Below are 144,179 nucleotides of genomic sequence, written 5' to 3'. Positions count from 1 at the left end.
TCTTTCTATTTCTTTTGGTTCTTTGCCATATTCCGTATAAAAACGTGCTTAAAAATAAGGCATGCAGATTAATGCAATACTTGAATTCCTAATACATTTATGTATTACATAATTCAACTTCATGACTTAATTTAATTATAAAATGGCTAACCAATTTTTCTATAGGCCGATAAATACTGGAGTCGTGAATTGTAAAGTTTGTTCTGCCGCCACACTGGAACGAAAAGGCGTATCCGGCTCGCCAATGAACTCGATGTTTATAAGAACAAAATTGCTGTACCAAGTTTTTAGACTTGTTTCAGCATTTTTTTCGCTGATAGTTTGTGATTGTAAGCGATATCTCAAAAACCGTTCAAGATACACACTGTTCTTATAACAAAAAGTATACGAAATGTTATATGTATTCCAAAACACTTTTTTAATTTTGTCTAGACCTTTAATTAACGGAGTTATGATTTTTTTTATAATTTGAACGGCCGCCAATATTGGAATGACATGGCGCTCCATGCTGGCCAGTGAACTAAGTCGAGATATTTCAATATCAAAAACATGAGTTCAGTAATAGTATACTTATAATAAATTGTTTATAGAGTACAGTATACAGAATGCCATTTAGTACATTTTCATACTTACAGTAACTGTAAGTAAACGTATCGAAATAAAAACTCATTTGAATAATTCAACAAAGTGTGATACAACGCTACGTTTTTGCGTATTGTGGTCCCTAGTTTAGACTCAATCACACAGGTTCCTACGGTTGGTTGTAACAACCATTACTGGATTATGAGATTATGGCTACTTTCGCCTTTAATCAGCACCAGGGTAATTTGCGCTGTCTGTACTATCAGACTAATATTGCTCCCTTATAATGGTGTATATGTGTTGATTATGATCTTTGATTATCACGGCTGGATAATGGTAACGGCCGGATAAGGTACGCGAGTAATTTATTTTTCATTTGCTTCCCTCAAATCTCGTATAATCTGGTGATTATGTGATCTATGATGTCTAGTTATGTGATGTCTAGTATGAAAAGTTTCTCTATAAACCGATCCATCAAAATTTTATATCACGTTGTCAAATCATATAATTTCATACAGAATAACAAAAAGTACTTATAAACAAATTATCTTTTGTTTTATTTCTCAACTATTAAGATTAGTCAAAAGTATTGTTAAAATTAAATTAAATCTTATACTATTCTGACGACATAGCCATGAATTACTCAGATGTCAATAATCACTTATTATAAGTTAAAAAAGACAAACAATCCATACATTACAAATTTTCAATGAATTGAAAATAAAAATGTAAATAAATAAAAGCAAATTTTCCAAAGAATTTTGTGGCTCAAGCACATAAATATATGTTGAAACTAGTTCGTTCAATGCCAGAGGTTAGAAACAAAGGTCGAAAAACGATAGTACCTTGCGGTTAATAAAGAGTTTTAAATTATTTATTTTATTACACCCCACAAAATATTCAACATTCTCAAGAGTTGTGTAAAGAATAAAGGCATGTAAATAGTATATAAATCTAAAAATTATTATTGGTTTTTAAATAGCCTAAATGTAGTTAAAATTTGTATTTAATTGAAAAGTCTAAAATAAAATATAATAAGTCTACATTAGGTTTATAACACTGTGGTTTACAGCCGAGTAGACTACTATTGAATGGTTTCTTACTTGCGCTTAGTAAGAACACTGAATCCTGAAAATTAAAAGCTTATGCCCCAAATACAAATTCTCAAACATCGAGTATCTTGTTAACATGTATACTAAACAAATAAATTAATCTTTCTCAGTTACCGAGGATTCTTTTATAAAATGTACTCCAATAAAGTAAATACAATTAAAACTATTAGTACAGTTCAATTGAATACATTTAACCTTGGTTGAGGCATGCGAAGTTATTGCAAGGCGTAATTAATATTATACCCTGAGACATACAGCAAAGTAGTGCCAACCTACTAGAGTATAACTTTAAAGTTTCTAAGCGAATTAGGATGTTTTAAAAAGAAACAAGATTAAATTGTATTAAAACAAGCACATCAAACAAATTTGTGAGAAAACATATATAATTTACTAATTGGAAACATGTTTCAGGGGTCAATCGCATGTGCAGATCTTTCTGTGTAAGCATTTATTTCGTGAATTAAAAGACTCGATATTTTATTTACCAAATAATATAAAATATCAAATATACAATAAAGTAATATTAGATTATATTTTAGTAATAGTAATAGTAGTAAAATTAGAGACAATATAAAATGGACAAATTAAATTACATTTTACTTACAATATGATGAATCTATCTGTGTTTCTCAAAACTTAATTTTTATAGTAGCACTCCTTTTTTACCAGACAACTTTAAACTATTTTAAAAGTAAATTAGAACGTTTTACGTCCAAAGGAAGTTTGTCTTAATGAATCACACACCATAAACTGAGACCTGATCATACTTTCTGAGACTTACAGTTATTTTTTAGTCTTGTAAGGTTATCCCCAAGCTTAGAAAAATATGAACTAAAACACTATAAGTAAGAAAAATATAAATAAATATTCTCCATTTCTTTAGTATGGTACAATGAATCCTTGTTGATGCATTTTACAACATTAGAAACGCTCATATATTTGAAACAAGAAATGCCAATTTCCTACCCATAGGATTCTTTAACTTTGTTGAAATCTAAAAGTGGTTTTATTCAAATATGCTCCTCTTTAAAATTATACCTTTCAAAATTAAATAATACCTGTGTGTTACTTATATTTTAAAAATAACAAACCTGGTGAAATAAATGAGAAGTACTGGTTCAAAACAGACCGTATTATAAAATATAGTCATTACGGAAAGTATGTGTCACTCACTTCATTTGAATATCATAAATGATGACAAAGTACTGTGTAAGATTAAAAAATATGTTATATCGTAAATTAAAATTGTATTATTCCTTTTAAAACCGAGTTCCATGAGTGAACCTGTATAATGGAATCCATACGTCAGATATTGATGTACAGTCACTATCAAAATGAGCTCTATTTTTGATATTTGAATAATTTGAATAAAAACGTTCTCTTATACATCCCTCAACTAACCCTGTAGAACGTAGTCTTATACATATGTGATATAGATGTACAGTCACTATCACAATGAGCTGTATTTTTGATATTTTAATAATTTGAATAAAACACGTTCTCTATATACATCCCTCAACTAACCCTGTAGAACGTAGTTTATACATATGTGATATAGATGTGTACAGTCACTATCACAATGAGACCTGTCTACTTTTTGATATTTTAATAATTTGAATAAAAACGTTCTCTTATACATCCCTCAACTAACCCTGTAGAACGTAGTTTATACATATGTGATATAGATGTGTACAGTCACTATCCTACTGAGCTCTATTTTTGATATTTGAATAATTTGAATAAAAACGTTCTCTTATACATCCCTCAACTAACCCTGTAGAACGTAGTTTATGCTCGGTGATATATATGTACAGTCACTATCCTACTGAGCTCTATTTTTGATATTTGAATAATTTGAATGAAAACTTTCTCTTATACATCCCTCAACTAACTCTGTAGAACGTAGTTTATACATATGTGATATAGATGTGTACAGCCACTATCCTACTGAGCTCTAATTTTGATATTTGGGGTAATTTGAATAAAAACGTTCCTCTTATACATCCCTCAACTAACCCTGTAGAACGTAGTTTATACATATGTGATATATATGTACAGTCACTAGGATCCTACTGATCTCTATTTTGATATTGGGGTAATTTGAACAAAAACGTTCTCTTATACATCCCTCAACTATAAAATTATTTGTTCAGCTGAGTTGGTTCACTCTGAAAGAGCTTATTTTATAATTACTGAGCCCCTAGATGTATGTTTGGAGAAAGGGTGGATTTGCTAGCTTTGTATATTCGATTAGTAGGGTGCGTGCGACGCGCGTCGGTACGCAGTGATAGGCAGTGGAGGGCGCAAGTCACAGGTAACACCTCCCACCTCGACGTCACAGGGGAGAGGGTCATGAGCTCTCTATCTCTCTCCCTCGATTGTAACACTTTTCTAATCTAGGCAGACGCCCTGTGCATGTCGATAGTTAGTTAAGTGTTCACAGGGAGGCCGCCTCATTATTGATCCGCCTTTAAAGCGAGAACAGAACTCAGTGTACCATCGTTACCGCGTTTCAAATATGTTCCATATACAGCGTACAAACACGTAACATTCAGATCTATGTGTACCATAAGTGAAAGATCGAATATCCTGAAACTAGTAGAGAGATTCTATCAAATTAGGAAACCCCTTATGAAGTTTTATTATTAAAATTACAACTTAACACTTTTTACTTTAGCCAATATACATGTATATAGAGAAATAATTGTGCCACAGATAAGAAATATAGAGATTTTTATCAAAGTATCCATTTTTTGGTACTATCAGTCTCGTAAAAAATCCACACGTAAGTCTGGCGTCCGACCATGGTTTGCTAACGAAAATATGGATGATATACATATTACTATTTTTGAAATTTTTACAATTGTCTAAAATTCTATGTAAAACCGATAGTAAAGTAAAATTACAGTTTCACAAATATATAATCAATTATGTAATTAGCAATAGCTCACAAACCGCATCTTCACAATTCCAAGTCCGAAATACAGACTAATCCCTCTTTGATATTAGTACATTCAAATTTTGTGAAATAATTTTAAAATTATAATGGATGGATTTAAATTGTTAGTTAAATCATATACGAGTTAACACATATATGATTTTTTATAAAAATACTATCTTAATAAACAAGTTCTTAAGAATTGATCTTACAAATTTAGGTAACAAATTATTTTAATTCAGGTTAGTGAGAAAATACGAGTAGGTTAATATAATTCTGTAATATTTATCTCCTTTTTAATTTTTTTTAGATTTGTAAACCATTAAACTGTGATATTTACATAAAACAGGATGTATTTGTTAAAAAGATTAAGATTTTGAAAAAATTACTCAAATTTTAACTATTGAATAACAATTAAAATGTTACAAAACAGGCTACAACATTGTTGGTTAAAAAATTTGTAAAAGATTTAATCGCATATTGTGCTAAAGGAATCAGTATGGTTACTAGTAATTTGCTTTATAATAATTATTTTGCAGATCGAACAAAATATTTTATTTTCAGAATAAAAAACTACGAAGTTTTCTAATGTTCAAGATAAGGCCCAGAATAGGTGGTTTGGCTCAAGAACTATAGTTTTGTAAAATAGAAATATAACTGTAAGCTTTAGAAATTATATTTATTCATCTTGGTTCCGATAATTTCAGAGACCTCAAGAGTTGCTAAATTTTCAGGGGTGACAATAAATTCTGAATAAAATCTGAACTGCTATAATATTAAAACAGTAGGATTACAAGTATTCATTGCTTTAACCATAGATTGTTGTAAAAATGTCTCACAACCACTCTCTCCATACTAATTTTCATTCCAATTTATAAAGATTTTGTATCACTTATTACTTACAATTGTAATATATAAGTTTAACTGTAAAGGTGATACAGCCAAAACAGTAGTTATCGTGAATTTATCATACCGGTCTATTCGTCATTGTGTGACGAATATGAATGATGTGCGAATCCTAATCGTAACCAGGTTTGCTAAACTTAATTTGCCAGGAAGTCCAGGAAGACCAACTTTTATTTTGTAACAGTACTACTTACAAACAAAAGTTACAAAATAACATACGAGTATTTTATTTGTGGCTTAACAAAAAATAAACTTATATAACCAAAAGAATTCAATACGTATATTCTATTTTTGGAAAAGACAACAAGATCAATTCACTGAGAAATCTTTTGTATATGTCTACATTATCAGTTTTCTGAATCGTTCGTGTTACTTTTAACCATTGCATTTCAAGTACATAGGCCTACCTGTACAATCCTGCAATTGAAATGAGCAAAGCGGGAAGAAGAAAGGGTAAACTAAAAGGTCTATTGTGCTCCTCCACTTCTGCTTTACTGGCAAAAACCCCATGTAAGTTACAGCGATTCTGTAAGCCCTGCCTCCTTGATAATCTGCATAGCTTTTCTCTCTTTAACATGATGCCAGTCTAGGATTTTGAATTTTCTCGTCGCTAGTACAGCAAACTCTAAAACAGGTGTCCATCTTGAGAGAATGGACAGTTTCCATCTTCTCTCCAAGTTACCTCAAATGTTCATTGCCTTTCTTGCTACAACCTCTTGCGTCTATAGGGGTCCGTTAGCAATCGCTTCACAGCCCATCAATAGTAGTAAGATATGCTCTACCGGCTTTCATAGTTCATTCTGTGGTATTTTTTTGTGTGTTTTGGTTACTACTAACTTCCGATGAGAGCCTTCAGTGATTAGTTTTCCCCTTGTCTATCACTCTTTATATCCCAGACTCTCTAAGCAGCCTTGTGAAGACGTCCCATGATCTAGAGGTTTTAGCATCCGGAGAATTGCCAGCCCCAAACAGTAGTAGATGACCCTCTGGCATGGTGAATGTTCACTTTTACGAGGCTGATGGCGTTTGCACTCTTCAGTATTAGTTAGACGCTCCATCTACCTCACTCAATCTCCACAGCAGGGCTGCATCAGCATGATCGCGGAGTGAGTAATTCACTAGATTAGCTTCCTCCCACGTAGTGATGTACTGTCTATCAAACTGCAGAATAACCTGCTGCTGGTTCTGCAGTTTGGTTCTTATTGCCATATTGTTCCCACTTATTTAGCAAACAAGGACGTTCGCTACTTGAGATAAGAGCACCATATGGTGTTGTAAGGTCAAAAGAAGTCGACTTGTATATTTAAAGCTCCGTTTGAGACGCAGCATTCCCTGCACAGTTGAGTCCTCTCGGTGAGAATGCACCATTCTCAGAATTATAAACCTTAAGGATTGGAAAGTGTTGTTCGCACGCCACACTTGATCGGAATGTTCTGTGAAAACAGAATCACGTGTTGTCGGATTTTTCTCCTCACCACGCTAAAACTTAACTAAATTAATCCTAGAGTCACCGCTGCCTTAAAGTTGCCTTCCTCGGCTCCAAAACCCTGCATATCACATTCTTAAACTTAGGATCCCTTATTGTAACAGAAACAAAATCTGTTTAATACAACTGAGACACAGCATTCTCTAGTTACTTTCTCTACAGTTTTGCATTAAACAGGGCGTCATATTCAACACTCCCAGCTTTAAACTAACTTGTTTTATTAAAAGGCAAGCAAAGAAAAGTTGCATTATTTATCCAAGGTAACATCCCATCAAATGAAATGAAATGAAAAATTCTTTATTTTTACAGGCAAAGTTAGGGCCGCATGACCCATTCTTACAGTTAACCTGTAAAAAAATGATCAAATTGCACTCTATATAAAGTATTTAGTGATTGATCAAACGCTTGTCGATGATTTTTTATTGAATGAGAAGATATATTGCAAACTCAATACAGACATCTTATAATTTTAGTAATTAATAATAACTTTCAAGAGTTAATGTAAATAACGCATACTCATGTACTGTGTAAAATAATGTGCTGAAATAGACTTATTATGTATTTCACATTAATGTTAACTTTGTATTTGTAAAACTGTTTAAAGACTATATATAAACTATGTATTTTACTCAAAATAAACGTGTTTTATGAATAAGGTCAAATTATTCAAAAAGCTTTATAACATTCTGGAGTAAATGTATACCAGTAATAGCTAACAAGCAAACAAGATATGAAGTAAAATACCATAATTCAAATCAAAACAAATCTAAGGTAAGCTATAAAAGCCTCAATTAAGATCAGATCATATGGACTTTTCCGAGAAAGGTCTATCACACCATTGTTAAAAAACAGAAGATATAGGAAATGCATACGTAGAAGCACACATTTAAATACCATAAGTATGAATATGAAATATGGAGGTCAATGATTTGGAAGTAGGATCTAATAAGGAATACAATCCTATTTACAAATCAACCAATGAAATCGTGTAGGAGCGTTACCTTACAGTAAAACTCTAGTTAAATGCATGAGATCCGAGACACTGAGCAAGGCACCGTTTTGTAACAAAAAAAAAACCACTTAACAAGATTTTTTATTACTGAAAATAAGTTGATTTACTAAATATACTGAAGAAAATCAATTAAGTTAAACTGTTATTACTCAAATTTTAGCTCAAAAATACTAGATCATTTTTTATGGTAAACATTGTAACAATTTTATTTACAGTAAGAAGAAATACCTCAATAAAAATGTGTAAATTAATAAAATCTACATCTAATAATAGTTTACATTACATAAACAAGTAAAATAAATTTGAGGATCAATTTGGTAAAACAACATACAGTACATAAAAAAAGAATTTTAAACGAGTGTAGAAAATGGTAATAATCAACTAAATTGTAGTCTCTGTTAAATGCAACAATCAGCTGATTGTTAAACAGCTATTAAACAAGATTAATAGCTCGATTAGTGTATTTTAAATGAGGGTGGCGCTCAGTAAAATGGTTAATATTAAAATAAAGTTGGTATCAAAATGTACGTACATATAATAGAACATATGGGCTTTTTTATTATTCTTATAAGCTTTTCATTTAATCTCCCGTCACAGCAAAATAAAGTTGGTATCAAAATGTACATCTAATAGAACATATGGGCTTTTTTATTATTCTTATAAGCTTTTCATTTAATCTCCCGTTTTTTTTTTTTTTTTGTTTTTTTTGTTGAAGATTAGATATGGCCCTCTATTTTGAAACCTTATATGATATTTTTCTAAAACTTTTTCAAAAGAGGTTTTAATTAGGGTGAATATTTGGGAAAGTTTGAACTTTATACCTTTGTTCAATTAAAAGATATACTTGCCCCTAAAACACAAACAAACATTTCGCTAAACTCAGCAAAATAGGACTATACCACACATGACAATTCTTACTTATTTTTTCCAAATCAGATAATAAAGTTTGATAGAATAATTTATGAACACTCTGTATAAACATAATAATCAATAAAGCTTATCTACGCTTATGTTATTGTTATTAAAAACGTAACACGTGACTGACACTACTCTCCGGCCTCAGTCATTATATCTTAATCTTGAACAACACAAGTTTTCAACTTAACAGATCATGTCAATAACTAACTTGATAACCAGAGAACTGATTTAATAAGGTGCTAATAACGTATTCATAAAACTTTCTTTATGCGATTAAAAACCTATTAGACTGTTTCATACATTATTCTTCATTATCAATGATCGGTAACAATCACTTTCGTGTACTTAACAGTACATTTACCGAGTGAAACGTCTTCTTTGATTTGGAAACACCCACGTGATCTTCCCACTCCTTGTCACAAGTTTATAGGTAGGCAGATCACTTAAGGTCGTCCAAAATCAGGAATTGCGAGCGTGTCCAGTTCAAAGGCTTGCAAAAGTCTTGTGGGTAACGGTATATGACTGTTTAATGGGATACTAGTCAAAAACTTTGAGCACTCACGTTAAATGACACCCGAATTTTTATTCCTTTTCCATTCTTATTTTTCCAAAACGAAAATATTCATACTGTAGAATGTGTATACTTTAATGATATGTATTATCTAGAGGGACGATATTCGTTCGTCATAATCAGCCCGGGCTGTCGTAGACCTCGCTGGTGGAACTGTCAACCCGTTTAAATAGTTAATTTTTAAAAGTTTTTTTTAAATATTTTTCTGGCTCTCCGCAGCACCTTATCTGTGTTCTGTATTTTCTCTATTAACTTTCTAAGCATATCCCTTTTTTTTAATAATAAGAAGTAGGCGGATGAGGATAAAAATGTGGTGTTAGTGAATAACGGAAAATGTCCTAGATCTCTCCCCTTTTCAACAAGCATTTGAAATATAAAGAAGACAAGTTTGGAATAGAACTTGCATAATCAACATAATCGACTTGGAGAGCTAATGCCAAAATCTTGTAAATATCAGCTAATTCTCCTGAACCCTGAAAACCTGTATGGATAAAGAGTGTAGGTGTGAGTCTACCTGTATGTTCAGTTACACAGGCTATGAGGGTGGTAACTAGCTACCCCACTTCGTTGACTCCCGATACTAAGGCGTTGACATCCTCTCTGGATATAAGGCGCAATCATGCTTGCATGAGAGGGTTATAGTATAACATCTGGTCCACTTCCAATCCTCCCATGTTACAGGAACTCCAAATACCGGCACTTGAATCACACAAACCAACAATCCGACTAGCATCCAGCTCTATGATTAGTTGTATCTAGTAGTTAATTTGAATTTGTTCTCGAAACAGTTTTATAGCTAAATAAAACTAATAGAAGACTCCAAGAAAATTAATTGGATAGTCGATCAATGCAATTATTGGAAAATTATCAAGAGATGATTAAAAAATTTTCGGAACCTGCACTGTTGTTGGTATTTCCACGGGTATTATAGCAAGTTTCGAGTGGCAGCTGTTAGTAGTGTTGATTAGTGGAAGCTGTTAGTAGTTGATTGTTGGCAGCTAGCTGAAGTGGTAGTAACTGCGTAATTAGTTCCATAGGATTGAGAAAAACTAATTTTGTGCGGTCATGAAACATTTTCATTTGAAGGGTTAGACAGCTGCACAGATCAAATCCGAGTTTGATGAAGTCCATGCGGGTTCCGCACCAACATTGAAGAGCATATTTACTTTTGGATCAATCAGTTAAAACGTGGCTGTGAAACACGGAAGACGAAGCAAGCTCCTGCGGCCCGTTGAAGTTACCATACAGGGCACCTTCGATAAAGTGCATGATATGGTAATGGAAGAACGAAGATTAAAATTTCGCGAGATAGTTAACATTGTATGCATCTCAGAACCTCACACTTTTCAGGCGCAATCCATAGGACTTTTTGCGTAAACTCATAACTGTAGACGAAAGGTGGATCCACATTACACTCCAGAGACCAAACAACGGACGAAGAGTGTGAAGAGTGGACCAAAGAAGGCGAAGACTGTTTTGTCAGCTGGAAAAGTGATGGCCACTGTCTTTTGAAATTTCCAGACTATAATCCTGATAGCTTATTTGGAAAAAGGTAGACCTATAACTGGGCTCTATTATGCCCAGCCTACTTTGCCTATGGGTTAACAAATTTGATACTGGCTGGACCAAGTGTTTAGTCTTGCATAGGGACTATGTCGAGAAATAGTGAGTTTTTGGCTTTACAAAATTCTTAATTATATTTTTACCAGACTAAAATAACCACGCTCTTGTGTTTATATATATTCACACGGAGCTATGAAACATTGTATTTGTCAATTTTGTCATCTTGCTCAAAGTCTTTCAACTTTGTATCAAGTTGAATGTAATATTGATAGGCCAATGTCTATTTTACCCACTTTCACTGAAGTTTTTGAGAAATTGTTTTATATATATATATATATATATATATATATATATATATATATATATATATATGCTGTTCATATATATATGAATGATTCATTATGTATATTAATTGTAAGACCAATTCCACTAAAAGTCTTTCTTTTGATACAGTAAGTTTGATTTCATATTCTTTTGATAAGAATATGAAAGAGTTTTTAGGATTTTTTTATTTTTTAGGCATTCATATTTTTGGTGGTGAATATGATGAGGGACACTCGGACTGTAAACGTAAAAACTTAATTAACTCTCTGAAACAAGAGCATTGACCATATGTTTATGGCTGAATGTCTGCAGAAGGGTTTTCTAAATGTTATGACACATTTGGATTTTATTTTTACATTTAATATCTATACCAAAAAGTCAGTAAATTCAGAAACAAATTAAAAATAGATGGATTATGAAAGGATTTATTTTATAAGCGTTACAAGAAAGTTTATCGGATAGTAATAACGGCTGCACAAGCTTACGATACTCATCAAACACCAGACATTCAAATTGTATCAGCAAAACAGAATGGAACATAATCAATAACAATAGCAACAAAAATAATTCCAACCAAAAACAAAAGAAAATAACAGAACATATACAGATGCGATTGATGTGGCAAATGTTCTTTGCTAGTACTTCGCGAATATTGTAAAAGAGAATAGCACCACGATACACAGACCAATTTCTATTTGACCCACTTTCAGTGAAGTTTTTGAGAAATTGTTTTTATACAAGTTTTTAGATTTCTTAGGTAAAAATAATATATCAGAATATCAATTTGATTTTCGCAAAGGATTGTCAATTTGTCGATGCAGTTAATAATTTGGTTAACCTAGTAGTTGAAGGTTTGCATATTTCTAGACCTATCAAAGGCTTTTGATTGAGTGAACCACAAAATTTACTTGTTAAACTGTACAGTTGCGGGATCAGAGGAATCCCTCTTGGCTTGGATACAGTCCTATCTGTGGACCCGTTGTCAGCAGGTCCAGGTTTCGGGTCATTAGTCTTGGCCGTCACAATCAAAATATGGGATCCAGCAAGGTCCAATCCTAGAACCTGTCCTATTTGTTATTTATGTAAATGATTTAAATAAAAGATTACATGTGGTATGTCTAACTCAGTATGCTGACTATACAAACCCTCACTTTTAGGGTGGTTGTCCAAATACAGATTTTCAAAGATTATTTATATATTCAGCAAAATGAACTTCGTATAATCAATCATTTGGGTTACCATAGTCAAGCAGAGAATCTTCCAGTGAGATCAAATTACTGACACTACCTAGCTTGTACGTCCTTGAGACGACCATGTTCTACCGTATCAAGTGCCAACTGTTGCCGGGCAGGGATGTTCAGATACAAGAACCAAACAAAACTATAGAATTGGTCAGCATAGGCTGCAACTCCATGAACGTCTTCCGTCTCAGATGGGCATGAAGTTTATAAATTACTTACCGGAACATGTAAAATCAAGTAATAATCCAAAATATTTGTCACAATTTAGAAATGATTTAATTAAAAATCCATAATACTCTTGGATGAACTTTCGTAGCATAACAAATATCCTAAAGAAGCTGTAGGGAGTGCTCATGTAATAGTTTTAGTTCCTAGTTATCTAGGTAGTTTTATTTTTATTGACACCAGTTGTAAACTTATAATATCAGTAATATCAGGACAAATATATAATTTATATGTATGTAAAATATAAAATAGTTATTAGTGTTAGTGACACATGTCACACAGTTTTCAATACGATTATTTGATTTGATATTTTTACAAAGTTGAGTTCTTTAGAGACATCTAAAGTGACGAGTTAGAAATTTAGTATTGGAGGAGTATTGGTGAAATCAATCTCTGTTAGTGGGTCGCCAATGAGTCGGTTGGTTTGAGTCGCTATGTGAAATCAATGGACGCGCGCACGCTTTCCATGAACACAGCCGAATTCAGCCAAACCCGACACCACACCTAATGGCCTCTTTTTACTCATAAAAAGATCACCAAATTTTGTACAGTAATAATACTACATTTAGCATTTTATTTCGCAAACCTATTAATGATTTGCTAAAGAGAGCCTCATTTACTACTATTACTGCAAGTTATACTAGTTCTATTTTAATATACTGGTATAAAGTGTTAATATGAAATATAAACTGTAATAACTGCAGTAATAATAAATCGTAAACACTTATCAGTGCGTTTCCCGATGTTTCCAAATAATAAATAAGAGAGTTTCCCATGGAATGATAATGGCGAATCTACTTTTTTGTCATTGAATACAGTTTACTTAGAGTGAACTGATGTGAAAACTAAAATTTAGTTTAAAATAAATGGCAAAAGATTACTTTTCACATACATTATACTTACATTTACTTACATATAAATTAACGAATAAATCACACAATTGATTACGATTCAATCCGATCCAAAGTTTTAGTCGAAAAATGCTACCCGATTAAACCTTTAAGGTGTAAAACACTAATTTGGAAACCTAACGAGGTCCTGTAATTAAAACACTGATGATGTCAAGCCTCTTGCGGTGTGGCAGGGTCAACTCAACCTTCTCTGGCCTAAATCCTTCTTATGGTTTAATTTCCTACACCATTGTTTGTTCTCATTTCTTTTTCTTTTTTGATGCGCACTTCACATTTTTAAGTTAATTTGTTTTATATGACTAACATTACTACATTATCATATAAGGGATAACATCTTTTGTTTACCTAGGACTGTTAAAGTAGTGTATTAGTTATCAACTTTGTATAATAACTTCCATTTGGAGCGCTGTTATTTTTCCAACATAATGTTCATATACCGGAACCTCAAATCAAGCTTAGCCTTTGAGGCCTGAAATTTTCTCATCTAACTGTAAACACATGTGAAATATACTGATAATATTTTAGTTTTGTTATTATATGTTGTATACTTCAATTTTAAAGAAATATTTATGATAATCATTTATAAATAGACGATTTTGGACATTTAGTCTAGTCATTGTTAAAATAATGTAGAATATCCGATGATTAAGACTCTTATCTTTGTATTGTGTTGGAGTGAGAAAATAAATTCTTTCTTTCTTTTGTCTCTCTTTCATGTTGCCAACATTCCCAATGATTCAGGATCTAATATGATCTTTATAGTCCTAACTTCGCCTTTAAAAAAGATATATTTTTGTTTCATTTCCTTTGTAGGTTTGAAAACCAGAATTTCTTGTCGACGCCACGGATAAGGTGTGCTAGAAATGGTTATCAAAGTGTTGTCAAGTTGTCACTTTGTAGTCGGGTGTAATCAAGATGGCGTCCATTGGCACTTTTATATTATTATCTGTTGTTATTATCTTAACCAGCTATTCAAGTTTTTACAGGTTTCATAACACTAATACATTATAAATAACACTAATAAATTATACATAATACATTACATCTTTAGTATAGAGTGTTCCTAAAAGTTAAACCTCTTAGGAGCGTATTTAAGAGTTAGTAATAAGACTTTTTTCCAATAAAAATACGTTAGCAATTCCTTCATTTCGGAGATACAGGGGTCATATGTGGGTTATAATGTGGGTCAAGCCCACATTATTATCGTTCTATTGCTCGGTTTATTCGCAGATAAAGGGACTTTCACGTTCAGTCTCAATCTACTCAAATATGGTTTGTCACAGTCAATAAAAAAATATTAAATGCGGTCTTTAGCTAATTTAACTTTCACGAAGGTTATTGTAAATTCTGTAAAAGAAGGGGTAATTCCTTTGCATTTCTACAAAGGTCTTTCTTTATCATCACAAAAATCACCTCAGAGTAACTTTTACAGATTATTCATGGTCAGACTTAAATGCAGAATATACAATTATAGTGATGATATAATTATAATAATCCCTGCATAGTTAGTCTCTTATGTTAGAAAAACGACGTGTTGAGGCTTTGTATACCTATAGCGTCGAGGTACATTATCCATGTTCATAAAAGGTGATATCTTATTTTGGGTCCTGAGAAGTGGATTAATCCCAGAGGAATATTAGCATTACACCGCAGTATATGTCGTATCTAACAGTTGGTCCGGTATAAAAGTTGCTATCACTTTTCAGTAATAACAGTTTGTACATTTTCCGCGGTTTAAATGCAAAGTGATCTGAAAACATCAAGTGAACAACTTGAAACTGAAACACATATCACGTGAGTTAAATAAACTAGTAACAAATCAAATTAATTTTAAATACATTTTAATATTATAAAATTGCATCACAGCAAATTATTTAACGTCATATCTTAGTTTATGTGTAAACCCAGTGAAACTAAATAAATCCATAAAGAAAAACTCCTTATACACAAATTTTGTTATTCCAACTTAAAGTCTCACTGATGTTTGCAAAAAATCCCAGATATTGAAAAATATGGCTATTCCACAACCAAATAAATCTATGTGGTAGTAAGTTTGGTAAAGTATTGCATATATGTACTGGAGTACCATCGACTTAGAGAACAGTACTTAGTGAACACAAATATGCATTAATGTACTTTTGCTAATGCATAATACAATTAAAATAAATTACACAGGTTAATAAACCTGTACAATTTAGAGTTAAAGTTTTAAACTTGTATTTAAAACTTTAACAGGTTAGTTGGTTCTATCCTTCTGGTATTGAATAGCATCACCAAAAGTCTTTTAAATCTTTGTATCATGCCTAATAACTTCTTAGCTCAGCCAAAAAACAGTTTGTACTCAGTCTTGATTCCATCACGCTGACAAGAAAAGATAAGATTCTTTCTTCTCCGCATATTGAACAAACATTTTGAATGAACTAGTTGAGATACTCTGATGAAGATAACTAAGAGAAATCCATTTTTTACAGGAGTTGAACTAAGGATTTTCTCTGCCAAATATCTTTAACATCGCTGGCAACATAATATACTTGCATTTTTATAGAGTCGACAAAAGGCATTCTACGATAAAGAAGGTTAATTGGGCTTTAACTAACTAAATATTCTCCTTAAATTAAGTGGTATGCCTACCAGAAATTGAAGAGACTTTCTGCGACTAATGTGTATAATAATTGATTTACAAGTGTTATGAACGGTAAAGCCACGTGAAGTTTAAATCGATTTGCTTCTGAATATATGTTGGAAATATTCTTCCTTTGTCCTATATAACTATAATCAATGATGCTGTTGTTTCAATTTTTACAAATTGTTTGCCTAAATTATATCTGTTAATAAAACTTTAGAATTCAATCTTCTAAAGGATTGTTAGCGATTTGTACATTTTTTACATAGACAAGTTTTAGAATAAGAAAACCCCGTTACATTGCTGTATGTGATAAATTATTTCTAGATCATCTCTTTTAAAACTTTTTGCGGGAGATGAAAAGATGGTATCTATGTCAAATATCTAGAAATATGTACTTAACACGGAAAATGATCAATAACATCGTTTACAATTATACTGTTTAGTACTATAAACAATTTCATGTTTTAAGACTGTACAAAACATAAAATAATGTTATAGTTATTATATGTGTCAGGGTTCTAGGGTGGCATAAAGTAAGACGGCTTAGTATCGTGCCAGTTGTGCACCAGGGGTCCCTAATAGCATCGTTCTCTTCCTCACTCTCCCTCTCTCTCTCTCTCACTCACTCTCTCAACATTATCGCGCTTCCTTGCCTTCATTCAAACTTCGCTTTTTAATCAGAACCTTTCTTCCACTAACGAGTCGTTGTATTTTTAATTTTGAAAAAGTAAGAACCTCTCTAAAAGTTTTAACACACTTCTCTTCTATGATTAAACGATATCTTCACATATTTGTTCTTGTAATAATTTTAATTCCCTTGTGTGATTATGTGCTAAATTTAAATTTATGTTTTTTCGTTTGAGTAAAGTAGAAGTATTTAGAATAGAATTAACAATAGAAGTAAAATATTTTAGTAAAAAATATATGATATATTTGAATTGATATTTTGAACGGGTATAATGTATCTCAAATGAAACTGTGTTGAATCGCTAGACTCCATATTGTATTTATTGATTGCATTTTCATATTGTATTTTTTGGTTGCATCCTCATCTAAAAGGTTACCTCTTTCAACAGGTGATGTTCTCAAACAAGGCGTCATAACAATTATCCCATGTCATTGCTTTTGATAGTCGAGAGAAGGAAAAGATACAGGCAAAGGTTTAGGTTTAGTTATATTCATCATGAATATAACTCGCACTTACCATCCGCGCTTCATACTTAGTCAGCTTTTAAACATCCTCCCCTCTCTCAAGTAATCAAAACTATTCTCGGATTTGTCTACTTATTATTGTTTGTTTTTTTTTTTCTTTTAATATTAACTCTTCCAGGCAACGTTACGATAGTCAATGCATCACCCCATAAAAGCCTATTTACTTTTTGTTACTTCATTTCACAAAAGTGTTCCTTCTGTGATAGTAATCATTCAAAAGTTTGTCGTTAATTGTAGTATAACTCACGTATAACATTGTACAGGTTTCAACTAAAAACTATTGTTGGACTCACTGATATAAACAAGGCTTATGTATTTCAAAATTAACATAATTTAATTATCAACTAATGTTAATAACCTTTATCAAAACGTTAACAGGCTATCTTCCAATTTTTGTGAAGGCTATTTAGTTTGTTTGATTTTTATTATTTTCACAAAAAGTGATTACAAACTCTTTTTGTAATATAATGATGTACTTTTAAACGCTCCAGTATTATGACATATATACAGGGTGAGGAAGCCCACCTGTCCGCGATGTTGCTGAACCGAGAAACCTACTCGTACCTTCTTCGTTTTAATGAAAACCACCATATTTCGACTCTAAAACAATTCGGAAAAATAATGTTATAACAAAAAATATTCCCAATTGGAACTTTTTTGTGGGGAGAGGGATCATTTTTTAAAGATGTTCAAAAGTAAAGGTAAGTTGATCCGTATCTCAATTTAAAGCTCTCTATTCACTGACCATTTTGAAAACAAATGTTTTAATTACTTTCGCTTCTTGTATACAGAGTGGTCCAAAATGTCAAAATTGTACGGGTTCACAGTTTGTTTTACAATTACCTCGTTAAAAACTTTAATGAAATTCAAATTTGTATCCAAGGTTACCAAAGGAATACTCTTTCTAAAAATATGTTACAGTGGTCACTCTTGATCACGTTAAATTTGTTTTATAGTTCAGATTTAGAATATTTCAATCACGTAAATGCTAAAAACTCAAATAAGAAGGAGTGACTTCGTTTAACTTACCAATAGCATTCTTAAAAACTAAAAATGTTTTTATTTAAAATTTGGCTCTATCTTTGTTGAGATTGTTAAGAGATGGCACCAAAAATACATATTTCCACGACTTTTTTTTGTAAGCTGTCGTGTTTTCTTACATTTTCCTCAGGGTATTCAAAGTATCTACCACTTCTTAGAAGAAACTTTCCGTACAATAACAGGTACCGCATACTAAAACTGCGAATTCCCGTCAACGCTGACGTTGATTGCGAGTTAACTATGAGTGACCTGTGATGGATTTGTTTGAAATAGCAAAGTCAGCTATGACTTAACCATTGACCTAAACTCTTGTTTATACGTTCAGTTGCTTTCTACCGGCATAGAAGCTACAAGCATCTTCAACAACTACTGAACCTTTTTGAACAGGTTTCGTCAAATACGCCAGTCACCAATGAGAAAGCTTTTTCGATGCTGAGATGGTAGATCAATGTTTACAGAATTACTAGCTGCTGTTTCTCTGTACGCCCAACGTTACCCGGATCGTGAACATCATTAACGAAGGCTTTCCAAAGAATTGCTTGCCGTGCCCGTGAAACTGGAAATGTACTACCGGATCACAACGAAGGGAAACAGCTCACTAGGCCTGTAAGAGATGTTAGAGCACCAGAAGTTTAGGCTGCGGTTCAGCTCAATTCACGGGACTCATCTAGAAGGGTGGCTACCGATGCAGGAATCAGCCAACGATTAGTACTCCGGATCCTTAAGGACAATGAAATACATCCATACTGGATTTCACTACAGCAAGAACTAAATGGAGATGATAAACCTTCTAAGGAGATGATAAACCTTCTAAGTTCACTGGGTGTGTGAACCCATGGTAAAATGCAGGAAGATGAATATTTTTCGCAAGGTTTTATGGTGCGACGGAGCAACCTTCCGGAGTAATGAAGAAGTGAACCGTCACAACACGAGGTTCTGGGCTTTTGAGAATGTGAGAGGTAGACAACCCTCAATACGATAGGGTTCTGGACACTCAATACTTGGTGCCGTATTATTGGTAACCAAATTGTTTGCCCCTTTTTTTCGAAAGATGCTTGGACGGAAATGAGTACAACAACCTCCTTATCTATTACTTGCCTAATTTATTGTTGAATATTCCGGAACAAAATATCCAAGAAATACGGTTTATAAACGATTGGGAACACTCACCCTACTCTGAAGTGGTGCGACAAACTCTAGATGAGGAATATCTTTAAAAATGGAGTGGGAGAGGTGGACCTGTCAACTGCTCACCCAAATCCCCGGATTTAATATGCATGGGCTTCTACTTGTGGGGAAGGTTAAAAGATTTGGTTTATGTATTATTATTATTTATTATTATGTTTATGTATCGAGAGGGCATGATGGAATTAATCAGGGCTACTGTCAATAAACGGAGAAGAGGTCTTAAGGGCTGTAGAAAACTTCAGTTCAAGGGTAGAACTCTGTTTGCAAAACAACGAATTACAGTTCGAACATCTCTAAATAAGGTTAGTTGAATAACATAATTGTTGGACCTATATTTATAACTTTGATAATTATAGAAATAATAATTACTTTAAGCAGTCATTGCTTTATAATTACTAATTATACACCATATAACAGTGAAAAATATTTAAAAAAGGTAAAGACGTAAAAGCATTAATTTTTGTGTGAAGAACCTACGGCAAATACAGGAGTTTAAAACGCTGTAACGCAACAAAGCGTTTTTTTTTTTCAATATAAAAATTTTTATTTTTAAGTGTGCTATTGATAGGTGCAATGAATTGCTATTTAAATGTTTAGGTCTAACTAGTTAGAGGTATTTTAAATGTAAACTATTAACATTGACAACTTTATCATAATTTTTGAAAGGTAATTTCTTTGGTAGCCTTGGGTAAACATTTGGATAGGTAAAATTTTTAACGAGGTAAAAGTAATAAAAACTGTGAAAATGTACAACTTTTAGTCCACCTTGTATACAATACGCGAAAAAATTTCAACTTTTCCCAAAATGATAATTGAATTTTTTAACATTAAGAATGCTCCTAACTTTAGATTTGAAAATATTTTTTAAATGACCCCTACACTCCCAAAAGTGAAATTTTGGGGTATTTTTGAGTACTCAAAATTACTTTCCCAAATTCTTTGGGGTCGAAATATGGGGGTTTTCTTAAAAACGAAGAAGGTAAGTGTCTCGATTTATAGCCACTGTACATTATACATCGCGGATGGGTGGTCTGCCTCACGCTTTTATAAACGAATATTAACGAGTTGTAACCCCACAGAGACTTCGGACCATGTGGGAACACATGTCCACGCATATATTTTTAACTGTATATTTTAATGGCTATATAGTTTTATGTTATTACATGTAAAGTATATTGCATTAAACTGAAGTTTTTGCTTATTGTTATTGTTATTAGACCTGTCATTGTTGCTTAGACGCGCGTTATATGAGTTTTCATTCGTAAACCAATGTCATGTTACCATAAATTATTGAAAATGGAATCAATAATAATTATTTCATTATTTCAGCCATTAGCAAAACTATTTTCATGATAAAACAAGTCTTCCATGTGATTTAATTCTCCTTTTCCTTTACGAATTTGATAGGGATAGTATTTCAATCATTGATAATACTTAAGTTTTAGTTTTGTTTATATTACGTTCTTTTAGATTATTTCCTTGTATTGAATTTAACAATTATAAAACAACCTTCATAAGTTATATTAAATATATTACGGAATGCCAAATGACAAACATAAATAAAACTAAACCATATCAAGTAAACACGATGAAGCATTAAGGCGTTTGCAATATATTTTATATGAGCATCAAATTGGCCCTCGCCCCTCCAGAAGTTTGATGCGTGGACGAATCCGTGTCAGAGCGCCATCTGCTTCTGACCAACAATGTGCGACGTTATTGCTCTTTTCTCTAGATATTATTACATCCTTTTAGGAATGTGAAGGGGTACTATTTGAAACCTTATACACTTATTGAGTAATTTATCCAAATAAATGGTACGAATTTTAAAATACTTTGTTATAAGTGTTTTGTGATATCTTCGGTCAGAGCGGAATATGAACATTTTACAAATATAGGCTAGTGTAGTACTGGAAGCTTTCACAACATTGTACAGGCTTATTTTCACTCTGATATGTTTCTTTTCTAGTACAAATCCCCATACCAATTTTGGTTTAATTGGTTGTATAACTGTACGATTATTTAATTACAATATTTAATTCAAAATCTTGTGAAATATCGAATAAACCACGATAGGCCTTATACACAGACACCGGTAGAAACATATAAACTAGAAACATAAGTATCACTTACCTTATCTTAGCATAACTTAATCAACCCCAAGCCGAAGAACCTTAAGAACGCGTTCACAAAATAAATCCTTGTACAACGTGTATTTATTACTCGTCGTATTATCTCACTCCATCAGTAAATTTATTATTTACAACGATATCTTATTGATTACATATGTAATTTCAATCTGGGCAGCCTTGACGATATAGTTGTCCATCAACAATGTTCTTATACTAACAAGGAATTCTAAAAGCTTTGCACGATATAGCCCTCTAAAGATTTTTCGAACAGTTGCAACAATACAGTAATATAGCGAATAGTAATCTAATTGTTTATAGTGGTCACTTTTCCTGAAGCAATGGCAATAGCCAAAGAACGGTGTCTACTAATCATTATTAATCAGGGAGCAGATAAAGTAGCTTGGTCTGTGTCAAATTATTGATAATATGGACTACGCATTACAAAAATGTAAGCCATTAGTGCACCATAACAGATTTTAAATTACAGTATCATTTCTTTTATTTTTTAACTATTTGTTGTATTCCTACATACGTTTGAAATAGTTTTATAATTTTCTTATTAAACATTAAGAAAATTAGTAAAATGATAAGATAATGCGTTTTTATTGAAATATACTTATTATTTCCAAACCTGACCAAACGGCTTTTAAAGAATGTTAATTTATTAATTATAAGAATTTACTTCATATTTTAAGTGTGTAAGTTCTCAAAATTTTAACCCTGAAAATTATAAGTTTGTAAAAAACTGATAGTAGTTAAATTAACAAAAATTATACATGTAAATATTATATGTATTTTCTTTGATAAGCGTATTTACACTCGGTGATTCGACAGTTCGATGCAACTTGTATAATCAATTTTTCAAACCTTTCTCCTACAAAAATGTATTTCTTGGAGAAATAGGAAAATGAAAAGAATCAAATTCATAAATATCCATTAGGTATTAATTATACCATTCTAAATAGTGATCAAAGGTTTTGTTTGTTTTAGGTAAGGTCGAGATGGTTGGCAGCATAAGACCACATAAATACTACTTACTGGTTATTATATTGTGTGTAATTACAGTTTTAAAAACATTATGAATATATATTCTGCATTTTGTAGATTTCGTACATCTCTTTATAAGGAGGTATAATCCTATCTCAAGCTAGAGGAGTTTATTTTATATTTTGGAATGTCTTATTTTGTATTTACAGCGATGAGAACGCCATCTGTCACATTATATCTAATATTGTCATGCGTCAGATTTGAAATAGAAAAATTAATGAATTTTATATTTTAAAGTAAACTAAAGTAAAAAGTGAATTTCTGAGTTTTTATGTTGGCCCGTAGATTTTTAAGAATTTAGAGTACTTAATTTTTACTACATAACTGAACAAAATTGACTGTTGATGTGTATTCTTTTTAGTAAAAAATATATAAAATGAAAAAATTAAATTTTGGAAGTAAAGTGTTTTTTTAACTTAGTTTATAAAATGTTGACGGTAGTGAAGTTGTAGCTGGTGTATAGACACTTATTATACATTAGACACTTATTATAGACACTTATATATATTAGTGGAAGTAATCACTGTACTGTAGATTTCACTTGTGTTGAGTTTCTGGAAATACTGGACATGCAGATTCGGGATTTTGGATATCCTTTGTATATCTATTAGATGAATTTTCATGTCATGTATTTCATACGACCCTATATCATGAAATCTTTGGCAATATCTTGGAAATATTGTCATTTCACCAGCTGAAATCCAATTCACATAACAAAATCAATTTCCTAACAGTCCTAATATGGGCAAAAACTCGTTGTAGCAATCAATCTGATTTTCATAAATACTTAAATATATTGTTCAGTTCAGTTCCAGTTCACCTTCCTTTTATTGCAGTATCTGGTATCTGACGCTTGTCTCATACTAATATAGTTCGTCTGAAACGATCGAAAGAAATTCGGCCACGAAGAAGTTCAAAACGAATCTTTACATCGTTTCGACATCACGATTAATATGAGACATTTTATAAATAGATGAAGTAGCATTGTCTCATCAGGTGCACAATTGAGTACACTACGAGGTTTCTGACACGATCTCTAAGCACGGTGGAGCAACCGAGTTTTCTACACATAGCTATATATAAATAGTAGATGAATATGGCACTTCTAGCTCACTTTTGGGGACACCAGTAAGCCTACGAAAAATCCTGTCCAAAGTGCTATAAATCCACAGATGTAAACAATTACCTATCACTTTTTTGCTTTGTGCTTTTACGCAGTTTTATTGAAAAATCTAAAATATTATTGGTAAATTGGTGAAAAATATGCTTTGAATCAATGAAAAGTCTGTTAAAACAACTGAAAATTCGATTAAAACAATTCAAAAATATTTTTAAATCACTGAAAAATCTGTTAAATGGAATTGAAAATTCTCGTGAAACTAATGAATATCTTTATATTTTCTTTATAAAAATCTTTATCCCACACATTACTGATGAAAACAGTTATTGAACAAGATCCAAAACTAATATTGGACAAGACAAATTGCTTCCTGCAACCCAATATAAAAATATAAACGCAATTCAAATACAGTAGAAGAATTTAGGTTTTACTGAACATTGGCATTCATATACGGACATATAGGATACAAATTTCTTCACTACTATTGTAAAAATACGTCATTGTTTGTTCAACCTACAAATTACCTACTTATATATACTTCATATATTTTTATACGCATTTCGTTAGGATTGTTTCTATTTTATAGTTTAAACTTCGTCAGCAACTTTGTATTTATTAAATTAAGTCAGAAGTGCCATTTTTTTAAATCAATTAGTCAATAAGTTGCTGAGTTACTAGCGCCTCAAGCGGCTTGGTTCAGAGTTAATTCGCGCTGATGTGTGAGGACACCCCTGAAATCCGACCGGCCGCCCTTTTAGTTTCCATTCCTATTTTTTTCTAACCTCTTTTCTTTGGAATGTAAGGGAAAAGTAGTAATAAGTGAACCTTGTTTTATTTGATCGATAGTTCAATTAAAGTCGCAAAAAATAGATCCACCATCTTACGCCATTAGGATCTTTCTTATGAACTCATAATCATAATATAATTGTAATAGAAAAAAGAGACTTAAGACTAAACTAATTTGTGGAAGGTTTTAAAATGTAAAACATAACCATAGTTACTGAATAGTGAAACGTACCTTTACGTATTACTTATTTATTACTAATGTTTGTACAGAATTAAATGTTAACACATACTGTAATTGTGATAATTCAGATTAGTGATATTCTTGTATGGTACCAGTTATTACAATCCCAAACGTAAGTTGTAATGCCGTGACTACGTTCAAAATGTCTGTACATAAGCCAGTATAAGAATTCGTAACATTTTCGACGTCCATCAATAATAATAATCTCTTTATTGCAATTGTTCATAAAATTACATTGTATCACCATCGTATCACGTTTAAACAGTTAACACATTATTAAGTTTATAAATTTATTTAACATTAATGTAATATGTGTATACACCCAAAAAAATACTTTGTGCATTAATTTCGATGAGGAAACGAGCATAGTTTTTTTGTTCCAAGTCATGTGGCCGAGGGATAGCACACACCACTCTGTAGCTTTTAGCGGCATAGTAAGAAATCGCGGATGGTACAGAAACAATAAATTATAAATTTTAGATGAAATAAATTCGATGGAAATAAAATAAAACACAATTAAGTTTAACCAAAACCAGAGTGTGTATGAAATCTGCGATATGTAGTGACACAATGTGTTTACATTAACACGATTTAATTATGTTAATATTAACACGATTAACATTTTCCATGTAGCCTGAGCTAAACCCGATGGATTGGCGGGTAGCGGGGAGTGAGGAGAGGCAGAACTGGTATTGATCCGGGAAGCTGGGATGCTGGCCTGACCAGCCACCCAGAGAGTAGCTCCAACAAACTCCAAGGCATCTTCACAACTATACCATATTAAACTTTTATGTTTTATTTATCTTTGCACTAGTTTAACTTATTTTCTCTCTATAGAAATAAAACATTCATTTACTTTAAATTCTTACTTTACAAATAACCTTCATTCACTATATGAGTTTTTATTTTACTTTAACTCTCACGTTTTTATCTTGTATTAGCTGATTAGAAGAATTTTCTCTGTACTAAACGACTATAAATACAATATTTTAATTCGAACTTGGTGATAATAATTTAAAAAAACAATGTATGAGTGAAAATGCCCTTCTTCACTTGTTCTGTTTATAAGCAAGATGTTCACTAACTGAAATGCGTAGAAAATCCAATAAAATCCGGATCTCGAATTACAATCAATCACATTCAAGCAGACAACCTTCTAAAATTGTAGGGACTTTCTCCGACTTTTTACTCACTTCATTTTGCGCCTTCTTCAAGTATGGTGTATGCCTACCAGGAATCACCTACCATTGAGGGGGCAAACATGTTCGAACCTGTATATTACTAAGCTGACTTTTAATGCATGAACCTTCTCATCGCTTCCACAATCTTCCAAAATATGTAATTGTTTTCGTCAACCTGTAAGTGGTTTTGAATTCAGGTTTGAACCTGTTAGTTTTCGGAATAGATGTTTTAGCCATTTAATGTTCGTCATACATATAATTTACATTGATTTATACTTATTAAACATTCGTATTATATTAAGTTATATTTAATTTATATTAATATTATATTTTATTATTCTTATTTGACGTCTTAAATAACATGTTTTGTATTATAGCTCGCAATCTTCGGTGTAGACGTGTTACCTTTTACTGTGTACTGATTTGTGGAATGTTCTGTTGATATGGTTGACTTTTACATTGATTGGATTGCATATACTTATTCAGTCGTGTAGAAAATGTTTTAGCCTGTTGATCTTAATGTAACGATATAAAAATACCATAATATACTAATATTTTACATTGTAATCACCGTTTTCATATGGTTCGGAATCAATGTAGTACTCCCTTTTCATTGATCCTAATAAATGTAATGAATAATTTTAATTGGTGTAATGTAATGTATATTAGGTAGGATGTTATCGTCACCCTTCACATCTTCCAGACGTGAACACTCCTGCTGCATGTTCTCCCGCGCGAGACATCACACCTTTTGCAAGAGTATGTAAGATGACTGCTTGTAACTTGCATACTCTTTAGTGTTCTAAATCCCTTCGACATTGTAATTTATCTTTTTATAATAATCTTTGGTTTTGTTAACTTTATAAGAAATGAAGTCGGGGGAAATTTTATCAACATTCATCATTGTACAAAATTCCCCAAAACACAAATTCAATCTAGTCTCTTTAGTCATTTTGCTGGAAGTTTTCAGCACACACGATGCCAATTCAAATTAAGTTTCAAATTCCAGTATATATGACCTTGCTCAAATATATTTTTGAAAAAGTGTAAAATTACTGAGTTTTGTTGTGGTTTAAAATTTTAAATGCCACCTGTCTAATATCCTTTTTATGTCACAACAGCTTTTTAAAGGTTCTTATCCTTTCTCATCTACATCCTTCTAAAAATACTCGTAAAATGAGTATTAGCTACGAACATTTATCGTATAATACATCTCACGTGTTTTTGCAACAACTACAAAGGTAATCGTGTGCATATATTTTGTTTCTGTGAAAAAATGTGAAACAATCATATCCTCAACAAACAAACAAAAGATACGATTTGTCAACATAACATAACAGTTTGTGCCTAAACTAAGATAAGGCTCAGGCTATTACTTTGTTTGTTCAACAATGGTGATAATGTGGAGAAAGTAAAGTTGCTTGGCCTTAATCTTGATTCGAAGTTTGTCTGAGATAAGCTATGCAGTAAGCTAAGTAGGGGCTGTTATTTGCTTCGTAAGCTCAGAAATGCCCTTTGAGTTTGTTATGTTAGCTTACTTTGCCTTTTTCCACTCCCACATTATGTACGGTACCAGGCTTTGAGGACATCCTGCCAGTGTAATTAGAGTTCTCCGGTTACAGAAAGAGCCCTTAAGGGCTATGTGGGACACAAGTGCTTGAAAACTGTAGACCACTGTTTTATGACAGTGTACAGTGTGTGTGTGTGTGTGTGTGTGTGTGTGTGTGTGTGTGTGTGTGTGTGTGTGTGTGTGTGTGGGCGCGCTGCGTGCGCGCCAATGCCGTTCAACAGTTAAGCATAAAGAACGAATACATCACTGATGAAAGTGTAAATAGGTATGAGACCAGGATGCCTTAATGTACATAGGATACATAAGGTTTCCCTGTTATAGGCACTAAAATATTCAACTCCATACCCCTTACAGTTTGACAGCTCCAGGTAGAGAAATTTGGTCCTGTCCTGATGTTCTGATTGTGAGACACTCCTTTCTACAGTCCAACTTTTGAATCTGACCATTCCCTCCTCCTTGGATATTTAAATTAATTTGTTTTTAATTTCTGAATGTATTTAGTGCATAGCCCAGTAGACTTTCAATGGATGTATGGACTTAAATTAAAGCTCCCTGATTACAGCAGTAGTTCTTAGTCATATCATGACTGTTGTGTATCCTTAGATAAAGTCTTTCAAAAATGTAGCCTAGTTTTAGTTTGAATCTTCACATGTGTATACCTATATATATATATATATATATATATATATATATATATATATATATATATGTATAAATAGGTATATATAAATATATATTTGTTTTAGTGCATGGCCAGTTATACATTAATTAGTGCAGGGACCTGAACTAATGCACATTGTTTGTAATTATTAGTCAAAACTTTACTTTCTTAGATGTAGTCTTGTGTTTAGTTTCAATATTTGCATGAATGCTTAGTTAGTAGTAGTAGTAGTAGTAGTAGTAGTATATATGTATATATATATATAGACATTTATTGGTGCACGGACTCTAATTATTGCACGCAGCTAAGGTTTTTAGTTTAATGTTATTTCCTCTAGACGTAGCCTATTAAAATTTATAGGTCGGCTGAATAAATCACTTGAGTTATTTGAATCATTTTAACTCTATCGTATTTTTATATTGTACATTCTCTGTAACTCTGTAAAATTTGTAGCGATTTAAAAACATCTAAATTTATTAAGTACTCATTAAATAAATCAATACACTTTTTTAAGTAGTGTTTCGGTGTTTAGATAGATAAAGTAGACTCGTTGGTAATATCTGTTTAAGACTATGTTTGAACATTTACAAGTATTCGAATTTTAACTTAAACATCGCTGTGGAAACTGAAATTAAATCCAATACTACCATAAAAACGCTACATATTATCCCTGCCATTACATATGTTTTATTTAAAAAATCATAACTTTTTTACGACAGTTATTGAAAAGTGAATAAAATACATTGTAAAAATCCGAATGTAATGTAGGTTCTAACCATGGTGTGGATAAAAACATAATTAAATTCTTTGTGAAATGTTAAATTTATTTGAACAACGAAAAATATAAACATCAATTGTTTAAGTACTCAATTCACAGAAAATAGTTTTATCCTTCATCAAAATAGTTTATTTTTTACCAATAGTGGTATGAGCATTATAATATTTTTAAATCAACACTGCTTTGGGTTGTTTTAATCTTATTTATACCGTGCATTGAAAACCCAAAGTAAAACTTGCTTTTAGTATGATGATTACGTTAAAAAGCGTTTCGATAGCAGAAAATCACATATTTGTTATGGAATATTGTTATTAATTCGAAAATAGTTAAATATGAACAGTTTACAGTATATTTATAAAATTATAGAAATACAATTTTATTCAAAAGTTGATAGTAAAACACCAAATGTATAAAAAATACCAAAATTTCAACAAGTATTTATATTTTATATTTATGATTTAAACTATCAAACTATCAACGTATCAGTGTTTAATATTCTTTTAAGTTATTTTTTGTATTTATTTATTTTTGATTCGTTTCCTTTGTGAACTTATGAAAGATCTACAAACTAGTGGCCCTAACTACAAAAAGTATACGCCTAGCAATCCTTAAGCTACCTATTTTATTTGTTGTTTTGTAATAAGTATGATTTTTTCGTAGACATTGAAATTTGATGAACTCACAGGTAATATTTCATTGATATATTCTTATGTGACGATAAAATACTTAAACTTTGACACTTTTCACAGTATAAATGTATCTGTTGTTACATCAAACGAACTTACAATGCAACACGAGTATATGTGAATGAATCAAAACTGCAAATTTTAGTACAGAAATTATCTGTAAAAATACAATTTGTACGTATTAAAATACCATACGTATTAACTCTCCGACTGTTGGGTTCCATTTCTCTGGGTTTTTAAAGTTACTGCCCTGATATTCAACGATTCGGAAGAGGTTCCGGAAATTGAGATGTATTCCAATGACCATTACATATATCACTGCTGCTCAATTCCGTTGCCGTATTACGCTTTGGTCATGCTGAAATGTATGTGGAGTTGCGCGTATACGATTTGATCTAAATAAAACTATTCTTGCTCCACAATCAGTCTATTTAAATTTTAACTAAAATGTGAATTCCAAGAGTAAATTAGTTATTATTTCTAGCTTCAATATTATGTGCGTCTGTTTGAATTCTGCAACACTTTTCTCTCTTTAAAAACACGTTGAGTGTATGTATTTTATCTTTGTGCCTCTGTAATTTAATATTTCTAACAAAACGTAATTGCTTTAGTAAACCGATTTTAAAACATTTTCGAGTGTGATATGTTTTATGCATTTAAACATAAAAAATGCAGATCTTAACTTTTTCCGTAATCTTGATCTAAACATAGATACTGGAAATGGTGAATTAGGTAGACTATAATTTGAAAAGCAACAAATAATGGATTTAACCTGGCAATCAGTATACGTTAAGAAACACTGCCATCTGTTTGCCGAAACAAATGTGTTACTTAGAAGTACAGGAACCGACAAAGGTTTGGTTTAGATTAGCAGAGTGCCTAGAGAATGTCTAGCTTCATCAGCTTTTTATTTGAAACATAAAAGAAAACGAACTATTTCCGTGATCAAGTTCAACCATCAAGAGGACGTGCTTTACACCCTTTGTGGGTGGCAGGATTGATATTTGCGATCTCAATGCTAAGGTGACTGAGATGGAATAAAGGCGGTGGACCCAGTGGAATGCTGCATTCCAGAAATATACAGATTCGCGTTAAATGAGCATTGGTTAGCTCAGCCATCGTAAACATCAAAAACAGAACTACTTTTGGATGGCAAAACTACGCTTAAACCAACTCCCACGTGATATTTGCAAGACAATCCGAACACATTCTTGGCAGGATCGTGGGCCGAAAGATGGTTAAAAACTGTCCTGGTTCCGATCATCGTAAATCAACAACATCTCATCAATAAAGTAACGAGTCCCTCCCAAGGCATCAAATACCACGGAACAAGTACGCCGAATGGGGATTGACAGAGAACATCAATAAACAATGTCGATGCTGGGTTGTGTACTTTCGACCTGCTAAAATCCACCTTCTGTCGGCGTGCCCGCACACAAGTGCTCCTCTTATGGCTATTATAGTGAATTCCTATACCTCGAGAATATCCCAGTAGACTCCAGTCGGTGAACAATCCAGATCTCCAGACTCGAAGGAAAGAACAAGAGTAGTTATCAAGGGCTCGAGTTGATTTGGAGGGGGGATTTCAAACATTTACAATTAATACTTGACCGTAGGCTGCTTCCATACGCGATGGAAGACCCAATGTCTTTTCCTCATCAGTAAAGGTAAGGGAAATCCCTAAACAATAACAGAATGCAAATATCTATAATACATCTATACTAAACGGGCCAGGAGAACTCGTCACGCGATTGTTGTAATCAAAGGTTATAGAAAATGTTGAGATAGTGGTCCAAATAATAATGATAATCTGGGTTCGGGTAGACCGGGAAGATGTACTTACCAAAAACCCTGTGAAATCTCAGTAATACGATAAAATATATTTAGCGCCATTTTATCCATAATAAATATGTAGAAAAAGTATTCGGCCTAAAGGGATCATTAAAATCTGAGAGCCGGTAGTGTTTGGACACTTTCCTTAGCCCATGTTTGCTATTTGCAAACAAATTAAGCAATTGTGTCGGGATTTAGTCATTCTAGTATACAGAAAAATCACGTCCACCTAGCCCTTTGCCACTAGATCAGGACCTCATTCATCACTAGAAGAGCAACTTCAATTTAAGGACATATGCAGATAAGGTTTGAAAAAATTTCAGTTTAAAAAAAAAATGAAAATTTTGTATAAAACAAAAACAATAACTTTTCTTCGAGGTCCATTTTATTGCTTTTCAAAAAATGTACATTTTCATTGGTCCTACTTAAGAGAATATTTTTTATTTATGAGGTTAGGATTCACTACGGTTATGATATCCTCGATTTTGTGGAAGGGTTCAGTTCTTGCTGGTTTATGACTGACTACTAGCAGAACCTACACTGTCTACAGCAAAACTGGTGTGTCGCTTACATCTGGGCAGCCTTATGGATGTCTAGGAGCTGTACATCAATAACCGCAAATATTGGAGTGCAATGGTTGGATCATTAGGTCTCGTTTACTGTGGAGGACCATTGTTGGAGTGGGTGAAGTTCTCTTACTATTAAAGGTTTTTTGCAAGCCTAAACGTGAGGGAGTACTACCCCCTATCCGCTTTAACTAAAAGAGAACAGATAAACACCCCCCCTTTCTTCCATGGTGGCATGACTGATAGTGCCAGTATCCCTTCTCATAGTGGTTGTAACATGGAATCTTGGCAGAAGGCGACCCGAATCTCCTACCCTTACCAATCCTGAATATCCTTTAACGCCAGAACCATGGAGAGGTCATTTATTTTATGGTTAAGTGCAATGAGAGATGTTCTTGTCCTAAAAGTACAGTAAAAGATTATTCTCAGTATATGGGTTCGGCAACTGCTTTCCTCCACAGAAGCCCTTCATACACCTTAGAGCTATAGGAATCAAGCATAGAGTTGTTTTATAGGATTTTATTGGAAGGTCCGTTTTATTTGATGCGATTCTTGAGTATGCTTCTAAACATTTACTATTCCCAAAATTACAGTTATTGTTTATATTTTTGGCCCCTTTTCTCTGCGGTGTAACGTCGAGTTGACCTAAATCTCGATATCAATATCACATTCAATAGCACACCAGATAAGAGGTTACTTTAAATTATAAAATTAACACTATATTTCTAGATTACTCAGCAATTGTATAAAAATGTTTTACTGTGGCAGGTGAATTTTTAATTTATTAAAAATGCAAGTAAAATATCCCCAAAAATTATAATTGTTTACATAAGTGTGAGCTATTATAATGTTAATTTTAGTTTCATATTCCATATGAACGTAATTTAAAATGTTTAATCAAAATTTAAAATTTAATAAATTTTGCGAAGTGAGCGATTCGTACTATTACTCATTCAAAACTTTTAGTTGCATTGATTAAAAAACTATTGATAAGATACACTTCTCAGGTGTATCATAAACTGAAATCTTTTCGAATACATTTCATATCATTTCAGTTTAGGCCTTGATAAAAAAAGAGATACACTCCTCCAAACAAAATGTAATGATTGAATATTCATATCGATAGTACATAAATAAGAATAATACTATATACCAGTTTATAATTTGGTAGCAACCACAGATTAGTATCTTTGCTGTGATATTAAGGAATATAATATCTAATATCAAGTGTATATATGATTTTATTCATATGATTTGTTGTTTCATGGATTGAACATAATCTGAACAATTTCATGTGAAGATTTTGATTCATATTACAGGATTTATTTAACACAATTGTAAGGTCCTTTATTCCAAACCAAAAGGAGGAAATATTAGCCAAACAGAACGTTTTAGGCTATCCGGTTGCACATACACCGTATATCTTATTTTGCCTAATTTATGGAACAATTTTCATAAAAAATATTATAAATGACCAAATAATATTTTACCATTTTCGTATGCAATTAGTGCACATTTAAAAACAGGCGCTTTTATAAAAAAAAACTAAAACATTATTATGTAAAGGTCTTTACTAACAGTAACAACATTTTAATTTGACTTGTACAAGGCAACCCATCAACAAATTATAAAAATCAATTTTATGGAAATCTCAATTACAGTAAAGTTAATCAATTTATAACATATAACACCTCATACATGACCTTAGGCCAGTTCATAAGATGGATTGTCTTGATTCACTTCTAGATCTATAATTTTCTCTTAGATTGTCTCCTCTGTCCTGTCGCTCGTTCAGTTTTTGGAGTTCTTATATACAAGTACGTAAATTACAAATTGCAGTAGAATTGCAGTTCATGTGACCTGTTTCATTTGTTCTATTGTGGTGTCTTTCTGTCTAATAATAAGTAAGTCACTCTAAATTAAAGTAGATTTTTGTATCCATGTATTTTTTTCAATTTGAAATTTCCAACATTTTTCTTGTGTTTGTTTGTTCTCGAGCTTCCTTCAGTTGGTCCACGATTACGTTTGCAGGTGTCAAATAAATTCTAAGTCAAAAGGACTGCTTAATTCTCATAAGGAGTTTTTAAAGTGCACCCTATGATTTATAGTCGCCATAATCTAAATATTTTGAATACTTTTATACGTAGTTACATAGTTTGAAATAACTTGTTTAGCTCATTGGAAATCTATTTCTGTACTTCCTTCTTGATAGTCTGTACAAGATTTTTCGGTTGGTTAGGTTAGGTTGTAATAGTTCTAGATGTTAAGGACAAGTACAATGATTGACACTGACAGGTCGAGCACTTTCCCGTTGTCAAAAGTAATGGCCGTCGCAACCCCATTGAGTTGTATCCTGTCACCGACATCAGTAACAACTGGAAAAATGTCCCATACATCTTCAACTATCAAAACTGCACATTGAATTACACTTCTCCTTGACTGGTAACACACATTCTCATTCGATTTGAAGGATCGTTCAAATTCAATATACTGCAATGGAGTTTGTAGCTCGGAACCTACAGTTCAGCACCGCAAACCATTTAACATTTGAAAGAATTCTTATTTGCAGAAGAGTTTAGAAAGAGTTAATGTTCACAATTTTTAGTTTCTGGATCTTAAAATAATTCAGCCATTATTGACCACGACCTCTTGAGTCAGGTAGCCAGGAATCGCCAAATTCGAATCAGAGCCAGATGTATTAGGATTGTTAGTGGTTTAATAATCTTTAATAGTTGGTCCCAAATTCAAGTGCTTAACAATATAAAGTACACCGGGAATCTGCCTAAATATCTATTTCCAACTTTAGTTCCATTATTATAAGAGCGGACAGTCACGTCCAACACATTGCGGGAATCATAAGAAACTTGACATACTTTCTAATAATAATAATAATGATAAATTATTTATTGCGTAAAACATGAAAACAATGTTATACCAATCTTCAAGTTATTTAGCTAAATTTTCCATTCATTCTAGCACCGAAGTCCCTTTCAAACGTACATGTTTTGCGTTCAGTCTCACTCATTCATTCGAATTTTTCCACCACTTCCCATGTCAGTCAACCAAACTTCTGACTTCGATTAGCGGCATTTGCTTGCCCAGGAGCTGGGCTACTTGATTTCTTGAACTCTTGAGGCCAAATATTACCTCAGTGAGGAACATACTTCAAATTGTTTATATCAGGTACCGAGTGTCTGTAAGTATCAAGATCAAACGTGTTGGTAACACTGGGTTTCCCCTAAATAATCTGCAATAACTTTCATTCATTTTCCGCCCATTAATTTTCGAAACAGGAGTCTTGGATATTTCCAAATGTCGTTGGAAGTATCGGTGACATGTATATTCCAAGTACGCTGTATGACCAATCATGAAATTCTGCGATCCAGCATAGGAGGTAATTCAATATTCTCTGTTTGAAAATAAATAAACACTTCAGAAATCATTTAGTTCATGAGATTGAAGTCATACATTTATTATTTCCTAAAATGAAGTCGAAATTGAATGCCATACAGTTGTGCAGATCGTCAGCATGATCGTGGTATGCGGGCGGATGTGACTGTGGGTGACAGTTTTGGAACATACTACTTCCACAAAGGTTCTGAGTTGTTCCTAGGTAAAGACGTGTCGCACACTGAGTTACAACAGGCATCTGGCCAAGTTCTGTTCCCGTGAAGTCAAAATGCGCCTAATCCTTCCACAGTTTGCCTTTTGAGGAGTTTGGATTGTTGACTTTGCCCTGCATCTATATTCTTAAGGAATCGCGTACTCCAGATTACGGTGCATCTCGCAGACACAACGGCGATGCTCATCGGTATTAAACCAGAAGCAGTGACAACTTTCAACCTCAGCAACATGGAAGGATTGATGTTATGTCAACACCTGCTGGAACTTGTTGGTGTCAGACAAATCCATAAACTCCTTGAAAGTATAAAAACATTCAACAAACCAAAACAATTCCACAAATATTTATTGGCATCCTATGGGTTCCTCTGTTTATGAATTTATGATAAACTCATGAGTACTGCGGGGATGTCTGAAAAATGCTGGATCTGAATTCAATGCTATTGTATCTGAGGGAATATATAAAATGTAGCCCGCATCTCTAAGTATGGGACTACTTATTAAAAACATGTTTGAAGATTTTTATATTATGCAAGATTTCAGGACACATTACAACAATTGTAACCATGGGTTTTTATTAAAATAACTAGTATTTTCGAAAATATTATATTATATACTTATTAAATGAAAACTTGGGAGGACTAAATAGTAAATCTGATTTGTTTCGACTCACTCTAGTTATATAATTTTGAAAACGATATTCTTGGCATAGTTAAGCCTGTCACAGCACTGTGTATTGAACAAGACTTTTTAGGCTACCTTAAAGACACACACGTGTACAAGGTGACCGAAAATATTACAGTTAGAACAGAAAGAATTATTCACAGTTTAAGAATTACTACATTGTTATATAATACCTTATTTGAAATGTATTGATGAAAAAGCCTTTAAGATTAATTTTAATTCCCTTAAATAGCCTTACTGTTTAGGTTTATACATTTTAAATTTGAAACAACTATTTTTATATAAAGGATAAATAAATAACTAATTACAAAATAAAACTGGATTATTGCGACCTCTTCAAGGGAAAGTTAAAACATGTAAAATATTTTATGCGCACTCAGATCACTTTTTAGCACTCACGGACTTCATTTATCTTTCTGACTAAAACAAAATAATAATAGGGCTCTATAAATAGTGGTAAGAGGTTTATAATACCAACGTAACAAAACTTTAGACGGCCATGGGCCAATTTATATGAGATATTGACAACTTTATTCTGCTCCTTTCTTTGAAAACATTATTTTCCTTTCATATTTGTTCCATAACTCATAAATGCAAAAATAGGGCACAGAAAAATGTGGCGTAAAATTATTTTCAACAAATTAGTATTTTAGAATTCAACTTGTAGTTACTCCCGGCCTTGCAATATTCTTCCAAATAACGTCATAGGCATAGCATTTCCTTTTTCAAACACTCCTGATACATACAACGGTCAGTAGAAGATATTAATTCCAATCTCATGATCCATTTTGGAATAATTAGATTTTAAGTTTTAGTAGCAGAGTTTTGGGACCTTAAACGTGAGGATTGAATTAATTAACTCGGATTCCGTGCAACATTCTATGATATTTGTTTGAATAGCTGCAACGATTTCCTTGGTTCAGTCTAAAAATTAAATAAATTGTATATATGCCTAATCAGTATCATATTCCTTATAAGTGCAAAATAAACCAATCTGCTCCTTCGATGGCTCTCTCGATCCTCAGGACATTTGTAGTGTATCTGGTGCACTACTTTGTGATTTAATTTGCTGTGGTGATGAGCTCGCTGCGCTCGCTTATTTCTTCAACGGAGCTAATGGTTTGTTGAGTCATGTACGCAAAAGCTCAATCTCAATGACATCATAGCGTACGATGTGGTGATGAGCTTGGGTATAGTTTTGATAAAAAGAGAGATCCTTCTTAGTCTTATTCTGTCTGTCCTCGTGGACCTGGCTGCGCGCGGATCTTATCAAACAGAGTATTGGGGGTGAGTCGGTATATTACGTCGAGAGTATTTGTATTTATTTATTCATTTTTTTTAATAAACCATGCCCCGGTCACAGACAGGGTTTGAACATCTTCACCGTTAAACTCGTTTAGGTGATCTTTGTTATTTGTCATATCTTCTAAATTGCTCAAATAATTATACAATGAGTGACAATACTCATTTGGGTAGGGAACTGTCATATTATATGGTATCAGGATGTGAAGCTCGAAACTAATATTAACAAATATTTGTTCTCATGATTGTTGGATAAAGTTTCGCGAAAAGGCCGCTTCATGATGAACGACAGCCGACCGAAGCAATGAAGAAATGTCCTAACGCTACCAAACTTCGGAGATTTTTTTTTAAACCCTAGATCTGTAAAATTGAAGAGTTTGTGAGGGTGCCTCCCCGGGGTCGGAACGGGTGTGGGTTGTGGGTGTTGGTGGCGTAGGCGTGGGCGGGTGGGCGGAGCGGGGCGGATGATGACAGGCCAGCTAGGGGTGGTGGGATCCTGCTGCCCTCGCCCGCACCGTGCCAGCCCAGTGCTCGCAGACCCAGGGTTTCTCGACGGCTCACCTCACTCACGTAAGCTGTTGCCTAACCGCCTAACCCAGTAGTGATAGCCGATTCGGTCCAACAACCATTTTCACATCACTTCTCATCATTATTACTCAAGTCGCCAAATTTTATTTCTATGTCCCAGTTTGTTACGGACTTCATTAAGTTTCTTGACGTATTAAGAAACAGTGTATGTCCTACATCACTAGCTGCTGGGTTTGTATGCTCTTAGATGTACTTTGTACTGTCGTGTCCTTTCCTTTTCGAATTCATTTGAACGTTACAGTAACAAATTATGTGCTTGCGCTGACTTTTGCAATAATATGCATCACACCACATTTCACTGCATCGACTCCATGGATTGTCCCTGTAGTTGTAGTAGCCAGCACCTGCTTTCGGAACGTTAGCAACGGCTCCGCCCCTTCGAAAGTTTCTAACTCGTAACAAACAGCCTTTATGTGAACAACAAAAGTTGTAAATGTAAAATATCTGAGCACAACTTTTGAACTACTTATTAGAGTAAATTCACACAAAATTGTTTTTTTTTTCAGTTATGTTGCTTTATCGTCATATAGAATTATTATAATGTCAATACAACGCTCAATCTGACTTAATAATACCCGTGTATTGAAACAAACATACGAATATTGTTTCCCAGAATATTTTATCTGTACCAAGAGCGGTTGCAGTATCAATTGTAATTAACAACTCAAATCAAGTTTTAGGAAGGTTATAAGATAAATGTTTCCAATGAATAAATACGCAATGAAGTGTTAAATTTGAAAACATTTTCAAACGCCGTTATCAGGTTTTTTAAATCTTGTATTAAAAGTACCAGAACTTCGGCAGCAATTATACGAGTATAATTTATACGCAATAATCTGTTGAGTGATATATCAATTCCGATTTCTTGAGCTGTCCATTTTTATCTTCCTGGGGCTTTACTCCTAAATTTTAAGTTTATTGGCCAATGCATGCTAAAATCCTACAAAGAATTTAAAAAGACATTGCACCTGCTTACAGTTATCTACAAGAATTGAAATGTATATTCAAACCAAATTTGAATTCTGCATGATCCGTTTTACTAATACGATGTTTAGAATAGTGGGCTTGTACTTGTATGTATATTTTATGTAACTTTAGAAGTTCTCGATGAGGCAGTGTTTACTTGCTTCCTGCCTAAGTAATTGTCGCTCTCCTAATTTGTAAACTTGCATGATATCTTCTTCTGTTGTGACTCACCTCATAGTTAAAAGTTTAGTTTAATATATTATTCTAAGGCAATCACCGTTTATCACAAAAATGTATCGAGTGATAAGTTGTAAATGTTAACGCTGTTTTTCTTTTCTTATTATGATGATTCAAAAATTGGTGTTTTTAGATCAAACTGTGTTTAATGAGTGTTCGATTACCAATAGCAGGAACAGATAAAAACTTTTTATATAAATATATAAGCCTAATATACTGTACAAAACAACACAATCCAATTTAAAATGTTCTACGTATTGTTGTTGTAAAGATTGTATGAATATAAAATATATGTATACGCTTAATTTCATTAGAAAAATTATTTACGACCTTGTAATTGAATGAAAAATGCTTAGAATATTAAGGGGAGTCTAAATTCCATTTAACGATAATGTTAACTTTATGTTACATATCTCTGGAAGTAAGTAACCTAGAAACCTACATTTTTTGTTTGTTTGAAAGAACAGCTCTTTAGTTAGTTCCGCGTAAATTATTGTTATTATTGGTAAAAAATATAAAAAAATTGTGATTTTTTTTTAAAAAAATATGATTTTTGTAAATTATTTTTTATATTTTTCCATTTGCTAAATTTTTATTTATAATTGGAATATTTTGAAACTTTAGGAGGAACTAGTGTTTTATAGTAATGCAGCTACAGTAAAAATTTGGCTATCCTACCTATAACCGTTCTTGAGGTATATCACATCAAATGTACAAAAATGCTATTTTGCGGAAAACTGCAAAAATGTAAAAATTAACACCAAAATATTAAGTTATATTACCTTTAGTGTAATCCTGCACCATAAGATGGGTTCTCTCTGGGTCTTCTGACTCCTGGTAAATGTCTTCCAGTCTTCTTTTTGCCTAATGTCCTGCTTTGTCGGATTTTTTTTTCAAGGTCAGTCATGGCCTTTTCTGCTTTTCGGAGTCGGTCCAAGTCCATCTTCTTCATAGCGGCAAGCATGTTAGATCCTACTTCCAACCCTAACGCCTCTAATATTTTACACTTGCTGGAAAACCCTTCATTAAATGATAGCACAGCATCATGTGTGCCAAATGTCAAGGTGTGCAATCGTACAAAAGTCCTTTTAGGAATACGAGACCATATGAGGTTGTTTAGTGACTCATTTGGGTTCTGGGACTTCCCTTTGAGGCACTTTGATAATAACTCTGGATCAGACAGGCTCTTGAAAATTGGTTTTAATTTCAACATAATGGCTTCAGGGAGATGGAAATGTTTGCCATGGTCATAGGATTTATTTTCAAGTTCTGCTTTTTATATTTACGTCACTTCATCATTCGGATACAATTGATGTGTTGGCGTTTCATTTGTAGATTGGACATGAAAATATGTTGCCCAAACAGCTTTCTTCATCTCAACTACACTATGGGTGTTCCTCCTAATTGATAATCCATAAAACGTCTGAAGCTTTTGAACCGCAGCAGTCGTTAGTCGGTTTTTCCCGGACAAAGGTTTCCCATCTGACAATTTTTTCTTTTTTTACATTTATCTTTTAGAGTGCGTAGGCGAGTCCCCATATGCTTCTGTACATGACCTACGCATTCTAGTTTTCTAACTACTACATCAGGTCCATAAGGTAGGATTTCAGATTGATACAGTTGCATGACCAAGGAGCTTTTTTACTAAAACTGAGTTGCAGGCCTTATTTTATTGATTTTTTTTCATGGCTTTATGATTTATGTATTACAAAGTGTTGTGTATCATTGGAAAGAGGAAATTTCAAACTGTAATATTCAATAAAAAACCCAAAATTGAAAAAAAAATAATTTTTTTTTCAATTTAGACTCCCCTTAATGGAAATCACAATGTTTTATTAAACATAATATGGCTCTAAAACCTGTGGATTATCCATTGAGTGGGAAGTCACTAACAACCTCCTAGGACACGTTTCTATAGAAATGTATAAATAATTGCAAATATTATAATTATAAATGAATTGCTGATATGAATACTTTCCTACGTCAACAATTTAAATCTTAAAGTAAAACCTAAACTAAGTTACAAAGAATAGAATGTTCCATCCGGTTATACGGGTATGAGTAGAATATTGTATTAAATCATGTTTGACGTTTCCGTAATCATCCAAGATTACTGTATGTAACTTAGACTCAATTTTGACGTTTATACGTTGGCTTCCGGTATATCAGTTTTATTGAATTAATACATTTGAAACGTTGATACGTACGTCACTCTAAAGTTAAGTGAGTTGAGGTAATGGAGGAAAACTCTCTCCGTGGCCTCTGGGAGAACTACTATACTAATTCACCAGAATATCTAAAGGCCTCTGTTAAAGATAATCGTCACTATCATAACATGTATGGCGCGGGTTCCCTTAATGTATGAGGATGGACGAAAAGTCTTGGCAGTTTCGTCCTTAAACAAATGCTGATTTTTTAAAACTGATCTTGTAAAGTGTGATGGTAACCCTACCAAAGTTTAGCCATTCACAGACACAAATTAGGATTTTAGATGGTTAATTTAACATTATTCGATATACCCTCCTCCCTGAACTTTCTTTAGAATCTGCTATTTGTTTTGCCGTTGATACGTACGTCACTCTAAAGTTACCAGTTAAGTGAGTTGAGGTAATGGAGGAAAACTCTCTCCGTGGCCTCTGGGAGAACTACTATACTAATTCACCAGAATATCTAAAGGCCTCTGTTAAAGATAATCGTCACTATCATAACATGTATGGCGCGGGTTCCCTTAATGTATGAGGATGGACGAAAAGTCTTGGCAGTTTCGTCCTTAAACAAATGCTGATTTTTTAAAACTGATCTTGTAAAGTGTGATGGTAACCCTACCAAAGTTTAGCCATTCACAGACACAAATTAGGATTTTAGATGGTTAATTTAACATTATTCGATATACCCTCCTCCCTGAACTTTCTTTAGAATCTGCTATTTGTTTTGCCAAGGATCAGATTAGGCATTTACTCCACTATTCTCTATTGTTATGCACAAGTATAGAATAGGGATAACCAATATTTTAGCAATGTAAAACCGAATAAAGTAACATAAGATACGGGTTTAGAGTGTTTGAATCACTTCATTGTTGATACTGTATACGTTACAAGTACATTTACTATTGGTCATAGTATATCTATTAAGCTATATAGTATATTTTATTCATAATGGATTAAGAAAAATTAAATTACCCAACATTTAACACGTTTGTGATTTTAGAATACCAACTAGTTTCATACAACACAAACAATCAATCAGTTTGGTTATCTCATACCACAAAGATTATTTTATTAACATGTATTATAAAAATCACAATATAAGAAAATTAATATATTTATATTAATACATGGTAGGAAATAAACTGTTCTTGGATCTAAGGGGCCTATAACATTCTGACTTTAAAGCAGTAAAAGTTATATTTGACCGTAGATAATCATAATTAATCACATTCATTCATGGATTTATGCGCGTTACTAATATTCTTATACTTATATTTAACAATTGTAAATTAGAAATCTAATCATAAACACACTTCACAACCGATAAAGAAAGAACTCTACCTAAGACTCCAATAATTAATATACTTCCTTTGATACTTTGATACATTTCTCAGACATCTCTGTTGGAAGAAAGTGGCTGAAACGTTGGCCAAAATGGCTTAAAGGTTGATATTATTTGTGAGTTATTTCCAAATTGCTTTTCAGTTTAATCTTTAATTTAAGCATAAAAGAGAACGAGAACAGAAAAAAGTGTTTAGGTCGCTTTTTTGAAACAGTTATATATAGTTGTGTGTCAAAACAGTAAATGTAAAAGTTGCTCAGCTTGATAATACGTTTAATTTGAGGTACAACATGGTCTATTTTTGAATTTGGAACTTTTTAGTAAATCAAAAATTGGATTAAAAAAATTCTCGTATGAGGATAAACCAATATTTTGATAATAAACGTTTTTTAACTTTTAGTGGAGTAATAAATTCAACCAAACCTAGTAGTAACAGCAACACTATTTAGGTTTTGGTGAAAATAGGTCACATCCTATCTTTGGTTATATTTGGCCGCCATTTTGAAATCAAAAAAGATAAAAAAGTAAAACTAATTTTAAAATATTCGGTTTAAAACAAGCTTTAAACCGATCCGGTGATTCCGTAACGGTGATCCCAATGATTCCGAGAGTGGAAGTTCGTGCATACAACAAAAGTAAATAGGCTATTATTGGTTAACTTGAAATACATTAAACTTGTAAGTATACTTATAGCAGTGTGTACTGTTCTGAATCCCTTCATAACGTTTGTAAATATCGTACAATATTTATTTAAACCAAAGTTTTATTTCTTAGTAATTTTAGCTCTGCACAAAAAAAGGAAAACATGATTTTCTTATATTAATCTTTAGTGGCTAAAGTCAACCGATAATTGATTTCTTTAATTAACACCTAACAATAAATTTAATTATTTATTTGCTCCCATTCCTGTCCCGTGATAAGAAATCGTGATATGTTGTACGGACACCAAACTTTACAATATGTATTTACTAATAAACATTAAAGTTCGAGTAGTTTTGTTATCAAATTAAAATTAGAGAGAGAAGCAAAATAATGTAACATTTTAATAATATTATACAACATTTTACTTCATTACATATTTGATCATACTACATGATATTTATTTGATGTGATACTAGAAAAAAGTCTGCCTTGAAAATTGATTTCATAGTCAATCGCATTTTTCGCAAGTTCGCTAAGTGGCTGCAGTGAAAACGTAAATGAGTAAAAACCACAGAATGATACAAGTTAGGTACTACTTAATGAGTTTGATATAACTTAATAAGTCCAGTAACACATTACACTATTATATTAATGCCTGTCCAGAGAGTGGAGGAGTTTTGGACTGGAGCTCTCTCAATCATGTTTTTGCATTAAAAATATTTAACATGCCTACCTAAGTCGTTTACCGTTATTACAATCCTCTCCACATTGGTAAATTCATATTTAATGCACACAAACGGATGAACCAAGGCTTCCCTGCCCTCTTCGAACTTATATAGATAATTCTAGTTGTCAACTTCATGGAATCAAATTTGTCAGACTTTTCAGTTTTCACCCGACAGCACTTTTTTGTGCATACTGTGCTAGTGCAGTATTGCAGTATTTGCGCAGCTAATGTCACTGGCGCTTGCCGCCAAAGCCAGACCCTACTGGGGGAATGTGATAATCAAGATGCCTCTCGAGCAGAGCACCCAAGTGCACATTAAAACACTCTTGTGTGGTAACAGATGGTGAGTGGGGCGGGAGTGCGCCTGACGTCGAGTGTAGCTGGGGAGAGACCCCGGCTCACATCGGCCGTCCTGGCTTCCTATATTCGCTGCGTGGAATTCTGGATCGGGAAGCTGCTGGGGTGCACATGTCAAATTAGCTTGGTGAACAATATGTACGATTCCGACCCTCCTGGGATTCATTATTCGCTAGACAGTAAAATTAAGTGTTATAATTTGTAATTCAATCTTAGACTTTGCTTGCGAAATTAGTCCCAGTACTACAGCATTGGGTTAAATGACAGGTAAAGTATTAACAGTAACATTTATATTTGAATACTTTGACAAAAGAATAATAATAATAAAGGTTTCATGATTAAGAGTTACGTTTTCAAATTCAATATTATCCAAGTATTATTATTTTAATTAAACGTTATTTATTTTTTAAAGCGCAATGATGTGAAATATTAAGAAACAAATACTTATGTAACGGGAACGGTGTTTAAATAAAAGAGCTGAGAAAGAAAATTATGAATTTATCCATAACCGTAGTGAAATCAATTTTGTTCGTATAATCGGCTTTGATGTAGTCATCACTATGAAAGTAAAGATATCAGATATATGAAAGTTCTAATATCAGACACTACAGGTGCCAAATTTAAATTAACGCCATATTCTCTTGTAATTTAAGTTCAAAAAAACTCTAAAATGAATAGAATGTTCATTAGTTAAGGGTATGTTTACATGTTACAAATTGTATATATGTTTTAAGTCAGTCAGTTACAAATAATCATTAAAATGTAATTTGTACATTTTTGCGGTCATACCTGTATTATGTAAATATATCGTCGGGCCCAACACAAACCTATCTAGAGATTTGAGATATAATCTATTATTATTCTATTATTTAACTGTTTAACAGTACCTACATTCATTATTTCTTTATTTAGTTTGTACTAATGTCATTTAAATATTAACTTTTGGCCGTGTGTATATACTTAAATTTAACGGAAAAGTCATGAGCTGTAAGTCCACTGGTTTAGCCACAAAGGAAATTTTAGAAACGAATTTCTCAACGATAAAATTGTTAACTGCAATCGGAACAACTTGAAGAAGAAATTACATGAAGCATTTTTTATTGAAGCAAAATTAATTAACGTTAAAACTTTCTCGTATGCGTATACGATTAATTTTTTAAGTAAAAGAAGAGAGTTAACAGAAGTTCATATTCAGAAATTGGTAGTTTTATTAGTTAGATATGCCAAGTAAATAATACTGTAACGATCCTTGTCAGGGAGGTGCAATCTTATTTACCACTGCGATTCAAAGGTTGTTATGTTTGAGATTTGGCAAAAAGTGAAAGGTCTTTGTGAATTTTAGATATTTAAAATATGTATTTTGATTATACATCTGTTCACTTTCGACAAGATGATGAGGAACCTCTCATTGCAATTAGTTCTAAAATGACTTGTGCTGCTTCGTGATCTTGGATATTCAGGATGGGTAAGGTTAGGGGTAGGAGCCCCCTCCTATCGGGATACTTTGAGGAGGGATAACGGATACTATCTCAGTCACCTTAGAAGAAGGGGAGCCTATTTTTGTTCTTGCATCTTTCAATCAAATTGGGGAAAAGAAGCATATTCCTCCTTCATGAATTAGGCTTTAAAAAACCCTTACCATTAACGGAGCTCCACCGTAAGGAATGGCTCCGTCGTCATCCTCCGTAGTAAACTAGATCTAACGATCAGCGATTTTACCCAATTATCTCGACATTTGTGGTTTTAATTGGACATCAGTTGGGTTTCCCATATTTGCATCAATTTTTGCTGTACCATATATAGGTTCTACCGGCAGGTATAAACCAATCAGAAGTACATCCACCTGGGACGTAGTTGGTACATAGTAACGTACAGGTATGGGAGTGTTAGTTACCAAAACAGTTCGTCAGAAAAAGACTCTTCTGGAACAACATAAACATATGGGAAGTAAAATAAAAACTATTTGCATGTATTTTAAAACTTTGCCCCAATTGTAAGACCAAACGAGCCCCTTCGATCCAGACACACATCTGACGAATATAACATTGGATCCTGAATGTGTCTTCCAATTATAACCATTATTCAAAAAGTCTAAGAGAAGATATTCTAGGTTTTCCTATAACATAAATACAGGAATGACTAAACCCATGCAGAAAATCCGACAGTTGCATCTTTGTTCGAACGTGATCTACTATTTACAGAGATCAGTTGCAAACTTTTTTACTTACGATAGACATAATCCAATTGAATTCTTGTTCCCTAATATATTACCTTATCTCAGTTTTGAGAATAGTGAGATAGGTCTATATTGATTTATTGATGCTACAAAACAGAAAATTCCAATTATATTGCAGCATTTTACATATAATAATTATTACAAATATGTATTAAGTTCGTATAATATTAGCTTACACAGAAATAACATAAAATAAATAACTTTTACAGATAGTATCAGTTTTATATAGTATCAGTTCAAAAAGTAAACATTAAGGCAGTCTGTTGGGGTTTCAGAAGTAAATGATTTAGGAATGTTAGTAGGCTGAAAATTAACTTAAAATTGATAAGATACGATTGTATGAGTTAAGCAATTTGAAGTTAATCCATACATTTGTGAAAGTGTTCCATATTCTCAGTTGCTAACTCTTTTAGAACTAATATTTAAAAAAGGCTTAAGGGATATAACTTCATTTTTATATAGAGACAGGATTGATGACCAACATTCTTTTGGATTTATTGGTTTGCATGTTTGCTTTCTGTGGCCCTAATTACAGCCATCTTACGCATAATTGTTGCACGAACCAAAGTAATTAATTCTTTAATTTCAATTGAGACAGCACGATTGTACGTTACTGTTACTTCAATTATCGGATCTTTGGCAATCGTAAATGTCGCTGTTTAGCATAAATGTAATCACTTAATTATTCTAGATGGGTGTCTTGTGTGCACTGTTTCGTTTACGTTGTGCTTAAATTGTTCACTTAATGTTAATCTATGTTTTTAAAACTTGTTATGCCTTTTGCTGTGTTGTTCTGAATGGTTTCAGAAAAAGCCTTTTTGCGTAGCATATATAAGTGGTGGTGTATGTACTGAACATTTTTTTAATGGTTTAATTACTGTTTACATTTAATTATTTGTTATAAACGTTGTACGTCTTATTGCAGCAGACATTCCTATTCTTATATAATAATTTTTAGAACTGCTTTATTGTGATTCGGATTACCTGTAATAAGTAGTGTAAATTATTGATTAATTGAATGTATTAGTTCGATATACAGTCATGGTTATGCGAAGTTACTCGCAGGTTTTGACTTACTAAGACACAAATATTTTAATTTTAAAATCCACTGTTTTAAATACGCTAGTGACTTTCCAAAATATTATTTCCTTGTATTCTGTTTAGGTTTTTTTATTCAAGTTAAATGGAACAGCTTTATGACGGAATTATTTTGTTATATTATAAAATGGTTGGGGGTTTCCAACATGGATGTTCTCACATAATATCTTTCCACCTAAGATAAATAGAACAATATCTTAAATAATACGTTTCTTCAATAATGTTTATCAAACAAATTTAAAATCGGGTATATAAATTTAATTTGTTATTTTTCTTTTATTGGCAGATATCTAATTAAAACACAACATCAGAAATACAAACATTAAACGATTTCAAGTAATAAGTTTTTAGTTCACTCTTTCCACGGAAGAATCATTTTTTGAAGTTTAGTGTTTCATTTACGAGGTACACTGTATATGGTAAAAGGCATATACTATATTATGGAACCTGGGATTAGGATTACTGTTTTTAAAGCTCCCTATAACGCCTGTAACATCTGTAAATGGCCTGTACTTATTTGTAGAATGAAATTGAATTATATTTTAGGATTTAGTACAAATATTTAATGAAATGTGTACTTTATTGGAACAAAGTTAGATACACTTTTAGGCGTGTTGCCAAGACAATCTTCCAGGTAGACTGTGATCTTGGAACATTACAAATAATTTACACTATATCTGAACACTTTTGCACTTATCGCCTAACCAAACGAAGAGATAATATCTTGTATAAGTGAATTGAATTATGCGGGCAAGAAAACATTACGGAGTAATGTACATGGCGAATAATCACAATAATACCATTCAAACATTTGGGTTTTTATGTATAAAATTTCTTTTATAAATTGGCGTTCCCGTTATTAAATAAACAAATAATAGATTTTAACATTTTAAAATAATGATTATATATTACAAAAAAGAGCACATCAAAACATTCCTCAATCACATGAATTTAAATGTTTTGAAAATCTTATACTAATGGAGATAACAGTCAAGTTTTTATAGTACGTTGTGTTCAGTTGTTTTGATTCTACATACTATTGATAATACCGAAAATGAAATAATATTTCAACCTTGTTTCTGATAACATTTAACCACATCACAATATTTGAAAAATTTACGTTCTTAAGACAAAAGCGACCGATAGTCCTGTCTCTTAAAATTATTATGTATACTTCACCGTCATACGTTGTACCCGGACCAAAGTGTATTTCAGTTAATTTTTCAGGGTCACATTGACAGGCGTATATAAGGTAAGTCCAGCGTAGTTAATATGCAACTCTTACATTCTACTACATTCTAGCACATAATCTGTTGTAACATTACGTGGAGTAATCTGATTATGTAAATCAATTTAAATCTCGGTCAAATATATGTGTCAAATATTTCCTTGTTAAAATACAAGGATTACATTGAATACTGAACTTGTTTAGATTGGGGCATACCTTGATTTGACTCTGTATCCTAGAGTCTATTTTACATTTTACGAGAAAATTAAAAAGGATAATTAAACCCACTTGGTTTTCACGGTATTATTTAACGTATGTTATGTACCTAAAATAACATAATTTTCGAACTGTACGACCGTTACGATCTAAACTGTTTAAAATGCTGTGAAACAGGTCAATCATTCCGCAAGTACTTCAAATGAGAAGATCAGAATTATTTACTTTGATTCATTACTTGATATGGCTATTGTACATTACTTTTGGAGCAGTGCTTCTTAAGTTGGAACTTGTGACTAAGTACTTTGATTTTGAAGCTTTTGAAAGAAGATAATAGTGGATGTTGTAAACATGGTGACTTTAAATAATGTGGTATCTGTGTTGCAGGTTTAATCTCCGGCCCGATTTGTTCAAGGGCGATATGACGGAGAAGTACCAGTTGAGTGCCTCCACCGCTAACCTAAAATACACCGGTAAGTTTACAGCTACATTGGATAATCTCTTGAAAATCCAATGGTATATCCTTTTTATAGTTGTTTTTTCAAGTTATTTGCAAACCCTTCGATTACACCTTCATCATTGTCTTCTTAATATTTTATCACTGAAGACCGGAGTAAAACGGTTGTACGACTAGTAGTAGCATGCATTTTAAGCTATATGGTAGTTTTGGTAAAACTATTTGTATCGAAATGTTTCCATTATAGAAGATATTCTAAATTATGAATAACCCTTGACTGGTAACACGTAACCAAAATAATTAACTCATAAACAGTTTTTTTTCCAAAAGCCACAATAATTTATTTTCTTTTAATTTCCTTAACGCTTGGAGTGATCCATCCCCTGTTCTTACATTTGTACAATATACTGACAGACATCAGGTTCAATCTAAAATAAAATATCAAAAATAAGTTTAGTATACGAGATTATTATTAGTATCAAAAATATATGAGTTCAATGCGTTTCACCAAATCAAATCAAATCACGTTTATTTCCACACACAAAAAGAAATGAAATACAAAATAAACCTTTACATTGAAATGATAACAAGTGTAGCATTTGTATATTATCTAATTCATATAAAACATACAAAAGTATTCTAGTAATACAATTCAAAAACTAAAATTAAATAATTAACATTAAATAATATAAAAAAGACTTATGTTACATAAATAAATCAATATAATGAATAAAGAGATGAAATATACATATGTATATATACATATACATGTATATACACATACATATACATACATATCCACATACATACACGCATACCTAGTAAAAACAGCATTAAATTTGCTACATAATTTCTGGATAAATTCAAATAATGGGAAAAGAGCCTACATGGGCCTTAATGGCCTGTGCGTAGACTCGAGTTGAAATTTTTACGATTCGAATTTTATCTCGAGGAGAGTGTAGATTAATTTTATAAAATTTGATAATTGAAAGAAGACATCTAAAGCAGAATAAACGACGGATATGACCTCGAATTCCGATAATCAGCAATATAGTGGAGAAAGTAGACAAAAACAAATACAAATATTGAGTGAACAAAAATTACAAAAAATAGGCTAATTACTTAAGTGAATAGATTTTATTATATATAGTTTGAAGAGGAGAGGAGAGAGGACAGTGCCGTCAGTCAGTTGTCAGACAGTCTAGGTCCGTCTGTAGTCAACAGAGATAAGTAACTGGGCCCTTTCACTGCTTATGAGAATCAAAAACTCCTTGACATGTTCCTTAAAACCCTCAAGAGAGGGAGAGTCGAACAGCTTGAAATTTCTAAAACTATTAGAATAATTTCGATATAAAATGTGTGCTAGATAAAAACTGTTTGTTGTCGCAAATGATTTGTGTTGGTGAATAGTGTTAATTCCGACTATATTTGCATATCTTGTGTTATAAAAATGTGGGATTGTAGAAAAAATTGAGCCGAAATGTTAGTAAATATGAATAAATAAGACTTTAACAAAAATTTTTTTTAATTGGCAGAATTCCTGTTTCTTGAAACAATAAATCAGACGGATATTGTCTACACTTCGCAAAACCGGCTTTCAGAATAGATTTCTGAACTATATCTAAACTTTTAATATGTGAAGGAAAAGCACCCCCCCCCCCCCAAGCTAGAATGCCATAAGAAAAAAGGGATTGCACATAAGCAAAATAAACGATTTTAGTTTCATCAACACTCAAAATGCTATTTAACTGCCTAAAAGTAAATATATACTTTCTTGCTTTATTAAAAAAAATTAATGTGATCTATCCATTTCATTCGAGAATCAAACAACACACCCAAAGATTTGTATGACGACACTTTCTCGATTTTATTACATCCACAGGCATTGTTATAGTGATTATTACAATTATGAATAATTAAATCGTGTAAGTTGTAATCTGAATTTGGTGTAAGAGAAAGGGGCATAAATTTAGTTTTTGAGATGTTAAGTGATAAAACATTTTGGTCCATCCAAATGGCTATGTGGTCCAAAGTTTGAGAGATTACTAAGTAATAACAAGACTAGAATACTGCCTGATCCTAATACTTCTTATTTTCCAATAATTACATCTAGCAATATCAGCGAGGGCGCGATGCGCGGCAAACAGACTACCTACTGTGCTCGCTGGATCTGAAAGTAGTTTGTTCTGCTCCTTGAGCATAGTTTCACTAGAACCACCGGATATAACAACAAGGCTACAAATATACAGATTCTAGAAAAAAGTTTCACTTGTAGATTACGTATTCTTGAACCATCAAAGCTAAGAACAACCGAGATAGAAAGAGGCTTTGCCAAGGGAACTTGCTCACATATCTCAAAACAAGTGACTGACTCCAAGGCACTGGTAGTTTCACTAGAACCACCGGATATAACAACAAGGCTACAAATATACAGATTCTAGAAAAAAGTTTCACTAGTAGATTACGTATACTTTAACAACCAGCAAAAGAAGAGAGGAGGTGCAAGTTTTACTTCTCAGTGAACTTGCTCACACATATCAAAACAAGTGACTGAAAGGCACTACACTAGCAGATTCTAACACTTCGTCTTGAAGAGCCACGTGACTGACTCCAAGGCACTGGTAGTTTCACTAGAACCACCGGATATAACAACAAGGCTACAAATATACAGATTCTAGAAAAAAGTTTCACTAGTAGATTACGTATACTTGAACCATCAAAACCAAGAACAACCGAGAGGAGGTTTTACCAAGTGAACTTGCTCACACATATTAAAACAAGTGACTGACTCCAAGGCACTGGTAGTTTCACTAGAACCACCGGATATAACAACAAGGCTACAAATATACAGATTCTAGAAAAAACGTTTCACTAGTAGATTACGTATTCTTGAACCATCAAAACCAAGAACAACCGAGAGGAGGTTTTACCAAGTGAACTTGCTCACACATATCAAAACAAGTGACTGACTCCAAGGCACTGGTAGTTTCACTAGAACCACCGGATATAACAACAAAGGCTACAAATATACAGATTCTAGAAAAAAGTTTCACTAGTAGATTACGTATTCTTGAACCATCAAAATCCAAGAACAACCGAGAGGAGGTTTTACCAAGTGAACTTGCTCACACATATCAAAACAAGTGACTGACTCCAAGGCACTGGTAGTTTCACTAGAACCACCGGATATAACAACAAGGCTACAAATATACAGATTCTATAAAAAAGTTTCACTAGTAGATTACGTATTCTTGAACCATCAAAACCAAGAACAACCGAGAGGAGGTTTTACCAAGTGAACTTGCTCACACATATCAAAACAAGTGACTGACTCCAAGGCACTGGTAGTTTCACTAGAACCACCGGATATAACAACAAGGCTACAAATATACAGATTCTATAAAAAAGTTTCACTAGTAGATTACGTATTCTTGAACCATCAAAACCAAGAACAACCGAGAGGAGGTTTTACCAAGTGAACTTGCTCACACATATCAAAACAAGTGACTGACTCCAAGGCACTGGTAATCCTGAAGGTACAGCATTGAGTATGGTATGTAACAAGCGATTACAATAAAAGAAGGTATATCCCTGTTTCGCTGTCACATTTAGTTATTTTACTTACTTCTTCACATCCTTTTGGGTTTGCGAATATTTCTGATGTTTGTTTGAAAATTAAGAATAAAAGACAGAACATAGCATCTTGGCTGATGCAAGGCATACTGTAAAAAGTATACCAAACCTCCCTAAAATTCTTTAGGAGCAGAGAACTACAAATTAGTGTTCTAATTTGTTCAAGATTTTATTCTAGGAGAAATTTTTATGCTGTAAGGTGCACTAATATTTAATAATTTTTAAGTCCCCGGAGTGAATATACTTAACGGATTATTCACTCAAATTTCATTATGAATCATATTGAACCAATCGTTTGAATAATTGCCTAAAGTCATAAATATCTAAAAGGATACACTAACATAAAATGTGGTGTATTTACAATAATTACTGTATTAATAAATATTACTAATAATCATAGGAAAATAACATTTTGTTCCACGTACTTTATTAGTTATAAAACAAAATATAGTTTTCCAAGTTTTGTATTAAAATAAATAAAAATTGCATGTTTGCACCGTTGTTTTCATTTATTCACAGATATAATATATACACTTGTATATATATATATATATATATATATATATATAAATGTATTATACATACACGTCACTTATGTCAACCATTTATTTTCTTTGAACTTCCTTGACGCTTAGAGTCATCCTTCCCCTAGAACTTCTTAAATTTGTACGATGTACTGACATAAATCAGGTTTCATCTAAAATAAAATATCAAAAATAAGTTTAGTATACGAGATTATTATTAGTAAACAAAACATATATGAGTAGACTCATATATATACTCATAGATAACTGTGTAATATGAATACCAGAGGTTTGAGACATCACTATTTTATAATATATAGGTAGTTGATTAGAGATTGTATTAGTGCAGTTTGCTTAAGGTTCCTAAACTGTGTAACCGAGTCTCGAACCCGGCTCACTCATTTGCCAGGTGATATTATTTGGAATTTGACAGTAAGCTAAAAAAACTCCTTTAAAAACATTTAAAATTAACCTTGTATCTGTATCAATGGGCTAAAAGAAAACAACAAATAAAACAGTCTCCCTTCACACAGCAAAGCAAACCCTCTAACCAATATAGGACTGTTGCACTGACCCCCTGGAGAGTCAGCAAACTTCCAACGCCATGACATAAAGTATAATAATGATTCATAAAATTTCATATATTAGAAATTATGAAAGAGCATTATCGTTTTACGGAATGTACTATCACGCTTGGTCTTAAATAATATAATATCAAAATTTTAAAAATATGTAATTAATTCATTTCAATATTCAAGTAGTCGTTCTGAGCCAATCTACCCAAAGGTAATTACAAACTAAAATCATTTAAATTAGAATTTTAGGATTTATAAAATGTAATATTTGATAATTAGAATGATTTGATACCCATTCCACTTATTTCTTACCCGGAGTTAAATTTCCAAATGGCTATCCAGATGAAGTCCATCTCTGTTATTAATTATTGCTATGATTCGTCTGTAAAAATTGTCCTGTTTTGTATTTATTTAAATTTTTAAAGTAAATATTTATTTTGGTTCATATAATACTAAACAAGAAAATAAAGTGACTTCTTTTATATTTTAATATGCTGAGATAGTTGTTTGACATTTAGATACAAACAAAGCATGGCTGCCTATATTTCACCAATACGTAATTTTCAACTGTATCAAAAATCCAGTTAGTATAATAATACACTTAAGTTTAGTATTTTAATTTACAGAAGAAGTACTGAAGGTAATTCAATTTGAAAAGATTTATTTCTTAGTATTGGTATTGATTTTGTTATTAACATGTATGATTTGTATGGGGTTGTTAGCAGTTTAATTTATATTAGTGTTGCTAATTTTATTTACTATTTTGAAAATTTATTCTAAAAATGTACTATTATTGATTTTGGCTATATTGAGTCGTCTTTATTGATAGATTATTTGTTCTGAATTGTGTTATTCTTATATAAATGGTGGAATCCTAAGAGTAAATACAAAAATTCGTAAACGTACGCAATAGTATATAATCATAATGATCCAGATTTACAAACCAAGGAAACCAAATTGGCAAACAAATTGGCATTAGTATAAACTACACCCCGGAGTGTGAAATACAACATAATGCCTTAGAAAAGATATGAATTCAGGCTATAATGTTGGAACGGACCGTGGGAGTCGTGGGCTGGACTCTTGGCAGCTACTGGGGGCAATCTGTCTGCTCTTTAATCAATTTAAATCTTCGCAGCAAACAAGGACTCGAACATTAAGTATCAATTACAAGCGGGGGGGGGGAGCCACTGGCGGCGACTCGGGGGACCGTATGGCGGGAGATAACAGCCCCAAGGGATCACCGCTTATCACGCCTACCCCCGTTCCCCACCAACCCAATAGTCTGCCAAAACACACAAAAAGCGCTCTTAAATCATCTCCACCCATGCCGATAGTAATCTTTATTTTCAAAAGAGAATTAATCATTTATTTCAGAATATATAACGAGATTACATTACATACCACCTAAAAAATTCCAGGCCAAAATTAATTTCAAAGATTTAACTAAATAAATTAAGTTCATTTTTTACGCTTGAAATGTATGGTTGAATCATACTCAGTGTCGTTCGATCACTTATCGTTAATGTTCATTAGCCATGTTATGTAAAAAAAATTCTAAAAATTACCCTTTTTCTTTCTAAACAGTCCTACCTTTTGTGAGATTTCGGAGACAAATAATCCGCTTTATTGAAGATTTTCAGATGTTATTAGGTTTGATTTAAAACTTAGTCCAATTAATAAAAGTCCATTTCAGGTAAATGGTCTTTAATTAATTATATTGTCCCCAATGTTTGCAGAGTATTCGAGAGCTGTTTTTGATACACTGCATACTCGTATAACTATTAAAATACTGGTTCAATGTAGGAATAACTATTCCGTATAACGTCATTTATCACTTTTGTCCCTAGGTTAAGTATTGAAAAGGGCTTCTTATCCCTAACTTTGCTTGATAAAATAGGACATCCTTTCCTATGCCTTTTATCAAGTAAAGTATGACGCCGTATTTAACCTTATTGAAACGGCGGCGTTCGCCACAAAACAAGTACGGGAGAGTACTGAAATTGCCTACACGCCCCAAGGCGCTGCAGGGTGCTGAGTAAGCTGGAGACGATAAGAAAGCATATACAAATTTGAATGAAGCTAATTTCCAATGCTGAAAAAGTATGTATTAAGGTTAAGGACTGTTTACCTATATAACTTACGAGTATAAAATGTATGGGGTGTATATATATATATATATATATATATATATATATATATATATATATACTACGCAGTAGCACAAGATTTATATCAGTGTGTGTGTGCGTGTGTGTGTTTTTTTTTACCTCGATATACAAGTCGAGAAATGTTTCGTTTATCCGCTAGCTACCATTTGTGTTTTTAAATTATTATCTTTACACTTAGTTAAGCTATATGAACTAAGTATGCAAAATAGTTTGAATACATTAAAAGGAAAATTTTAAAACCAAATAGTGGTATTATTTTCTTGAATAGTAACAAAATGGCGCCGGTTAAAAATATTTAAAGCCAAATAAAAAAAAACCAGCATTGTTATAAAACACTCCATAGATACCAGCTATTTTAGCATTTTCATTACAATTACAACGGTACTTTGTTCAACGAAATCCGTCAATGCAGCAAAACAGCGAGCACGACCATTTTAAAGATACGTTACATGTAAACTTGAAACATGAAACGCTGTGAATGTTTATTTGAAAATCCAGAACACAGATAATTTTTGTTTGTCTAACTGGATAGAGGGTGGGAAGTTACAGTTTGTTGGTGACACCATTGTATTAACAATCCCACTATGAGTATGATGGAGCAGTGTTGGTGACAGCCGTTACTGAACATTAGGCAGCAGCGAGTTGCATGCTAATTAAAGCAAAAACAAAAATGTTTAGTTTTTAATTTGTCGCTATTAGAGTGTAACCATAATACGAGTTTATAGGTTAGTTATTCCGCCTTAATACTGGCGTAATAGGATTTTAAGCTAAACAGTGTATTTTCAAAAGAATATTGAATCTAAGGACTTAGTTGTGGTTATCGGTAGAGCCATCTTTGTACAGTAACTAGTATACGATATTCTTTAGTTTTATGTTACTTGTTGGTTCCTATGTTTCCCTACTTCGCCTTGATTCGTAATAATAAAGTCTTTTCGCCAAAGCTTACTTATTTATAATATTGTCTTTAGGCTAGTGAGATACGGTTGTTGGCTAATCAAGTATTCTTCTAATCATTCCTTCAGACTGGAATGAGAGTTTTCCTGACAATGTCCGTGTAATTGACACCTTGAGGCTGGGAGAGACAGTGGGTGGGTACATAGCCTTGACACTGGTGAGATTATCTTGAAAGCCAGTGCCAATATCGTCTAATGGTTTATAACAGAGTTTGTAGTCGAAGCAAGAGAATGAAGTTGATGGGTAGAGCCGGTGAAGCGTATAGGACTGGGGTGTCAGTGAAGAAACTAGTGTATTTGCAATGCTACCGAGCGGCTATTGTTTTTATCCTGTGAGTTCTTAATAATGATTTGAGGAAGAGAACTATTTGCATAAAGGTGTAACTTTAGCTTTAAAGCTTAGTCATAGGTGGATTGACCAAAAATGTCTAGGATTACTTTGGTGCGTGTATTGCATAATAAAGAGAAAAAGGTTTGGTGAAATAATTCACCTGATATTATTTAAAAACAGTCCCTTTTTCGTGCAAGTCAATAGCCTGTATTAAGATTACTTCCGGAAGAACGTCGCCCTCCGGTCGTCCAGATATTTTAAAAGTTTCAGGTGATATTTATTGAAAACAGTGTTCTCCCAACGCGACGTCTAGTGTCCACATCCTACTCTGGACACTTAGATTTGGAATATTCAGAATCTGTGTCATCAATGCAACTAAATAATTTATGCGGGTATATGAGCCACATAAAAGCCGCATTTTACTGGGAATCAACCCATCACTAAAGACAAGCAGATATTAGAGATTGTAATATTAGAGCTCCATTCGGAACCCACTTACGGCATATATCGTATATTTATATTTGAGATAAATGTTGGTATTAATCGCTGTTTTCTAACTAAAGAACGTGTTTTAAATACGTAGAAGAAGTAAATTTCAGCATTCTAAAATGTGTTTATCCTAACTCTGTAAGAATTGATAATCAGTTCTCCTTAAAAAATTGTAATTTCACTTGTACGGCGAACAGTACACTTTGGTGGTATATGATCGTACATCCTTCCGTAGATAACTGCTCGAACAAAAATTTCTGATTGGTCGGTTTTATCTGCTACCTAGGAACTACCATTTGGGATTGTAAGATGGAGAAATCTCTTAACACAATCTTGTGCATATAATGAATGATATTGGCTGGGTATTAAGGCACAAGTCGTTTCATAACCTCAAGTATTGTTTAGCCTCCTGTCACTGCATGTTAGGAGCGTGCATTTCATTAAAATTTAAAGGAATTTAAATAAAATACGAGACACAACACTATGGGTATTTGCTTAACATTTCTTATTGAATATGTATGATCGAAAGGAATAAAAAGGTTTCTGCCATTTTGCCATGGGTTTGTTTCAAAATAGACTAAGTTTCGGGAATTTGGACTCAATCCTCTTTTACAGGTTGTAACACGGCTGTACGGTTAATCATACATACAAATTAAAAGTTAATTAATATGTACCGATGAACTTGCCCAAGTCATGGCTGACAATAGAACTAGTTGTAAATCACAAAGCTCAGTTATGTACCTGCAGTTTCAAGAGCAAGAGAGCAACTATCAACCACAACTCTGCACATGACAAGCTCACTGAGAAACAAATTGACACCCGCTAGAGAAACAATGAGAGCCTGAGGTTTTGTTGTCCATTCAGCATTGGCCCTTAGGGGCATTGCTTCGCAGCCCGGGTTATATGTTTAGGCTGTTAAAGATGTTTAGTTTTCACTTTTGGTGGGAGACTAACCTCCCCTCTGATACTGCCAATATCAGTGACACTCAAATAATTATAGTAGTAATAATAGGAAGGAACCAACGTCGTTAAACAGGGATATAATTTTAACAAACTAGATGCTATTATGAGTTTCTCAAACAATTGTTAATGTGTAATGTCAATACGATACGGTTAATATAATCAAAACTATAATAACATTATTACTTACAAAGAATTATTTTTCAGGCTTTATACGAGGAGTAATGATAATACGAGTAAATGGATAAATCTAATTGAATAAAAACCTAACAATATTTTTCCTCCTGAAAACATTTTACTTTAATTTGACATTGGGTTACTTTATGCCTTCACGCCCAAGTATATTGGTACAGAACCAATTCAGTTATTACGCACGCCTTTTATATATAATATTATTTTTAAATTAGTTAATTAGGTGAATAAGGGTTAGTCTTTTAGCAATTAGTTTAACTTCGTGGCTATCCTATTTCGTAGTAATTTACGTTTAATTCTTGTCTTTACGAATAAAATTGTCATGGTATATCCTAAAGTAAACGGTCTTGGCTTCGTATTATTCAAGTTCGTATTAACATTTACACTTCTAAATTGCGCAATATAGGTTAACTTAATGGCACAACAATATTTCACAGATTCTAAAATATAGTAACATCTGTCACATTTTAATTTTTCCTCTAATTATTCAAAGTTGTGCATTGATTTTATCAAACATATGAATCAAATGCACCGATACTAGGAAACACACCTGCCCCTAGCCTTAGACCTAGCCCGGCTCCAGTCGTAGCCCTAACCCTAGATCAGCCCTCAGCTTGGCCATCTATACGCTTAGTCCGGTCATGGCCGTAGTTCAAGCTCTCTAACTCTTCTAGCCCTAGTGCTAACCCTACCCCCCCCCCTGGCACTAACCCCACTGTAGCCCATTCATAGCACTAACTCTTGCTCTTACTCTAACCTTAATCCTAGCCTAAGTCCAGCTTGACCTATATGTAGTTTTTCCAAAAGTCGTTGCTTGTCTGATAGGTTATTTTTTTAATTATGTGACGATATGGGAAACGAGATAAGGAGATTAAAATTCAATAAATTAATTACGTTTATGTCTGTGCTAAAATTCTTCTTCATCACTCCCTGAATGTGTAAGACATTGTATACATGCTTATACTCACTGTATGAGTGAAATAAGCCAAACAAGTAAATATTAAAACGTTTGAACTGCAGTTTAAATTAAATTAACTCTCTTTTTACAAACATTTTAAATCAATTGAACCTGAGTTTTAGAACTGTGATTGTCTCCCGTAAGTTGTGTCCCCTTAATGAAATGAAGAATCTCTGATTATATATTAAAATAGGTTTGGGACTTATGCAGCGTTTAATTTTAAGAGTTATTTCATTTACAAATAACGCTTACACATATTTTTAAACTGTAATTATTTATATCATTTAACTTAAAATCACTGTAACAATAGATTTGTAAAAGTACACATACAATGTTTTAAGATCATATACAATACAATAACAGTAGTCATCTTAATTATTTAATAGAATTAATTTATCTATTTAATTAGTTAAACCAGCTATACTCTTGTTGTATAATATGTTTGCTTGTGGTATAATACTGTTCCTGACCAACCAATGTTCCAAACGAAACTACGGTTAGTACAGCAAAATGCACAGCACAGTATATAATACAAATGTAAATTTCACGCTCTTAACATTTTGTTTTATTTCTTTTAAACTAGAATGCATTATAAAAATATACAGGGTGTTCGGAAACAACATTTTCTTATTTAACATTTGTTAAATACCTAAGATTGAATAACATTTTGTTTTTTTTTTATCGTTACTAAGTGAAAAAGTTCAGCATATTTCCAAAAGGGTGATAAATTTATATCAAAATAGGAAATCCCTGCAGCTAATAGTAGCGTGGACTAAGGTGGATGCTCTCACAGCCACAACCCCGGCCGCAAGGAGGATGATGGGTGAGGGGAGGAACGAGTGGGATCAGCGGCAGATTGGTCCAGTAATGGACAGCAGCGATGCAGAAAACACTGCGCCTGACAGGTTAAGCGACGTTAAGCCGTTTACCCTCGCATCTGTCCCCTCACAGATAAACTACATTTAATATCCACTCTTCCTACAATGTGTTCATTCGAGCTAAACATGTTTTGTGCCTATTGGTAGAGGATAAATGGTCAATTTACATTCCCAAAAACAACGCTGTCTCACCTTGAAAAGTTATTCTGTTGCCTACGTACTAATTCATTACGAAGTTTGAAAGTGTGTGTGTGTGTGTATGTATTTTTAATTCAATTTCAATTTCAAACCAACGTAAAAACAATAAGGTAGACACTAATGGAATGACTTCTTGTTCTCATGCAGTACTGAGAAAAAGGGCTATTTTATTCATAGTACATTAGTTTATTAAAATTTGGAAAATTTGTCATTCAAGTTAGCCTACGAATAACAATATTCATAGACTTCATTGTTATTGAAAATTAATTAAATTACTCAAAAATAAAAAGAAACCTCTTGTAGAATAACATACAAATCAATATTTTTTAAAGTTAAAGGAATAAACCATAAAAGAATAACCAATAATGCTAAACATTTAATCTCTATTAATTTCAGGTATAAAGGTATTTTAACTCATGTAATAAAAAATTTTACCTTGAAACCTCTAACGACCTGGATACCCATACAATATTTGGATTTCGTATTTTGTATATACCTATATACCAAAGTGGTTTAATACATAAATGTGGCACAAAATAGCATAAAGGTTTCATTTAGATGTCATACATGACCTAATAGAGTCTATAAAAAACGTTCGTCAGAAATTTAAAAATTATTTGTTAATCCGTATAGAAGAAACCTACAATAATTGTTAGAATCTAAAACAGTTAAAGTTAAAATATAACGTCATAAAATGATCACAAAATCCCACTCGGAGAAACCATGGTATTAACAGTTAAAAATACCACCTTATATGTACGAACCGATACACATGTATACATTCCAAATTTTAAGTTTCAACATGGGTAAGGTAAAGGTGGTTGTAATACTGATATAAGCCCGGGTGTAATTCTGCTTTGCACGACCCTACCCAACAGAAAATACCCATGATAAAACTCCTAAAGTAATACAAAAATTTTAAACTGTTGGGACTAAATTTAATTGGTATTGAAGACGGGGGAGTAGTATACACAAGATTGATTTTTTCATCATGCACAACCGTTTTATAAACGGTTATAAAATTACAGAAATAACTTAATTTATATTAGTAGGTATGTTTTTTAATGTTTTGAGGCTGGAGATTTTAAGAAACAACAGCAATGTCTTGTCTAAGAATCATCTGATTACGGGCTTTTGCTGGTCTGTGAAAAGTGAACTTGAAGTCGCCAAACATTTGAACAGGTCTCAGACGGTCAATAAATAATGTATAAAAATATCAAAATATCTCCGCGTGAAAATCGCCAGATAAAGATTTTAAAATAGTTCCGAAATTGGACAATCTGTTCATCTTGTTAGTTTTTGTACTGCTCATATTAAGATGATACCCTATTTTACGAGTCGGTAGGCCATTTTTGGAAAGTTAATAGCACTACCTTATTTCATCCCGCAGGGAAGACGAAAAATTATATTGGTGGTTCTAATGTAGTAGATCTTTTCTTCAATAATCTACTAATACGTCTTTTGGGATTTTTCATAAAACTTTGTGCGAACAATCTTTTATTTCTGATTTGAGACACCGACAATTATTTACTTTAGCCGAATAAACTTAAGTACTACTATTCTTTGACCTTTAATTAATTTTCAGGTACGTTCTCCCTAACAGTGAATTTTGTTCTTCAACTGTTTTTATTGTTTAATTGTTTGTCATTAGTAATATTATCAACAACTAAAATGTTCTTCCTTCCTAACAAGCATACTCATTCAACGTCCTTTTTATGTTATTCTTGGCAGTATACCCTATGGTATTCCCTTTAAAGGTGCACAAGGACCTGATAAAAATAAAAGAAGATACGGATATATAAATTTCTCGCAAACTTTGGTAATAATATCCAAACGTTACCAAAAGTACGCTTAGCTACACTTAGCCATCCAAGCAAGGGTTTCAAAACGCCTTTGCTGAAGAATCAAACCAACTGAACCCGTTTCAGCGAGGAGATATGTGCCGTCAAGATTGTGATGTTTACCAACTGCAATCACTAAAAGGAATTCTTTAAGATATCTTGCTGTCTTTAAGATATACTATTCGTTTAAAGATTTTGTACTTCGTCATTGATCCCATAGTGACATTTTATCCCAGTGCGTTATATAATACCAATTCATTATGTCATTAGTTATGTAACGAGGGTCATTACTTGTCAAATGGGTTAGATGGCTTATATTGTACAGTTAGGTAAAATAAAAAATATTGTTAGTTAAAACAATAAGGTTGAAACTAAGTAAACGTTAGAAAAGAATTTAAGCTAAAGGAATTTTAGCGGGACACAGCCTGTTTGTTTAACCCATAGTGGTACTGTTATATGTTAGTAAATTACTGACAGCTTAATTTATTCTATAAAAACAGGTAAAGAAAGATAAAATGAAATGTCGTTCAGAATGATATTGGATAATTTTCTGAGGTTATAATGAAAAACGCAATGATCAATTTAGGCACTGTACTAAAAGATACATGAAGGAACTAGCAAACACGAATATTTTCACTAAACGGAAAACCAATTACATTTTTGTACATGTAAAATTTGGTTTACATTCCGATAATAATAATCAATTGAATGTAGCAAAATTATTATTTTAGTAAACATTTGTTAAAGATGTCATGCCTTTAGGCATCGAGTAGGATATAAGCTCACTGAGACACTGAGTGCGTAAAACAGGACCAGCCCTCTCCCTTATCTGCCACTAAGCCACCACTCCACCCAGGGAACGACCGCACTCTCGCCCTGGGGAATGTTTTTCCTCTATTGATAGGCAAATAAATTACTATGCTATACATCGAGCTGTCAATGGGTTTGGATTAGGTGTAAGATGGATCGAACGCTCCCCCAGGCGCGTGTACTGGAGATCCGGCAGCTCCCCTCCCCCTCCGACCCTGTAAATTAGCCCCGATTCTTGCATATCCATGCTTGACTGGATTTTAATTAATTTTACCCCAAGCTGTTATTAAATTATCACAGTCACCACCTTATCGCTAAGTACGTCATATCTGTGGCATTAGACTCGATTTATTGCTAATTGGACAATACTGGAGATTTTGATGGAAGGTATAGGTTGGATTTAAGCATATAATCGAGATACGCATACGCTTTAAATTAGTTACTGATGATTGTTTTACGTTATTTTCCCCAAAAGATCGTATGAAATAGCTAAGTAGGACAATATGAGCAAAATATGTTGCAAAATTCCCATGTTGGAATTTTGATCAAAGATTGTGCACAACATTTGTACTTAAGACAACATTTCAATCCAAGCTATAGCGTGAAGAAATTTGTACCACACGTTTTAAACGTTCTATAAACTTAACTTTAAAACTAATAAAACCTGTTTAGTATGCATTTACCCATACTTTGGAAGCCCTTGTACGAAATGAACAGTACAATTCAATTAATAAGAAATAAATTATCCGAATTCTCAAATCCAAAACGATGTTTCTCAAAAAATATAATAGATTTGATTGTAGTTTTCCGTAGCGTATCTTTGGATGTCCAAGGTATTCCAAGGTATTCTTACCAAAGCAAGAACAGGAAGTATAAACATACTTAATTTCTAAACAGCCCATCCTTCACACACGATGCAGGTATATGTTCTTATATGAGTGTAATGTATGCCACAGGCATTAAAGTTCTATTACTATAGTGTTGTTTGTTATATTGTACTAATATTTTTTATGATTTAAAAACATAATGTTTTTAACTTTTAAAAGTAACCTATACGATAAAACCTTATCAAAAGCCAAATAATTTGATAAAACTATTCAATATTCACGGGTTTTTTCCTCACTTTTAGTGAATAATTTAAATTTATTTAAATATTTCTTTTCGTGGCAACGTTTCACTAATGTTTTTTACACAATAGTATTTATTTTTCATTAATATTTTTTTAAGAGAGATGAAAACACACAGTATGTTTTTATATTTTACACACACACACACACACACACACACACACACACACACACACACACACACACACACACACACACACACACACACACACACACACACACACACACACACACACACACACACACACACACACAGACAGACAGACACAAATTTCTTTCGAGGCGTCTTCTTTTAATTACATGCGTAGAGTTTAATATTCAAAGAATGCAGAGAATGTGTCAAATTACTTATCCTTCAGGCAAAGTCAGCTGAAGATGGAAGGTTATAGGGGTCGAACAAGCAGGCATTATTTGTGAAGGCAAACAGAAGGATTAGCTAAGCTAGGGGAGAGTGAGTTTGGAGGGATTACTACACCCCTCGTGAGTGAAATAAAACACACATGCGTTCACGCACACACTCACACACTTCAAGCACGCACTCGCCCACTTGGGTGTCACGATCTCACACAGAGCGGAATGTCATAACACTTAACCTATAAGGCCTCATGTCGTGCGGACTAGCATTTTTAAAGGCCCTAGTGGCAAGTATAAAAAATCTATGTTTTACGTTTACGTTCAGTGGTTAATTGTTACATTTTTTGGAAAATCGAGATAACCTCATTAAAAATGTAAAATAACTCTTACTTTAACAATGTAACACTCTTGTTCTAATATGATATCAACAGTATATTCGAATATTGAGGATTCGTTGGGTTCCACAGATTGATTCACATTTTATTTGGTCGCTGTCTGTTGTTTTACTAATTGTATAGTGCGCTGCAGAGCGGGAAGGCTGAAACATTCACGCGTCATGGCGGGCAATACACATCTTGAATTTAAAAAATCTCGTACACGTCATGTCGACCTTTCATAAATCATAGCTGATTCAAATTCAAGATGTTAATCATAATCATAGCCAATGTAACGTTCGCCCGGACGTGCGAGCAATTTTCCTGCTCACATATTACGAACTCCATTCTATCTGACCCGAAACAGAAGCGTTCTTCTGTGATTGAAAGTTCAGTATTCTTCAGTTTACGTATTCTCTCACAAGAAACAAATAGTTTTATCAGTTTGATGATCGTAGTAGTTTTTGGAAATATATTCATAATGCAAACTAAACACTAATTTTAAAGTATTTAAATGTATGTTTCTATTTGTTCACCACAAAATAAATGCAAACACGTCAGGATTAGTAGTACGATAAACTTTATTTACGCTTAACTTTAAATACTAATCAATAATAATAATTTGAACAAAATATTTATAAACTTACATACACAAAACATATTTTTGGTATTGGTTTTAGTATATTTATGCAATAAAACTATTTGCTTACAAAATACCCTTTTTTAATGGCAGTTGCTTCATAAATATTTTACAGCTCTTTTAGTAATGCCACAACAGTTCTGACGCTAAGATAAATAGGTTCTTTTACTAACTATATAGTTGTGTAATGAACCGGTGTTGCAAATTTTTCCCTTCCTCGAGTAGGATACAAATGAAGGGTGTATATTCTGCAAACTATCTAGAGATCATTTCTTTTCGACAGTTTGGTGATCCCATAGATTTTCTCTTATACTATTTCGGTCTTCATACATATTTTGTAAATGCATAAAATCCAAACGTTTCTTGAGGAAACCATTAAGTTTGTTAACACGTTTTTTATCCACATGGAAGAAACTACTTAAATTTTAATTTATAAAAAATAATTGTGGTGGGTATTAGAAAACAATTTTTTAACTGAACGTGGACTTTTACATGAGTATTAAAAAAAGTAATACTTCAGGAAACTGAACAGAAACTGAGCCTGACTCCTGTTAATATGAAATACCAAGATAATAAAACGGAACCCTATTCATTCATACGTTCATAACATCTAACAAGACCGCAGTAACTAGTGAGGTATATCCAAAACCCAAAATACGGAAGAACATAGTCTATAGTCTATAGAGCAAGAGGCTATGGTGTAGAGGTTAGTAGGATTTCTTGGAAGTACAGTGGTTACTATATGCAAAAGAGAGCTCTCATAATATTCTGTATAACAATGAAATTGTTACAGTATGAAATGAAACTATGAAACTGAAGTACGTATGTTGCTTGTAGTACTGCCTGATAAGGTGGCAAGTACTATGAGCAACCAATTAACTTTTTTAAGCCATCTAGACGGCTTGCTCGATAGCTAAGATTATCACAAGATATCCTGCATTATCTTATTTCTATTAGATATTATGAATATTTGGTAACATGAGCAGAAACATTATATTTTGTGGATAAATTACCAAGAACCAATTGCTGAGGTCTGCATGAAATCGTACCGGAAAATGGAAGAATTTGGATAGAAGAAAGCCTAGGCGCCAGGCTGAAGTTGACGAAGCGAGAGGTATTGGTGCTAAACAGACCAGTACTCAAACTGCTCTAAACCAGAATCATCATGAGGAAGAAAAGTCTCAAATCCCATCCTGAGTTTAGTGGCCGACAAGGATATGGTAATTATATTGGATTTGCCAACTTCCAATCTAAACTGAAGAAGAGTGTGATAGACGCACTGGAAGTGAATATTGCTAAATATTGTCCCTCAACTGAGCCAAATACTGCCAGAGCCTTCAATGGTGAGAACCTCTGACTGCTGAACTCTTGAAACATGAGGCACTGAAGACAAAAATAATAACTATAGGCGAAGAGAAAATTAGTTTAACAATCTTCGTTTAGGACGCTGAAGACACTCTCGCAAAAATCTTGAACTCGACACAAGGTCAATCCATAAGCAGTCCTCATAAAGCGTGCCAATGGAGAGACTTTATAGGCTTGTTGAAGGAGATCTTTATGAACGATACCGGCAGAACCAGAATAGACTGGCTTGTTGTCGAGTTTGGTTGGTACTGCACCAAATACCGGGATCTATCCAGCACTCGGTCCAAGCTAGAGAGTGACATTGAGCGGAGCGTGGATCTGATAGAAGTAGTAAAGATCTAAGAACTAGAACATTTAACAAATGTTGAGTTAAAGGCTTCAATAATAAAAGGTGTAGTCACTTTATACGGGAGCCCTGATAATGTATATGATCCAGTCCAATGGGGGAACAGATTATTTCCATAATGCACCTTATGGGATAAGTAGTTATCTACGAATTGCATCATAATCAGATGAATCATTGCAGGATCTGATGTATGGTAGAATTCACGAAGTGTTTAAATTCTTCGGTCACCTCTAGGTGAAAAGCAGTAGACCAGACGGAAGTGTCCAAAGACCTCAGTTTTGAGTGCGAGGAGAAATGACGCTTGTGGTGCAACTGACAGGGCTCACCAGCCCTTCCAAAACCCTAGAGGTCGATCTGTGAGTTGTTCGTAATTGGATAACAGTTCTTTAGACAGCAGTAGTTTTATTCAAAAATGCCAATTTAATCCGAGGACAATCAACGAAGATATCTAACAGTGAGCTTACCAAAATACTTCATCGTGATAACTACAGAGGACTTGAGTCTTCTTCTACAGTCATATTTCAATATCAGGAGTAAACTGCAATACAACAGCCACCTCCACAAGGCCCCCATAAATTTATCCTTCCTCCATGAGAGTATTATTCAACCAAAATGTTTCGTGCTATAACCGATTACTTCAAAATATTTTGATACTTAAAATCCTGCCTATTATTCCAATGTTGCTACCAACATTGGTATATTATTTTATATTACTATGTAATACTGTATAATATTACTGTTCATCAGTAAAGATTATTTCTTTAGTCTACCACATGGGAAAACCTAAGAATAAATAAGGAAGGTGAAACGCATTTTCGTTAATATGTTTTGCTTTAGTTATTTTAACCACTTTATATATTGTGAAAAGTTTAAAGTTAATTTTAGAACTTAAATTTATCATAGCATAAATAGTTACACTATTAAACTCATGTTCTAGTGTAATATGATGAGGTTTGAATTAGTAGTCTAGCCTAACTTGAATAAAAGTAAGGGACATTGTACATTTTTCCCTCTGAAATGTCGGTATTTCCGGAATAAAAATACTACAGTAAAAATATGAAATGAGATTTAGAAATTAATAATATATAGAAATATATATATATATAAAATGTATGTGCGCGCGCGCGCGTTGTGTGTGTGTGTGTGCGTGTGTTTAGTTAGTGTTTTTACTTCCCAGTGAGCTAATTTATCCATTAATAGGAATGAGCACAAGTACAAGGTTTTATACCCGTATGTTTCAACTAAACACCTATTATAAATCACTTCCTGCTTTTCGTTTACGACATAAAAACTCCAAACAATCAAATATCACATGTGTAAACTTCCAGGTATCCAGTTAGTGGGAGGGCTTTTAATAATTCCGGAACCTTCCTCTGGCCTATACTGATAGATCAAACTTCCTCAGAAATCCCTAAACATTCATACCATAGTCACAGAAGAAGATATATTTGCAATATTATTCAACTAAGCTTCGAAGTTTCAAATACGATTCAACGTTGCGAGTGTATGTACTGACCCAGCCGTAAACGTTGGTTCGGGTTTACTAAGGAGATGTTCCACATGGGAGTTCTTAAGTACTCTAACAGAGGTATAGGGGAAGATCCAAATACTTCAGCCAGTTTCGGAGCTCGAATTGAGATAATTTTATATGAATGAACTATGTTTACCATATTTTAACGAATTCGTACTTGTTTTTCTATAACAAAGGCTTTGATGGTGGAGGCAGGTAGGTCTATTCTGGACTTGCGATATCTGGTATTTATGTTCATTAAGGACAAGAAGATGAGAAAACCCTTCAAACCTTATTTAAGCTAATAAGACCTTTGCGCTTTCTACCGTAGTGGCAGGATATTCTGGGTGGATAGGGTCACCTACTTCAACAGCCAACCTCCGCAGTAGACCTAACGATCAACCCTTTTATTGAAATATCTTGACATTTGAATTGAGTGATGTGTCGCTCCCAGATATCCATGAAGTTAACAAAAAAAGTTAAATTATTTTTTATACTTATATTTTTTTAATAAACATAGTGGGAGGTATGACAAAGGGAGATAGGAAAGAAAGAGCAAAAGAAACCAGCTCGTAGAAGAATAATTAGCTATGATAAACTTCTCTACTAAGATTTTATTTCTGATCATAGGTAATCATAGGACAAATTTCCTATATCAGAAATAAAATCGAGAAGAGAAGGCAGGCATTGTGCCCATTTTTGAATCACCTCTCACTCTACGCAGTAGATACGTTGAATCACGTCAGGAGACTTCTAACTCTACCCTTTAACTAAAGGAACAATACCTTCCGGTAACATTACAATGACGTTTACTACAGTAAATTAATATTTATTTTGTATTCCAGTGACTTGAAAGGAGGCGTATGGCTAAAAAAACTGCAATATCGTAGTTGTTCAGCAATATAGTCCAGTAATGTTCTATACCGTTACAGAAAAAGGTAAACTATTAATATAGTTGTAGGATAGTAAAACATTGACTTAAAGTAATGAGTTGCGGATTGTGACAGGAGTAATAGTATAGGAAAAGAAATTATATAGATAATACATTTTCAAGTATAAAGTCACGTGAGAGTTTGTGATGCGAAAAATCGCATTTTTGTCAAAAGAAGAGAGAGCGAGGAAGTTGGTAGAATATTAAAACTTACCCCTACCCCTCGGTGGCAGATGTTTCCAAGCCCACCCTTCGTATATATCCCCCTCCCGTTTATATCAAGCTCTCCTCTTCCCGTTGCTCTACCCTCAGCCTGCAACATTGCACATTCTTTAACATCTCCACTTTGGCATTAATCAAATACCATTATACAGTTCACTTGCTACATTGGTCAACGTTTACTATGCAAAACTTCCCTCTCCCTAAACTCTGATACATTTTCTTTTTAATTTGATCTTTCATACATGCTTTACCATTTTGTTCGTTACAATTAATTATCTTGTAAAAAACTGAAAATTATCTATAAATTATAAAGTTAATTAACGTTATAAGTGGTATACTACGCATACGTCAAGACTATTTTTGAATGTAGAGTCATTTCTTAGGAGGCAGCTCACAAATAAAATCTTGATCCTCTGTTCACAGTTCAGAAACCAATTTTAAAAGTAGATTTTTAAAAAGTCATAGATTTTCAACTTCCATTTTAGTCCAAAACACTCAAACTTTTACAATTAGACAGCTTTTAATAAAATTTCCTTTACGTGTATAAAAATTTAGATGGTCTGTTTCAAAGGCCTCAATACACCCATAACACTATTCTAGATCTATAGGAATTCTAACTAAGTCTTTTACAAACACCAACTCATACTATCTAGCTCACGCGCTTTTTATAAATATCAGTGAACAGTTTCCAAATGTTATTTTTCTAAATGAAATGTCTACAATAATTTGTTAACCAGTGGTTGTAACATTGTCTATTGAGGATGTGGAGGCAGTGCTGTCTACGAACTAGGGACAGGCTGTCTGACCTGTAAACGGCCGCCCGTCTCATTGTAATCTTCGGAGATCCTGTTAATCCTTGTTGCTCATATATCCTATTATAAACTTCTTTTAAATTCATAATATATCACGCTAAACACCTACAAATTCATTCATTCGATTTTAAAAGATAATTGTGGTATCCACCTGTTAAATGGTGTTTTGTTATGTTTCGACAGAAGCAAAGGAGTTAACCGTGATAAACTGTTAAAACTCGTAAACCATTAAGCCCGAAGTACAGCTATACAGAAACAGACGTGTGTCTTTTGCAATGTTCTGAAATAGTAATTTAAATCTTTAAAATACACTTTTACAGTGTAAAATAGCGTGTGATATAACACAGTGGATTACTTTATAATAAACGCAAACATTAGCCTTGATATTATTTTCCAAGAATTTACCACAACTGAGGAGCCAGTCAGTTGTTATCGGAAACGCGGATTTAATGACATAATGTTTTTAATCATTGGTATGGTGCAGCTTTATTACTTACATACATTTTAACAAACTCGTTTGCTGTGTATTACATCGTGACTTGTTTTTGTCTTTTGGTACAAAATATGTGCTTACATAATGATTTGTATTTGTTCTAGTTGGAATAATAGTTTCGTATCAGCTGTCTTTTACCGTGTGTCTGTTATTAGCTTTTCTTACTTTTGTTTACAAAATCAATTTTCTACTGGAAGTACATTTTTACTATTAATTTTATCTCATTGTACCCAAATAGCGTAATTTTAATTTTCCACTGAAAATAGTCCAAGACTGACAATAGTCCAAGTCCTTTTGTCATAACAAAAGTAAAACGTGTTTTGATAACATTTTTTTATAAAGTGTTAGTTGTAGTTTTTTAGAACTAAATTGATAGACAATTGAGCAAAATAGTGTAACAAGGTCATAGTACCAATACAGAGCAGAGTTGATGTTTGTTGATATTTACAGTTCTACCAACTAATACGCCTGAAGTGAGGATTGAAATTAACAAACGAGCAGTATGAAGAACAAGACCTCTTGACACAGGTCTGATAGCCAGATGTTCACGTGGGGGAAGTACAATTCTGACTTTTGTACAGGAAGAGTGGTCAAAATTATTTTCATGTTCACGTATTCAGGATATTTTAAATTATACAACTTTAAATTATACTTGGAGTAAACATATCCATTAACTACACTCTAACATATTTCAGTAGTTTTGCTGCCTGGCTTCTTCTAATTGTTTCCTTTCAATGTAATTCATTTCCATTAGAATGAAAGCATGTTAATTGCGAGCTGTAATAGTTAAAAAGGATCACAGTTAAAGGAGTTTCATTATAATTATGATTTTGTTTTATATGCCATTTTAAACCTACATAAAAACTTCTGTTTCAAGGCAAGTCTTCGTGATAATCACAATTCTTGGTAGATGAAACGCGCATTTCTTTATAACGCTAGTGGACCACTATGACTCTCCATAGAGCTAGGAGACGTATGCTCCTTTCATATTCCTAGTATTTAAAACAACGATTCAGAGATAGAGCTGGTAGAACTCCATGGCTCTCCATAGGGCTAAGAGCTTGTATGTTTATATCAAATTCCCGGAAGTTAAACAGTAATTCAGAGATGGCGGTGATTTTGAGGGATTTCCTAGCTAACGATACGCTGGACTTTGGGTCTGATTTAGAGATAGCTCAGGTTAAAATCGTCTGTGATCGTTGAACTCAAAGGGAAGAGGTCTCTCCTGTTTTTAAAAATAAAAGATAACGCTGGTAGTCCTCCATGAATCTCCTTGTGATTAACAGGTCATATGTATGTCGTGTGGATGTGCTCAACTATCACATTCTCGGTAGTTAAGTCAGAAGTTTACAGATAGCGCAGGCAAACCTTCATAACACTTCATACAGCTAACTGAGCCAAACATCGTGCCATCGTGATTACAAGTTGTTTACTGCAGTGATATGAAACAAGGATTCCACCTATAATAAACTTTCAAACAATTATGTTAGCTGTAGCTAACAAACAATACGCTACATTCAATATGTATTCTAGACCTGTTAAACTTGAAAGTTTATTTAACTGTCATCAGAATAACACCTTAAATGCCCATCAGGATACATAAATAGTATAAAATAATTGAAAAGTTATACGTAAATATAGAATATTACAATTTCAGTGATACAGTTCTTCTCCGCTAAGCTTTTATTTAAAAAAGATTACAATATTTATCTGTGTGAAATTAAAACAGAATTTCACTTTTATTTAAAACTTAATTTTGAACTGTTGTATACATAAAGAACTATCAAGTAGTTCTTAGCACAGTAACAAGTATAAAATCATACTATTGCAACTGGAGTTAACGCACTCTAGGAAACAATAATTTACAATACATAATTGTATTGTAAATTATTTAGCCGTAAACGAATTTAAGCACTAACTAATACGGAGTTTAAGATATGTTTTAAGAATTGCTAAAAAATAAACATTTTTCCCGTACCTGTTAAATTACGCCCCTTAAATTCCACTAACATCTTATAAGTCATTGACGTACTTATACAGCAGCTGCATTTACCTTAATTCGTCATAGATATATTATTAATACAGATTAAACCATTACAACTTTTATGCATGACGACATTCATTGCTAAGTCAATCTCCTCTATCGTACAGTGAGGCATGAATCATACACGTATTCAATGGCCGGTCTAAACTACCGTACTTTCGACTAAAATTATAGGCTTTCATCACAACAGCAAATTTGATTCAAAAATGTTTTATTAATATGTTAAATATTGTATTTTCCTATTTATAGATTAGCTTTAAATCATAACGCATCATTAAATCATTTTAATCATAACGTATCAAAAATATATGGCACATACCAAATCCAATAGAACTAGTATACACGTTTTGCCAGGAATGAAATAACCTACTTTTACGTGATTATTTTCAAAGGGCTCTTAACACAATGTTTAGCACTAAATGCATAGCAACTGAATATCCTTATTTTAAATTTGCATATAAGATTAACAGTTTTGTGAAACGAAGTAAACTGAGACGTGTGAGCGCAAGCGTGTAGTGCGGCGAGACTCTGCGCTTCAAACATTATCGGTCCTAGTGATCCACACTCCCCATAAACCAACATCATTACCATACTAAGCTCTGTGGTTCCCCCTCAACAAACAATTACTTAGCTTTATCTCATTTAAACACTTTCTATTCATTTTACTGCTAATCCACAGACTCCCGGGCAGCTGGGATCTCGGTCCCTCGCTCAATCGATCCACCTCCTAACTTTTTACTGTTACAAGACAGACTGCTGGAGCTCAACCTCCAGGATATTTTACTACTGCTGAGATTTATCCTCCGTGAGTTTCCGTCATACGATACTAGATGCATAAAAATATAAATATCAATTTCAGTTAACTTTCTAAAATATCGTTTTATATATTATATATATATATTTTTTTTTAATTATTTATATATATATATATATATATATATACATATGTATATTTGTGTGTGTGTGTGTGTGTGTGTGTGTGTGTGTGTGTGTGTGTGTGTGTGTGTGTGTGTGTGTGTGTGTGTGTGTGTGTGTGTGTGTGTGTGTGTGTTTATATATATTGGAAATGTGACGATCGTTTTATTAATTTTCTGTTATTTTGTAAGGAACCAACACTAGATATCTCGTGCTAGCCCAAAGCTACTAATACGTAAGATATTCAGAGCCTTTTTTGGAACATCCAAAAGTGTCTGTACCAGAGGGTTGCTTCCCCTAGCGACATTAAACTGCACTGTTGTTTCATTAATACTGTACACAATACTAGTATTGTATTCAGGATGTGTTCCAGCCTAAGAATATTAAAAGTTTTTGCCTGAAACATTTGTTACTCTTATCAGGCGCTGCTCACAGTCTAAATCAACGATTAATACAGCTGTATTTTTTTAGAATCATTATTTAGCACTGAAATTTCACCGGAATCATTTGAATATTTTCGTATCATTGTAAATTGGAATCTACAAAATCCAATTTTCTTATTTATCAAATATGCTATATATAAATCTGAACCTAGATTTTCCAGAATTTAACACGTTTAATGAAATTTCGATTTCAGCAATTAAAGGGATAAGTGACGATTTATTGAATTATATTTGAACCACTGGCGGCAAGACCATCGTATCTACCACTTTTGTTCAAAACTCAACCTTGCCCCTCCACTACATCAGTACAAAGTAGTCTTTATAAAAAATATAAATTAATTTTTTCGTTTTTTGTTGTTTACTGTGTTTTATAGTTCCCAATTATTTCAATAAATGATGTAAATCGTCCCCAATGAATAAAATCCACGAGTTCTGAAAAATATACTCCACAGATTTTCTCCATAATGTTTACGGAAAATTAATAATCATGCATTACATCCTTTGATTTATGCTACATAACTTAAACTAATAAAATAGTACACATTGGTTTAGAAAAATAGAGGAATATTTATACAAAGTTAAATTTAATTGAATGAGTGTGAAAGAAAAGAAATGGTCAGATAATAAATACAGTAACTTCCAAAAATTAAAAGATACCCAACCTAAACCTTGCAAAGGACAAAAACAAATTCTTTATCAAGCTGCTGTTAGTCTCAATGAGTTAGTATGATTTACAATCGTTTCCTCACCCACCAAAACGTACGAAAAGAAAATTTGTTATTTATTTATGAACTAATTTTACGTGACTCATATAAGAATTTAAATTTTAGCAACGGTAGCAGTAGGAAGTAAGTTTACTTTAACCCAAAGATTCCTTGAGGACACAAACAATTTCAAAGCCACAAATTTTTATATTTAAAAACCATTTCCCAAACCTAAATGTTTGATATACCTGTAATAACTCATAGAACCTGTTTACGGTGTCTCTAATAATTTATTATTAATTGTATATATTAATTAAATAAGAAAAATATTATGGAAATATAAATATTTTGGAAAGATGTAAGGAAGTATGGGATCGGGCATACCACATTTCATTACATAAACAAATCATCGGTTGTGATAGTGATATTGATATAATTCATTAATTTAAGTTACCTAATACCTTATGTACCCTAATTTCATTGCTATTTGATTTGTACTTCAGAGGATTAAGACAACAGAAAATCACTGAGCCGCAAGTGTTAAACACCAAGGGGACAATATCCCACCCCTAGCGCCCCGCGGGGCTGTCAGAGGGGGGCCTCAGGGACAACAAAATGCCCTCACACTCACTGCTTCACAATCACTATCTTTTATGCTCAGTTCTTTATGTCGAGATTTGCGTTTCTTGTTGGTACATAAAAAGGCACTTCAAAAAATGAGCATTTTATCATCATCTTCTTCCCCGGAAGATATGAATATTTACGGAAATTAAGACAAAATAAACAAGTATTTTAATTAATTACTTACGTTAGTATCAAAACTAAGCAAGGAAATCTATTACTAACCTGATAATATCTTATATTTAGACCAATAATTAACAATAAAACCTTTATCTCTATTGAGGTGAGCCGATTCCAATTATTCAAAGAACGTATTTAATGGTGGGTTTTTCAGTCTGTTTCATTGTTTACAACTTGTATCACATTACGATTCTGTCTCAAGTAAAACGTGGTTTCAAAAAATGTCACTCAAACAAGTTTAATACTTATACAAGGGATAATACAAAGAGAGTGTTTTCTGATAACTCTTCAGCAAGTTTGCTCCAGACACGTAAGGTAAACTAGAGTAAGCGTTAGGTTACACCTTAATAATTATTATGCTTTACAGAATAAATTTAAGTAAGCATTATGGTACCCTAGAATTGTGCATTATAAAACTGTATTTACACTCGAGTAAGCATTAGGTTAACCTTGAATTGTACGTTAGAGTAATATAAGGTCAGCTTGAGTAAGAGTTACGAAAACTAGATTACAGTTATGGCGTGGTAGTCCAGGAGTTGTTTGTACCAGCAGCAACATAAAGTCAGACCCACCAAACAGTACCGTGATTCAGAAGTTCATGTCCTAATGAAGTGTGATGTTGAACGAACTTACATGGTAATCCAGAAGTTCACGTCCTAGTGACGTTTGGAATCCAACGTAATGACATGGTAATCCACTAATACTCTGGATCCACATGGTGTTTGTGTTCTATACTGTGTGTAGCCCAACGTAGTGGTATGACAATCCAAATTTGGTGGGGCCAAGTAAAATAAGTGAAACTATTTCCTATCACAAAAGTACCTGAAATCATCCATATAAAATAATAAAATTTTACAAAGATAGATTTAAATTTTTCATTTTTAGAAAGAAAACTGCAATTAAAAATTATACTAATTAAAATTAAACAAAAAGGTTAAGTTCTTAATGAATCCAGGGACTGAAAAGAATTAATCTGAAGAGAAGCTGTAGGTCGCGACATGTCTAATCACTGGTTTCAATTTCACATTGAGTAACTAGCTCGGCAGTCACGTATTGTCATTACCGAGAACAATGAAGCATTGGTTCGATAAGCTCCACGTCACGCCAGTCTCATTTATTACCGATATTTATGGTGAAATGCGGTGTTATGAGACGGAAGAAGGCACGTTTCGCCTTACCATCTCGACACAAACAATTGCGCTTCCGCGTAACGACACATGCCTATATTCGACGGACATACTTATGATATCCTCTATAATATCCGATATTCTCTAAAACATTGACATTTTACCCTATATCAATAAAATATGTCAATGTATTGTGTTGCTGTACAATTTTGTTCGATGTTGTTTTATAAGTCTGTAAGCGTATATTGTTAATACTTTCATTAAATATGAATATATCTGTGTAATAGATGACAAAATGTGGATGGATTGCATTTGGTCAGAAGTGTCTCACTACTCATCTAAATTCGGTTGTATCAAAGCAGACCGGGTCAGGAATCAGACGGCATGGGGGAACCGCGGGGTCGGGAGGTGTTACACATTACACACTCACGGCACCCCACTCGCACCTTCCCACCTCTCACTATCCGATTATACTAATTGCACTTTGACACATCAGTGGTGACATCAGTATGGACCCTTGACCACGCTTGAGTGTCACGCTGTGACCTCCCCGCTTGTCCGAGGCTAGCTGACGTGGGGTCGGTTCGCACACGGCGTCAGTGCACGCTACCGTTAACTGAAAATATATAAAGCAGGTCAAGGACTGAAGTTGACGAAGGAGGTTCATCCGTTGTTTTATTCAAATTCCATGCATTGCACACGAAACAAGAAAACTGAATATGTAGACACAAATTCAATCATACACTAAAAGATTTATGAAAGTTGTTGTTTAGTACCTGATATATCGACAGAACTGCAACAATTGCAGGGTTGTCACTGAGAAGCGATCAAATCAGGCCGCGGACTCAGGGAGGAGGGTTGCGCTACTGGTCCAGATACCACCCTCTACCGATATCTGCCCTCGTTTTCCGGCGCATTACGCATTTTAATTTCCGGCAGTACGGATGCCCTTATCAGCAGACTTGTCCTTCCGGTTAGGGAAGAAGATCAAACCCCAAACCTGTTTACAGCTTCTCTGGGCGTGTAAATCAGAGATTGGCCGATAACAATTTGACGTCTCTCAGGAAAATAATCATCCACTCACCACACACCGCTACCGCTGTGACAGCTCTCTTGTTACACTCTTCAGTGACAGTCCAATTCTGAAATATTCTCTTCTCTTCCTCACCTTTGATGTTGTCGTGAAATATCAATCAGAATTTCAATTTCTTGTTGATGGAATCAAACATTACAATGATATTACCAAACAGAACGCAACAAATATTTGATAGACATTTAAATTGGTATACTCAGTATAAATTGGTATAAATACTCATTGTATCATCTAATTTTGTTATTATTGTTTCATATAAATGACTGATAATACTCGTATCTTATGTAAAGATATTCAATATTTCTGTGCAGTACACTCGGCAGAAATAACGATTGTTGAAATTTAAAATTAAGAATTTTGAATAATTCGTTTGAACGTTTTATAAGGAAAATTAACTTGTTGGATTGAATCTAAATATGGTTAATGCCATTAAACTTAAGAATAAAAGAAAAAAAAGAAAATATGAGAAAAGGGCTAACAGAAAAGTAAAAAATTGCACATCTTTGCTGGTCTGAAGGCCGTCGTATGAATTGGGATAAAACAAATATATTACATCGGAAACCTCATTTTTTCAAAAGGAAGTTATGGAGGTTTCATACATTAAACAGGCAAATCAAGTAATGTTGAATTATCTCATTAATGAAATAATTGATACTATGTACAGATTTCTGCCAGCGATAAAATAGTTTATGACATTTTTCTGTTTAAATTAAGTATTTTATTTATATTTTGTGCTTGTATAAAAGTTGTCAATGAAGGTTGAAGTACTGAACTCTTGTGTTGAAAGGTTCTGGGCCTATAGCACTATCTAATAGCACTACTATAACTGGAATTATTCACAGCCTGTCTCATTACATTTCTTTCATAAAGTAAAAACGTGGGCATTAAAAAAATACATAATACATCCTAATAGACATACCGGACAACTTTTAAATGTGAGATTACAAAGTAATAACTGTTAAATATTTCAAAATCATTAGAAATATTGAGAATTACCGAATTTAGAGTTATAATAACGACAAAGTTTTTGAAACAGTACAAATTCGACATATGATTACGTTCAGGGAATCGCTTGTACCATTATATGGTGAATTATGAATAGCCTTAGTGACTAATTTAAAACATTCTCGCCTAACGTTGTGGTATTGCGTTTCTGCACTCTTCGAAATCGGTTTTCTTTTAGAGAGAATGGACAACTAGTACTAGATTATTTAGTTCAAGTGTTGGAGTTTCAAAGGGTCGATAGGAGATTATAGGGCAGTAGGGCAATGACGATTTGAGCAATCCGGGGGTGGGAGGGGTAGTGTATTGCTCTATAGTATGTCCTGTAAAGTATTTGTTGCATAATGTTGACGCCTTAAAATCAACCAAACATACAGGCCAAATTCAAAATCCACGTTTGTTGAAATAAATCTTAAAAACATTGTCTTTTTTATATCATGTTTGGTCACCAAAAGTTGGATTTGTTTTTTTTAACATGTCGTTTGCGTCCTCCTAAACATTCAAAATTAAGTCTAAACAAAATTTAAATATTTCAACATATACCTAATTCAGATACGGTTAAGTTATTTAAATAAAATATTATGAGGGTTCATTGTACTGTACATAGTTTAGACACATGTTCTAAATCGTGTAGGTTTGAAACAAAACTGTAGATTATATGTTTAAAAATGTGCAACCTAATTATCTCACTGACACATTACACATATTTTTCGTTTCGATAATCCTCACAGTAGTAATGTGACGTAACGTGTATTTGGTCGGTCACGTAATTGGATGAACAACTTTGGTCTATTAAAGGTGTTAATTCTATGAAAGTTTGTGAATATATGTATATGAACGTATGAGTTTGTTCATCAATGTCTCCCTCCCTCAACCAAAACCAAATAAACATAAATAGATAAAAGTCTTTATGTTAACAAAAATATTTCAAACAGAATACAGATTTCCAGAGGAATATTGTATTTACAGTTTTACAAGTTCCATGCTTTTATTTCCATACATAGAACATTATCACATTCTGTTCAACTACAAAAATGACCTCATTTTAAAGTTTTCAGAAACCAAATCTGGAAAGTCTTGGCACCTGCCCTTTCTCCGATTTCCACTCATAAATAAAAAAGTAAATTTACTTTGTTATTTTGCACGCCTCGATTCCATTAAAACGTGATATAAAAAAATTGTAGTGGCTTACTAAATATTTTCAGCTATTTCGGTTTAGCATCACAAAAAATAGTGTTTATATTAGTTTTTAAATTTCCGAGTAACTAAAATACTAATGGATAGTAGTACGACTTAATCTAACGCCGATTCTTATATGTTTCTACTATTTTAAATATAAAGACGTGGATACATCCGACCCCAAGGGCACTCCAACACCTACCAATAATGAGGAAAATGTACTTCATGTATAGTTTTTATGGGTCTGGAAATAATTGGTGCTACTCGTATTTATGCACTAAACGGCACTTATAGGCGGTTTATAGTGCACAGTAGACTATGAGTATTCGGTTTTATGCTGTTTTCATTAACACATCATCTGTTTCGCAACGTTAATATAGTATAAACTAAAATTTAACGTTTATCTCATTTACTGTAAAATGGAAAGTTTTAGGACTAACGTATTTCTAAAATTAGATTACGAACTTCAATAATTTAAACTACTCAATTCTTTTAAGAATTCATACAACTCTGCTCTTAAACATTTAGTGTAGTTTGTTCCACAAAATTAAGTGTACACATTAGTTTACTGTCATGGGTGATACAATCTATTTCCTATTTAAATTGAATGAAATGGCCAATATACAGGTTAACGTGGTGTTTGCAACAAACCTGTTTAAGAAGAAACCTCTACATTGCGTTATTTTGTAACACACTATATACGTCACTAGTGTTTACAACGTCAGTTTGTATTATTGATATTAACTGCTAATAATTTACATAGAAGCAAAACTGAGGTAAACTCTGGCATTTTAAGATAATAGTTAACCGTAGCCAACCCAAAGGTGGTTGTAAGATATTTTTGGTAAGAAATTATTAGAAAAATTAATTATTAGAGTTATTTAAATAGATTATCTAACAATGATTTTTATAAACAAAGTAGGAAAGAGTGTAGTTCTCGCCATACCTACTTTAACTACAGTACCAATTTGAGACTTAAACTTATCAGTAAATGTTGACGTGTCGCACATAGTAATCATTTAACTCTATTACCTCTTAATAAATATTAAAGGTGAGGATTATCCATCTGCAGTCGTCATATTTTAAAATTCACAAGCACAACGAATAAATAAATAAATAGTGCGATAAACACAGTATTTGATACGCCTATCACACGTGGATATTAAACATCACAGAACATCACGGCCGGCAGAAAACAGGACAACTGACTCTACGTGATTCCAGCTCCCGGTGCAGCGACGTTATCAGCTGATAGGTAGGTTGGCGAGACGCTGTTGCGATGGAGTAATGTGTTGAACAAGTAATGGGAGCTAAATTGTAGCTTCTCATTTAACATGAGTTCACCAAATAAATTCCTTTTAGAATATTTATAAATTTCATATTCTTACATAATCACCTAACGTCAGTTGTCCTGCCTTCCGCCCGTGATGGTAATGTCACAGTTCACAGTTCAAAAATCTTTATTTCTACAATATATTACAGCAAATACATATTATCAAGTGCAGTAAGCATGTGTGACAAATCTTTACACATATCACATAAAATTGTAATATAATTTGGTCGGCTGCACATTAAATTGATAAACTAAATCCTGCTACTACCATTATCATACAGTTTTTATATGGTATATAGCTTATACCACATTAAACTAAATAAATGCCAACAAAAGACTCCCAGCTCATACCAGATCCAAGTTTGACAACCATAATAACAAGTCTACATACTCACACATACATTCATAAGCTAATATTAAGTACATATTAAACTATTAATACAAATAACAACAATATACATCTATGTATTATAATAACAATAATAAATAAACAAGTCAAACAAAATAATAATTCATATGAATAACAATAAATAAAAAGATAATATTATAAAATCTCTGATTATAATAACATTACAAATAACGAACTGTAATAAATATTAGAACAAATGTGAGTCATTATAAGTCAACAGAAAATACACCAATATCGTGAAATATAAAAAAATTCAAGAATTATTCATTGAAAGAGGTGTTTTAGACTTCACATTATTATTCACAATAATAATTATGAACATATTCTTTAACTTTCATTTTGAATTTGGGCTTACCTTTAAAAAAACAGATCATTACCACATTCCTTCAAAAATGTATTATAAATTTCAATACCGTTATAACAAAATTGGTGCCTGGAGATTTCTTTCGTAAAATTAGGAAGTATTAATGATGTTTGACTAGATGATCTAAGATTTAGTATACTTTGCATAATACTGTAATCAAAGATATGTTGTTGAATATAAATTAAAATACGTGACACATACAATTGATTTATGTTCGGTATACGTTGTTCTATAAACAAATGTGAGGCAGGTTCAAATTTCTTTATATTGTTAATGTTTCTAACTGCAAATCTCTGATTAGTTATAATTGGTTTTAGGATACTGTCATACTATGTTCCTCCGTAGTGTAAAATTCCAAACCGTATGGTGCCTTCAACCCAGGAAGTATAAACTGCTTCAAATGTTCATTTTTTATATAATCTTTTAAACAATATAAAATATAATTGATTCTTCGTAATTTTCCTGCTAAATAATTTATATAGTGATCCCATTTTAAGTTCCTGTCAATTATTAGTCCCAAATACCTTACATAATCTACAATTTCTATTTCCTAGCAAGAACACTTATTTGATGTGTGTGATTTGAACAGTTATAGACATTGTGTGTGGCAATAAGTTTTGCAACTGATTTGAAAGTCTTTACTTTCTTTATTCCGATAAAAAAAAACACACATTTTGATTTAGCTGTATTTATGAGAAGTTTATTATGTATTAACCATTCCGAAATTATGTCTAAATCCTGTGTAACCCACGTCAAAAGCACTTCTCTACTGTCTGAAGAACATACTAAGATGTGTCATCTGCATATGCATAAATTTGGGAATGTAATTGCACATTTAACAAATCATTCATGTAGGCCCAAGAACTCCTCCTTGAGCAACTCCGTAACTTAGGTGCAAAACATCACTGACAGCTCTGTTTATCTTGACTACCTGTCTTCTATCTTTACAAAAAATAGCTTAATAACTGTAGCGCCCCACCATAATTCTTACATTTTTGTAACAAAATATCAATATCTACCGTATCAAAAGCCTTTCGTAAATCCAAGTAAATTGCTAAGGTACATTTATTCTTATCTATGGCTTCTGCTATGTTTTTTATGTATTTTTCGATAGCTAAGTCTGCTCCCTTATTTACAAATCCAAATTGATGACAATTCATTATTGATCCGGAGAGAAAATAATCCAATAATTGTTCTTTTAGAAGTGTTTGAAGTATCTTAGCTGTGCAATTAATCAAAGATATCGTGCTGTATGACGAAATTTCCTCCTGATCACCATTCTTAAAAATATGGACAACATAAGCAGTTTTAAAATAATCTCTAAATATTCCTGTTAACAAATCCCAATTAAATATTATATAAAACAAAATTGGTAAAAAGAGATCTAAATTTTTCTTTATTGTGATTATATTTATTCTATCTATACCACTACTGTTCTTATTTTTTCATTTTACTAATTACCCTAATGATATCTGCATGGGTTACATGAAAATACCGAAAAATTTCCCTAATTTGTTCTGTTTGTTGCTTAGGAAATAAATATGATCCAAATTCTTTTTCCCTTAACTGAGCAGATACTTTAATAAAATAGTCATTAAAATCATCTGCAAGTAGTTTTTCAATCCCATTTACCTCACTTAATACATTATTTTATTTTATTTTGGACACCAGTTTTACCTTTATTTTTATTCAATATAGATTTTACAATTTTCCAGTACTTTCCCGTATTTCCTGCATCTCTCTCAATCAAAAATGAATAATACCAAATTTTTACCTTCTTATATAGCTACAAACCAACCTTGAAGTTTCAATGAATAGATCTCTTAATACAATATTTGCCTTATCTTTAACATACTGTTTATGCAATAAGTTTTCCCTATTTACTAACTTAACTAAATCATCTGAAATCCAAGGACTTCTTTTTTTTATTTTAACTAGTTATTCGCTTCAAATGACACGCATTTTCATAACAATTATTGTATAATTTATAAAAATTTGAAACACATTCATTCACCTCCTTACATTGATACAAAGGTGTCCAATTAGCATTTATTCACTGTGTGCGACAACATAGCATTTAGCAACATAGCATTTAGTAACATTTCATAATCGACAACTTTACTTAAGAAATGTACATTATGTTTACTTATTATTTTATTTACATTCTCAACTGACACATCCGAAGCATAATGGTCTGTTAATGAAATAGGGAGTACTTTACAATCAAATGACAAAGCCCTTGAATAGACAAATACTAACACATGATCTAAGCATGAGCGGGAGTTGTTGAAAATTCGGGTTGGCTCATCAATACAATTTTTGAAACCGTATGATGAAATCATATTTACGTAATCTAGGCCAGAACCATATTTCTTTAAAGTACATATGTTCATATCTCCAACTATGACAGTAGGATTATTATTTAATCTAAGAATATTTTCAAAATCATTTTTGAACATGGAAAATGGGTATTTACAATAACGATAAATTCCATACAAAGATATTTTAAAAGTAATATTATTACTTATATTATTAGAATCAACTGAGACAACAACATTGACTATTTCATCAGTAGATAGAGAGACAAGCTGATGGTGACAACGAAGTTTAGAGTCAATGTAGATAAGGACTCCACCGGAATTGCTGCCTTCTCTAGCCTGTAGCAACATGTTATATCCTGGTAGTAGATAATGGTTGTAGTTAAGTATATTTCTAACTCACTGAAATGTTTTCGGACACTACGGATATTTAAGCGAAAAATATTAAGTCCTTAAAAACTGTTATTCATTATCATGACAGGAGATAATAACTACAACTGAAGAGCAATTACTTTCCATGTTCACCGTTGGGCAAAATAATTCGTTCTACTTCAGTAATAGAAGTTATATGAAACCGTCTTACCATTTTCGGTTTTCTTTGCAAGTACTCTACCTTTTTTACCCAAATAAACGCAAAACCAATACCTTTTAACTTCTTTGCTTCAAAAAGCATCTCCTTATTGTATGTCGTCAAATGCTCACTAACATAACATAAACCCATGTCTCAGGAATGTTACTCATAAAGTCTGTTGACTTAAGGATAAGATTATTGTTTCTTGATTTCCTCAGAAAAGCATCCCTTTTTTGCCGATTTGAAAATTGTACAACGATTGGCTTTATTCTTGAGTTTCGTTCAGTATGTACACGATGACATGCTTGAATGTCAGTTCCAAACACCACAGGTTCACTTATAATCTGCCCAATCTTATTAATAATCTCTACCGTCTCCTCATTTTTAGCTTCTGGGACTCCATCTATTTGAACATTTCTATTTCTGTTATACTGTTCAAGAGATTCTAATCTGGACCTCAGATTACAAGTCTCAGACATTATTTTTTTGTTTTCTGCAGTTAATTCAGAATTTTTCAATTCAACTAAGGAATGTTTATTAATGAATTCTGTAATCTGCTTCGCATAATGGTCAATTTTACCAGAGGAAAAATTCAAGGAAGCGCTTAATATCAGTTATCTCATCTTTTATTTCTTTAGAATGCAATGACAGATGTTCCCTAATTGCTGATTGCATTTTTGAAACATATTCTTCATGTAGTTTAGTGATGAGATCAGCTGTACTATCTTTATTAATATTTTCAGTTGTGTTACCTGCACTAGAAGATGACCTTGTACCACACTGCTTACAGCTCCATGTATTTCTTCTTTTGGCACCCATTCTGTTCCATGTTGACTCAGTAATTCCGGGACAGTCAAAATGAACCTTGCATTGATTAACACAACACACAGCGAAATCAGAATCCTGTGGCAAAGGATCCTCACACACAACACAATCGCTCATAATTTGAGGTTAAGTACAGATCACAAGAGAAGCAAGTAAACTCCACCACGGCTAGCAGACGACTATGTCACGTTTAATATTCGTGTGTAATAGGCTATCAAATGTGTTTGTCGTACTGTTTGTTTAATTATTTGTTGTGTTTGTTCTGTGTTCGTGAATTTTAAACTATGACGACTTCATATGGATAATCCTCGTTTTTAATATTTATTGACAACGAAGTCGAAACTATAGTAGTGTATGACTATAGTTTTAACTTGTTGATGAAGGTACGTAGTTATTATTATTAGTCTTTCCGTAGTTCAGGGCTATATAATATGGAGATTCATAAGTAGTAAAAGATACGCTTTGTTTTGCAGACATCCTCCCGCATGACGCCAATGGGATGCCGGCGACCCGGGAGTTTCTCCTCAAGGTCGTGGAGATCTTGATAGATTACATCAAGGAGGAGAACGATCGTAGCAGCAAGGTGCTCGACTTCCATCACCCCGAGAAGATGAAAACCTTGCTTGATCTGGATGTGCCGGACCAGGGTGTCAGTCTCCAGCAACTTGTCAAGGACTGTGCCGTCACTCTCAAGTATCAAGTGCGGACAGGTCAGTAACACTCACTGGCTAAGTCACTAGAAAAGGACGCATCAACATTAATGTTGCAAAATGTATAATGTATTTGGCTCCTTGCAGCTTGGTTCTTGCCTTTTGCAAACACCCACACACACACACACACACACACACACACACACACACACACACACACACACACACACACACACACACACACACATGTGAGGTTTTCTTGGTTATGTTTCTTGAAACATTTCAAGTTCATCACACTTTAAAGTTTATACTGCCAGTGTATTGACGCTTTATTCATCCTATCATCGAGCACGATCATATAGAGTGAGATTTGGTCGTTTCATCGCCCGGATTTATGAATTAACGCATTAACTGCTCAGATGATTCACTACTAGAGTTTCCCAAGGCAACCAGATGGAATTTTGAGTGGAATGAAATTATCACCAGAGCTGCAGGGGCTATACGGAGTCAAATTATCCATCCACCTCTCTCACAAAGTTATAGTATAAATTTGTGCTGCGTAGGCTACCGGCGCCTGTAATTCCTTTCCTACAAGCATTTTTTACTTTTTGTTTTTAATTATTTTACAGACAGTATAACTGCAATAAAAGTTCTCATTTACATTATTCTTGAAATTAGTACTGTTCATTCGACTCGCAAATGGTACTTTATAACAAACAGTACCTCATTCAAACATTCACTTTTTGCTGGAAATGAAGTTGGGGGAACTGAATGGGAAGGCTATTTGTTTGGAGAGTGGAGCAGTAAATACACGGGCAATCCCTGGAAGCGGGATCAAGGGATTCAGTTTGATTGTGAAAAATGGGTCGGATGAAGGCGTAGTGGGGAGCTGCGTCTCAGAAAATTGATTTTGCCACAATGATCATCATTCGCGACCCCTTACACCGCGAGACAAATTGCAAAATAACGCACAGCCATATCGTAAACATCTCTGTGTAAGCTTCTGGGAAATGAGTTTCAATTTACTACTAAATTTTTATTTTAAATCACTTATTTTTGTTTTGAATGACGGACAGTTTTAAAATTATCACTGTGAAACTGTTTTTGTGACGCTGCAACTATCAAAATTTCGTAGAAATTATTTTTCATGGGCCCAACTTTTAAAATGGAAACTCTGTGCATACGAGTATAAATAGGGTTGTTTCTACCTACTATACCATTCTAACCAACTCTTATGCCATCCTCACCTCATGGTTTTCACTTCAATAGATGGTTAACCTGTCAGGTATGAGAGAAAAATCTTAAAGGTAAGATTAGGCTACAATTTGTTTTATTATGTTGAAGGTTTTGATAATACAAGGAAAGCGATATTAGATCAATTAAATTTAAACAATTTTGAGTATAATAGTGTCAAAAGCTGGCTAAGATCATGCCATCATGCTGGCATTCAAGGGACCAGATAAATTCGTTCATATAGATAGATTATAAAACATCTAACCATAATATTAAATCTGAATAGTTGAGAGTTGTGTGCCACCAATGGTTTCTTTAAAAATTGTGTTTACCCATACCTGACCTAACCAATAAAACTATTTTTTTAAATATGTTTGTATAGAGCACTAGCGCTGAACATGGTTGGCAAACACACACATAACGCGCTTTGGATGTTTTCATTAAATGATGCTGGAGTGAGAATAATGACAAGTTTCGGAATGAATCCCCTCCAGGCAATTACAGAACCCTGTGCCAATCACTGTAGGATTGTGGAGATGTCTGCCTGTCTGTCTGTCCGCTTGCCAGTCCCATCAGAGACATCTTTTATCTATCTGCCCACTGAACCCCCCTTGCTCATCAAAACGTTTTCTCTGTTTTGCCAGTCACTGACGTGGTGGTTACCCTCAGCTACGTGTAGGAAAGAACCGTGAAAGTCAGAACATTGGTTTCAAAAATAAAAAAAGTTTGGTTTAATTTAATATTAGAAACTATCAGTGAGACACACAAAAATTCCCCTTTAAATGATTTTGGTGAAAGATATTTAAGTTTCACTTATGCTGTGAGTTTTCTGATTAGGAATCATTTAGTAAAAAAATAATAGGATTTATATGCATTTTCGAAATCCATTGGCTAAGATAAACATTGGTCTTTGTAATATATCAGTTTGTATTAGTGACAAAGTTAAATGTTAAATTTAGCCAAAGTTACAAAATACCATAATCAATATTCTGCCTCTCTGAAGGCACTCAATAGTCATTTAGAAATTATAAGGCAGGAAAAATACAAACACGTCAATTTCTTTAAGAGGATAGGTGTTTGAACAATTAATTTTGGGCAATTGATAATCAGGCCCAAAAAGGTTAAAGCTAGAGATGTGAATATTTCAGTATGTATCAATTATGACTATATCATGACAAATTTTGAATGAGTGTTTTAAATTAAGTAAATATTTCTAAATAAAGTTACTTAAGGAAATCACACTTTTGATTGTAAAATATTTATAATTCCTTTCAGTCTTCTTTGCTTAAATTGTATTATTAACGATTAATGATTTTATAAAGATACAGGTTTTCAGACATTTACCATCGTTATATGTTATAAAATTCGACTATAACATATAATGTTATAAAATTATATGTTATACGTTTCGAGGATTGAAATCCATCCTCTTCTTTAGGTGTCTAAACCCTTTTAAAGCATAAGGTATGCATACACAAAAACTAACACTCAATTAATATATGGCGAATATGTGTTTAGACGATTTCTCACCTGGTCTGGTATGTGTTACACTGCGATGATGTTCAGTGCGCCTGGTTTGTGCATTGAGATTGATTATGGTTAATCTAACCACTCTGGGCACAGGCATATGCTTGAATTGTTAACGTAAACTTGTTCTATTGTCAAATTTAACAAACGCGAGTTAATCCCTGTTATCCTTGCAATTTCATTTTATATATAAGTTGGTTATATCTATTCATAACCTTATCTTCAACACCTTTCGATGGATCAATTCCAAGATATTCCAGATTACTAATTTATATGACTGCGATCACTTGTACAATGGTGAAACAGTTTTACTATTTTTCCTGTATTGCGGGAAGGTAACTTGAAAAGAGTATGGCTATGAAATAAAACAACAACAACAACCAAAATCCACAATAGTTTGTTCTTTTTTTACATTTTAATTCTTGTAACTTATATTATATAATACAATACTTTGTTATGGAGTAACCTGATTTCTGAGCTCGAAGCACTGCACCCTACAATGGCAGGTTTTTGGTTTTGGTATGTGTTTCACTCTTGGTCAAGGAACTCAGCGACACTAAAGCTACAGTACATTGAGACGAAGCTGATAGTTCCGTTCCATAGAATTGTTGGGATGAAACTGTAATGAGTTTGCGATTAAAATTTGCGGATTTATAGTAGAGAAGAGGATGTGGTCATGACGTAAATTTTAAGTTGTAAGGGGATTTAACACAAGATAAACATAGGTTCATTAAAATTACACATAAAGGTCATAAAATGGGCTCTTGTTATCAAACATGGCGATGATGTCACATCTCAGAGGGGTTAATAGCAACATTTAATTGAGAAAGCGTGCCTTTGTTTCCTAATTAAAATAAGTCTATTACGTGCTGAATAAAAATAAACCAAACGCATCACTGAAATCCAAGCTAATACAAATTAGAAATAAACATACATTTTGATATATTATTTTAAAATAAGTGTTACAATTTAAAATAAAATGACCATTCAAACACTATTAGGTAGGTTTGTTACAAATTTTCCTGTTGCGTTAATCTCGAAATGTGCAGGTCCTGAGGCCTAGGAGTCTGTAAAATATGGATGCTTTAATTTTTTTTATCGTCAACTTCAAAAGGTAGAAAGTTATAAGGTCTTCAATATTAGTTTACATTCAATTATATCAAAATGAGTTAAACGTATATTAAGCCCATAAACAAACCAAATGATCGAATTATATATTAATCTGAGATTTATTGTCTACATTTTTAAATAAACAATAAGTATCAAACAAAATTTTATACCTACTCAATAGGTGATATCCTAGGTATCTCTATCCTGGTATGTAGTCTAAACCAAGATGTACTCGAGGGGTGGCTGCAATTTTAAGAATGAGCTCCAGCCTCCTTCCAATGTCGATCTCAACAATCAATGGCAACTCACAAATAGTTCCCAATGCACAGACCTTGCACATGCCTTACACCCTGATATTCTGTCGTGACACTGCACAATCTTCTGTCATTAAAACAAATTTTATTAATTGGACACCAATTGTATGTTTCAGCAGCTAGAATTACAAATTGATGTCCTATATGTCCTGTAGCTTATACTAATAATATAATTAATAGTTTTTTTCCATAGTATGTTACGTAGTAATTAGTAAAAATTAGTTACTATTTACGAATGGTTTACATTATACACTAATAAACAAATTATTATTAATTGGGTTTACACTACTTAAAAGTGTTTATGAAGATTTGACTGATTAATAACTACCCAAAACAACATTCGAACTGACGAAAGTGAAGTACAAAATACTTTAACAAATATGATTATGGTGTCTTCTATAATGGTTTTCAAACTCATTTCAAATCACATTTGAATTATTACACGCCATAAATTCTCCATGAAATATTCATAAAGATTGTGCAATATTTTAACGGCCTTACCTTTTTGTGATCTAAGAACACTGAAGACATGATTGAAAACATGTCAGTTCCTAAAGATGTGTGAAGGTGGTTATGATCCTTATGTGGTCTGCGGTTAGATCAGCTTGCCTCCAATACACTCACCGCATGCGGGGGTTCTTGAATACTTTGTTATCTCTATTATTGCAGGGACTGTGTTGTAGAAATTGAATTATTTAATCAACTCGATCCACCCCACGATCGCTGAGGGATTGCGACATATTCACCACTAATACAATCACTTGGCCATTTAACTCGGTTTGTTCGCTGTTATTAGTCATTTCATCCTGACTTCCTCGCTGTGGTGGTTATCAAGTACCCCTTGTTATACACATGGATGTGGAATCGTGATAAAAATCGTAAAACAATATATTTTAGGGTTTTCCTTTAAGTGGGGTTTTATTTGTATTCAATGATTCTGTACGATCTACAATGTTGCTTTGGCACAATTAATTAAAGTTTGTTATTACTGGATATACAAGAAGCAGCAAACAGACTCCTACACAGATGTTTACAAAAGATAGGGAAAGAAGGTAAATGTAAAGTAAAGTAAAGATGTCTTATTTTACTAGGCGAAGTTAGGGCTAAAAAGTCCTCTCTAATACAATTTCGGGACCAATGGCTTAAAAGTAACTTCCGGACCACCACCAATGGCCGGGCAGGCGGGCTGCTTGCAAGGACAGGATCGCTCAGCGGTCACCCCCATCCAAGCAGCAGCCACGCTCAACGTAGCTTGATCTGGTTACACTGCGCCATTGGCAAAAAAAATCTATGGGGTATTTAGCTAGTCTCATATACGTGTTTTTATGCTTATTCCCTACTCTTTTAATTTTCTTTGTGCACTCCAGCTATTCATCATTCTATAATGCTTAACTTAATTATTTTTAAAAGTAATAAGATTGCATTTTTCGTATTTTAAGGATTAGTTTATTTTTGTACCTTACTGGAGAACGAACAAGCATATGGAGCAATTATTGAAAGCTATTAGTAAAAGCCTTTCTCGTGGTTTTTCAAAAATGTGTCATCGGGTTTTAGTATTTGTCTGAAGAATCCGTTGTTAGTGTACATGATTTAATCGAAATATATTAGATAAAATTATGCTGTTTACGTTGATACAATAGAATGGCAACACGTCAGGCCGGTCGCTCACTGCGTCGAACACGACACGACGTGTTGACGCAAGGCGTCAGATACGACGTACTTTTCACACGGATTTGAATTGAGCTGCCACACACTGCAGAATATGACGCGACGATAAACGCTTTCGACGTTTTCCCTTGTCTACCGACGGCACTGAAAGCTTCGTCTTCTGTCAAAACCCATCATACAATTCGATCTGCGCTTGCTCTGTGAGCCACACACCCTGGTTAATGACGGGTTATACCAGTGTGAATTGTTGTATAGCAAAATAATCGTTTAATTAGTGTTTTATTCTTAATTTCAATGGTCTCACACCATTTACAATTTTTGTACGAGTAATAGCATAACTAAAATGTTATTGTTTGTATAGTTTTTCTTTACTTTAATTTTACCGAAGGTTAATTGCCACACAAATAAATAAAACTCTTTTTGTTACTATACAAGACGTGCTGTGTCGTGTGCACCTAGAATTACTTCCGGCTAAACAGAACAGTACATAAAACATCGTATCCTGAGTCTACACACTTCTGGCTATCCCAACATTCATTATTTGCACCAACCTGTACCACAGGTACAAAGCGTTGGCAGTTCAATCCAGCGATTTAAATCAGCTACATATTTTGGTAATTTGCTCGTTATACAAATCTCAGATTCCTCCTCAGCTGGTAAAGGATTGAGAGTTTCGACATGTAGCAAAGTTCCTAAAGGGAATGGTGGTGTATTAAACTTTTTTGTATTATTTTCAAAGAATAAGATTTTAAATGCATTATAAACTATTGTTTCCTATATCACTATGTTCAATAGGCACAGTGCCATTAAAGGGAGGAGTACCGCGATTACTTCGAGTTTCTGTGAAGTCAAACATTAACTTCACATAAAGCCAAAAAACCTCACTGGAATCAGGAGTTGAATATCTAACAGAAAAAGCTGGTTTTCACAAGACTTCAACTCTCACTGCCTGAGATAATCCAGCTTATCCAGTTGTAAATTAAGCTTAGCCTTCACAATTCCACAGGTCTAAAGATCTTTTTTACCTGTGGGGAAATATATAAAGTATTTATGTATTTCCCCACAACATTTCGTTTATTTATAATTATTGAATAGTAGGTAGTCTATTTTTGTAGTATATAAACCCAATCAAAAAGGTTCTATTGAGTATTTAGACCTAAAAAGGACCGTTTTAGGAACATTTTCAAAATGAAACCCATTTAGAGGTAAAGTCCCCCAAAGTTAAGACTACACAGGTAGGCAAAGTGTTTGAATAGTATTAAGCTATTCGATCAAAATAGTTCCGAAATTAGATATTTATTGGTTGTTTGGTAGTAGAAAATTTTTGCTCATAACAAAAATCATCCAAGAAGTTGAATGTATCTTTTAATCTTCTTTGAATTTTGTATTATATGCTGGTAAATGAATTCATATTTAATCATGCTTCATGTAATCTGATATAGTTTGAGTTTAGTATTAAAATTCAAGGTTTAATCTGGTACTGTTCGCATCTGAGGGTAAACCATGACGAGATCCTGAAATTAAGACTGTATAATATTCGTAAGAGGATAAAGGGAGGCTAACGAAAGGAAGATAATGTCTGCAAATTATACTTTTTGCATATGGCATACTGACAACGTGACGCGATAGTTATGCTAGGTCTTTTGTGTTATACTTTGTTTGTAAAATTATATAAAAGAAACTTTGTCTTATAACGTTTTTTCGGTTAAGTGATTTTTAGATGAAATATAAGATTTAAAACTCCATGGTACAATATAAAATTGTGTTGTCTGACATGATATTCTTGCTTTAGGGCACATCACCAGTTTAAGAGAATCCCTTAATAACACAAATTACATTTTAAAACCACATGTTGAATAGATTGTGAAAATGCCTCGGCATTTTTAATCTGAAGGCCTAACACAACGAGCTTCACTTATCAATGTACACTCTACTATCTTTCATTTAAATTGTTTGCGTACATTATTACAGTTCGCATTTTTATTACAGATTTTAAGAAAATATAGGAGGTTATTAATTTCGTAATTTATAATTGCGATGCCACGGTTTATCACATTCGCATACAATGCCAATAGCTTCTAGCTAATAACTCTTTTTCACTTAGCTAGGATGTGGAACTAATAGCCGCCAGCTCTAAATCCTGCTGATGAGAGGATATGGGGGAAGGAGTGTCAAAAATACCTGATATCTAGTTTATTAAGGCATGAGTTTTACCAATTAATCAGTATATTTAAAGTTTTTGTATTGAAAGATTCATATGCGAGCGTTGTTTTCTTTACAAATGAATTGATTTTGTCTCTTTCCTCCTGAAGCACGTTAAATATAAGTTTTACAGTAATTTTTTTCGCTTTAAATTCAATTTAAGTGTTTATTCTGAGAACATATGTAGACATAGAAAAGAAAAAAAAGAATAGAATTTATATTAGTTCTACGTGTTTTGGCCAGATGTTAACTGAAATAAGTAAAATGTAAGTTGTAGAATATTTATACTGATGTTTAAGATTATAATTTAGGTATATTTTACAATATAACATCATACACAACTATATTATTCAGCATAATGATCCTAACATTTTCTAAACGAAGGAATTATTGGCCATTTTGAGAAATCTAGAATTAGAAGAAGGGTTATAGTACGAGTAAACGAAACGGATATTTCATTTTTAGTTCAATGAATATACTTGCATAACTATGTGAATGGCAGTTATTTAAACATAACAAACAAACTCAATTTAAATACAATTAGGAAGGAGCCACAAATCACCGGAATAATTTCAAACACAAACATCTGGGACACAATATATGGTTTAATGAAATGGTAGGGTGTGGAGGGAATGTTGGGGAGAGTAGGGGTAGAAGGTAGGGGCGCCATCTGTGGACAAGGATGTGGAACTAATAGCCGCCAGCTCTAAATCCTGCTGATGAGAGGATATGGGGGAAGGAGTGTCAAAAACAGTGCGATCATCATTCTGACTCCAGTTGCCTTTGTTCTTGACTCGGTAATCTGAAGAGACTGCAAACTAAATGCGTAGTCTAGTGCACCGCGGCTCTGGCCTGCCACGGCTAAGCTCCACTGCCGCTGTCTTCGCTCGCCGCTGTCCATTCCGCGTGCTCCCGACACGAATTCTGACTAGCAATAAACTGATTCAGTTAAGGATAACCAAATCAAAATTAAAGTTAATCACATTGTAGTTAATTCAGAATCGTCTTTTTTCGTTCTAATGCAATTTTCGAGGCCACACCGTAAAGAGTGGTCATTAGACATATGACATTAGACATTGTTTATTTCTGAATAAAATACATATATGATGCATATCTCAGCCGTCAATATAGTCAGTATACTTATTAGTTTTTAAAGAGAATTCTTAATTCTAATCAGGTAGCGATAATTCCTGATCACTGTAAAACTCTTTTTCAACCAAGAAAGCTCTAAGTATTTTTTTTTTTTCTTTTTAGCTTCTAGGTTATTGTACTGTTTTTCCAACGGGATATTACCATCAAAAAGTGGTCCTCTGAATGATATGTCACATTCAGAGAGTGATCCCTGGGGGTGCGTAAATCACCGCCGTGTCTTGTTAGATATCTGTGACATTCACCAACTCATGGAAGACCTTCAAGTTATTGCTGGTCTACATTATTACCCTGAAAATGACAAATGAGAGCAAGGTACGAATATTTAGAGAGCGGAAAACCCCTCTGCAGAAATGTAATGGAGATAACCCTTTAATGATTCGGACAGCTCGTATACCAAAAATACTTTGGAGACAAGCTGAGCATAAAATCATAAAATGCTCATTAAATTGCATGATTATCGCGACTTTATTGTAATTTTTTTCATTTAAATTTCACATTTAACTATTTTTGACCGTTTTAAGCCGATTATGATTTCATTTTCGATATTCAAATTCAAAGTTTAATTTAGTGTAGGCCCATTCCTAGCTTAGAAACCCACAAATTGTATTGAATTACGAGTTTCTTTTTCGTTCCATACGATTAACATTAGATAGTTGTTATACCATAGTTATGCTTTACACCACCTATAAAAAGTGTTAGTACTAATTAAAAAGCTAATATCTCAAGATTCAAATTCTCAAGTTTGCACATTAATTTTCAATAAGCACCGAAGTTAGCCGAGAATTGGCAGAGCTGTTGGCCATGCTGTCTGATGCGTTAAACATTCAAAACCTTCGCAAGTTACGTTAAATTTACTACACTTTTAAGAAAAAACTATGAACAATCGTGCCAAACATGAAGATACTTAGTAAACATAATTACTAAGTGATTGGTATAGTTGCCAGAGCCGTTAGCAATAGGCCTACTGTCTGGTGTGGTAAACATTCAAAACCTTCCCAAGTTAAATTTAATAATTTTAAAGAAAACTTTAAGTAAAATCACGTGTGATTGCGAAGTATTAAAATACTTGGTATACATAATTATAGTTAAGTTTTTTGTAATATTTAATATTAGAAAAATAATATCTTGAAACATATAAACGAATTACAACTAACAAAGTTATGAGACGTGAATTAATCCTAAAACCTCTGCCTTGCACAGATTTAGAGAGGTTCATGCCGTGTAGATCAAGAAGCTTCAACCACTTTGAAGTATTTTAGGCTTCTTTCAGAGTAACAGGAAATGGGAGAGGGACTGAATCCTCTATCGATATTCCAGTGGAAAGAAACTAAAGAGTGACACAGGATAATAATGGCCTCAACCTCACATACGACTAGCACTATATATCCGGGCTATACTAGTTCAAATAGATAGAAAGAGAAAGGCTCCATAGAGCTGGACTTGATAATCAATCTCGTCTGTTACAGTATTCCCCAATCCCCTAAAATGCGATTAGTAATAAGTATCTCCTGCGTATCATTGTTTTCCACTGACGTAAGAGAGAACGTTGTTTGTCCTGTACTCTGTGTAGATCTTACAAAACAGGTAGAATCTACATACTGAAGAAATCCCTTCTGAGACATTTAAGAATAAACTCCGAATAAAAATATAAGTATTGGTATTTTTTGTCCGATAAAGTACAACCAATCATACGAAGAAAAAAATGTACTTGGAGAATAACATGTACTTAAAGAATTTAACCTGTATTTTATTCAAGTTGGAAAAATCTCTTACAGACTTTACAACAGTTTTGGGTTGATATAGCTGATTTCTGATAAATGACTTAAATGTTGGTTTTACATAAATATTTTTCAGTTATCTATCTAGACGTTAGTAGAACTGAAACTGAAGCGTCGATTCTTCATTTGGAATATTTCTGGTCCAGATAAAGGGATCACTTAGTACGCTGATACCACACGGCAAAAAATCGATGGGTTTTGCTTTAAAGTTTTTGTTAATAAAATTTGATAAGGGCTTTCGTTCTGAAATACTTTAAATGTGTATAATTATAGAGCACAGTATTAGTTTCTTGTCTTGTACTTTGGGGGAGCATAGCGAAAGTATTTGAGGGAAAATAAGCTGTGTACTGAACTGGGAGAATCGAGTAGAAATCTATTCTAGAGAGGGTGGATTACGTGCGGGATTGACAGGAATCAGCCAGTGGGCTGGAAAACAGCACACTTCCTTCCTTAGGACTAATTACTTGTAAGCAAGGGTCACTGTGAGTGAGGAATTCCCCCTGCCATTAAACAGCTGCATCTCGCTCCATTCCTCTCTTTGCCATGGGTTTCTTTGTGAGTATCTTTAAATTCCGACACATGGAGTTCTGCGAATTTGTAGTATCTTATTTAAATACCTTTAATGTTAATTACGTTAAAACAAACATGTCAACTGTAAAATTAATAGGTCACTTTGTTATATGAAGTGTTTTTAATTGTTTTTTAATGTGCTTACCCATAAAATAGCAAATCGTCCAAATGATGAAGTGCGCCGAAGAGATATTGGAATACCGCACGATAACAGCCTCGAATCATCAAACTCAGAAGTCAAACAATTTTATAACAAGTGGAGTATATAAATTAGCATACGGTGTGGAAAAAATTTATACAAAATGTATTGGACCCAGCTTTACGTTTTTTGAGAAAAAAGCTTTACGTCCTAAGTCATCATAAAAATTATATAACTTTAGAATTATGAATAATCTCTGCGAAAGTAGAAATTAGGAAAAATGTATCAACCTGTTAACAGAAAAACTGTTTTCTTATGTATATTTAGTTGCTGAATTTCTTTGAACGGTGACTACACAATTTCAAAAGGTTCACGGGCAATGGGAGAACACTGTTTGGAGGGTTGAAAAACAGACTGAAAATTCCAGACAGAAACCCCCATGACATTACTAAGTAAATATTTTTCCTGATAGGATACACAGGGGACGATCGACTATATTTAAAAATCAACAAAAACTTTTATTCACTCGAAATACAAAGAATGAGTGAATTAATCACATTTGTAATATGAAGCGGATGGACTGAATAGAGTCTACTTTTCGTTTAGACAAAAACAAATAACAGATTATATACTAAAATCTGAACTTAATAAATCTGAAGTTTATTTATTTAACTGTTTTAACACTCAGTAACTAAGAATAAATGTTTGCTTTCCTAACGTATATTGTATACACGCATACAATATGGCATCATACAACATTAGCATTGTGGAAATAGTACATCTAGACACATTTTGTCGATAAAAGTAAAAATAGTGGCTGTACTTCTCTTGTGTTGCAGGACACCCACATTTCTTCAACCAATTGTCTTGTGGCCTGGATCTGGTCTCCATGGCGGGTGAGTGGCTGACAGCCACTGCCAACACCAACATGTTCACCTACGAGATTGCTCCCGTGTTCATTCTCATGGAAACTGTAGTCATGGAAAAGATGAGGGAGATTATAGGGGAACCATTCAAAAATGGAGACTCTATTCTAGCACCAGGTAAGTTCCATAAAAACTAGTGAAAAGACAGCACTAATGAATTACGTTTATCCCAGCAATTTTACAGCAAATGTTTTAGATCTGCAATAAGAAGATAAGACGTTATAGTCGCTGCGATTAACAGTATTAGCGTTAAGTCTATATTGATGTCATGCAGCACAGTCTCAAGCTGTTGATTGTGTACTTCAGATAGAAAAAATCTTAGCGAGGCATCTAAGAGAAGAGGCAAAATATATTCTAAATCAGTTCCGTGGATACTCTCTATAAATATATGTATATTTCCTAACTAAAGTGGATGAGTGGTATTTGAGTGTGTTATATATAGTTTTATGAAGTATTTATGTACATTTTTGACAACATCATAAACCTTACGTTTGCGTCATCAAATAAGATTTTAAATGTTCTTTGCTTTTCAGGGGGATCTATATCAAATTTATACGCTTTCTTGGCCGCTAGACATAGGATGTTCCCGGGATACAAGGAAAAGGGGTTGCACTCCATCAAGGGACAGCTTGTGATGTTCACTTCTGAACAGGTTCGTAACCACTTTGTAGTAAAACACATGCAATGATACCGGGTTGGTAAATAATCAAATAATTACTCATTCAGTTAAAAAACAGAAAATATATAGTTGAACTCGCTTCGAATGCCAATATATTATTAAACTTTGTATACAAAATTAAAACTTATTCATATTCCTATAATTTAATACTAATTTAAAAACGTGTAATGAAATGTTTATTTAGTTAATTTAAACATATAAGGTGTTATGGCACGCAGATTTTTCGTAATGATGACTTAAGGTAAAGTAACAATCGTGTTAAATGTTATGTGTAAATATGTAAAGGTTGTGTTTTGTGGAGAAATTAATGGATAAAAACAATACTATTCTTTTCTGCCAAACTAACCTAGCAGTGGTGTCGTATCATGTTATAATATCTAGTGCATGGCCGAAAGCGAGGATGAGTTCACCTTTATTTTTAAGGATACATGATACTAAATGCCCTCCTTCGTAAATTGAGTTTCAACATTTTGATAAACGAATGCGTGCTGAATCAAAGTAAAGATAATGCAAAATACCTAAGCTTTTGAATCATAGTTAAGAAAACTAAGTATTTCAAGCTTATTAATTTGCAATATAATAAGTGTATATCGACAAACTTGACTGAGCAACGCTGTGAAAAATAACACTGTTTAAGCAATATTATTTCCTTCTATAAATAGCCACAATATTTTTACCTCTGCCAACGGAAAGTTTTCGCAAAAACAAAGCTAAGCCCTGAAAGCTATAGCTCTCAATAAATTTTATTTCGGTAAATGGTAATACGTTCAATCCACAGCTTACAAGAATGATATTTATGCAATCTACTGTTCCAGTGTCATTACTCTGTGAAGAGCTGCGCTGCTGTATGTGGGCTGGGAACTGACAACTGCGTATGTGTCCCCTCTGACAGGAGGTAACTTTGTCTTTATCAAATCCGTCTGTTACTTCTGTATTAACGAAAACATGAATTACAGATTAAACTGTCTGTTGAAGGGGTCGCATGATAGCGTCCGAGCTAGAAAGACTCGTAATCGAGCGCAAATCCAAGGGCCACATCCCGTTCTTCGTGAACTGCACGTCGGGCACCACGGTCCAGGGAGCCTTTGACCCCATCGAGGAGATCGCCGACATCTGTCAGAAGTACAAGATGTGGCTGCACATCGATGTAAGTACTCCATTTTCTCTGCTATTCATTCAATACACGTCACTGTTTATGAACTGTGTAATTCATCACGACCACGAACACTGTTCCACCCACATTTCACTGCTTACATCCATCGTTAATTTTAAGTCAATGGTGATAGAAATCAAGTTGAGATTATTTAGTAATTAGGATTGTTTTGATGTTTAATATAAACATTAAAAGCCAAAATGTAATCAGAACTCCAGGTTAAAACGTTAACTTTAGCCAAAGCCATAATGAAACGTGAAACACGTAATGTTGTATCGGTGTTGCAGGCTGCGTGGGGTGGAGGCCTCCTCTTCTCCAGGAAGTACAGGCATCCGCGATTCTCAGGCGTCGAGAGGTAATTTATTTACATTTATATTAAATATTCAATTTATCATATTTAGTAGTGAATAAGCAGAACTTTATAGAGATCTTAAGTTAGGATTATACAAACCTTCTTTACCGCTCCAACGTATATGCAAATTGATATTCAATTAAGATTATTTTCTTGTGAACTAAATACTATCATTTATACTAAGAAAATCACATATTGTTTTTTAAATTGAAGTACATTTTAATCGTAATCTTAATGAGTTAAAGAGCATCCTCCAAAAAAGGTTCACGTAATCAATATCACCTTTTCTAGTTACTTTCGTAGTTAACTCAGCAACACTAAAGTTTATATAAGTGTTTCATATTAATTCTACTAGTCATACATGCAAAGTGTTTAACGCTATTCTCTTAATGGCAAGATCAACGAGAGATGTTTGATTTCTCTCACTTGTGCACTTATGCAGTACTTGAGTCTTAAATTTCATATTTAATGAATGTTTCCAATGTAACGCATCAGGAACTTAGGCGGTTTGCAGAAAAAAATACAAATCCAAAATAATAACAGTACGCTATACATGCAGTGTGTATGATGACTTTCTGAAGTACAATAATATTCAACCATATTAATCCATCGATTACGGTAAGGGGTGAAAGAGAGTGCCCCTATGTCGGTGCTACTGGCACCATGATTAATAGGTTTAGCTAATTCCCATTCAACAAAGGAACCGAACCCTCCCTAAAGCGACCTATACCTGATTAATAGTGACATTAAAAAGCAATTTGGGTTCCCCTTCTCGGTTCGCCTATCCTAACCTATTACCGCCGTCTCGCTCTGCAGCGTTTAACCCTGTCCACGACAATTATTGCACTATTTGATTATACATTATTTTTACTACTCGATTATAATATAATCTATTAATCAAAAAATTTCGCTCCAAAATAATTGACGATTAGCAAGGAAACTCTTCGCCTCCAAACCCGAATGCATTCTCCCAAATTTGGTGAATGTTTGTGAAGTGCGTTAAAAAGTATTAATCAGATTATATAAAATCTCTTTTTAGATTTCGTTTTAATTTCTTTGAAGTTTAGTCTCACTTTTAAACTTTGACGCACTTGCAGAGAACAAACGGGGTGTATAAATGCTATTTTAGATTATTACAAGTTAATTTTTTTAATATTATATTTTTAAGTTATGATGGACGATGAATATTCTTTCTTCACCGAAGTGGTTCAGTTTAAAAAGGTTTTGATGATAAAGGTGGCTGGTATTATCAAGTTACATAAGTTTTGCATATGTCATGATAGTTTTGCTTATGCAGGTTTGGTCATATTTCTACATCAAAGTACGACACGATAGTTTTGACGAGGCAGGAGTTCAATTCTTATTAACAAGTTAAATAAGAAAGCTGAGCCACGAGCCGTTAATTTACAATCAACTTACTTTTGGACTTAGTTTTGTTTGCTATACAAAGCTGTTGTTATCGATAACGTATAGTTGTCCATAAACTACAATTTTTTGAACAATCTTGGAACTTGCAATATATAAACTATTCCATCCCTACTTATTTCCCTTTCGCACGTTTTAAATTTAAGTACACGATCACACTATGCATATGTATAGCACCACAATTTTGTTACTTTTAACGTTGGTTACTTAGTTACTTTTGAACCGTGGTCTTATGAGATGGATTAAGAAATGAAAGCAATGTGTACCAACTACAATGTGACATTTGTTACCTTAAACCGGACGGGATTCCGGTGAAGCTCGTAAGCTAGAATGGTCGCTCAAGTTGAATAGCCGCACCACTGCCACAGTGGTACACCATCCGCCCCTCTCACCCCTACTGTACTCTCTCCATCCATTATCCAGGCCAGACCATCAATATTCCATGGCTTTCACACCTGTGTCCGACCCAGTCAATCTGTTCCCCAGCCCTCTTCTTGCTGAGCCTGATTTGCGTGGTGTGCGAATGTTACAGGGCGGACTCTGTGACGTGGAACCCACACAAGCTCATGGGCACACTTTTGCAATGCTCCACCGTCCATTTCAAAGAATACGTAAGTACTTGTTCGTCGTTGTTCTTATCCATTCATTCATATGTTCATATTCTCCAGCTATTCATATGCCTCATATACCTCAACACATCGCATACACATAAATTCTTTTATATCAAAACATATTAAGCCCTTGAAAAATAATCCAGCCAAATAAATTAACCTAAAGGAAAGTACACTAAAAATTATATTTCAAATTACAGTACATTAAAAACAATGTTATCTGTGTATAGTACAAACTGTACAAGTTTCATTGTGACAATGTTAAAGGGCATTTTTTGTTTCTTTTCTTCCATTTTTTGTTCTTTATGTATATTAGCATCCGGTTGCACAATTTATTCCCAAAGTCTTTATTCAGCAACGAACTTTTTGCAATTACTAACATTAACGCAGTATATGCCATGCGAATATTTTCATCAATAATTGCTCCCCTATTTCCATTTACTATCAAATTCAATTCAAAACTAAAAAAAAAAACAAAAAACCAAAAAAAACGAATATTGAAGAACATAGTTTTTAGTCATGTTGATCATAGAACCGATTCAATTTTCAATTTTTTATCAACGTATATACGCATATCATACAAAGTAACTGAAAATGGTTTTATGTGCATCTTGGAACTTCAACTCAAAGGCTTGTGACAGATCTTAGGCTTACACGGTCTGTGTTGCCTATATCTAAGTTTTACAATTCACACCGCGTTTAATAATTGCTAACACGATTAAAATATTTTTACTTTGACATTTGTTCACGATAGACATAGTAGAATTCACAGCCTAATACAACTCATAAGTAGATTTACTAGAGAGCTGTTTGAACTCTCTTTAGATATTTTATACTATGTATTGTACAAGTTTCTACAAAAATGTGTCTATTTAATAAAGGAAATCACAGAACGTTTACAAACATTGAATTCAAAATTAAACGCTATTTTATAATTTTGTAAAATACAACTATTAGAGCATTTTATTCGTCAAATTCAAATTTGATTGAATTTGTCACAATTTTAATTCATCAGAATACGCAAAGAACCCGAAATATAAACGGGATTGCTCAGTAGTTCATTGATCATCGAGTTAAAAAGACAATAGACCAAATTGTGGGTCCAAGGTTTAGACCTTGCGGAACTCCTGAAGTGATTATGTACCTAATCGGTGTTTGCACGACAAATCATGACGTAAGAGGCATATTTAATAATCAGTAACAAAAATCAAACAAGCCTAACTTTTGTAACAACGATGAACTCGGTGAAGTTCTTCACTTACATCGATAAACACAACACTAATATGACCTTCTATGTTTAATACATTCCTTTTAGTTCAACACATGGGACAAAACCTGTTATTTTGTTACTAAATATATCAGCTATGCGTAAAAGAATATTTTTTGCACATAGCGAACTCAAATCTACTAACAATGTTTCAATAATATCCTTATTTTCCCATTAACGCGTTTAAAATATCAAACTTAATTAATCCATTTTTTTAAACAATTCAATTCAATTTACACAAACACGTTTTGTTTTTATTTTATTGCTTTATATATTTTGCTTCTCGTAACTGCCTTTGCTATATGCTTCTACAAAGCTTATCCCATTGTATCTTATAGTGCAGCCTGGAAAATAATTATTAGCTACTGACTTTGTAGCGAATTCCAATATGTTCTGTGGAATGCAGAAATTAAAATTCCTTGCGCGGTTGGAGAGGGGGAGGAGTGGGTTGTAGCCACATTCCTGGAGGGTTCCTGTGCAGTGTTATTTTAATAAAGGAGGGGAGCAGCCTCCCAACAATATGTAGTGATCAATCTCAGTACATATGTCACACAGTCAGGGTGTAGCGTCCATCCGTCGAGCAGTGTGCCGCGCGCCGGGGTGCCGTCAAACCGTTATTGGTGTTGATATTCTGCCTCTCTAGCCCTCCCCTCTCTTTCGAAGTTCGCGATTCCGATGAGATCGACCACTTTCAAAAGTGATAGCACCTACCTATTTTGGTTTTATTGACAAATTTAATTAAATTTTAAATTGACTATACGAAGGTGATTCACTCTAACAAAAAGAATCACGTTTATCATCAATTATCAATTATGGAAACTGATTTATTAATCATCAAATTCCAAATACGTTATATGAATTAGAAAGATCATCATTATTCAAATGTTTTGCAATTTTAACTCGCAAACAATCTACAACAATATAATGTTTTAACAGCACGCTGTACGCCCATGAATATCGTAAAATAATCAATATTAAAAGTGATAAATATTTTGAGCTCTTAAATTTCACAAATATGAGAAAACCGAGGGTCTTCCAACAAATATCGTCGAAGATTGAGGTTTCAATTGTCAAACTGGTCACTGGTAGATAGGTTTTCATTAAGTATGTAAGAAGAATAAGACCACGGAGGTAAACTAAACCTCGTCAGAAGGTTTCAACAAAGCTTCAATTTAAAGGTTGCTTTATATAACCTCATAGTTACAAAAATAATGTTTGCTACAATTAAGGATCTGTATGCAAAGGTAGTTAGTTCATGAATTAAATTTTACAGACCAAGTAACTTGTCTCAAAAAAAAATCTCATGTTCTTGACTCTAAATGACAAAAGCAATAGTACAAGAATTATAATTTTGGAGCGTTACGATCACAACGAGTTGTATATTTGAAAACATTTGGAATTTTGAAAAGCGAATAGAATCCTCGGTGAGACTGCATTCGTAAAGCACATGCTATGAAAAAACGGAGTTGTCGGGTTGTTGCAATAAACTTACTGGAAAGGTATTTTTGAGAGGCTCTCTTTGCAAGCTGGTTTGTAAAGAATATTGCAGAAAAATACAGGAGAGAATAACACAGAGATGAACACAGGAAGATTTAAGACAAGGTTGCTAATCTAAATATTGCAGATAATTCTGTTGTAGTTTTGAAAATGGAGAGAATACTTGGCTAATATCCACAACTAGAGTATTGTCCAACTTAAAAATGTTCAAATAATCCATATCTTAAGCATGTTCCAAACCCTTGTCATTAAAGGATTTGAAGCAAAAGGTACATATTAATTAACATATTTGTGTACATTATTCGAACATTCGAAATAATTGTTAATTTATGAATTAAGAAATATTATTTAATGAGTTGCATTGTATTTTTCACTACAGAACGATATATAGTCGTGTATTCTCGCAGTAATATTTGGAAAATGCAGCAGTAAACGTGTGCTAGTCCTCTATTACGAGTTCCGTGAAATTTAAATTTACATCCTTCATCCTGAATTAGCTTTTCTACTATTCCAGTAAGGATTTTAAACTACACAACGTGTAATGTTATTTCGTGTAATAAAGGGCCTACTGCTGAGTTGTAACCAGATGAGTGCTGACTACTTGTTCATGCAAGACAAGTTGTACGATGTGCAGTACGACACCGGAGACAAGGTGATCCAGTGTGGCCGACACAACGACATTTTCAAGCTCTGGCTGCAGTGGAGAGCGAAGGTAATATACTTTGTTGCAGTCAACATAAATTTCAATAAACTGTCATTAAACACAAAAAGTAAACAGCGTTTCCCAAATAAGAGTGTCAATAATTTCCAGCAGTTCGTGTTCTGGCAGGTAATGTCTAGGTCATTTTTAGATACTTAACCTAAAAATTATTTAACTTGATATCAAGTGTATTCCTAACTAATTTATTTTATTGTCTGAAATTATGAAAACTTATGTAACTCATCTCCATTTAAAACAGAAGTAATTTGAAATATACAGGATAAAAAAATATATATATAAATAAACTGTTAGAAGAGCCAGCCAGCATTAGCTTGATCTCATGAATCCGTAAATATGTGAAAGTATGTCCATAAATAGGCTGAAGATCATATTATACATTAATATAACACATATTATTAACATCAATACATGTAATTAATTATACATATTATAGCTGGGCAACGTAATGTACCACCAGAGGGCTTGAGGAAATATTCGCTTAACAGCGAAACAAATTTCATGTTTGTCGTAGTTACAGCTACAATTACGATTTTGTTTTCTTATGTTGTACTCATTGTTTTCTTATAGTATTTACTCATTTTCATTGAATTATTAATTAATGTAAATTATGAAAATGACGTTCAAGTCTAATATTTAGCTCTTTAAACGCCTATATAACATAAGCCTTCATATCGAACATTCAATGTTGCTTTAATCCTAAACCAAAATTAAGTTAAAATTCAACCAAAATTTTTAAATGGGGCTCAAAATGCTTAAAATAAATTTTGGCGGTAAGAAAATAAAACTTTAATGAATATAACAAATGTGATTAGTTTTTAATCTTCTTAGAAAAATTACTATCAATGTAAAATACTTCTCGTTCCATTAGTTATTGAATTATTAATATTAAGTACAGAATATTAAATTTGGATATCTTAGTTTTTTCTTCTGTTTGATGTTTCCGTTGTAACCATATCAAGGACACTATCATCTGCACCATGCATAAATAAAAATTAAGTTATATGATAAATGGAAACCATTCTTAATGGCAAATTAGACAGTATTGTCGAAGTATTACAAAATATGTATTTGAAATAGAAACATTTGTTCATAATCTGTGGTATTATCAAATAATTTAATCGTGTTAATATTTACAACTTGACAGGGCACAGACGGATTCGAGGCTCACATGGACCGATTGATGGAACTCACCGAATACATGGTAAAAAGGATCAAGAGCATGCCGGACAAGTTTTTCCTGCTGATGGAACCAGAATGTGTCAACGTGTGCTTCTGGTATGTGCCGACGCGTCTCCGGAACCAGTCCAAGAACAATGTCTGGGAACAGGAGCTTGGAAAGGTATAAATACTAATATAATGACAGCTGTATAAATATTAGGATGTACCTACATAAAATAATAAAAGGTTTAAATTAGATAAACTAATGTCAGGTATAGTAAGAAAATATATCTTCCTTTCTCGGAGCTAAGGTACAACTTAACCTTAGGCTTTTTGTGGTGGGAGAGATGATGATGTTTGTCTTGGAATCTGGCCACATGAGTAATAGGCCTAAGCCGTTTCCATTCTCAACTTGGAATCCGGTCTGTCCTGGAGAGGTAGAGAAGTTAATATGTCAATTAAAAAATTCATCAAGTCAGGATATTTATGGGTTGTCAACCCCTGTGCTAAATTATGTTTCAGATGTCATTGCTGCCCCTTTAGCCAAGGTTTTGAATTACTGCTTGGAGTCTGCTGTGTTCCCCAAGGCACTTAAAGTCTCGCGTACAATACCGGTCTACAAGAAGGGTAATCCTGAGATCATCGAGAGCTACAGACCCATTTCATTGACTCCTATTATCAGCAAATTTTTTGAAATAGTAATGAAGAAGCAACTAGTCGATCACTTGGATAGGAACCATCTTTTTTCGGCATCACAGCATGGTTTTAGAGGCCAGCACTCAACTACAACTGCTGTGCGTCAACTTGTGGCAGAAGTGTTGGAATCTTTTGAAGCAAAGCAGTCAACAGCGCTGATTCTTGCAGATCTAAGCAAGGCATTTGATTGTGTTTCCCACAGTATACTCTTAGGAAAGCTTGAGTTGTACGAAGTTACAGGGCAGCCTCTTCAAATGTTCTATTCTTATCTGGAGGGAAGAGAACAAATATTTTCTGTTAACGGTGCTTCATCCAAACCGCTGCCTGTTGTGCACGGTGTGCCTCAAGGCTCGGTTCTCGGACCCTTGCTCTTCTTGGTACTAATTAATGACCTAGAGTTGGTGGGTGATGTACTTTTGTTCGCAGTTGTTCATTCAGTAAGAATGTACAACTGCCTCCCTCAACATCTTAAAGCTCTTGAGAGCAGGGACTTTGAATGCAGGCTTAGGAAGTGGTCCCTGGCCAACCCTCTCTACTCAATAAGAGATTTTTTTCGAGAACGCGAGCAACATAGCCTAGCCTTGCCGCCACTTGCATTTGTAAATAGTGTAAATAGTAAAATTTAGTTTGTTATTTATTTTATTGTGACGCTTTCAATCCAGCAACGCTGGTCAATGAAGAAGACATCAGGTATCAGGTATCTACAAGCACGCCTGAACGTTTCACGTCCTCCAGAGTCAAGGGTGTATGGATAAATGGGGGGGCATTACCAAGGATGTGTAATGAACCAAGTTTGCGGTTTTAGGCTACTTTTCATGGTTTAAAGTTTTTAGTGTCAAATCAGAGAGTAAAAATGTTTCCGAAATAATTCCATTGAGTGAAAACAATAATGCCACCCAAGCTACCAAATAATAATGCCAAGTCTATTTCAGTACTTTTGTAAACTTTTACAAAATATTTATGAAGTCCACAGTTTACAAGATAAAGTAAAAATTGGTTTTATATTCTGTATAACTAAACTGTCTAATTAAAAGCGTATGAAACATGATTGTATTGCAAATTTATTATGTCAGAGAACAAATGAAATGGTACCTACCAAAAATGGCTTAAAGATTATTTTGCCGAAATAGTTGATACTTCAAGGAAGATTAACTAAAACTGTACACCGTAATTTATTTTTACGTTTACAAAAAGATGAAGAAAACACTATAACTCTAACACTGTAATAGGCTTCACCACTTTGCCATTAAAAATTATGTCAAGCAGTTCCACGCTATGACATCACCAGTTTGTCTGTAGTTGCCACAGATGCTGTACGCTAACAGGGTGTTCAACAACTTGGAATACACTTTTTATTCATAAAATTCAGTAACTAATGCTAAAGTTACAGTGGATTAGTTTACAATAACGTCAATTAAATATGCAGACGCAAGAATGTAGCATGTGTTTATTTTGAACGTTTTCTTTACACATTAATAAATTCAGAATATCATAATGTTAATTTTCAAGTTTACCTACTTCTTAAATCTTCTACATTCAATGTTTTGTTTGTTTTCTCTTATGATATTAGTGCTTTCTTTTCAGCTTTTCAGCTTACCTTACACTACTTCTCACTATGCAATAAACGTGGATAGCTTCCTTACAAACTTAATGAAAGTATTGAAAGTTAAATGTATTAGAGAGTATAATACTTTTCGCGCTTTTATTTATCCCATATTGACTAATAAACTGAAACAGTGAGCCGTGTAATTCTAGAAACACCTTTACAATCTTTTTTTTTTTGCTAAATTATAGCGCTGTTCCCTTAGTTATGTAAAAGACCTTTGTGATAAAGTCTTAATCCAAGATAGCATCCTCTCTAAATTTGTAGGTACTATTTTTGCAATATTTCCTAGAATTAGATTCGGGTCCTAAACTCAGCAAACAACGTAACCAACGATATACTTTAAAGCCACTTTCTCTGTCCATGTAATTTTGGTTCTATCATCTTGATCTTATCTAGTAATGAAACGACAGTGATATACACGATACGTAAAGAAGTATAGTTCACCTCAACCTTCATCAATATTACAATTTTAAAACTATTTATTTCATTGAAACTGTTTGTTATAAATTCGGCACTTATTTATACGTGTAGCTTATTTATACGTGTAGAACTGATATACAGGGTGTTCTGAAAAAAGGTCCCATAAGTCAGGGCGTGATTTCCTCACATCAAAATAAGAAAAAAAGGTCTAATTAACATAGGTCCGAAAATGCTTAGTTACCAAGTTATACAGGGTGAAAAGATTTCGTCTGAATTTCAGTTCCCCTGCTGCAACGAAGCCCTACGGGTATTTGTTGGCTGTTAATTAAGATGTACAATTTAGCGTACTTTATTAAAATGAACTGAAAATTTGAATAAAACCGTTTCCAGACCTGTAGCTACAGTAATTTTTAAGATATGTGACGAAATACGCGAAACTTGGTCCCGAAAAACAAGTTACATTTAGGTTTGAAGCAGATTTTACTATGTTAAATGTACAATAAACACAACATATTTTTTCACGGTACTTGTAGAAAAATTTAATTTCGAAGAGAAAGATGTAAAATAAGTCTATAATAGACAAACGCAAACTTTAAAAAATAATCCTTAATTACATACAAAACGCATGAAAAATAGACAAAATCTGTTAAGCTCTCTACAAATGTAATATTGAAATTAAAACAGCTGTTTTATTAAAACAAATTAATGAGTTTACTATTATTTTTTATCAAGTAAATATTTTTAACAATCATACATTATCATACATAAAAAAGTTATCTGAATTATCATTCAACAAAAAAGTTACACTTGTCCTAAAAAAACTAACCACGTCACAGTAGATGTTCAAAATGTTTCCCCTCATTCAAAATACAAGCATCCAGCCGTCTTCTCATAGACTGCCGAACTCTTTCGAAGATCCCAGGTGTCTCACGTATCCTTTGAATCCCGTTAACAATCCTTATTCGCAACTCTTCTATGGTATCCACAGGCGAGTCGTAGACAAGCGTCTTTAAATGTCCCCATAAGAAAAAGTCTAGAGGATTGAGGTCAGGTGACCTTGCAGGCCATGCTACTGGGGCTCCTTGACCAATCCATCTGTTTGGATATGCTTCATTTAAAAATTCTCTTACTTGTAATGTGTAATGAGCTGGAGCTCCATCCTGCATGAACCACATGTTGTTGCGTGTGTATAGTGGCACATCTTCGAGTAAACTCATTCAGATTAGTCGTCAAGAAAATGTAAATAATTTTCACCATTGAGCGTATCAGGTAAAAAATTAATAAAAATTTTTATCACCCAGAATAGCAGGCCCATACGTTTATAGAAAACTGATATTGGTGACGGTTCTCTGAAATAGCACGTGGATTTTCAATTGCCCACATGTGAGTATTGTGGGTGTTAAGAATAGCCATTCTTGAAAATTTTGCTTCATCAGTAAAGATAATGTAATTTTAAAAAATGTGGATTTCTGCACCTTTGGATAAGCCATTGGCATAGCTGAACACGAGGAAAGTAATCTCGAGGCAAAAGAGCCTGGACCCTTTGATAGTGATAAGAATGCAACTGCTGCTCGTGTAAAATCTTCCAGACAATTGAATACTAACACCGAAATCCAAGCTAGTTCTCTAGTACTTCTTCCAGGAATGATTCTCTATTTCGTCCCAACACGCCCTCCTCCCAATTCAGCTGTACACGTTGTACGTGGCCGTCCTGATCTACCAACTTTTCCAGATTTAAAGGTTCCCGTCTCGCTTAGCCTTCTATGAATGGAAGAAAACATTTTATGAGTCGGTAACTGTTCTATGAGGAAAATGTTCCTGATAGAGTCGTCTAGCCTGACGACTGTTGCAATGTGCAAGACCGTACATTAAATGCATGTCTGCCATTTTCACCATTAGTGTACATAATATTCGTATTACCTGCCATGATGAATAAGATATTATTAGCTATCAAAAATTAACTTCAACGGCACTCGCACTAACTTGTATTAAAGTACAGATCAACACACACGCACTTAATGAGCAATGGAAAAATAGCTGCTTGTAAATGTTATTTAAATTATTATAAACAATGTTACATTGTTAAAACATATGTTTTAAATAGAAATTATTTTGTTTCTCAAATCAAATATTTTAATAAAACAGCTGTTTTTAATTTCAATATTACATTTGTAGAGAGCTTAACAGATTTTGTCTATTTTTCATGCGTTTTGTATGTAATTAAGGATTATTTTTTAAAGTTTGCGTTTGTCTATTATAGACTTATTTTACATCTTTCCCTTCGAAATTAAATTTTCTATAAGTACCGTGAAAAAATATTTTGTGTTTATTGTACATTTAACATAGTAAATCTGCTTCAAACCTAAATGTAACTTGTTTTTCGGGACCAAGTTTCGCGTATTTCGTCACATATCTTAAAAATTACTGTAGCTACAGGTCTGGAAACGGTTTTTATTCAAATTTTCAGTTCATTTTACATAAAGTACGCTAAATTGTACATCTTAATTAACAGCCAAACAAATACCCGTAGGGCTTCGTTGCAGCAGGGGAACTGAAATTCAGACGAAATCTTTCACCCTGTATAACTTGGTAACTAAGCATTTTCGGACCTATGTTAATTAGACCTTTTTTTCTTATTTTGATGTGAGGAATCACGCCCTGACTTATGGGCACCTTTTTTCAGAACACCCTGTATAAACAAGTTGTAGTATCATCACTTATCTATCTTACTTTTTCATACTTACCGCATTTATAGACTATATTTGAGAATGAAACTTACTATTCCAGCCCAGTTAGTCAAATCTACTTGGCTCATAGTTTATCTATAAAAACACACATTTCACTTTGTAAGCGTCTAGCCTAATTTGTAGTGAAGAGCAACGTAGTTTCTTCTGCAGTTTTATATTGGCTAAAATCTTATTTTTCTTATTTGCAAAATTTAGCCGTGATTTCAACAACGCTAGTTCATTTCATAAAGTTTTAATAGTTTCACTTTTGTTTTTGCCACTTTACTGCACGTAGTATTTTACTATGTTATGCTACATGATTTACCGGAATTGTCAACATAATCACTAAGCCTATCTCGCTTTTTCTTGCAACTTAATGGTTTATATCTCTCTAAAGCCGAAGCTCTGACTGACGGTGCTTTTTTCTCCAAAAATGTATTGTCTTTCCTGTGACATTGAATCGCCCGTCATTGGGAAAGCTATGATAAACTACACCCCACCGACACGAAGCAAACATCACAGCTCATGTTTCGCTGCAAAATAAATGGAAAGTGGATAAATAAAATACCAAAAAAGCACGAAGCTCAAAGCTGACAAAACCTATCGACGTATCATTACGGAAGTAATTAACTTTCAACAACAAAAATTTAATAGTAAAAGGGTCACACAATACATCTACTGTTTGCTTCAATAAAAATACCAAACAAGTGGTGAATTACTGAAGAAAGCGAGGGCAGAGGCAACCTGATGACAATCACCACTGTCTTCTATGTTTCTGCTTTCTTGAATAACACAGAAAAACTTTGACATTATTTGATTTTCCTTGTTTGTTAGATTGTCGTAGATTTCGTAATTCTTCACTTTCGGTGTTACAATATACTGTAACAAGGATGAAGTGATACCAAAAACTTATATATTGCAAGTAACAAGAAAAAGCTACGTACTCGTCTCAATCCCTGAGAGAAGAGTTACGGCTGAAGGTGCCGTAAAAGCAGCTCTTTTACTTTCAGCTACTTCTTGGGGAGTGACTATTACAGCTGTAATACATTTTTTAAAGTAATGACGGTGACATGATACTCAATGAATCTAATATCATACAATCTCAAAAGGCGTCATCTTACTGTTCGGGGCGAATTGGATATATTTGATTCATCACTTGCCTGTACGTTGTTTCTAAAAATATTAGGCGTAGACAGTTCCTTACACTTGTTCAATATATAGTCTGGTTGATATGAATAGTCTGGATCTATTCATCTCTTGAATAAGTTTTCTTTGAATCGAAATACCAGAAACATCAATTATCTCCTTTTTCATGTCAGGATTCAAGTATGTTACTTTCATCAATCACAGCTCGGAATCTAAGCAACGTTCTGAGTTTGCTATCTATTTCTAGAAGTTCTTTTACGCTATAAGAAGAGGGTCACAGTCTCTTTGGCAAAGATGGAGTATTAATTTCGTTATCCCCACAAAACATGATAGTTTTTAACAATAGGCCTCAAATACTCTTGTTTCTTTTTCTATAGCTCTCTGAGTGTCAGGTATTGTAGATACATTACCCATTTTACCGCTGTAACTTTACATGGTTTTCATCGGGGATTGTTAACCCTCCGAGCGTCCGTCATATGTTCTTAAATGCACACCTGTTTTGATGGGTTTTCCAGGCTTCTTTGTAACATTCATAAATAATTTTATTCAGTGTTGTATATAATTTTTCTTATATAATGCATAACTATAAAATATTTTAAAAAGGTATATAAATTGCAATAGCTTTTGAAAGTGTTACTTGAGGTAAAAATATTTTAGGAAAATGTATATATCTGTAATTGAAATATTACATCCATTAAGATCTAAATATCACAATTCCTTCCCTAGTAACCAGGTGAGGATGAAGGGTAACAGCATTGGAAAACTGTTCTCCTCTATCGCGTTTAGTTTATAGCGTCCGTTGTTACTGTTTTGACATCAAAGAACTGATCGCTAGTGTGTCTCTTAATATTGAAACTTTCACTCACTTTTCGGGAACAAACTGATGTGGCATGAAAACATAATCTTAAACTCTAGGAATAAAGGCGCTAGACACCAAGGTAGAGAGAAACGCCCTGCGACGGAATCAACTAAAAAGTTTAAGTTTAGCGGGAAAACAAAGTCTTCCATGGCCTCTTCCTCCTCACAAAGCCACTTCCCTTCATCACTCAGTCAAGTCCAAAGCCACTGGTTTGAGATTATTACAAATACAATTTTACCTAACGTTGTATATTGAATATTTAATTACAGAAACATCATTGATGTATTGCGTATTCAATAAATGTTTGAACTGTATTCAAAACTACACTATGCAAAATGTATATTAAGAGTGTGAACATTGACAACAATAAAGTTAAGTATTTAGAACTGTAGTTTGTTATAAAATTTCGGGGATCGAGCCCCTCCAGTCCTGGCCCACTGACCCGGGTAGTGGGCCAGCGACCGGAAATTAGACAACAATTTTCGGTAGCTGGTTCGGCACTTCTTTTTTGATCTATCGGTTACGCCAGCTCCTTGAGACAAACGTTATCGTGATACTACTAGGCTGAGGAAATCAATCTTATCTCAACTATTCAAGTGTTTTTAACTAACCTCTTAGAGAGTTTTACTTCAACAGAGTTTACTTCGAGGTCTTCACACGCACACTTTGTAAAAGCTGGAAACTTGCAGCAATAATCATTATAATCATTATTTTGTTTTGCCCAGATATGCCCAATACTGAAAGGGCGAATGATGACTGCTGGAACTCTGATGGTTGGTTATCAACCTCTTGATGACCGACCAAATTTCTTCCGCAACATTATCTCCAGTGCTGCTGTCACGGAGTCTGACGTAGATTTCCTCTTAGCTGAAATGGATCGTCTAGGCCATGATCTTTAAAATGCTACGTAAGTAAAAGGTATGCTTCTCACATGTTAGATAAGTAACGTTAATAATCGCTTGCATTTGCAGTAGATGTTGAACTTTAGAGATTTCAAAACAAAATATTGTTTAAAAGTTATTGTTCTAACTTTTGAAAGTATTTAGAAGAAGACTTGCTCATTTTGTAAATAATTTTGAAAAGACGTATCTTAAACAGTTTCAACTTGCAACGGGTTTGATAGTAAATCTCTTGTGCTTTTCATGTAACATTAGCAGTTCTTACTATTGGTAAACGAATGGAGAAGTTTCAAACCCGCATTGCTGAATTCGATGATGCTTTGACAGCAAAGAGTAACTATTTCAATATGCATTTAAAACTTAAATTTAAAATACACCTTTAGAACCTTTACTTCAACTGATTAAACTTGCTACAAACAACAACTTGAAAGAATACTACGAGAAGTGCTACAAGAATGAAGGCCTTATTCATTTTACAAGAAATGTTTCATGTATTTTTAGATTATTTGCTAATTAGTTGTATTGTTTGATAAGAATTGATCAGTAAAGTGTTACATATCCATGGGTCACTGGTCGACCATTAGATGTAAACGAAATGTAACTTCAACATGGTTTTACTTTTTTTCCTGAAGAACTTAAAGAGAAGTAATTACTTTAAAAGTGGAATGTTTTAATTTTTAAATCAACGCATATATAAACAAGCTTTTGGAAATGACTTTGTAAAATCTAAGTATAGAGGAAACCTTTCTGAACATGTAAAATCTATTTTGGTAATAGGGATGTCATGTTCGAGGGACAATGTCCTGACAATTTTGGTCAACAATAACTGCACAAATTTCACACATACACAAGAAAGCAGGGGATGGTTCATTAGAAAAATTGTATTAATGTTTTGTAAACGACTGTAAAGAATCTTTATTTTAGTAAATAAATTAATGTATTTTATATGGAAACGTTTGCTAGTTTTTTTTAATATAAGTAGGTACTACATTGACTCAATTCTGTACTACTGTACTACTGTAAAACAATTCTTGGTAGTTAGTATATCAACATATCTAACCATATTGTCTTTCAATATAATTCTTCAGATTGGCACTCAAATGAAAAATTTTGGAAACCCCTCTGCTCTAGAACAAATAGCTGCCAATGTACCTAACTTGAGTTGAGCACCTTGTATTTGAACTGTGGTGATACTATGTATTTTTGCCTCGCATAAAGGAGATACATTTGGAATGAGTTTAAAAATTATTTTAAAATAAACAATAATGCAGATAATTACATTTTAAAATAATATTTTTTAAATTAAATGTTATATTTTTTTATTTTATATTAAAACATTGTTGCAAGTATTAGCAAGCAATGCAGGGGATAAGGGATGCAATAATATTATTTACCGGTTAATTAGAACTGTTTGTGCCACTCCTGGTTTTATAAAAACCAAATTCATTGACAATAACTCATGTCTTGATACAAATTAACATTTTATTGTTGAAAAAATTTACTTTTTCTCCTTGTGCTCCTATATTATAGGTTCAAAAATGTATCTAAAAATAAAAAATATGAGTATTTTGAACTAAATAAAACAAAGTTCATCAGCATATTCTGAATTTCAATATTTTTACCATACAATTTTGAATATAATATTGATTTATTTGTTTTCTTATTACAGGAGATGAACATAAAAGAGAGTTATCTGCAGTAGTTTCATTCATGATATGATCATCGACAACTGTTGAAGTCATTCCCAAGTCTTCCATGTTTAGGTGGGTTAAGGCTGTAGTGTCTTAAGTCATGTGTTGTAAGCATAATGTCTAAGCTTAGCTGTTATTCTCTTTGTATAAGTTCAGGGGTGTTAAAACTAGAAAGATTATTAAAAGACCTCTTTTCTAACAAGACTTAGTTTAGCTATTAGTCATCGTATGACAAACACTGACGCTTCTGAGAAAATTTAATCTAGTGAAAAGTCTATTCATGTATCTCCATTTTCATGAAAAAATACACTGTATATTTTTAAATGAATATTGGAAGAACTATATGTTTTGTAAAAAATATAACGGCTCTTCTTGAAGAGATTCTATACTGTTAACAGTCTAAAAACATTTCTGACTATACGTTGTTGTTACATATTGCTTAATATAATCTATAAAATATTTAAATGTGTACAAAATAAACTGTTATACATATCGAAAATTAAATTAATGTTAACTAAAAGTCGTTTTAAGCGTAGTAATTGTAAATTACCTACAAGGAAAAGTGTAGATTCGCAATAAAAGCATGACATTGTCCCTTCAGCATAATGTTTAGGAGGACTAAGTTCTTGAGAAGCAGCTACTAAATATTGTACGTAATTGGCATTAACATCAATGATTTACTATTGTTTGCTACAGGAAAACAATATTTGTATTAACCAAATACCCATGCAATTGCCAGTTAATGTTCTATTCTTTAAAAATAAAAATTCATTGATGGTACTTTTTACAAGATTTAGGCTAAAACAGAAATTTTAAAAACTATACAGTACTTTATAGTAAACTGCACAATAAGAATAATGAAATGTAAATCTTTTCCCAAAGTAGCAAGTGTATCTACTTATACATGATTTAGTGTATGAATTAACTAAATTGTAAACAATTGTTAAAACATTTTCACAATATATCCACACACACAAAAATATATATATATATATATATATATATATATTTGTGTGTGTGAGGATATATAAACATTTTCTGCAAAACCTTATTACTAAAAACATAGCTTAATAAGTTTGGATAAAATAAATAAAAATATTAGAAAATGTGAGTTGTTCAAAATGTCAGCTGATTCTCTATGAAAGGACTTAACCATCACCTATCTCCATTGCTATCTTCTAGGTTGTTAAAAAAAAACTATTTTACTGTTAATCATAATTAAATTTGCTAAATATTTATGCGTTTATGGTTTGTTATACTTTTCTCTCTAATATATGTATTAAAGTAAGGTATGAGTCAAAGCTTATTATGTCACTAATAAATACTTTAGTTTTGTAAAATGTTGTTTCTCAGATATTTAGATGTTTATATGCAAACTATAGGCCTAACTGTTAGATTGCCATTAGAATATAGGATACATTGGTGGACTTAAAGTGGATTGGTGATTGTATTCGTAGCTTCTATCTTTGTTACGCCACGCCACGCTGCACAGCACTTGCAAGAACTTGCTAGGTAAGTAGGTATTGTATTCGTAGAGATGTATTAAGTGGAATATACGCTTCAAAATATTGTAAGCCAGAGGTTACCGAGTTGTTGCTGTTATTAGAGTAAATAAGTGAAGGAATGTTGACTATGAAGTAAAAGTTATTATTTAAGATTATTTATATCCAGAAACAGTTTGTAAGGCGTTCTTGAATTGAATTGTAATTTGTTGTAGATGGTATTATGAATAAAAAAAATGTCACGAAAATGTTGGTTTTAAAATATTTGACATGGTACTTAAATTGTTATTTTCAAATTTTTGTAAAAAATTGTTATGTGAGAAACTATGAATTTCAAATTGTGTATATATATTGAAACTAAATCAATTATTTTCTACTATTCTGGTTCACATCACATCAAAACTTTGCTAACACAATTGCCATCTTGAGATGTTGTGGCTTTGTTATGGAGTCATATTTCGTGAATAAATATTAAATTGAAACTCAGTTTCTTCAGTCTCAGTTTAGTATCTCTTGGCTGAAGATGGGTCCACACGACAAGGTAGAGATCTCGCAAGATTTTTATCGTGTTACTGGAAGCAATGCTTTGAAAAAATGTAAACCGTATACTGTAACTAAGAACTAGAAAAATTAGAAGATAGTCATGACACCGGCCGAGTAAATAAGAACCAAGATAACTATTTTTTGTAGCTAGTAAATCAAAACAAATTATATTTCTTTAACCAGAGCTGCTTTATACAATACCATTCATAGGCACATCTTAAATTATTTAATTTGAAAAGTAAGAAATATACTAATTTATTTTTCTGAATGTTAAATACACTAGATCCCTCAAAGCTGGACCAAATGTTTTTATTTTGATATACTAGTTAGGAAGGGGATCCAGGAAGCTGAAGCTACTTCTGCAAAAAAAGTCCATAAAAGAAAGACAAAACTTGAATTATACAACTTATTTATGGTTTATAAAACTTGCATTAACCAATTTTAAGTGTAATACACAGGTTCAGGTTAACCTCTATTATTCTACAGTGACTAAATTATTGTATACTGTTATGACGTTTTTCCTACCCAATAAAATATGAATGTGATCAACCCAATCTTACTTTTTCTGATTTAACCCAATCAGTACCAGGTTTTAATAAAAACATAAAGTTTCAGTTTTTTCTACTTTTCTACTCAGTAATGGCTGTTTAATGGTTTTAAACTGACAAAAACTTACTTAAATTTATCATGAAAAATCATGTTGATGTTTGAAATAAGAATTTAATATCTGAAATTTTCCAGCTTTGAGAAATATCTTTGAGATCAGTAGGATATAGAAATTGAAAATAGTTCTAGAAAGTTGGTTGCTGTCTATCAAAGGCAAATGAGAGTTAATTTACTCCAACAAAGGTTTTCAAAGAATTTTAATTGTCTCAGTGGTAAGCCCCAACCAGCTCACATTCCTGGTAGCAGTGGAATACCTCCAATTGGGCTCCATCACTAGTACTCAGTTGGCATCTTTCTAGTTGAGGAACTGGTTTAAATAAATCTTCATAGTATATGAAGTAATCTCTAAATGGGGCTGCAGCTGTAAAATAATATTTTTAGTATAATTTTTATATAATTTGACAGATGTTTATTTCCAATGACAGTGTCAATATAATTAGGTTGTTTCTCATGGGTGTGAATTGAAATTGACAATGCATAATTGTGAAAATGGTGTAATTAAATCAGAATATTTATACTTTGTACAGAAAATTCAACAAACATTTAATCAATAGAAGAAAGCTGGAAGTAGTTGTAGTTGTAATAAGTGGATTGTTCACTGCCTATAGTGTTGTCCACATTGGAAGCTGTAAATTGTAAAGCTGTGATAAGTGTCTTAGTTTGTATAAAACACAACACAACACACACACACACACACACACACACACACACACACACACACACACACACACACACACACACACACACACACACAAACATACACGCCAACACACATACACACAAACACAAGTGTATGTACACACACAATCCCAAGAACGCTAAGGTACTTTATTAGCATTACATTCTTTTCTTTGTTTAATATTGTTTTACCAACACAACATTTCTACAGTATCTCAAAATATTTGTATTTAGACTGGGTTTATATATTTTATGTAGCTTCAAACAAGCAGTTGCTTTATGGATCATTTTATAAATGTTAAGATATATAAGAATATTGAATATATATTTTATGACTAAGCGCTTAAAAATCACAGACACAGGTAGTAGAGCTTATAAAGCATGTAAGAGTGTGCCATGAAGTTATGACATATTTAATAACAAATAAACACATGGTTTTTAAATTTTCAATTCATATACTCAAAAATATTCCAAATGTAAATTAATACAAACCTAGATCAAAGATTAGGTTAACATTACTCATATATGAACTGCCAATAAATCCATTATTTTAAAAAGGGTCACAAACTATGTATGGCAGTCATCACCAATTCCTATGGACTATGGACTATGGACTAAACCTGATAGCTTATGGTAGTTATACCACAGCTACAGCTGGAATTTAATCCTACAGAGTGATTTTGCTTTTAAATCATATCAGATTGGATGTTTCTTCATTAAAGTGATGTCAACATGATGTAATTGTATAGGTATAACTAGTTGGTATAATGATACCTACTCAAATATATGAGAGGGAAAAGAATTTGATGAAACCTTCATGGTTTAATGGTCTAGGGTATTGAGCTTTGAATCTTAGTTAGAGATAGCATGGATTCAAATCCTGAAATTTTAAGATATGTTTAATAAGTTCCTTGCACAGGCCAGTGGGTGGCCCATGAGGACGGGCAGATAAAGGTAAAAATTTAATTGATTTCTCCATTAAAATAATTAATTTATTGTAATACAAAATTCCTCAACTACTTATAAAGCTTAAGTCAAAAGTCATTTCTTTGGCAATTTATGTAACTTGCGAGGAATATTATTATTTAATGAAAACTTGTAATCTATTAATATTTTAATATCCTATATAAGTTGTAAGGATCAGTAAGCTCCAGAGCATTTAATTATGGTTTTTGGGAAACTCTTTATCTTGTTATTTTCTTTAAAAGAAACACACAATTTTTCAATAATTTTAAATTTCTTTATCTTGTGCTATAAGTGTAATTATCTCATAACATTTAGAATGAAATAACATGATATAAATAAAATAACTTATTCAGATGCCTTTACCAGACTTACGGTGCAGTATTAGTTCATTTCCTTTTATGTTTTTTATACTAATCTTAATAAAAACTCCTTGTCGTGATGGGATTGAAACAAAACATATGCACACACATACATCGATACATATATACATACATACACAGCATACATTGCATTTTAATCTGAACTAGTTGTAAACTTTTAGAATGGTAGATGAAATAAACTAAATTGTACATGGTTATAAAATATTCCTTAACAAGAAAATAGGTAAAATTTCTCAATTTATAACTGAAGAATTTAAATTACCATTACAAAAAAAGTTGAACTACTATGATTGTTCAGAAAATATTTCCCTATCAGTTAAAAATAAGGTAGAAATTAATGTCATTACATTTTATAACATACCAGTTAAAGATAAAATGGTAATCTCATTTTCTGTAGGATCTTTCCTAACTCTACTCTAGAGAGAATATCTCTAACTGAAAAGAGATATTCCTTGATAATAGTCCTACTATCCTTGATAATAGTCTTCAAGGATTGAGAAGATGTGAGCTACATATCTTGTAGATTTTGATTTTGAACAAATACCAGAGCCTAGCTTGTTCTTTATTAGAGCAGATAGTAAAGTAACACAGTTCACTCTTCAAGTTGACACATTTTTCTCATCTGCTATTTGCGTAATGTTGGTGAATACACTTTTTACAACAGTCGAGTAGATTTTAATACACATGTCACACAATTCTACTGCCAACCTCAATCTTATTATGTGAACATCATAGAGACTTTTTGAAACCCAACCCAAACTTCATCAAGCCTCTGTTATATCTTCATACAAATCTACTATGTACAATATCTGTGGAAAAGTTTTGCAACTCCAACTACTTAATTAAATCTCTTCATTTACTTTTCAATGACCCTTCCAGCCCATACAAATTTAATGGATTTATCTACTCTAGAAATAAGCACTGTAATAGCAGTGTCGCTCATAAGGTTTCCACCATTAGTAGTTTTTCTCAAGTTAGCGAGAGTTCTCTACGATATGGCCATTTGCGATCTGGCTGCAGGTAACAACTTGAGTTTTATCCGAAAGAATAATACTAAACCAAAATGCTTTTACACCCTTATTTTTCACAGTAGAGCTATGGAAAATATCTGATTTTAAAAATTATTGATACACACCAAAATGCTTCTGAGTTTTTATTATGAAGTGATACTTTTTAAATATTAAAACGATTAAGTAAAACAGGGTTTGAGGTATAATTCTGAATAAACATTTACACTAAAAGAAACGACACAGCATATGTATTTAAAATGAAATTTCTCCTATAGCTCAACAACAAAAAATAAAGTTGTAAAAGTTTGAAGTTTATCTTTGTTCTTATGGGGATAAAACCAAGATGATCACCAGTACAGATGGTTCTTTAATGAAAACCAAAAATAACAGGATTACGGACATTTACAAACGTTATTTGTCATATATGATAATTGGAACACATTTTAAGAATGATATTATTCTATTCTTCAGATATCAAACTCTAAGTTACAAAATTAAGCATGCGTAAAAACTAACAAATCAAGAAACATGTTGCTGAGCATGTCAAAACAAAGTTTAGAAACAAAAACATTTTTATACCAAGTAAAAATGTATCTTTCCAATGACAAGGAAAGATAAAACGAAATGCAAACAAGATGCTTAAGTCTTTCCTTGCTGTGATTGTGCATCACATTGTGTGCTATGTGTTCTTGGCTTGTTACTGTTATGATTTATTTTTTCTCTATACTGGGTTTCCGGTAATAGGTATGACATAAAATTGTTCTGCATAATGCTTAACTTTATCTTGTAAAGCTAAGCTTTAGCACTAATTATGTTTTTGTTTTATTGACGCTTTTGCATGCTTAAACTTATGTTTAGAGTATAATACTGGAACAAGAGAGCATTTTACAGTATAATGTCAACTGCTGTTTTGTTTTTGAGAACTGTCTCAAAACGTTTCAGTTTTCACAACACGTAACAATGTCAAATGCCTAGAACCCTGTTATCTTTTCAAATTATTGATTGTCAATAGTGATGCATGATTTCTTCTTGACTACTTCTGGGCCATATGGTTACACAATGGTCATACCATTGCTGCCACTGCTTCAAAGCAATACTCGAAAATTTTGGTTACTTTCAAGACACCAACCATTGTTTTCACATGAACAATATCTCTGATTAGAATTTAATATGAAGTACGTATAGTGATGTTTTTACATTATTTTTCATGTGGACAGTTTTAAAAATTTAATAAATAATCAAATCCTTTCCCATCAGAAGTAAACTTTTAACATAATACTTACAATAAATCGCACAATAAGGAACTCCTACAATTGTTAAATGTTTGTCCATTCACTAGAAAAGGAAGAAATAATGGAATAATGCGAAACTGGATATATCTAGAGTGAACATCTACCATTCTAGATACAATTTAGATATAAAACCACACACAGGTATATTGCAGTATATTCTCCATCATTAAATGATTTTAAAATTTACTAAAAGTTACTGTTCAATCACAAAGAATTTTCTATATGAGGTTTAATACTTAAATTTTTCACCTATTACAATACTTAAATGTTTTTTGAAGTGCATTGTGGAAAATGTCTGTGTGTGGTTTGCACATAATGTACAATATTTGCTTCACTGTTTCCTGCTATATGTTTGTTCGTTTGTCTCGTTTTGCTAGTGTTTGCCGATGGAGGCATCACTTAATATCTTGTTGTTTACTGTTGTGATTAAAGCAATAATTAATGCTGCATTTCAAGCACTTTAGTATCTAGGATCACTCATATATCTTATCATATTAAAGTCAATATAATTGTCGGTACAACAAAGATCCAAATGTCTTCCATACATTTTAAGGTAAGAAGTTAATTAGTTAAGATAGTCACCACCGTAATCATCTGTAAAATAATATTAATTAGAGAGTACAGCCGTACAACTGGTAAATGAATGTTGCCATAAAGGATTAAAGGTAAACTGTATTATAAATGTACTGAATCACAATGTTTTGATTTTACATAACCGGTACATTTATTTTCTCAATTACCTTAATGCCATTTGTGTTGAATATTCCCTAGTGTTGAACTTAACTAGCTGTATAAAAATATTACATGAAATATTATATCTGTAAAATGTGTGAAGTAAAACTATATTCTGTATCAAAATGCTGCTTTACTACATTTCCCGAAATTAGTCCTTACACAGTTTGTGGATAAAATTACAAATATAAATACATGAAAATTAAAAGCAACCTCAGTCTAGCTAATATTTTACTAGGCATTACTGTACCTTTAAAAAAAATGGGTATGTTTATGATATTTTTAACTCATTTACATTATATATAAAGAATTAGTAAATTGATTAAATGTGTATAAACACCATAAACTATATAGATGTATGAAGGCAATTCAAATTCTTAAAATCTTACAGAAATAAAAAAATGCAGATAATCCTGATGTCAAAAATATAAAATATTTTAGAGTATTCAAAAAACCTTAATTATTCATATTTACATGCTTTAATTTAAAGTCTAATAGGCAAACTTTAAAACTGTCTATTTTAAGTGAAAATATAATCGTAACACAGATACATTATAATAAATTTGTGTAGGATGTATTTTATATAGTAATATTATTTGTTAATTGCCCAAAACTGTCAAGGTCCAACATTAACCAAACCAAAAAGCACATCAAGGATTTTCAAATTATAATGTTTAATAATTACTGCATATTTTAATTTGATTCCTATATACATAAGAAAAAATATAAAAACTTTTCAAATAACTTTATTTTATTATTAAATTGTACACAAACACGCATACATATTTTCATGTTTTACTTTGAAATGTGTAGAATAAATAGAGCTTATTTTACCAACTGTTATGTGTGTGTGTGTGTGTGTGTGTGTGTGTGTGTGTGTGTGTGTGTGTGTGTGTGTGTGTGTGTGTGTGTGTGTGTGTACACACAAAATGCAACACTACATAAGGCTTTTCCCATATAGAATAGTTAACATGATAATACTAACATGTGTCATATAATTTCAAAGCACTTAGAAGTGGTTTGATAGATTTGTAAGACAATTAGATTGTGGCTTTTTATTCAATATATTTGCCATTAGTATTAAAATATATTAAATTCAAATTTATTTGCTGCTGCTGACAAGAATGACACAACTGCATTGCTACTACGCATAGTAGAAAATCAAAGGCATTAGAAAATAAAAACTGTTAAAGACAATATAAATGAACATGAACATTTACTAAAAATGATGTGCCGAACATTGGGAGAGCTGATGGCTGAGCAGTCTCAGACGTCAGACTTTGTGTCTGAATTAGAGATAGTGCAGGTCCAAATCCTGTAGGTGACCATAGCACTTTTAATCAATACCATCAACTTTGTAATGTATCGATCTCCCTCTTATTCTGTTTGATAAAATCCTCGCACAAGCCTGGGGCACGTGAGGATGGGAAGAATAAGGCTTAAAAGAGGATCAAGATTCAAGATTCAAGATTCAAGATCTTTATTGGTCTTTAAACACATTCAGTAGTGCAATGGACTTCGTCAAGTTACTAAAATATTCTAAACTAAAACACTAAACTAAAACAAAACAAACTACTCAGATTCTACTTACTCAATCCAGCCTACCAGCAAATATATAGATCTATACCAATTAATAACAATAATAACCAAACAACCAACAGATCTATATAAATTAACAATAATAAATAACTATTAACACATTTAACATGGATAAAATTTTAAAAGTCAACAATATTAAAACTAAATAAATAATAAATAACTGAATAAATAAATACATTGAGAGACAAAATTTAAAAATATTATTCATTTATGTATATACAGATAAGTTAATAAAATTAAAATACATACTATATTATGAATAAATAAAACAAATACAAACAAACAATTACGGTTTATAATTTAACAAATCAATGGGACAACACAACGAATATTAATTTTAAAAGCATAAACATGTAATATCGCTGCTTAAGAAATCTGAGACTGAGTAATAAATATTATTCTTGAACCAGTTCTCTAATACTCTCTTAAAATTGTTTAAAGGTACAATCCATGCATTTTGTGGTAATTTGTTAAACAGTTTAATTTTCATAAAAATATGGCTAACCTCTAGTTTTTTCTAATCTTACTTGAGGAAGATCTAAAAAAATACTTCCTCCTCGTATTATACCCATGTACTTGTTCCCTAATTGTAAAGCTGGGGTGGACTTCTTTTACACTTACTAAACAACAGTAAATATAAAGATTTGGCAGTGTCATAATTTTATACTCTCTAAATAGAGGAACACAAGTTTCTCTGTCTGATACATTTTTTATTGACCTAATCGCTTTTTTTTTGCCATATGAATGCTCTTTGTGCACTAGTACTGTTTCCCCATAAAGTTACACCATATCTTAATTGCGATTGAAAAAGAGCATTATAAACTAATAACATGTTTCAATAGATACATAATTTCTTAACTTTCTTAGAAGATAAACTATTCTAGATAGTTTTTTTTTACAAAGGTAATCAATATGATAGGCCCAATCCAACTTACTGTCCAAACAAATACCTAATAACTTAGCAGTTGAAGTACTCTCTTCTAATAATAGATTGTTTAAAGAAAAAACTATTTTCTCTCCGTCTTATTACTATTTACAACAAGTGAGTTTGCTTCAAACCATTCTAATGCCATTTTTTAATGTTTGATTTTCTTTGTCCATTAATTCATCTAAATGTTTTGTGCTGTTAATCAGAGTAGTATCGTCAGCATATAATACTGACTTACATGTCACATTGAATGAGAAATCATTGACTGCCATTACAAATAAAAAAAGGACCTAAGATCGAGCCTTGAGGCACACCTCTGGTAATATTCTTAAAGCTAGATTTATCATTACGTTGTACAACCATCTGTTTTCTGTCATTCAGATATGACCTTAGTAAATTAAGCTCATTATTTCTAATTCCATAACTGTGAAACTTATCCACTAAAATTTTTGTGATCTATACAATCAAAGGCTTTTAGTTAAGTCAATTAACATAGCAGATGTTGTCATACGCTCTTCAAAACTCATTAGAATATTATCAATTACAGTCTCTACTGCTTTGATTGTACTTCCCCCTGGAATAAACCCAAATTGTTCTTGACAGTATACATTATTTTTGGACAAAGTAAAAAATGAAGTTGCTGTTTAATGTTTAATTCAAATATTTTACCAAGTATAGGTATTATAGGAGATTGGGCGGTAACTTGAGGGATTTGATTTGTCCCCTTTCTTGAATATTGGACACACTCTAGTTAGCTTTAATGCCTTTGGAAAAATCCCTTGCTCCAACATCTTATTAAATAACCAAGTAAGAGGTGTTACTATTCCTTCAATAACATTTTTTATGGTTTTTATTCGAGAATCCCATATATATCTACACTACTTGAATTACTTAATCTAGAGACACAGTTTAAAACTTCTTCTGCTTTAATCTCATGCCAATTAAAAGTTAGGTTTGTATCAATATTTTTATGTATAATATACTTATTAACTAGGTTTAAAGCTTTATTATCAGGTACACTTTTACTCTTATTAAGATTTAAACTACTCACAATATTAACAAAATAATCATTAAAGGTACTAGAATCTATAATACACTCTGAACTCTGGGCTGTTGAATTAGACTCTTTTTTAATTATCTCCCAAGCAGCTTTACACTTATTACTAGAGTTTTTTCTATGTAACATTCATTCTCCAACCGTTTGGCTTGATCTATTCGTATTTTAAAACAATCTTTTTGCTTTGATATAATCTTTTTTTGTAGTCTGGTTCCTGGGCTGTACCTTTGCTAATTTTATATCTATCGTAGAGGGCTAATTTGTACTCATTGATTTGTTTCAGCTCAGGTGTGAGCCATTTTAATTTTACCTTCTTTTGCTTATCCTTAACCTTAACATCTTTAACTTTACAATTTTTCTCAAAAAGAAATCGTCAACAACTCCATAAAATAATCAAAGGCTTGTTCTACATCATTAAAACAGTTTAAAATACTCCAGTTTGTTTGAAGTAAGTCATACTTAAAATTAAAAATTGCTCTATCACTCATATCTCTAATACATTTTTTTTCAAATTTAGGCTTATTTTTACATACATACATGTCGAAAAATTGAGCAAACATACACCAGAATGATCAGATAAATGTGGTTCTATAACATTACAATTAGTTTTATTTCTACTGATTGATGTTACAATGTTGTCTAGGCAAGCCTCGCCCCTAGTTGGCTCATTGTTTTAACAAATACATGTTATGTGATCTTAAAATATTTAAAACCACTTCACTTCTGGTTTATTTTGTCGTACATTAATATTGAAGTCTGAAGAAATTATATACTGTAAATTATTGGTATTTGTCATGTAAAAATAATAAAAATAAATCAAGAGTATTTAAAAACTGTGGTACATTAGAGTCTGGCGTACGATATAGAGTGACAGTTATTAACTTAAGTTTAGGCAAGAGAATACCTGCTACCTCAAAAAGGCCTGTTACACAAAAAGGTCTTAAATCAATTGTTTTAAAATCAATCTCTGGCTTAATATAAATAGAACATCCACCACCTCTTTTAGATAGATTATTCCTAGTAAAGGAATTAGCTAAAATAAAATTATTTGGAATATACAAAGAAACTTCCTCGTCAAACAGCCAATGTTCATTCACCATGGAAAATGTCACAATAAAAAAATCATTCAAAAATAGGTTTATTAAGTTAATTTATTTCTAATTGACTGGGTGTTTAAATGTAAAATACTAAGAGGTGATGTTTGTAAGTTTGCTACATTATCTGGGTTGTTGATGCTTCCCGGTAGTTTCCCATAGAGGCCTCCAAGTTTCCTGCCAATTCCACGCCAAGCGACGAGGGCTGCTGCAGTTCAACGTTGCCCTGTTCAGGGTGCTTCATGCCTTCATGCCTCTTCAGTGAAGAACCCTGAAGTTCTGCAACCGCCCTGTTCAGTGTACTTCTCAGATAGTTCCTCTTCATTAAGGCTCAGCTCCATATTGACCAGAGCTTGGCTTTGTGCATTACTGCCCATCTTGTTTATTGCTTTTGATATTTTTTCTGCTAGCCAAACTTTTCCCCCTGTAGTTGTAGTGCATACCCTGTCGGGTGTGAAAATGCCTTTCTGCCTCACTTGCTATTTTACCAGCGTGACGTTTGGATGCTGTCGACAAAGTTCTTCCAAAGAAATATTTGTTTTCCTAACCTCTTTATTTACACACGACCATGATTTCAGATCGTACCTATTTGGTAAGTCCACAAGTACAATATTTGTATGTTATTATTTGTTTAACGTACGAGTTAACCCCTCAAGGGCTTCGCTAGCCTCATTTCTGGCCACATCGTTTGTACCACATATTAGGATTAAGACATCATTCTTTTTTCAAATTTATTGTCTCTAAGTTTGTATCATTTAATATATCCTTGGTTTCGACCTCTAGGCCTAACAAAACCACATGCATTATTCGACTTGCGCTTTTGGTTAATATGATATGCCAGGTCACGCCCATGGCTGTCGCCATAGATGTAGTATTCGGATTGTGAAACTTCTTTAATCGCCCACATCATCTTCTTCCCCCTCCTCGTCAGCCACAGCCAAGGGTGAAAACCCATTTGTGCACTGTAAAAACCTTGAGGTGACTGTGGATGCTTGGGCCAGCCAGCTCCTCTTCTAGATTGTGTTATCCAGGGGGATGATGAACCTGAAAGGTCCATATTGGGAAATGTGATTGTTGTATGGCTGGGAAGCAACTCAAGCAGGTTCTCTTAGATGTTTGTATTTCTTGAATTTTATTTTCCAAACACCTGATTTCTTCCTGTAGGATTTTAGATGCTGTTCTTAAATTTTCACTTTCCAGCTTTTCCTTTTTTAATTCCTCCAGAATAATCTGCGTCTGATAGTCCTGTTGTGTCGTGGGATGCTTTTTTTTCTGTTCATTTAATTCTTTTAACTTGTTTCGCAATTCCCCATTTATTTTTTTTAGCTGTTTATTTTCTTTTCTTAATTCGTTTTCTGTTTCCTCTTCAATAATTGAGATGAGGTTCTCGTTATCTTCTTTTTCATTTTTAAGTTTTTTTTCTAAAGATTGTATTTGGGCTTATTAGTTCTTTTTCTCTTTTATCAAATGATTTTTTTGTGATTCAATGGTTTCTTCATCATGTCGTATCTTATCTTCGAGTTCTAGTACATAGAGAGAGCTATTGTTCTTCGCTATATGTAGTTCTTTGTTTAAGTTCCTCATTTTCATGTATGGATAGATTTGTTAATCTCATCGGCAAGAGAGGGAGAATTTACTTGATCAAAATTTTTCTTCATTATTTTTAATTAATACACCTTTAGGGATTTCATTTGTTTGCATGTTATCTTGACAAGTTATACATTTCCACTCTCCCACGAAATCCTCCTTTTCCATAGTTTTCACATTGGGATAAGGTCAAACATACGCATTTAAAATGAAACCATTTTGCTGCATAGGCCAGTACATAAGATTGCTGATGACCTTACATTAATTTCACAAATTCCACAAGGACATTTTGCCATATTATTTCTGTGTGCCTAATGTGTGTCTTAAAAACTTTTGTACAAATAGTCAAATTTGTTTACAACAACAAAATAAAGCTTTAAATTAAAGCAAATTTATTTTTCAGTGGAGCAAAAAGATTACACTCCTAGAGGGAATTGAACCAGGTATCTCCCAATTAGAAGTACAGCACTTAACCTTCTGAGCTATAGTAGTTGTTATCAGGGCAACAGATAAAGCCAGATAAGCTGTATCAGTACCAGCTGTTTTGGTGTCCAGATAACCTGCTTACACTGGAAAACCCCCAGTCCTATCTTATGAAAAATGAAAAAAGTCAGAATCAGTTGTTGGTTGTTGTTAAATAGGGTTTCTTCCTTCAAATATAATCAAATAGCCAACATTGAACTATAAAGTATGACTTTACTTAAAATACCTGCTACCAAAATGTGCTGCAGAAAGGTTAGTTTTTAGGTTGTAACTTTAAATATTTGATGATTTAAATAATTTTAACTTAAAAACAGAAACTATTTGTTAACCACTTTAAACACTGTCTTGATATACAATTTTACCAAAAGTCTTGACAGAATTCACTTTAAATAAAAAGTTTAAAACACTTTCAAATGAACTAGTTAAAAAACACCTATTGACACACCTATATCTTGACAAGACAAGTGTTCAGGATCAGTCATTAAAGGATCAGTCTATCCTTTAAAAAAGTTACTACAGATGTATGTTTATCGATTTAAATTAATTAAAAAGGAGACCATTGGACACATTTTTATAAGATCTCTTCTTTTATATATGCATACAAATCAAAACAAGTGAATTCAAGAAAAATATCAACATCAGTAAACAAGGAACATGATGAGGTTTGGATACATGACCCTCTGGCCAACTTCTAATATAGAATTTACAATCCCCCTTTGAATAGTGAACCATTTGTACCGCAACGTACAATGTGAGGTGTTGGGAGGTAGAGGTCTTGCTTTGTTCAAGTGAAGGATGGACAAGTGTCTGCTCTAACTGGGTTGGCCGGATGTCGAAAGTTTAATTTTATTTCTGTACATATAATATCAGTATCACTTACTAATATATCTATAGACGGAATTTTACTTCACCATACATTAATAATCAACATCCAAATTGTTTTATTTAACTATTAATGTTATTCTTTTACAAAATACACACACACATCACAATGTACTCCATAACTTCCAGGCCAAAGCACCCTCTCTTTTTTTATATTGTTTTTTCAACAGTCTTAACAGAAGATAGTAACATATGAATGCAAATCTGGCTATACCCGAACATGTTTATGGCTCCAGATCTTCTGTTGAATGATCCTTAAAAATCCTATTTAATGTAACACTTTTTCTTTTCTTCTTTTGTTTGTTTTCATTTTAACTTTGTCTTGTTGTTATTTAAGAAGCTTTTTTCTTTGTATTTTTATTTGCATATTAATTTTATATTACTACATTAGCAATACAGATATTAACATAAAAGTGCTATGTGTTTGTCCTTACGAGACATTGACTAACTGATGGACTTGCTCCCCATCTACAGACGAATAGTTTTCACGGAAAGATATTCCTATTAATGTTTATATGTAAATATACAAACTTTTTTGTAAAATAAAAGATTGAGTAAAATAAAATAAAATATTTACAAGTTATTGAGTTGATAACATGAAATTTTTCAAATAGAGACAGTTCTAAATATAATACATAAACATAATTTAAAGAAGTACGAGAATGACTGGAAATGATCTGAAATATAGCAAAAGAAGAACATTGTCAGCATACAGTATAGTTCACTTGGATAAACGGTCTAAACTCCTAACTTATGAAATTTTGTTTCTTTTTGAAAAACAAATTAAGGATGTTGTTTTCATGTTTTTCAAAATCTACATTAATTAGAACTTAACTTGATTTCTTGTAGCTTTAAAGTTGTAATAAAGACATATGACTTGAATAATTTAGCCTGCAAGGAATTTTTCTCTTAATTAATCAGCAAAGTTTTGTAAGTAGGAAATTCATTGAATATGAGTTATTAAACTTTTCATTTGAACACTTCCCTCTCCGGGCCTAATTGTAATTAGTATGAACCTCAACATGCAAAATTATAATACCAGACTACAGGCAGGAAGAGTTCTTATATCTTTCAGTAGGAAGGGCATTGGTCATTATCTGGCGGTAGCAGCGACATTGTAAAATTAGCATGGTAATTCAGGGAGATGATATCTTGCACAAGACCCCTGATTACATGCCTAAAAAGACATCTTTTGATAATTTCTTCAGGGTAGTAATACCTAGTAGGGAGACTTGTTCTGAGGGAAGAAAACCTTTTCCACCAACGGAGCTTGTGTGTTTAACTTCAAACTTGCCTATCAATCAAAGCCCTGAGATTGTTACCAGGTAATTTCTTCCTCAGTAGAATCAATAATGTCACTCAGTATAATCAATATTGGATTCCTGATCATAATGGAGTTGTAGAGAATGAAAGGTCTGACAAGTTTAGGCTCGGTATAAAAAATAACAGGACCTCATCTGTACTATGGAATTGCTAGATGTGTATTCTCCAAGCTTGAGATGAATGCACACTGAATACAAGAGAAGGTGAAGGATGCAATCAGGTATAAGAGTGAGTAGCCTGGTTCTTAAGTTATTTTCCCATAAGGTAGCATCTGAAGTTCTATTTTTTATTAGATTGCTGTCATAAATAAACAAAAATGCCTTTATTTAGTCAGTGTATTTAAACTTACAATTGCTTTTCAAATCAACTGTTGTCTAGTAAACTACAAGTAAATACACATAAATAAAACCAAACAACCTAAAAGATAAAAAAAGTTGTTGCGGTATTATAATGTGAGCAAACTAATTACAAATTAAATTATTCTTACTTAAGGCATATAATTTCTTGCGAGTGTATCTCTCAACTTATGTTTAAAATTTTCACAAAAAACAACGCTTTTGACTTGCAAGGGGAGGTAATTTGGAGCTGAACTACGAAAAGCCTTTCCTCCTAATCTCAAGCTTCACTTTGGAAAAAAGGAGATTACAATTCTGTTGGGTGATGCGTTCGGAGACATCCTCCAGGTATAGGAGTCTCTCGCTTAAGTATTATAACTCTTTAGGAATAAGAGCTTTGTGAATCATGCAACATGTCAGCATTCTGCATACCACTTCCATGGACAGCATTGTGGCAGTCTCCCATAAGGAAGACACGTGGTCAAAGTGTTTTAAATTGAAAATCAACCGAGTTCTGATGTCTATTTATACCCTTCCTTGATATGTTGTTTCTGTATGCGGGATAGCAACAAAGAACTGACAGAAATAATGAATGCATGAGTTGAAACTTTGCAGTCTCAAGCAGCAGCATTCTGAATCTATACAGACTCCTCAATCTGCCAAGAGCATGTTGGAAAACATGGGTGACATGGTCAGATATGTAAGATCACGGTCAAGCATGACATAGAGAGTTCAAGATTCAAAAATTCTTTATTCGTAAAATGCACATCATGTACAAGAATAGTGTCAAGTAATATTACTTTCATAATAAGAATCATGGTAATAAGAATACTGTAAAATAAAAACACAAATTTGTCATTAAAATACCATTAAATTAATTATATCAAGATAACAACAAAATATATATCAAATAATAGTTACCTCCAATTTACCTTCTTTCCAAAAATTCCTTAAAAAAATAAAGTGCTAGTTTCAGTAGGTAAGATTTTCATTTCATTTTCATTTTTTTTAAGTTTTGTTCTTTTCTTACCTCTCTTGGTAGGTTTTTAAAGAACTTATGTCCCATAAAATCAGTTTTCTTTTTGAAAAATTCAAGATTATGTTGTGGGACATTTCTGTTGTGCCTTGTGTTGTATTGATGACAAACTAGAATTGGAGTGATGTTTACTTCTTGTTTCACATAAAGAACTGTTTCATAAATATATAAACTGTATACCGTTAAAATTCCATTTTCTGTAAATAATTTATTAACGGAGTCAGTCTTTTTAAGCCTAAGGATAACCCTTAGAGTTCTCTTTTGTTGAACTAGTAACCTATCCAGATTCTTTTTTGTTTGTCGCACCATATATGCTTATTCCATATGATAAGTGTGAATGCACTAGAGAAAAATATACGGATCGTAAAGTTTGTAAACTACAAACCCTTGACAATTGTCTCAGTGCATAAATACCGGAAAACATTTTATGAATAATATGGTCAACATGTTTATTCCAGGAAAGGTTTCCACCAATTAAAAATCATAAAAATTTTGTGTATTCAACTTGGCTTACTTCGTCTTCATTTACATGCTTAGATGATTTTGGTTCTGGTTTGTCTTGTAGAAAAAAAATTTGATTTGATTTGGTGGAATTTAAAAGTAATTTTTTGCTATCTAAATATTGGTTTAATAAATTTATGCTGATGTGAGAAGATATTTCAATGTCTTCTTCTGAACTACCAGATGCTGTAATATTAGTATCATCCGCAAACTGACAAATATAGGTAACAATTTTGAGGAACTATTTTGGGCATTTCATTCATGTAACACAGAAACCGTAAAGGACCCAAGATTGACCCTTGTAGTACTCCATATTTTATGGTTTGTATTGCAGATTTGGATTTCCTAATGTTATGGTATTTACTTGATTCTAATTGTGGAGATGTGTGCTCTACTTCAACATATTGCTTTCGCTCTGTTAAATATGATCTGAACCATGACAGTTCTTTATTTTGAATTCCTAAATTATTAAGAGACAATATTAATTCTGGATGATACACGCTATCAAAAGCTCGAAAGAGATCTAAGAAAATTCCAACTACTTTTTCACCTTTATCAATAGTATCAATATTGATTGAATAAATTCAATGCCTGCAGTAATCGTTGATTTCCCCCTCCAAAAACCATGTTGTTGATTATCCAATAAGTTATTGATTCTAAGTTGTTCATAAGTTGAATGTACACAACCTTTTCAAAAACTTGAGAAAAAACTGGCAGAAGGGACACTGGTCTAAAACATGATAGATCGTTTGGATTTTCTTTTTTTTTAATAGGAATTACCCTAGCAACCTTAAGTTCATTTGGAAACTGGCCAGAAATAAAAGACAAATTTATTAGATAAGTAAGCGGTTTTAGAATGAATGGAAGAGATTGCTTCACCAGTTTAATTGGTATTTCATCATGTCCTGTAGACATTTTATTCTCAAATTGTAATATAATCTTTTCCAATTTAGTTTCTGTAATTTGCTCAAATCTAAATCTATTTGGTGCTTCACTAAAATTTTGAATGCTGTGGTGGTTTACATCCCAAGAAGGTAAATTAGGTAAGACTAACTTATCAACTACAGACACGAAATAATCATTTAAACAATTTCCAACATATACAGGATCACTAGTCAGCTCATTTTTATCCTCATTTAAAACACAAATAGTTTCCTTGTAAGCATGTTTTATTAATTTCAGATTTGATCAATTGCCAAGTTGATTTTGACTTATTGCTAGAATTATTTATTTTCCCATCAAAAAAGCTTTTCCTTTCATCATCAACAGAATTTCTCCAATCCTTTTTCATCCCTTTAATTATAAATTTTAAATTGTTATCTTTAGATATCTTATAAGTTTTTTTTCTAAATTAATCACCTCTCTTAGTTTGTCTTTTATTTCATCAGTAATCCATTTATTTCTATGGTATTCCATACTCAATACCATTACTTTGGGGAAATTTACTTCAAAATTATAATTAAAAATAGAATTAAAAACACAATACTTCATATTCACTGGTGCTAGATATACATATAACTATGATGTCTTTGACAGGCTGTTCAAAAATTATTTGGTATTACATGGAGTATATTTTCTTATGAATTTGTTTAGCATGTAGTTTTGTTTGTTACCATGACACAAAACTTCCAGTATTTGTGCATCATGGTCAGAGATATGTGTAGCAATGCCAATAACATTAGTTTGTCTAGGAGGTAAATTTGTTATTATATTGTCAATAGCTGTTTGTGATTCAGAAGTGACTCTGGTTGGAAAATCAATTTTATACTGTAAATTACATGAGTTTAAAATGCTGTGAAATTTGTTATGAACATTATCTTTGTTTAATACATTTATATTAAAATCACCTACCAGTACAATATTTCTAAATTTATTACACAGAATGTCACATAGTGCATCTGACTTAGTCAAAAAAGGCTCAATGTAACAATGATTAGGACTTATATACAGACAGGCTAATACAAAAGAAAATGATTTTAAATGTATCTCAGATAGACAGCACTCAAACTCCTTAACAGTTTCCAGAGACTTTACTGAAGAGATTGAAATGTTATTGCATTTTAAGTTATTTCATGCTAAGATTAAGTCTTCACTTTATCACAAACAATCAAGCCTCACCATCAAACACAACCCCAATTCCACTCTCTTCAAGGATCCTCATCAGATCGTGTGGGGCAATATAAAGGACTGTGCATTTGCTCACGTTGAGTTTCAGACCATTTGCAGGCTCAAACACCAAATGCAGCTGACAGTCATCTGCATACATATATGCAGCACAACTTTGTACACAGTCTGGAAAATCAGATGTGTATAAATTGAGCCAAGACCACTACCTTGAGGCACACCACGCAGTTTAGGGAGCCACTGGGAAGTATCATTGCCAAGCTTGGTGACCTGGTTTCTATCGCCTACATAAGATCTGATCCACATTAGTGCCTCCTCGCCAAAACCATGATAGTTCCTTTTCGCTAGCAGCATATTATGATTGATTGAGTCAAGTGCTTGAGAATAATTGAGCATCACCAAAATACCACATTAAGACTCTGTGTATTAAGCTTGTATTTATTAAATATGTAATTGCACCCTAAGCATATGTAATGATGAGGAGGAAACTGCTGACACCTTTTTTTTATTGCCTCACATTAGTAAAAGAATGTTCTACCACCTCTGACATTAGAATAATGATGATTTCTCCAGGAAGACCTGATCAGTTACTTTCAGAATTTTGTGAGACTGCTGAAATCGTAAACTATTAGGCTCATTGTATACTTTGGAGTCCGCAATAGGACCTTATGAGACTTCAATGCTTGTCAAAAGGCAGAAATTTAAGGATTATATAGAATTTAAAAAATATCATTATTTTTCAAAACACATGCTTTAAAGGTGTCCAGTTTTCCCAATACAGTACAATATAATGGCATAAAATTTATGACATGTAATATTTATACCTGGTATTAAAGGGATTAAGATACCTGTACCAATCACTGAATCAAATCATGTATTAACCATTAAGCTACAAAAGCAATAGGTATCATCAACACAGTAAAATTGCAGTAAAACACTGAACTTGCAGACCACTTAACTCTGTAATCAGCCATTGGGTTATGCTGAAATGAACTGCATTACAGCCCCCTGAATCTTAGGAAATGAGGGGTAAAGTACATTGTACAAAATAGTTTTGTGTTTTATTGATTCTAAGCTGATGTTATAATCCTATAAACTATACTGTAGTGTTCCTTCGGCAATCAGTTCCGTGACATTCTTCAACTTCCAACTCATAGATAATAGTGACATAAGACCTCAGACAGCAGTTTCTACTCAACATCAACCAGTTGCCAGTGTGAAAATGTGCGAGATAGGGATTGTTGATTGGCAGTTGCTGATACTGTTTTGATTAACAGGTTTGATTAAGTTGACTAGCAGTAGTATTAAAACTTTCTGCTTAATAGCAAAAAACTTGAGAATTAACTCATTTATATACGTTCAACTTAGAGCCACTGAACTCTCAATAAACAAAACTGAATTTACTTATTTACTCTCTTATGGTGAACACCAAATTAAAATTTTTATGAGACATTATAACAATAACCAGAGGGAGATAACAAGAATCAATTCATAAAATTCATCAACAAATATAGAAAGTGTACCTAAAGTAAATTAAACTTTTCTCTGCATTTCCATGTGGGTTATGCACTACAAAAAGACACGTTGTATAGACTCCTGTCAAATTTGATTTTATGCATAAACACATGTTACAAAAGTTAAAAAATTAACAAAGTTTGAAATTGATAATTTTTAACCGATATATATATATATATATATATATATATATATATATATATATATAGTATAGTAAAACACAAAAATTAATTCAATAGCAAGTTAGTTTGAACATAAAGCATCATTGGTACCAAGACCTCATCCAGAAGAGGCTTCTTTGTAGGAGCCAAAAACTCCAATGTAAATCATACCATCTATTCTGACACACTATCAAGAATCCAACACAAGGCAATTCACTACTGCCTTCAGGAGAGACTGCCATGTCCCCATTCACACTGACAGGGTACCAACCCTGTAACTATGTTATATGTATACTTCATATCAATAAAATAAATTCACTTTTTTTAAATAAATATTTGTTTCATAACAAATTTGTAAAATCAGTGAATGTATAGTGTTTTTTGTTAAAATGTCTATACAATTTTCCATTATTGCATTGTTTACAATTCATCTAGCCCATTCATGGCATTATTTGGCCTATTTCCCCCTAATCAGCTTAGTTATTCTAGTGATAAACTATTGTACAGTATTCATCTTAGACAGAACTTAACAACCAAACCAACATAAAGTATCTCTCTATTAGAACTTCCTAATAGTTTATTTTTGTACAAAAATAAATAAATATAAAGCTTGGCCATGTCATCTAAGGCCATGTAGGTTACTTTTGATACTGTGTTTACACATAAAATGAAAATCTATTAAAAAAGTGCCTGTGGTATTTCATATTCTTGCCTAAATTTTCTTTATAAAGAAGTAATTTGTTTTCTTCCCTATTGTTGAGGTCCACCAAACCTCAGCTATACAGTGAACCTCAGCCTCAGCGGGTTCAGTAATCACTCTTTGAGTCCGGCTCACATCACAAACCCATAACCAATAATGTATTTGAACATTTCATAAATTGGACACAAAAATGTTTTACTATAACCATACAATTCCAATACTATTGACACAATGGCTAGACGTGATTACTGTCTGCTATGTGTGAACACAGATGAACTCTTGTGAACAATGATTGAACTAACAGTTCACACAGGAACACAAGGAAGTGCTCAAAATCAAAGCAGAAAATGCCAAAACTACGTCAGAAAGTGTTAAAGGGTTAATATAATATCCTAATTACTCACAGCTGACACAGATTTTAGAAACTGAGATAGACAACCTCTGCTATCATCAGCCTTGTTAGAATGATCATTGACAGTACTAGAAAGAAAAAAATTATCACAACCACAATCAGAGTGCGAGTCCCACAGGTCTATAGACCTGTACTGTATAGTGTACAGGTCTATACTGCTCACTAACAGTCTGTAACACTCATGGTAAACGCTGTCTAATATAACGGATGTATCAGACCACCTCTACTAGGGCCTCTACCTGTATCAGCCGAACAAATTTAGATAAAATCTTAGTCCCAAATTAAACTCCACAGTTTTGACCCCAAATAACTGAAGGA

The 144,179-nt window shown here is 32.9% G+C and overlaps 1 protein-coding gene across 3 annotated transcripts; it reads left to right on the top strand.

The window, feature by feature from the left end:
• The first annotated feature begins 38,558 nt into the window (after positions 1-38,558).
• Positions 38,559-121,361, top strand: LOC124369154 (glutamate decarboxylase). 3 transcript variants are annotated; one of them, XM_046826940.1, is made up of 13 exons: positions 38,559-38,634; positions 50,296-50,381; positions 88,654-88,890; positions 101,363-101,566; positions 101,983-102,101; positions 102,944-103,023; positions 103,104-103,275; positions 103,569-103,636; positions 105,591-105,669; positions 108,996-109,145; positions 110,299-110,493; positions 118,491-118,683; positions 120,334-121,361. In XM_046826940.1, exons 2-12 carry the CDS (start codon positions 50,330-50,332, stop codon positions 118,662-118,664), a joined length of 1,530 nt encoding a protein of 509 aa, XP_046682896.1. In that variant the 5' UTR covers positions 38,559-38,634; positions 50,296-50,329; the 3' UTR covers positions 118,665-118,683; positions 120,334-121,361. The 3 variants fall into 3 exon arrangements, with proteins under 3 accessions (XP_046682896.1, XP_046682894.1, XP_046682895.1); XM_046826938.1 differs by having other exon boundaries at positions 38,603-38,823; XM_046826939.1 differs by having other exon boundaries at positions 38,618-38,823; positions 118,491-118,672.
• The last annotated feature ends 22,818 nt before the right edge of the window (positions 121,362-144,179 follow it).

The sequence above is a fragment of the Homalodisca vitripennis genome, chromosome X (assembly GCF_021130785.1).
Source record: "Homalodisca vitripennis isolate AUS2020 chromosome X, UT_GWSS_2.1, whole genome shotgun sequence".
Lineage (NCBI taxonomy): Eukaryota > Metazoa > Arthropoda > Insecta > Hemiptera > Cicadellidae > Homalodisca > Homalodisca vitripennis.
This window is presented reverse-complemented; position numbering and strand designations above follow the sequence as displayed.

What these genes read in the sequence shown, in the direction of transcription:
- LOC124369154 (XM_046826938.1), top strand. Translation starts at nt 38,744, where the DNA reads ATGTCCCAGTTTGTTACGGACTTCATTAAGTTTCTTGACGTATTAAGA. An exon ending in TGATGTTCACTTCTGAACAG is followed by an intron (nt 102,102 to 102,943) that starts GTTCGTAACCAC and finishes CTACTGTTCCAG; the next exon opens with TGTCATTACTCTGTGAAGAG. An exon ending in CGATTCTCAGGCGTCGAGAG is followed by an intron (nt 103,637 to 105,590) that starts GTAATTTATTTA and finishes CGAATGTTACAG; the next exon opens with GGCGGACTCTGTGACGTGGA.